The sequence below is a fragment of the Magallana gigas genome, chromosome 6 (genome assembly GCF_963853765.1).
Source record: "Magallana gigas chromosome 6, xbMagGiga1.1, whole genome shotgun sequence".
NCBI classification, from domain to species: Eukaryota; Metazoa; Mollusca; class Bivalvia; order Ostreida; family Ostreidae; genus Magallana; species Magallana gigas.
Window position 1 is genome coordinate 24,875,193 of NC_088858.1, and position 143,340 is coordinate 25,018,532.

Here is a 143,340-nt window from a genome sequence, read left to right on the forward strand (position 1 = left end):
CTTTTCTCTAGGGAATCATGGTTTCATCAAACATCTGCATAACCTGTGCTTTCAGACCAAGTACTGAGTTTTGGACTGAAACTTTTCCCAGAATATTTTTAAAGATTTTCTCTATATATTCCTATGTAAAACTTGATCCCCCAATTGTGGCCCTACTCTACCCCCGGGGACCATGATTAGAACAAACTTGAATCTACACTACCTGAGGATGCTTCCATTTTAATTTGAGTTTTTCTGGCCTAATTGTTTTTGAGGAGAAGATTTTTAAAGATTTTCTCTATATATTCCTATGTAAAAATCCATTCCCCCATTGTGGCCCCACCATACCACGAGGGAATATGATTTGAACAAACTTGAATCTACACTACCTGAGGATGCTTCCACTTTAATTTAAGCTTTTCTGGCCTAATAGTTTTTGAGAAGAAGATTTTTAAAGATTTTCTCTATATATTCCTATGTAAAAATCCATTGCCCCATTGTGGCCCCACCATACCACCATGGACTATGATTTGAACAAACTTGAATCTACACTACCTGAGGATGCTTCCACTTTAATTTAAGCTTTTCTGACCTAATAGTTTTTGAGAAGAAGATTTTTAAAGATTTTCTCTTTTTATTCCTATGTAAAACTTGATCCCCCAATTATGGCCCCACCATACCACAGGGACCATGATTTGAACAAACTTGAATCTAAACTACCTGAGGATGCTTCCATTTTAATTTGAGCTTTCCTGGCCTAATAGTTTTTGAGAAGAAGATTTTTAAAGATTTTCTCTATATATTCCTGTATAAAAATCCATTCCCCCATAGTGGCCCCACCATACCACCAGGGACTATGTTTTGAACAAACTTGAATCTACACTACCCGAGGATGCTTCCACTTTAATTTAAGCTTTTCTGGCCTAATAGTTTTTGAGAAGAAGATTTTTAAAGACTTTCTTTATATATTCGTATGTAAAACTTGATTCCCCAATTGTGGCCCCAACCTACCCACAAGGACCATGATATAACAAACTTGAATCTACACTTTTTGAGGATGCATCTATTTTAATTTGAGCTTTTCTGGCCTCATAGTTTTTGAGAAGAAGATTTTTAAAGATTTTCTCTATATATTCCTATGTAAATCTTGATCCCACTATTGTGGCCCGCCCTACCCGCAGGGACCATGATTTGAACAAACTTGAATCTACACTACCTGAGGATGCTTCCACACAAGTTTAAGCTTTTCAGGCCGAATAGTTTTTGAGAAGAAGATTTTTGAAAATACCAACAAATTTTCAATAATTCTCAATTATCTCCCCTTTAAAGAGGACGTGGCCCTTCATTTGAACAAACTTGAACCCCCTTCCTCTAGTGGTGCTTTGTGCCAAAATTGGTTGAAATCTGCCCAGGTGAGCTAATAAAATCAGCTTTATGAATCATACGTGTTTATCAAATATCTGGACAAAATAGTAGAATGAATCCTGCAAAAAAGATTTACAAATTTTTTCTTCCAATATTCTTATGTAAAACATTCAGCACATTTTTCTTTTGTAACAAGATGATTTTAAAGTCACGTCATATATTAAACATTGCAGTTCTCAAGAAGATCTTAAACAATTGTTTATATATGTGTATATCTATTTCAAATGCTTGCATATTAGTACTTGTAATACTATAAATTATAACATAACAAGTTTTTGAAAATAAGTATTACAGATTATTGAGCCTCCAATGTTGCCTCAACCTACTTACAAAGATTAAGACTTGAGATGAAGACTTTTTAAGATTTAGGATCTACACTATCTCAGGATGATTGCATAGTAATATCATTAATTAAAGAATTGAGGATGACTGAATAATAATATCATAATTTAAGGCATTGAAGTTCTTGAGAGAGAGATTTTTAAACATTTTCCGTATATGTTTCTATGTTAAACTTTCAATACCTCTTGCCTTGGGCTCCAGTATATGTTCTTGAGTCACAGTTTTAAGAATTTAGAATCTGCACTTTCTTTGTATGCTTGCATAATAATATTACAAATTGTAGCAATGCAGTTCTTTAGAAGAAAATTTTAAATATTTCCCCATTACATTTCTATTTTAAACTTTGAACCCCTTTGGGGCACCAGTATAAGTGTTGGTGTCATGATTTTTACAATTTAGAGTCTACATTATCTTCAGATGCTTGCATAGTAATCTCACAAAATGAAGCATTGCAGTTCTTAAAAAGAAGATATTAAACATTTCCCATATAAATGCCTATTTTAAACTTTGAATCCCTCTTGGGGCCCCAGTATTAGTCGGGGGGGGGGGGGGGTCACAATTTCTTACACAGCATTTCTTGCGAAGATTTTTTTAAAAAGACACACTTTAATATCAGAATTATCTCTCTTTTAAAAAAGACTTTTGCCCTTTATCTTCACCATAAAGATTTCCTTTTCCATATTGATCTTTTTTACTAAGTTTGGTTAAATTTGGTCCAGTGGTTCCAGAGAAGAAGTCAAAAGTGTGAAAAGTTAACAGAAAGGTGGATGGGCTAGGGACAACAGGTGATCAGAAAAACCCTTTCGAACCTTCGGTTTTGGATGAGCTAAAAATGAGTGGTTTTTTTTTTAAAAAGTTCTGTTCATACAATTGCATTTTGATGGATGGTACGTATGCTTTATAGACAGAAACTTATTCCTTACCATCTTTTATCTTCTTAATTGGTGTTGTATATTGGTCTTCATCAGATTCATATCCATCTTCATCTTCAGTGGTTACAACTAATTCAACTGTTGATGATATACTGGTCTCTGGAGTGATGCCCTCATTAGACCCCAAAATGATATCAACAGAACCATGCCAAACTTCTTCATGACCTGTGAAATCCATTGTTGAGAGTACAGTTACATCTTTATTCATTTGATATAATATTCTGTGCATAGAATTATATTTGTTTTTAAACTCTTCTACAAATCAAATACCGTTGGCCACAAAGGTATAAATCTTGAGCACTAACAGTAACTCTTATTTCATATCATAAGTACAATGTATTATTAGCATTTACTAAAAGAAAGATGGAGAAAATCTACAATTATCTGATTTAAGTTAAAAATTAGTTTCACAACTAATAATTATAATTAACATCTCTGTAAAAAATTTCAGAAAAGTACACCCAGTGTTTCGTACGAAACAATCTGGACGGCAATTGCAACTGACAAGAAGGACAGATAAAAAGACAGATAGGTAGACCAACAGGTTAATTCCAATATAACCCCTAAAAACTTCATTTTTTTTTGGGGGGGGGGGGGGGGGGTATAACAATTTAAATAAAGGATAAGGTGACAGGAAGTTTTAATTCACAACATCATATATAAAATCTCGCATTTATTTTTCAGACTGTTTTGAACTACAGAAAATTATAACAAAAATCGGTGATCACAATTTCACGTTCTCGCTATATGATACAAAACAGCAAATCGCAGAATTAAGTACTAGCATAAAATAAGAAATTTACAGCATTAGACAAATTTATAGAACTGTAGCTCTCAGTCTGTAACAATTTGGATTAATGACCTGCGAGTGGCAGTTCCATACATGTTGCAATTTATGGTGCACAAAAAATTTGCACTAGTTTTGGACTGATTAATTTTATATCTGATACCTGCAAGAATAAGATTTTTTAATATATTTTTACCTATACCATTGCTTCCATACTTTGGACTTGATTTGCAATGATCCTCACCACAGCTACATTTTCCGTTGCTTTTAAAACTTGAGTCAATAACATACAACTGCCCTGGTGAGAGTTGTCCTAGCAAATGTTCTGCAAGTGCAACTGTCATCTCCATTTCTCTGCTACTATTTGGACTGGAACTCTCTCCATCTCTCTGATTCCGATCCAAAACTTTTTTTAGGCTTTTTTCATGTAATTCTAAAATATTATAAAATACGTGTAATTAAACATTATAAAACTTACCTTGATGAGAGATCATCTCAAACAAGAAACCAGCTTTCATTTATAAATGGAAAATAAAAATATCAAAACCAAGGAATCAATTTTTCAGATGTTGAATAAAGTAGCAAAAATTTCAATTCATCAGCATACATATATATACATGTATATATGATACTGATTAGCATTGAAAGAAAAAATAAAAATTTCTTGAAATCACATACATGTACCTTTCTTCAGCCATATCCAAGGACAAAAACTTGCTTTACATATGAAACAAGACGTCATTATGACAGGGTTGGAAATTCACTGAAAATAACAGTCAACCACAGGGCTGGCTACTTTTAAAAATTACCAGCCCTGCTCAAAATCTGCCAATCTTGATAAAAATGTTCATTTTGATGAACGTTCTATAAGTAATGCTTATTTACATTTGTATGACACATACAGGCCCCAACAATTTTAAAAATTGGAAAGGGACAAAAATGGGATCCAATATTGAAAAGGAATACGAAAAACATCAGTTTGATTATTATAAATGTGACAAAAAATTATTTATATATTTATTCTGTCAGATGCGCCTTTTTTAACTACTAATGGTTTATACATAATACACCACAACATTGTTTACTATACAGCTTCCGATGTGTTTCGTCACTTATCAGCCATGTAAATTCTACTTTTCTTCTTTTCCATCCGGGAACTATCTTGCAGTGCCTTTTGTTTTGGTCATAAGTTTTGTTTATGTCTTTAGCGTCAATCAAGGGACACTTTTGGGAGTAGACAATCCCAAAAACTTGCGAACCACCTAGCACATTGCTCCATTTGCATGATTTGTAATATTGCCAAACAAAATTTGTATTGTGGATGCTGGTTGGCTTTAACATTCATAGGGACCAATGAGCGAACAGAATACAATTTCTATATCTTACCTAATTTGACTTAAAAAAAGAAATCGTCAGTTTAATAATAGGAACTGGCTGTAAAAAATAGCCTGCCGACTGGGCTGTCTTTTGAGGTTTCGCCCCTGCCTGTTTAAGAAACAGACCATCTTGGGCAGTCAGGTGGACTGTAATTTCCCACCCCAATTATCATGAATATGTAGATTCACTAGATTGAGCACACAACGTTTAGCATAACTTTGCCTCATGTACCGATTTGGCTGGTGGGTCCTACTGTACATGTGTGAGTTTCAAATGAACCTATTCTCTTTCAACAAAATAAAACCTTATTTTCTCTGTTTAAACCCAAATTAAAAATAAATTGTGCTAGGCCCAATGCAATCTGATTAAAATCAGATCTTTTGATCATATTGATCCACTCACATAGATCAGGAGTGGATCAAAGGATCTGATTTTAATCAGATTAGGCCCCAATGGTCGTTGATTTGATTTGAAAATATTTTATTGTGTAAATAACACAAAAGGATTCGAAACAAGTTCTTGCAACTTACAAGTTCCTCTCCTATAAATTAAATACATCGCGCAATTTTTTAACGTTATCATCCTGGCTTATTAATGGCTGATGCAATGCAAAATCTCCATAGACTTTCAATTTCGGACTGTACACGTATTAAAACTTGAAGCGGTAGAGGGGGCGTTTCAAAACAGATAATCTGGACATTTTTCATATTAGTGGATGAACGTAGTTTGAATACAAAGGTATTTACTATCAGGCCTAAAAAAAAAAATAGGTTTGTTTCCGCTTTCCCGACCGACCCTAACTTAAACCCGCCGACCCAAAAAAAAATTTCGAGTTTTTTCGTAAATTTCCGTTTTTATCCGTTTTTTGTTAAAATTTCGTTTTTATCCGATTTAAAAATTTATTGTGTACTCCAAATTTAAGTCGTAAAAACGCTTATAGAACTTATTGACATGTCATCAGTGTTGTGTAGATGTTTGTTTTTTACAAATGGCAGCACATGTCGTGCCAGTTGAGCTCGAGAAATGTTCCCACCAGCCGGGGAAAAAGTTCATCACATCATTTAAATAATGACAACAAATACTTGTTTTTTTTTATCTTACCCAGTTTAATGGATAAATGGTTTAAAATGCACAATTGAACAGATGGAGAGGGGAAAAAAAAAAGATTAAAAAAAAAAAAAAGCCGACCGACCGACCCTAATTTTTTTCAGCCTGAAAGCGGAAACAAACCTATTTTTTTTTTAGGCCTCATTGAAATATCAAGCAAAAAGTGGTGGAAGCAAAAACTCGGGACAGAGTATAGCAGTCCCCAGTCAATTTTTTCAGTCTCAATGAATCCTGCTGTGATTAGATATAAAGTTCTAATAAACACATATTCGCTTTTGAAAGGTGGACAGGCATTGCCAGTCTGGATCTAAAAAAATATAGATTTCTAAATTGCTTAGAAACACAATACACACGTACCTTTTTCTTTTAGAAAGGTATTCAAAATTTTAACAGCATTTTTGTCGTGTTGTTTCAAGGCAGTCCCATCCCCACTCTTTAGTTTCTTCAATACTTCTACTCCACGACTGAACACGTCGTCAAAGTTTCTAACTAACGCAACACCGTCTATTTCGTCCTTTATACAACGAACGTTGCACGTTGCATTCGTAAACGAATAACTGTCACTAGCATTACAATATTTTCCAAGTCTCAAAAAACCAAATTGAACGGAGTCTCTTGAGAACTTCAAAATATTTTCAGAGAGACGTGTCCCCTCTTCTTCGTTCACTGAAGACGATGCCATACTACTTTTCACACATCACCGGGATCATTGCGTCTATAAATTGGCCTTTCTTAGTTTCACATAGACTTTTTCATAAACACCGGGAAAATCTGCCACAACGCCCTCTGGTTGTCAAAGAAGATGACATTTTGTTAACTCGTACATTATTCGTCAACCGATAACAACCAATTCGTGGTAAAAGCCATTCGTACTCATGATGTATTTAAATTTCGTTTAATTTTGTTAAATTATACCCTAGTAACGATAGATAAATGCATGTAATATTATCATAAAACAATTAGAAGCATTTTCACATGTTAAAAGTAAAGTATAATTGCAAGTTGGGCCAGAACATGCGTTTTTGGCGAGTTTTCAACAAACAATTTCTAATTAGACTATTTTTATAGGCTTTGTACTGTCCTTTAGAAAAATTTAGATTATTGATAATCAAAATCTGTACATGACAACATGTACAAATTTTGATTATCAATAATCTAAATTAGTACATTTAATCATTTTATGCCAAAAGGTTATGGTCAGAGCAAACCCCATATGTAAAGTAATTGTCTAGAACCTATGATTCTTTCTTTCTGGAAACTTCACCCATATACATGTAATACATTGTACATACTGTACGTATTTGATATAGGATAAGAAGGTTGGATGGTCAACAATTAACGAGCCATTAGATCTATACCTAAAAATTTAGGATATGATTTGTTTAACAATAAACTAGATAATCCAAATAGTTTACCTATTGAATTTGGGTATTTTCCTAATTTTTTATATAGAGTTTTCTTCTAAAGGAGGTCAATAAAGACTAAAAATGGCCAAAATCATCGAGCCCAATTAACATCTAGAACTAAAATTCGAGGTCAGAGGTTGAGGTCAAGTGACGTCCTCTAAATTGTTTACATCATCATGTCAGTCCTTTTTCGGGCATTGATCTTTGAGTACCCATGCATTTCAATAAAGTCGATAGTTTTGATCGAATCACATTTATGAAAACTATGATGTTATAGAAAAGATAAACACTTTCGTAAATGGAAAAAATGGTTATTTATTTTTCCAAGAAGAACAAAAAGTGATATTTTTCGTATCTGTGTTTAAAAAGGTTTCTGTTTTGTTTAGTGGAACACAAACAACCTCCTCGGACGATTCTTCAGGGTGAGTTTCTGTTTTGTCTCTCTCTGTCAAAAACACAAAAGATATGATTGTGTTATAAGGATAATAAAAGTTATAACCATTTAAAAATAATAAATACATGTCGCATACAGGAAACTTCAGTTAAATTGGTATCACATTAACCTTCTGTTTGGTTTCGGATTTGTCTCCGTAGGTTAAGCTAATAGTAGGCTCCTCTTCCTCCATATTCTCTACTCTGGCCGCAACATTGGGCTGTTTGAAAAAAAGTTAGATAACTTGCCATCATCTCTGCCGATCTGCCATCAGCTGCCGATCTTGAAGTTTTTTCTAAAAGTAAATGAAGATTGAACTAAAATACAAAAATTATAATCTTTTGAATATATATTTTGACATTTACACTGTACTACACTGTAATATATAAATTTTGAATAAAATTCTCACCATCATTTTTCCTTCCATTTGTGAACATCTCCTAATTATTATTTTTCTCTAAAAAAAAGTAATGTATCAGAATATCAATACAAGTACAGAACTCTTAAACAAGATATATGTCAGTTACGAAGTTCAGATATTGTCTTTAATTGGATGATTCTGTTCCTTTTTTATTTCTTACCACTTGGTCAACAAGTATGGAGAACAAAATCCGATTTCTTTTTACTTGGCTCTGAAAATAATTAGCGTCATTTCTTTATTTCTTAAAATGAAGATATACATGTTACAATGTAATTATATAAACATGTACATATATTACTTAATGTAAGTAAGATACTAACCCAGGCATTTAATGTGACCTTCCATTTGCTATGACTAACGTTCTGCAAAAAATTAATAATAGAAACTTGCAATTATTAATGATTTCCCAATTTTAAATTTTTAATGACAACTTAGAGTCTTAATTGCGATTCGAATGTGTAAGCGTGAAACATTTAGGGAGAAATGTACACATAATAAATACCTCTAATTTCCTGAAGGAATCCGCGATAGAATTGCGTGGAAATTCTCTTTCCTTTACTTTTTTTCTGAATAAAAAAACAAACAAAATAAGACTTGAAAATGAATAATTCAACTATACAAATCACAAAACCAATTTGATGCTAGCAATTTTCAGCAATCATTTTATACAGCTTTCATTGTATGCATGTATTTACATATAACGTTATGCTAAATAAGCTTTCTGACTCACGATCGAGCAGTTCCTCTTGTATGGTACAGGCACGTAGCATCGTTTTTGAAAGTGGGGGGGCCAGCCTCATCCAAAAAATATTGACAAGCAAAAAAAGGACTTGCGTAGTATATAACTTCAATTTCACTCCTCATTTCCTATTTTCATTTTTCATATCAATTTTTGCATACTCCCAAAAAAGTGGGGGGGGGGGCAACTCCATTATAATTCAATTTTTTATATGTAAATTAAAAAAAAAAATTGTTGCTGCGAGAAAAAGTGGGGGGGGGGGGGGCTGGCCCCCCCTGATGCTACGTGCCTGTGGTATCATGACATGGCAATTCTGAACTTACCGATAGTTCTTTATGGAAACTTTCCATTTTCTGATGGTACTCGATGATAATTTTCTAAGAATAAAATCAATCATCTAAATACTCAATCAATAATTAAATCAACAAATCAAATAGTTAAAACATACCATCCATTTAACAGCCAGTACAGAACTTCTGTAACTTGGAAGAATTCTTTTCTGTAACAAATTTTAATCAATTATAGGATTAGACAAGATGAAAAAAAATCACTTTCGTGCGTGCATACTTATGTTATACTTTGAACTAAATCAATCATTGATAAATTTACCAGTAGATCTGCTTCATCAATCTTTGCCATGATCATGGTCCGGCGACTTTCGTTGGTCACCGGCTCCTGTAATATAATGAGAGGTCCCGTATTTAGGCATCATTACAGGACAAGGCAATTGATTTGCATGTCAAATATGATATTTCATCCAACAAAAAAAACATTCATTTTCTTTTAATATAACCTTCACAATCAACATCTCAATAAATAATAATAAATAATACCTCTTGTTGTCTCTCCACCTTTTGCTCTGTTCTGTATAGGTTGTCGGAAAGCACTTCATTGCGAAGGTTCTCCTTAACATTGAAAAATAGTAAACAGTTTTTATAAATATAAGCATTTTAAACGTATTTTTGGAACATAGTAAAAAGATGAACGGTGGCTTTGTATTTAGTATCAATTCATTTACGAGAATGTTAACAAAACATGAACAATGATAAGAGCCAAAAAAAAATTTCTGATATGTTGGGTTAACTGGTAAAAACATAGCACAAAACATACATACCAGTTATTGATGGACTCTAAGTTTCAACTTGAACTCTGAGAGCTTATCCGGGGTTTTTTCTCTATTAAAGAAATAAAACAAGAAAATAATTTAAATCGTTTTGTAATGTGATGTGAACTGTTAAATTAACGAAAATATTCATTGCAATATGTACATGTATATTTTTTGCAAAAATACATACAGAACAATGCCACCTTGGCACTGGCATAATTATCCGGCACAGTGTCATAGATAAATCTAAGAAAAACCTCAGTATATAAGCGTATGTTTATACATAAATTACCGTTATCATCAATTTTAATTTTAAAAGCTTTAATATTTTCATTATTCTGAGTGGGTCATATGGAGAATCGACTTGGCGGAAAATATGTAAGAAAAGTGGCAATACTCTAATTCAGTGTGGGTTTTTTTGAGTACTCATAACCGTCAAACGGACCTGGAATGGATGTGCCCAAGGACAAAATAATCTGTAGGCTAACCCCTACTACAGATTACGGAAAATATATATTATGAGATAATTAGAGAGGGTTAGTCTTGAGAGGGTAAGTTATAAATATACGTTTATCGTGTGCTTTGTGACCTTTAGGGTAAGCACCCTTTTTTGTACTTGATTGACATACCTATCGTAACTTTGTAGTTGATCTCGAATCCTCCACAGCCATCTCTCTTTCCACTTGAAATTTTTCTGGTGGTGTTGCAAGAACGGCACAATAGCGTAAACACGCTTGCCAATCCATAAAGTTTTTCGGAAATTATGTCCCGGATATGAAGCAATGTTCCACACTGTTGACATACCATTCAGTCAGCCATATGTTGAATTTCAACGACACGGCGGCCCAATGTGCATTCATTATTGTCGTTTTATTTCTGTTTCCGAGTTGGCCACCACAAAGTCCTCATGAATTCCCTCTTTGTTTTTTTTGTTTTTGTTCTAATTTATCTAGGTGTTTTGAATAACTGTGATCTGTTATTTCATCTCTTTCCTGATTTTTGACGTTAAATGAATAAAATTTATGAAAGTCTTGAAGTTTCTTAGCCTTTTTTGTTAGAAATTAATTTACCCTTTTTGTCACGGTGAATGACGTCTGCTTTGCTGATGTCTAACAGAGAATCGATCTGTGTTGATCGCCTTTTTTTTTATAGGAGTAAACTTCAGTATTAAAAAAAAATTAAAAATATATATATATGAAAGAAAGACAACGAAAGAATTCAATTGATTAAAATATCTTTAAGACAGTTAAATAAATGACTGTTGTGGTCGGCACTTACGATGTCTTCCTGAAGTCTGCCCTCTATGTCCCCCAACAGCTCTCTTCCAGGAGAATTAGTTTCTGGCTCTTTTTTTTATCAGATTCATTTTTTGAGTGGTCATCACTTGATCAAAGTCGATGTGAAGTTTTTTATTTTGGGGGGTGGGGGGGGGGGGATTGCATCAGCTTGATCTTTTTTCTTAGAATCCTATTATTGTTTAACGAGTGTACATTCGTGTTTCAGGAATGGAGATAAATGAAGTAAGTCCTTTTTGAGACATTGACAAAAACGTGTGAACTATGTCGGTGTAATACCGCAGTCATACCGGTATATTATACTTATTAGGTTTGTTACTGACTGTTTACAGAAAGTGAGGTCGGTAAAGTCCATAGAAGGCGCAGCTCCGCTTCGCCTTCTATGGACTTTACCGACTCAACAAATTGTTTGTAAACAGTCAGTAACAAATCAAAAAGTGTTTTGTTTTGTCGAGGACCTAAAGTTTGATATGTAAACAACAAAATATAAGATACATAACAAGTAAATTCATAGGCTTATAATCTAATTTTGTACCTTTCTCGTCAGTCGTCTGAGCAAACCTGAATGCCATTGTATATAGAATCGTTTCATTACGTCACGGGCAAAGGGGGGTCACTCTAAAATATTTTGGGGCTTAAAAATTCAAGGTATGGTTGAACGTTTGAGTAAAAAATCAGCTCAAATATAGTCTCGTTCAACCAGACGCTCGGCTGTCTCCGTAAATCTCTGCTCGTCGGAGATTTACGGAGACAGCCGAGCGTCTGGTTGAACGAGACTACTCAAATAACGTTACGTCCGCCATAAATTTTGACGCCCGCAGTGTAAAGAAATTTATAAGACAATCACGTGACGCGATTCATCCAATGACGTCGAGACATTCTAGTCCGAGGCACCAATATTACTAATTAGGTTTGTTACTGACTGTTTAAAGAAATTTGTGGGGTCGGTAAAGTCCATAGAAGGCGAGGCGGAGGCGAGGCGGAGCCGAGCCTTCTATGGACTTTACCGACCCCACAAATTTCTTTAAACAGTCAGTAACAAACCTAATAAGTGTTTTGTTTTGTCGAGGACCTAAAGTTTGATATGTAAACAAACGTTTGTGTCGAAAATCAGTTCAAATAACGTTACGTCCGCCATGTTGCGCTATAAATTTTGACGCTTGCCTTTTAAAGAAATTTGTAAGGCAGCCACGTGACGCGTTTCATCCAATGACGTCGCGACATTCTAGTCCGAGGCAAAACAATATTATATATATACAGTATACTGCGTAACATTGCCCCCCCCCCCAAATAAAATATAGAATCCCGAGGCCAAAAAAAAGGCACCCTCTCATATCTATTTGTTTTTGGAGGGGGTGGTTCAAAATATTGTAAGTGTCTTTTACTAATTAACATTTTTAGTTGTCAATGAGTTCATGAAAAATTGTTTATTAGTACAAGACATAAATATTGAACCCGAGTTCAGAAAAATTGCATTATATTTTATACCAGGATTAAATATTTTGCGATATCAAAATGTAATATGCATGTAGGGTAGGTCATGACACTGTTCAGAACTCAACTCCCAGTTTTATACATGGTAGAGCCAATAATTATGAGAAAAGTAATTTATACATCCCAGCTGATACTTGTACTCCATCATCCTTGAATAGTAATGTATCATTTGATAGTACTTGTGTTACCACGGAGACAGATAAAACCCCCAGACAGGGTATGGAGACTGGGTCTCTCATCAAGTAACATCAGAGGTGTACTATGTTTGAATTTTGCAGGGGAGAATGTCATAGATGTGTTTTAATAAGGTCTTGTTTAATTTTTGTGTTTATACATTTTGTGTAAACTGCCAGGAGCCATTTTCCTAAGCAGGGGAGAATGTCGCAGTTGTCATATAAAAGTTTTATATTTTGCGAATAAATATTACATTGAATTTAATGTCAAAACGGGCTTGGCTCCTATGCTATAGGTTACAAGTTAGAACTTCGTGTACATGTACCAGTTCACATAACTTTTTTTGTTAACTAGTTAACGTGTACATGTACTTGTAAATGTTTTATATATAAATCCTTATATTGGTGTGCTTTTTCCGATAGCGTCACGTTCAGTTCTGTCAGCTACGTCATGCATAAACAATCCTCGCTTCTTTACTGGTGAGCTTACCGCTAATTGGCTGCAGGTGCATTTATGGTTACATTGAAATTAATGTCAAAACGGGCTTGGCCCATAAGACCTATACGTACAAGTACACATACCCGTTGGTCTGCTGAACCTCTCCAATTAGTCGACATGTACAGATAGATATTATACATGTATGCCCGTTAAACAAAGAGTTTTCAAGAAATTTATTGGACTAGACTTGGTCTTAGTTCCAAATGATTAGCCAACTAATCAACTGATGCAAATTAAAGTGTCACATGTTTTTACAGAGGAGAAAACTTATGATAAAAAATTCTCATATTTATAGATTAAATTAAAGAAGTAGTCAGGATATATACCAGTCACTTGCTGCTTTTGCTGTTAATTATGCATAATACATGCACCCTTCATTGTTGTGTTTTGTATTTTGAATAGCTGGACCATATTTAAGGTGGTTATGATGGACATGTGCTGTTGTTGCTGCTGTACGTCGCCTCCAGATCCGTCTTAGAGATAGAGGGATTTAATTTTATTTTTTTTTGGTATATATGCAACAGGCATATTTCGTAATCTTGATACAAAAATTATACATGAGGCGTGGGGTACTAGCGTGCAATTCTTCTTTTTTAGGAGGTAGAGGATGACTAACCCACAACTTGGCAGGAAGAAAGAAGGGAAAACAGAGTAATCAGACCAACAGATCAGAGCATGGAGGAAATTTGTTAAATTTCAGTGCTAAATTAATTACGAAAAAAGAGACAAAACCAAAACGTCTTGGGGTACATCATTACTTTGCTATATATTCAATTCTATCATTTAAATTGCTATTACAGTTCGAGATAAATTTAGAATGATAATACTAGTAATACACAGTGCAAAGTTGTGGGGAATGATTATGAAATTCATATTTTAATTAACATTTAATTCACTGTTTCAGAGGATGAAGAAAATATAAGGCGATTTTTTTTAAACGCCTCTATTGCTGTATAGCAGGGTAAGGAAATGTTATTTAGCAATGAAATCAAATTACAATTGTAAGCTCTGATAAAAATTTTTTATCATCATCACCAAATTAAAGATACTTTCATCTACCCCCCCCCCCCCCCCCCCCTCCCTCCGAAATGTAATTTGTTTGGATTGCAAATGGTGATACCTTAATTTTAGTCAATCACACCTACATGTACCCAATTCCCATGGCAGTAGAAATCATAGTTATTAGATTGACTCCTTAAGTACATGTACATGTGAACTCGAATCCAGGCAACACGATGTCTGCAGGGCCTACAATGCCCACCTACATTATACTATATGCACTAGTCTTTCAGTAGCTAACCTGTCTGATCACTGTGACACAAGCCTACTGCTTATATACACTCGAAGGTTAAGACACTTGTAAAAGAAAATGAGTTAATATAATAGGCCAGTTACTGTGGTTTCATTAATATTCGTGGGTTTCAATTTTGGTGGATTCAATGAAAATCACAGTTTTAAGGATACGCAAATTTGTGGCCTATCAATACCAAATGTTAGTAAAAATTGCACTTCAATGAACATTTAATTTCGGCGATCAACTTAACAATCCCCAAAAATTGGTATTCAACTGTAATATTGATGAAACCACATTACGTACATTATACAAACGACTGATTGGCATTCCAAGGTTTTAGTCTTTCCCCCATAGGTTGTAGCATTTGTTGTTGTCCCATTATACGTACTCACCATCAGGATACTATAGAATAGCAGCAGCCGTTCTACCGTACCTGCACTGCCGATACATACATTGTATTTGAGTTTGCGTCCCAACTCTTTTACTTTGGGGGAGAAAACAATACAGGTGAAATTATGCAGATTTAAACGCCTCCCCTCCCGATCAAAAGTTATACACAGCTTCAACTGTAGTACCCATCAGCTTCCATCAATTTGTGATAAACTCTATAGCATGTATCCCTAGCAACACTGCTTCCTGTATTAAAGCATAGATAACACGACAAAACATTTTGCAATTGTACATCTATATGCGTTTTGTATTAACTTTACTACTTACATTAAAAAACAAACACAAACATCAGAATGCCTGACAGCCAGCCGTGGTTGCTGGACGCCTTTGATTTATTAAATATTATCATATATATATAGACAAACTTGCAGAAAAACATCACGATGAACTAGCATATTATATAAATATTTGAAAACTACTAGTGTACCGATATACATCAAAAATAAATATCAGTCATAAAAAATATCCCCCTTTACACAATGCATCAGGGCCGGCCAGGAAAAAACTAGAGATATAACGATAAAAATCGCAATATAAAAACTCTAGAAAACCTGTGTCTGTTGTCAGGTACCGCTGGATGCAGGGAGGCTGTGAACAGACCTCACAACATATATGGTATATATATATATATATATATTTTACATAAAGATACTATAAGAAATAAAATTGTTATTAACTCCTGACGCGTGGTGGCTAGAAGTGAATACCTGGTTAACACTTGTCTAAAACCTGTTCTACTTTCCAATTCTATTGGCTACTAATGGACCCTTCCATAATAATGCATCGTTCGCAAATACAACATTTTCCCGCTATTACTACCGAAACGCGGGAAAATACAATTATATACCGGTATACTAGATGATATTCGGAATTAATTATAACACTTTGCTTTTTATATGATACTGTAACAATGCTTAAAATATGAAACCTGGGGTTTTTTTTTTTATCATTTTTGTACATATTTGTCCGAAAAACTTTTAATTGCTTTCTCATTCTATTTTTTAAAAACTGAAATAAAAACACAACTGTATGGGAGTAACGCAGCTGAAAAAAAAACATTCTCATGCGCGCACACCTGCACATGTATGTGGGCTGGTTAAAGGACAACAGGTGTTGTTTAATCTATAAAGGACAGCAGATTATTATTTACATGTTTATGGAACTGGTAAATTAATGAACAAAAATACACATATATAAGTTATTGATATGAGCGACACACTTAATGATACATTATTATTTATTAGTTTTGTTACTGACTGTTAACAGTAATTTGCGGGGTCGGTTAAGTCCATAGAAGGCGAGGCAACCCCCCCCCCCCCCCCAAAAAAAAAATGATGTCGACACTTAAATGATAAAGTACATTGATAGATCAATATTTTCGGACACAATAAACAAAATATCATTTTACATCCAACAAAACCAGATATACATTGCAGGCAATCTAATTAAAATTAGACATTTCAGCTCGCTCTCTGTTATGTATGGTTACCGCTCGTGAGCTGATTAACCATGTTAAGTTTTTCAAGAACAAAGGGCAGATAAGTCCCTCAAATTGTATTCTTCTACGTTTACTGAACGTGAATTATCGTTCGTATTTTGAAGTGTTATAAATCTGAAGAGCAAAACAACCGTTCTATATATACGAGACGCCTAGTTTCAGAGTTAATTTTAATGCCTTTCATAATTATAACAGAAAAATGTTCAAATTTCAGGAAGTTATCAATCCAGTATATAATTGTAAGATTTGCATTAACCTGATTTGGATTTGATGATCAAAAATGCATACAGAAGTATGCTAAATCTACATGTAGAATATATATCCTCTTGGTAATTTTTTTAAATAAATGATTAAATCAGGTAATGAATTGTATCGTATTTACATGCTATTTTTAAGGTAATATTATAGCACTCTTAAAAAAGAGATCAGCGCGTGAACTAGTATTTGCGTATAAAAGAATAAAAAAAGAAATAAAATTGAGATGAAATTTAAATATCGTATGCTAATTTTGATACAATTATATTTCCATAAAAACCATAAATAAAATAATAAACATTCTTAAATTGATTTTGGAAATGAATCACGTACACCTCCACCCCGAAAAAAGTAACATCAAAGCCTGAAGAATTTAAGCATATCTCAACTTAATATCTTTATTCGATCAAAACTCCATAGAGCTAGCTGGTACATGTTCATCAACAAGAGTTACAAGTTCTATAAGTTATACGTGCACTGTGCAGATTTATAAACAGTCTGATTAAGCAGAGTTAAAAAAAAACCTCATTATTATTTCTATTTTGTACACTTCAAACTCATCAAAAAGCCGAATGTATAAAGAACAAAAAATATCACAAAATCACACACTGTCATGAATCAAGAATGCATGAACATCGACCTACATCGCACTGCATACTGTTCAAAGAAAGTCGGCCCTAATCCCCTGAAGTGTTAGATAAACGATTAAAGCTCAACATTAAATAAAATTGGCACAACGCTGAGGTTTACCTTCCATTCACCCCGTCACTTGATTTTCTGTTGACAATTTAGACAAGTACTTGTAACAATATAAATGTCTTCTTGATTTGACTTTCAAATTTTGTTGATTTTAAAATTTAATTTCTCATTGTTTTCCTTTAATATGAATAAAAAAAATATTCGCGTATATTTTCTATAAAAGTATAAATTCACAAGCACATGTACTTATCAATAGTGTTATATTTTTACGAGTGCAAGACCATTTACGAATCTTCTTACGCCTACGAACGTTATTTCATACGCTGGATTACAAATATTGGATGACGATGTTGCTCAAAAATTTTAATTTACTTCTTTTAAAACTATTTCTTTAATATTTTATACTGAACAACCCATCTCTAATCTATGCGCCTCGAGTCCCTGCACATGTAGGAGCCAAACAAACAAACGGTGACTGATTTTTATCAATTTTTATTAAATTGAACTATGAAATATCGATCGCAGTAATTGACAAGTATGCGCCGGCTTGAGACACCCTCTTCTTTCGAATTCAACACACAGCGTTGTCAACGATTGCACCCCATCATTGTTTAGACCATTCAGCGTGGCTTTTTCACGGATCGGCCGACCTGCAAATGCTATCATCGATTCTCATGAATGAAGTTAAAATGCCAATTGGATCTTATCTGAAGTTTTTTTGTGTGCTATTTGCTTAAAGATCTGTCAGTGTATGTGTGTCGATTATCCTCCTGTATATACAAGTCAAGGTTTGGGCTTTTTGCATTCCAGTAAACATTGACGTTTTGTGACAAATCAGAAGTTAAAATATCTTGTTTCAAATCTCTAATTTGGTGCAGTGTCTCATAGATTGCACTTAGTTACATTTCTCCACTGCGTGATTTTTGCCTTGGTCTATCTTCAAGAAGATTTTGTCGTGACCAGCGTTCCTAAACGTAAGGTTAGAAACAATTATTTGAAATCACCGCAAGAAGAAAAAAAAATCATCATTAAAATAATAATTAAAAAAAACCAGTCCACCAAAATTTAAATTGACAGAATGTCAGACGGAACTCAATTTAAAATCACCCGATGTATATCAGTTTCATAATTTTTTGGTAACCGAAGGAAAAAAAAATAAATCACCTCTTTTTATGTATGTTGAATCACATGTTATTACCTGGGGATATTATCTACTGTACCTACAACACTTCAGCGTGGATCACAAAACCAGCTACAAATACTGGGTATCGGGGCCAAGGTTCACAACAGACAAAAAACAAATATTCACATTTTCGACTTCTCGATCTCAAGAATGCTTTAAACAGTTTCGCGGGGTATGTAATTTATAAGTATTTAATGTCCCGCTTTTGCCGTGGCGGCCCCATTTTCCAGGTTGTAATTTTTAAAGCGAAAAGTTTCTTTTCTGTAGCTCTTGTCGACATGTTGTAAAAGAAGTTGCGATATTAGAGCGAAAAGTTGATAAGACCACAAATGTTCGAGCCATGTCACTTTTACCGGGTCTTTATGAATGCTTTTGTGTTGACTATTACGCCAAGAGTTTAAAGGATTAAATATCTGAAAAATGAGATAAGAATTATCATCGCCTGGGCATTTATCAAAAGAAGTTTTAATTACGGAGAGGTGCTTGATTGTGAATACACAAAAACAGCGGCTTGCGTCCCAGGGAAAATTAATAATACAACTCAGGGGACAACATACTAACACTATTGCAGATATGAATTTTCATGCTTCACGCAAAGAATCGAGAGAGAGAAATTAATTTCGTCTAAAGGAAAAGGATAATGGAGAGTTGATATTTCTTCATTATTAATAAACCGTGTAATACTTGGGACTGAAAAATGTGACGGTTAAAGAAGAAGAAGAGAAAAGATATGAAAGGATTCAATTTCGATGGAAACTAAACACTTGATTTATTTTCTTCCGGGGCCGATATTCATGTTGATTGGGTTAGTAATAAACATGGTCAGTTTCAGCACCGCTCATTGGTCGAAGGATAAGGTGTGCAATGTAGGCCTGTGGAAAATGTGTCTGGGCCTCAGTCCTTTGGACACCGATAGGAACTGTTTCCACTTCAGCGGGCGCAGTCATTTGCCGTGTAAGTATTTATACTGGATATAGGATAAGAAATTAGAATTCTTGTTATTCAGAGATCAAGAGCAATCTAGGGTGAAAGAACTGATGTCAAGCATAGAGCTACTGTAAGTTTCGCCCATACCTCAAACTGTGTAGTGCCCCCCCCCCCTTTCCCATTTTCCACTCCCCCCCCTTTGCGGGATCATAATCGTGGACTTTCAACCATTCAAGGTGATATAATAAATAATATTAATTGTCTAAAGCCTGAAATTTTTAATTTACAGTCTTGATTATATTTCTAATTTCATGATGAAACTCACAGACAAAATTAAATTGTTTTAACGTGTTAACGTAAGTTAAAGACCGATTTCAGACTTCTGGGTTCATTAATTATTCCGCGAGTTACAAGTCTGCCGTAAATATTGTTAAAGGAGTGAGCTGTCATCGAAAATAGTACAATGGGTTGATTTTTTTTAATGGATGGATGGTCAACGAAGTAAGCACCATATCTATCGTTAGTTAGCCTTTTAAAAAATATGATAATTTTGCCCAGAAACTATTATATAGTAAAGAAAAAATCCAAATAATTTCGCTTTAAAGAATCTGTTCATACAGAGCTCTTCGTCTAAAGGAGGGAAATATAGTCTAAAATGGCTAGTAGACGACCATCCGGTGCTCTTAAAAACATTTTCTAACACATCAAGTGCGGCTTATGGAGCTAAAAATTACATTTTCTTTATTTAAGTTACAAACATTTTTTTTAAAATATAAAACATATAAATTATATTTCTGTTATCCGATGGTTAACTAAATTTCATTTGTAAAAAAATATGGCTACAAATATGTAGTAAGTTTTCGATTTTCTATAATCGGTACATCTAGTACATCTTGAAAAACGAATTGATCTTCATGAACATGATTAAATACGATTTCAAAATTCTAAACAGAGAATTTGAATTTGGGATGTCATGTAATAACAAAATTAAGTAAGTATTTTTCATAACACAATTTTATCATGACAATTAGCACCTTTAATCAATATTATTAATATAAAAAAGGATGAACATTTCATAACAGAAATCGATGGTTACATGTACAATTAGCATCTTTTATTGGCCAATTACACTGTAATATAATGCCCCCACCTACCACGCGAAGATTACATCAACAACTTTCTTGAAAAACAGAGATACTATTTTGATTTATTATTTAAAAAAAAACACCAGAAAACAAACCAATCACAGCTGTGCTGTCGTTAAGAGTATTCCGAATCACTTTTTTACAACTTGGCTGCAAAATAGGTAAATTACATGTTAATTGTTATTTTCATTTTTTTTTTTGGGGGGGGGGGTATCAACAAAAAGTTGATTATGTCAGGGAAGAGATTTGTATCACAAAATATTTCTATCTTTAAGCAATATTAAGCTATTTTGACAGGGGTTAACGTTCCTGTGACAGCTTATGACATTGTGCATTGCGGGTCACTTTCGGATAATTCGAATCAGTACAGTTAAACCAGCAAAAAATAAATAAATAAAAAGAAGTCCGACAAAAGATAATTATTATTAACGAATTAATTCTTATTATTTCGCTATCAACAAATCTAAAAAAGTAAAATCATTTTTTAGTCCATGTTATTTAAAGTAAATTACCACCCCTCCTCCTTATGCATCGCCTGTACAAGCTATCTGTAGAAACAGAGAAAAACCTGCAGAGACCAGTGTTAATCCCTAACATTTTATTAGATCTAGAATAATCTCTGATGACGAGCGCCGGGTATTTTGCAGTTGAATAGTTAAAAACATGTAATATACAATACACGTATGCTAACATGTATAAAGGAAATCATATGCTAATTAAAAAATATAATTGTCTAGTTCTTGTTTAATATAATATTTGTGTTTGAACTGATTACGAGTTAATACTCTCTCTCTCTCTCTCTCTCTCTCTCTCTCTCTCTCATCACAAACACAAGATTCACCTACTCTCTCTCTCTCTCTCTCTCTCTCTCTCATCTCTCTCTCTCTCTCTCTCTCTCTCTCTCTCTCTCTCTCTCTCTCTCTCTCTCTCTCTTGCTTCGTTTACAAAGCTGAAGTATTAATGATATGATTGTTGGTATTCGTATTAAAAAGATAGTAAATTATTATATATAAATTAATATTTGTGAAACTGTCGACGCACAAGGAAATTTTTTACAATTAATTTCAATAGATTTTGGAATTTAAATCTATAACGAACTTTAAGATATGTAAAATTAATATATACGCCCGTTTTTTAAAAGTACATGTAAAGTGACACCCATTTAGCAGTTATAGACATCATTGATGAAAAAGAAATTCAATAAAGCGTGCCTATAGACATATTTTTGTTTATAAAAGAGAAAGTGCATGCATATAAAAACCCAGATATAATCTGTAGTCATAAATCTCGTTTAGGATTAAATTTCACGCAAAATTAATTGGTGTGGAAATTCAGCTCTTAGAGAATATTAAACCAAATTTCAACCGATTGGCATGTATTGGTTGGTATGCTCCCTATTTACTAATACGACCAAAGTTCGATAATTGGGATTTGAATTAGCTGACTAGCTTGAGGGTTGGGGGATAGTAGCTGATTAATGAGGAGGGAGGGGAGGGGTTAAGAAATTTTGTATTCTCCTTTTTTTAAGCCATCTGGACCAGATTGCTCAAACCACTGATTAAATTTAATCTCCGTTTAAATCTCTTATCCAGTGTTTAACGTTTGACCACTCGTTAAATTTTGTTGCTTAAAAGTTAACTAAAAAAAAGCTTACCGTCTTTGGAGCAAACTTTTAAATCTAATAAGATATCAAAGAAAATCATTTTTTTTTTACATAAATATCGCCTTCTTCTACATGCCATGGCCTGTGGAAATTTTTAAAAATGTGTGCCTTTTATAAGCGTGCGTGCCTAAAATTGAGAAATGTGTACAACGTGATAACATTGTTAGTTGAGATCGACTATAGTAGGTAAAGAGAGGTCTTAGGAAGGGTCGTTTATTATATATTAATAAAATCAAAGTTAATACCACTGCATTCTGCATCTGTTTTATACTGATATTAGTTTTACCGTATCTAATATTCAAATTTGTTTACAGATATAAGCCATTCCGTATAAAATTTCACATTTTATTTCATTTGCATATTTTAAATCAAAACAAAAAGAATGAAGAAATTGAAACAATTTTAATAGATATCATAGAATATTGATCTCATCTAGTTGTACTGAAAAAAATTTAAGCCTGAATTTCATTAATAGCCATTATAATTGATTTTTTCGTTTTCTCACTTTTTTAAGATTTAGGTCGTATACCGTATGTAAAAACGATCACCAGAAAATTATCTCCCTTGCGCGGAACACTATTTCAGCCTATAAAATAAATGCATATGTAAATGTTCACATGATGTACAACCAGAAACAGTAAGTAATTTCAACGCTTCATACCTTGGAAGGCGGTAACCACTGGTCAAAGTTATATCCCGTGTTTTGAGCAACCCAGTCCAGTAAGGTGTAACAGGTGACCTATTGCCCCCTCCTCGTTCAATTTTATTAAATTTTTTTTTTACCAGTTTCATATCCTTCTCGTAAACAAATAATAGTCGGTATGACGATCTTGACTAAATTTGATGACTACCATGTGTAGTCAAAGGGAATATGAATTGTGAGATTCAACACTCGCTCCCTTAAAAGACTTTAATTTATAAATTTTGGGTTTATACTGGAAAAATTGAGAAAAAAAATTTCATTTTTCTCAACATTTAAAGAACAAAATTGTTTGGCTCAACTGGTCATAGTTTGAAATCTTTGTATGAATGGTTTTAAAAATTAGTCTACTAGTACTGCTGAATATCTATGATTGTGGCAAACTGGGTTTGTGGATAGGCATCTTCGCTAGCCAAGGGTGACGATCCACGGTGTTTCTCTATAGAGACACGCCTTGCTTTCTGATTGTTCGTACATTCTGTGATTTCAGTATGTAAAAATAAATGTCCTGGTCATAATAAAATCCACGCATTTCCAACCCAAAAGACAATAAAACAAAGCATATGATATTGAATTCTATCAGTATGGGTTTTTTCCAGAGCTGTCTACATTATACTTGGGTGACCGTTCGGGTCCATGGGCCTCTTTTATTCAAAATGAATAACTGAATATTTCAATTCGTAAATGTCTTAAATTTCATTTACCATAAAACGCCAACAGTATTATGCACATTTACTACATGCTATTTTTTCAGAGGGGGGGGGGGGGGTGGGGGGAGGTCATAAATATTTTTTATATGTTTTTGTTTTGTTTTTATGTAAGAGTAATTTTATTATATTCTTATATATTAAGTATTCATTACATATCAAGGTAACTGTATATTATAAACTGAACGAAGTGAGAACAATCCGAAACCAAATCATGTTTCATTTCGATCAATACGATGTCGCTTCGATCAAAGTTATTTTCATTTTATTATATTTGTCATACAAATCGATGCATATTTGATTGTGCGCTTGCAAGGCATTAATATTTTAGATATCAATAGACTTGGATTTTAAGATTTAAGATACCGATTTGAATAGTTCTTGATTAATATTAATAAATACTGAGTTAAGGATACTATTTTTTTTATATCAATGTATACATGTCAGGTATCGTGAATTTAATTAAAATTTGACTTGCTCCTCTGAGATAAGCTATAATTATCAATTAGATTGCATTTACATTTATCTATTGAAAAATATGCGACTTTTTTTATTTGAGTTTTACAAAGACTAAGATTTTTTTTTCTCTCTCTCTCTCCTTAGTAATGACGTTTGCCTGTAGCTCTCTGTTCACCGTGGGGTTATCCTTACTTATCCTTGCCGTGGCCTGGTCCATTCTCTCGCTATTCCAGAGTAAAAAGAAAGCACGTCTCTGGACCCAGAAAGCAGGAACCATGTGCTTGATATCTGGTAAGTGTCTCGCTACATTTAAACTGTAATGGAATTTAACATGCCGATATATACATGTAGGTATGAAAATTCAAGTACTCCAACTCCATTTAAATATAGCGTTATACCGAGCACGAATCTAAAGGTAATGAAACCCCGTCCCCATCTCTCCATTTTGTAGACATTTCGTTGCTTCGTAATTTAGAATTGGGAAGTGTTTGTTTGTTTACTTTATCTAATGGTCACAAAACTCGGTTATTTGTCAATTTGAAAAAATTCACCCGTCGAACCTCCCCTTAAATATGCACCAGTGGCGAGATACGTAGACCAGCATATAACGAGTTTTTGGCGCCATGTGCACAGTTTATATCCTGGGTCTTAAAGTTCACTATCAGTTCACTGTATACATGCATACATATTATATCTACAGCCAAAAAGCGTGAGTAATCTATGGCCGTTTTATGGGTGGCAAACATCGTTTTTATTTTTTTCCAAGCCGCATAGTTTTATTAACCATTACATCTAGCATTAAATTGAATTTAAAAAATGAATTGATTTTATTTTCTTTCCATCGAATTTCTGGAATGTTAACAAATTGCCAGAGCAAGCTGTAAATGTTGTTGCTCTAACAAGAGGGAGATAACTCAATCTGATTTTGTGAAAGAAAAGTTATCAAAAGCGATTACTGCATGGTTGTTTTCCGGTGAAGAAAGAATGTTCAATTTTTGAGAACAGTTGAAATTTTTAATGCTTTTCATAATTAAATAAAAATAGCTAAAGCTTAATCATTCAATCCCTTAGGAATCGACTCCTTCCAAATGCTTTCATCGTTGTATTTAACTATTCACTTTCGTTAAAAAATGTAAAATGCAAAGAATCTCTCCAAAGCCATTACTTCTAATTGAATTGCTAATTATTTTACACGTTTCGCATCTTGTATAATAAGCATCTTATCTGTACTGAAAATTCCATTTTTCTATCCCAAGGACAAGTTCCTTTGTGAGCTATACATGTATTGCGTGTTAACGTTTGAATAGAAGAATTATAACACGCCAAAATAATGAAGTTTCTAATGAAGTCGCGATCTCTAGGCGTTCTTTACACGAAGCTTTAAATGAATATCTCTCATTTTTTTTAAGCTCTTGGCTCTCTTATAAAGAATTCATGATTTATTCTCATCAAGCTCTGAAGTATATACCGGTATATAATATAAAAGTTGCGCAATTTCATTTAGGTAACTTAAAAGAAATTGTTGATAAAAATTAAATGTTACATCGTTTGCTTATCAGAGGGTACGCTAACATAGCACAGAATATAAAAAAAATATGCTTCTTAAATGCAGACACTTTTCTCAAACCATATTTTAAAAATTCATTATAAAAGCCATTACCTTTAATAAGTATAAAAACAGCCATGGCTTTTCAATGACATTTGCAAATTTTAAAATTAATAAATTTATAGGTTGGAAGTTAAAGATAATGATGACTTTGCTTTGTAAATACTTTTCGTAAAGTAAAATAGAATAATAAGGAAATCCCACAAGAATGTATTGTAGAGAGCAGTTTGGGATTTAATTTGTAATCATGATTTAAAGTCATTTAAAATACATTTTTAACCGGTTTTCCAACGGAAACATCCGGTTATTGAAATGGTGAAAATGGCACGCGGGCGGCTGCCAAAAGGGTACCCTCATTGTACGGATAACTACTCCTACAGTTTCCAAGATAAGAAATTGTTCTTTTGCAGATCAGTTGTACATATATCAGAGGTGTGCGTATTGCTAGGATTTTGATTTCTAGTAATTTATGAAAAAATACCAGCTTTTGAACTTACCGGTAGTCATTTTTTTGCAAAATATTGGATATAGGGTACCCTCATTGTACAGATGTTTTTATTTGCGTATTATTCTTTCTCGAATTTCTACCGATCACATTGGCTTACAATAATCTACGTACAATTTTATTTTGCAGTTGTGTTCAATCTGTTTGCACTTTGCCTGTACGCAGGATCGTTTGACTCGATATCGTACGACATGATTCCAAAGTGGTCCGCCTTGTACGACATGGAGCTATCGTGGTCTTTTACCATTGGTTGCGTCGGGACTTGTCTTTCATTGATTGGGTCAACAACATCCATTTACATGGCTCTGAAATATGGAACCAATTTACACCTTACGACAAACGTTTCCCGTGTTCCTTCGTTGCATATTCATCCTCCGCCAAGTAGTCGGTTATCTTCGCCACCGAGGTTCGCATCACCTCGGGTTTCTTCGCCACTTCCGTTCAGCACCAAAAAATATTCATCTCAAGGGACTTACCCAAAACGGAATATAACACCTGTGCATATTTCATGAATTTGTGAATAAATGTTTTTATTATAAATCAAAAATTAATTCTTTTTTTTGTTACATTATACAAATGCTATTAGTCCAACGGCGCTACTTTGCGCGATTAATCATTTAAACATTTTTTTTCATGAAGTCAACAGCTGTTGCTAACTCTCTTTCAATAATATAAACAACTTTGCTTATAGTTAAAAAAAGATTCTTGCTAATAGACTATTTAACTCTTTGGACTTTCTCAAGACTTTACATTTGTATCGTAGAAAATCAGTGGTGTGGATTATAAACTTTTTGAGACCCAACGATATAATCGCCTTTGGCAGTAACCCTACATCGCAAATTGAAGAGTTCGAGCGAAAAGTGTTAATCTAAGGGTTAAAGTAAAATAAACATGGCGATTTTCCCACGTCTTTCCGAGAGGAGTGCCTGTTATGTACGTATGCATTTCGTTAAAAAGGCATCTTTTATACTCTCTGGAACAATTTTACAACTGTATATTAAAAAAATATATGGTTTAAGTTAACCATGGCAAATTTTTATATTTTTTTTTCTTAAATCAGAACTTGGTAAAGAAAAATGTCGTTTTCAAGAATCGGTTATCTCATAGCGGCCGTTGTGTATATATGATGTATTTTTTCCCCACAAGAAAATTGCTTGAGTTTTCTATTCAACATTACGTAATACCTGTGATTCGTGCACATAGCATAAATATATTACGAAGTTATCGAGAAAAAGAGATAGAGAGGGGAAAACTATTGTATTTCTATCCTGCAAGAAGAAAACACATGTTGCAATACTTGTAAAGACATAGAAAATCCCTCGGACGATATTCCACAATACAGTGAAGATTGAAGTCTAAAAATCATTGTGCATCTCCATGATTAAATCCTGAGAGTAAAATGTTTTTGAAAGATAATTTAGAAGCAGTGTACAAACATACACTAATAAACAGAGAAAGTGGACAATATTTAGCGTAAAATGGAGAAGAACTTTCGCAAGCATATTCTGTTAGTCTATTACGTTTTTGTTTTTGTTTTTTTGTTTTGTTTGTGTGTTTGTTTGTTTGGTTTTTTTTGGTTTTTTTTTTTTGGGGGGGGGGGGGGGGCGCTCTGCCGTACCAGTCCTCAGAATAAGCAGGTTATGATATGATATGATATGATAGGAATACCATAGGTCAACAATATTCCTCGAGTCTCAACAACTTAGAAGTCCTGGTTGTATGGCATAAAAGTAAGAGGTGAAACAACTTCATTTCTGTGTAAGGGAAGCCGCTTTCTCTGCAAATCAAGATGTTGTTTGACTTTAAAGCAGTTAAATATCTAAGGTATAGAAATGTCAATATGTTGATTTACAAGCAATGACTACAGAAATGATCTTTGAGGCAGCTGAAATGCACAAAAACATGTATACATTACAAATGTTATTGTGTGTGGGAAATATATGCAATACAGTACTATTATAACACCAGGCTGAAATTGATCAAATGATACAATTACACTAGTACGCTTATAGAACAGGGTATAGCGTACAAATATCCGAACACGATACTACATGTATATATTAATATGTAGTTTCTTATAGTTAATGGGTTAATGAATCAAGGAGAAAAAATGATAGTTGGAATCATTTGACGTACAGCCGATAACTGGTCCAGTAAGTCACGAAACTCTGAATTAAGGAGTATTCTTTTAAAGGCACAAGAAAAACCTGTTACTGATACATGTACATGTATATGTGTCATAAAAGTTGATATTAATTATATTATCTTGACGGAGATAAAAATAAATATAATGGTATGAATTTATTTTGAGTCAAATAACTGGTCCAGAAAATTTATAAAGGACACTGCATGGTATATTACATGCATGGTCTTTCAAAGAAAAAGAAAAAAAATGTATTAATTTATGTCCCTGAAAGACCGTTAACTCCTCCAGTCAAATAAAGAGAAAAAAAATTAACAAGCATTCTGAGAGTATTGCATAAGCAATACAAGTCCCCTACCGGTTTGTGAAAATTGTGAAAACAATGCACTGTTATGCAGAATATCGAACCCGAATTCGAACATTAAAACATTGGAATATCTCGATAATATGTCAACCAGACGCTACAAAAGTGTAAACTTGATCTGTAGTTTGGTTTGACATTTTGTAGCTGTTCAGCAAATTTCATATTATTCCTCAAACGCATAAAGAAAAAAAGTGTGGAAAACTGAAGTGGGACAGACAGACGGACAGACGGACGGACGGACAGACAGACGGACTGACGGACGCAGAGGAAAGCTATAGTCCCCTCCGGTGAAAACCAGTATGGTACTAATAAGAGTTTTAGCAGAAAAATAAAATATTTTAATGTTTTATTTTCAACGTCAATGCAGATGTTTTTTTTAACTTCAATCTTACACGCCCTTATTATTTAGTGTCCATTCAATACTGTGAATACTGTTGTGCTTTGTTTATCATAATCAATTTTTCTTCCACTATCTGCAGCTATATGCTTACATGTATATGGAAGTGCAATTATTTCGAAGGGAAAAATTACATAGGGCTATTTTTATCACCTGACTCACCTAACTGAGAATATCTTATATAAAGAATGAAAATTTAGTCATCTTGGTTAAACAAACCTGACATATAAATTATCGCATGCACACTCCTTAAATAAACGGCTATATATATAAGTGGTGATTTCTTGACATGTTTGTATTCACTGTGATCAACATTTTATGTCTGAATTGACATTTTACATGTAAATGTAAACGTTTATGTTGTTTACATTCATGCATACTCCCACCTGTAATTTAAAGTTCGTAAAATACTTAATTCATTCAGCTATGATTTATTCGGGCAAAAATTATTGACTTATTTCATGATCAAGCCTTTTTAAAGACTTTATAATGATAAATTATATGTATCCGGTTTGACGACATCTAGCGGACGGAAAGATTGGCTCACTCCAAATCACGACCAACACATCTCTCTACAAGCTTTCAAAACATACATGACTCGACTCTGAGAAAATTTAGGTGGAATAACTCACCTGGAAAAAGTCACTTAAATAATAGTAAATTGTTTGATTATGAAAAATATAAGGAAAATAAACTGTACATATGTCAAATTAGCAAAATATTCGCAGTTTGGGGATAAAATATGAATATGGTTGACAAGGTCGTCCATCCGAATTTTTTCAGAACGAGCTACAGACCTACAGCTATCATTTTACATGTATTTATCTAGGTTATAATTTTCACAATCTTAGAAAGTTTTTAAAAAAAAGTAAATATCATCCATCCATTACATACACATAGCGGTCGTTACGTGGAAATCTTGCCCTCTTTGATCTATTTAACACATTAAGCAATTAAAACTTACATGTACATTAATGAAGATGGTGACTTACAATTGTTACCCGGGAAATAAAAGCGTATCATTTCAGAATCAGAATTATGTATTTACATGTTTTAATTCCTTTGCAGAGAAACAGTATTACGATTATGTTGACAACACAGAAAGTGTAAAAAGAAATGTACGACATACATGTATCTGTATTGACTTGTGTGTGTGTGTGTGTGTGTGTGTGTGTGTGTGTGTGTGTGTGTGTGTATATATATATGTATATATATATATATATATATATATATATATATATATATATATATATATATATATATATATATATATATATATATATATATATATATATATATATATATATATGTTTTAATTCCGTTGCTGAAAAACGGTATTACAATTATGTGACAATAAAGAAAGTGTAAAAAGAAATGTACGACATATCTGTCCTGACTTGTATAGATATAAATCTCGACTATAGGTACATTTATTAGCTTTTGGTAGATGTAATTTGAATTCTCTTCAGCCTCTCTCCTTCGCACACACATAAACACTGAAAGTCATGTGCCCCGTCCTCGAGATTTTTTTTAATAGAAAGGGGGTGAGTATTTTCTGAGATTGCAACAGACGTCGACGTTCGTAAAAAATAAATCGTCAGATAAATACTAATCTTAATCTTACAATCGTAGTTTTCATACAATAAATAAAATTTGGTTCAGGAAGTAAAAACGAAAGCCCCCTTTAGTAATGCTTTCGTCTTCATTTTTTTTTTAGTTTTAAGCGCGTATAGATCACTTAAAGGACGAGAAACTAATGACTTGTGCAATCTGTTAAAAAATTACTTGCTGAAAGCTTTACAATGATATTAAAACTGTAAGCAATACAAAGCAATGTGCGGGTTAGGCCTCATCCATCATCTTATGGCATTTATAGAACGTTGCCTGTCTTGCAACCGATGGATCTACGTTATGTATTTGCGCACAGAAATCATCGCCTCAAATAAGTTGACACGTCTCGGATATGAGATTTTTGTACTTTGTTGAAGAATGGAAATGTAAGTGGTGGTAAACACAGTAACTTAAAGACACAGGCGATCCTTAAGCACAAAAAAACCCAGGGATCGTGTTTTATCTTGTTATTAGAGGATGAAGGGGGGAAAGGATAAAAAAAGTACGAAAATTTAAAAAAAAATTAAAGAATATGTCGCATTATATCCCTATAGTATAGGAGAGATAAGAAAATGAAAATGAAAAAAAAATAACACATTTCTATCAAACAATTGTGGTCAACGATGCCTAGTTAGCATGTAAAAAACGATTAGTACCTGAAATATATTGATAAGAAAACTAATGCATAGTAATACAAAGAAGTTTTTTTTTTTTTTTAAAAACGTTGTTTGTGAATTTAAATTACGATTTGAATGCCGATTATTTTGTAAGGAATGGGTCTGTGCTTCATATATTCGTCAATATTTAATTCATGCTAGTATGATAACAAAAAAAAAATCCCAGCTGAATTCAGTCAACGAATTTTAATGCTTGAAGCGATGACAGTCAACAAGTAGTGCAAATCCTTACAATCGTAGACTATAAAGTTAACCAAGCATTTAAAGGGGCTGGATGGTCGTGGCCATTTTATAGACCACATTGATCTCCTTTAGAAGAAGAGTTCTGTACAAAGATTTAGAAATATACTCAAACTGGAAAGCTTAATTTTCATTCCTAAATACATGTAATACTTAACGTTGACCAAAAACTTAAACGATCGAATGTCCCAATTGTTAGATAATAAGAAATACGATTGATTTAAAGAACAACCAGTTACTTGTACTTGTAATTGTAAGAACCCTTTCGCAATTTCTTTGATTTATTCAAAATATGTGTTCAAAAGGAATGAGCTTTTACGTTTGGAATCGATCCTATACGAATTTCTTCGACTTCATATATCACACACATTTATCAAAATGATCACTTTGCACATATAAATAAACTAGATGAACTCTTATATATATAAGCGGCATTTGTGCCATCAAACAAGTGGTTGATGATGCTTGTATGTTTCAAAAATATTAACTTTTGCGTTTTATTGATATTATCTATAACTAAATTCTAATTTTTTTTTGTGTTAATGCTATTAAACTCGACAACAGATTGTATAAGTGAAATATCGTTGTTGTTTTTGGGAGATATATTTCAAGTGGCAATTTCTGTGCAGTTTAAAATGAAAAACATCTGAAGAAAGCAATCTTCAAAGAGCAGAATGTATGGTTTGAGAGAGAGAGAGAGAGAGAGAGAGAGAGAGAGAGAGAGAGAGAGAGAGAGAGAGAGAGAGAGAGAGAGAGAGAGAGAGAGAGAGAGAGAGAGAGAGAGAGAGAGAGAGAGAGAGAGAGAGAGAGAGAGAGAGAGAGAGAGAGAGAGAGAGAGAGAGAGAGAGAGAGAGAGAGAGAGAGAGAGAGAGAGAGATGGGAGTAACCAGCTGTCCCTATCTGCCCCCCTCCCCCTTCATTTCCAATGCAAAAATCATTAAGAAAATGAAAAAGCAGAAATAAACATTACTGCAAAAAAAATCCACAAAAAAAATCACTTTAAAAATCACACGAAATCATGAACATTTGAGTATGCTGTAAATTACCATTGCTACGTAAAATATTGATAGTTTTCCTTCTCATTTGTGCTCCACCGTGAGGCCGCTTAAATCACTTATGCATCTGTGCATTCGATATTGTAATGAGCGCACTTAGTCCTGTGGTGAAGAAGAAATCTAATGAATCTACCGTATTCACGCTGCGGACTCAAAGATATAAGCTTTGGTGTATCCTGGAAACTCAAAGAATAGGTGATCAATATATATATATATATATACTGGCTTGATTGTCTATGGCCTTCGATTTTTTTTTTTTTGGAGTGGGGGGGGGGGGGTAAATTTCAGTGTACGAACTCCGTTTAATTAGCATTTTAACAATGAAATAGCAAGTTTTAATTAAAAGTTTTAAATTGAGTTTATTAACACAAGGTAGAAGTACGTCATTTATAAATATGATTGTTAAATAAGCATTTATTTTAATAGTTTACACGTGTATAATATTTCAGTCTGCTTATGAATATGCCTCGCAATTGGTATAATTTAGATTCAATTTTCCGATGTGTCGTTCTATAGGAAACAATATCCTTGATTAAATGATTTTGTTACTCTAGTTCATAAGTACACATTTGAGGCAGAACATTTGGGGGTGGGTAACATTTTTGTAATTTTTTGGATTTTCGCTTCGTGGGATGAGTGCACTAGTATAATGCCAAGCACTTGCTGTTCCTTTCGACCTTGGCCTTAAAAATGGGGGGAGGAAAAAAAAAAGGAAATGATAAGTGCGCGAGTTTTCGGGTTTACATTTTGAAGAATTATCACAACTATTTGATATTCCATAATTCCATCTTAACGGCGGCAGCCAAGAGGAGAAATTGCTAGACGCACTTCTGGGCGGAATTTATCAGTTTTTTATTTTTTTTTCTGGTTTGTTATGATATCGTTTAGATTAAAAGACAACAAAAATCGAAGAAAAATTTGGGGAAAAAAATATATCACAATTTTAAATAACGTGGGGAGACTGTGCCATTTTCTATTCCGTAAAGTTAAACTCTTTTTTTCCAATATATAATTATTCGAACGGCGTCAACAGCGCTTGTGGTAAAACTAGACGCCACTATATTGGAGCTCTTTATATGTTATTATCTTGAGTGCGGAGAATCAATGCGTTAACTTACATTTCAGTATGCTTGCAGACTTGTTCTTTATAGTTCAAGGAATAAAATATCAAACAATTAAGTAAAAATGCCAATAAATGCCAAAACAGAAGAAAGAAATCGAAAACAACTGTAACAATTTTTTTTATAGATTTGAAATGTTACATACAGCTACTAGAGAAAAATTTGACATTAAATATTTTTGAAATTGCTACTCATAATAGTATTCGGTATCGTTTGGTTCGCGGTAGGAATAATAGAGAACTAGAATATCGAAAAGCTGAGGTGTAGCTACATGTAGCTTCAGAACTGTAGCTACACGGAAAATTCGGGTTGACGGACGGAGCTGCATTTCCGTCCATACAAAAAAAAACCTGTAAATTTATTGCGCACAAAAATTTTCGCGCGGTTTAAGACTTAGTATACTAATGTATTCTTTGAAAATTTTAACTCTTACTAGTAATACCGAAAAATTCACCACATCGTTTCAGTTTACAAGCTTAAGGCTGGTGAGGGTTTTTAAAAGATATTTAGAGGCAGGTTAAGGTACGACATCTCTTAGCTATAGGATATTTGTTGTATTATAATTTTCAGGACACCTAACGTTGAAAGGATGCAAAAAATTGTGGCCAATGACTATCAATACAGTAACTGTGATATTTATAGATGAATACACGTATTTCAACGAAATCTGCGGAAACTGGTAACTATTCAATATTAATGACACTGATAGAAATAGAGCGGCTGTTCAGCGATACCCTTGATGAAATATTAATCGTTCCTGAGTATGATATTCTATGTGACGCGTCATCTGATTGGTCTAGAGAGTCACGTGACAGGGCGAACAAAACGTCGTGTCTCCCGGGGAGTAAAGTTTGTGTCTCACCTTTTCGGAAATCTCGGGATTTTTCATTCCAAAGGTATGAAAAAGCCAATATGAGCATACGATGTTGACAAACATAATCAATTCAAAAATATTTAATCATTTAGATTTTTTTTAATATCACAAGAAAAACAATTTTATACAATGTATTATCTTATTCGAATTCATGAAAGAAAAGAGAGACAATAACACAACAACAAAAAAACCCCAACAAACAATCACGACGTTTTTGCTTTCGACATTAAGTCGAAAAATCAGTAGAAAATAAGAAATCGACGTTTTTGTAAACATAATTATATTGTTCGGTATAACAAAACTTTTATTGCATTAATGTTCGGGAAATAGGAAAATCTATTCCCCAAGAAAAATCATATTTCCCGAACATTCATGCAATAAATGTATAATGTCACACTTCTAATTCTCAATATTCTACAGATAATTATATGGGTTTTTTTTTTTTAAATAATTGAATGCTAAATGTCGTTAAAATATTTTGATACTTAAACTTTCTTAGTTTTGTTAAAAATCAAAAAAAATAAATAAATATAATTATACATATAAATTACGGTTGTTGCTTTGAGCTCACTGTCACCAGATTCACTACATGTCTTGATTGTTTGTTAAACAGTACGTTATAATTTGTAGCGATTGAATTCCCAATCATTTTTTTTTTAATTTATCGAGGTCTTGGATTTAAGAGTCATGTTCCAATCTTATTAGTGCCAGACAGGTAACTACGGGAGCAATACATATAATATGTTTGATACTTAAAACTTGTTTTTTTTCTTCTTCAAATTACTGTACAAAGTAGGACAATGACAGAAAGGAATCAAACCTTAGACCAATAGTAGCCAACAATGTAGATCACAAACAAAGTAATTAAAGACACCTTATGATACGGAAATTCAACACATGAAGACCAACAGTGGTTTTTTTTTTAATGTCATGTTTTTTGTTCTACATATTGAAAAGAATAGGAAAAGAAAAACAAAGTATTTTTGGCTTTTGGCGAGTGAAACTCCGTTATCAGTTTTTTGCCTGTTTACTCCAACTTCCTCCTCCCACAATTCCCTCTTCGATACTGGAAACAACAACGAGGTTTGTCATTTATGTTTTAAAGTTTAACATTCGGTACAGCTATGAAATAAAACGTGGTTCTTCAAATCCCACTTCGCAAAACAAGAAAACTCAAGCAATTGAAATGGAAATTGCATGTGCTTTGACAGATTGAAGTATAAAGTCCGCCAAGGGTTGATGGTTCCCACCTAATTGCAATGCAATTTCAGGAAAAGGTTTTACGTTGGATGAAATTTACATTGAAAGGTATTAAAACAAGGCCATTCGTTGGTGAGATTGGTGAATTAAAGGCTGTTTTTGGGTTTCCTCTTCTTTTTATTTCTATTTCAGAATCTTCGCATTCTCAGGAACAACTGGGCAATTTTGCTGTGGATTTCATCAAAGGATTTTCTGTAATTAAACCTACGCTTCTCGGAATCAAGTTAACACCAGACAAAAATATTCTTGTTCCAATGATTTTTTATTTGAACTGAATATATGTGTTCTTGTATATATATATATATATATATATATATATATATATATATATATATATATATATATATATATATATATATATATATATATATATATATCTTATATTAGAAAAAGGGTTTCATTAGAAGTTGCTGATTTAAAATACATGTAATGACAATAGATAAAAACTCTGTCGACAGAATCTGCCATTAATAGTGTTTTTGAGACGTACACATAATCGGTAAGAACGTTTTTTGTTTGCATTTCCTCAATGGACAAGAGAGTTATTCACACTCGACATTACCTTCGACAGCCATGCATTCACACATTCATACTAAACCTACATATTTGTAGAGTGATACATATATATATCACATATTTGTAGGTATATCAGTAGGTTTTCTCAAATACTATGTCTAATTGTCTTTAAGATAGTATTCTTTGGGCAAGAAAGACATGCTTAAACGTCACTAGTTTTGTTCACAATAGCATTCAGTTTGTACACTTAATCCAAGATCTAAGAGTCAGTAAGACCACCATCGTCATCACCACCAACAACATTTTGTATCTACCATTACTACCTTTGTAGGTAATAGAACACTAATTTACAGGTGATGCAACGATTTACATACACATTTTTAGCCTGAGTTTGTTCCATTTATAAATACAGTGGAATGATCGGTTATTAATTATCGTGGTGACTCCACTTTTGTAGTTTTCGTGGAAACTCCCTATCCTAAACGAATTTATTCATAATTTAGAAATGAGGTCCCCATAAGCCTGTCAAAATGTTGCAAATAGATGAATCCATGAAATTTAAAAGATTTAAAAGATTCCACAGAACGTGCACATATACATTTCAGCGTCTCACGTGTGTAAATGTTACATTACGTATGTAAATGTCACGTGATATATGTCACGTGACAGTTGATGTCAGTTTGACACGTATTCAAAATTTAGACAAGTATTTGAAAGTCCTTTGCAGTTCTTTAATGTTTTATAATTCAATGACTTGGGATGCACATATATTTATTCTTAAATAATATGAAAAATAAAACCGATCACATCTAAAGAAATAGAATCACAAATGTCCGTTCAGAACAAAACTTACCCTGTTTCAATAGATTGTGGTGTTAATTGTAATCATCTTTGACCAATATCAAATATATAATTATGTTCATAATCAGTTGAAATAATGTTCTTTTGTTACTCTTGGTAAATTAATTACTTGTTTCGTAATTGATAAGTACACGGATGATTTGGTTTGACTATATGCATGTCAGTAAGCTAATGTACTCTCTCTCTCTCTCTCTCTCTCTCTCTCTCTCTCTCTCTCTCTCTCTCTCTCTCATTTAAGCTTGTAGGCTTTAGAGCTTATAATTATGAAAAATAAAATGTCGCAAAAACGCTCTTGAATCAAGTTCGTACCAGTTCAAGTTTATTAAATGAGACAAGTTTCATGTGTATTGATGGCTTCATTTTACCAGATTTGATGAGCATAATGACCATTAGCAGGCGCGGTGAAGAGGAGGCGAAATAGGAAAAGAAAAAAATGTGATTAATAAAACATCGATAAAGAAACTTTCTTAACTAATAAACATCGTTTCTTTCAAGGTTCATGTTTCGATCACCAGCCGAGCTGAGGATTGGGAGCAATCAGATAGCTTCTATCATTTTTATCTTCTCCCTACTTCAAATACCTAATCATCAGAGAAAGCACCTGTAAGACGTTATTCCACGGAAACCTTAAATTAAGTGGATAGTTTCACCTGAAAAATTCCGTGTGTTCGATTACAATAAATCGCTCACTTTTGATGCAGGCTCATCTGTTTATTTTTTCCGAAATCTACATTGTGTTTGAAGCCCGGGGTCATTTATCATATTAGTTTTCAATAATGCTTGCATTATGTTCTCCATGGGTTTAATGTGTTTATCATAAGCAAATAAAATAATGATATCCAAACATCCTTCAGGCTTTACTTTCTCGTATTATCTGACAATAAAAAAGATACAGTGGGGCATCGTTCATCATAGCGGAAATCGAGCAAACAAGGTCTCTCTCTCTCTCTCTCTCTCTCTCTCTCTCTCTCTCTCTCTCAAAAGAAATTTTGAATTGTACAACACTATTATGTGACAGGTTTTGGTTTTTTGGTTTTTTTTTTTTAAATGAAAATCATTCCTTTCTACATTATTTGATACACAATGTATAATTAATACTGTTTTACATATTTTATTTTGAATGCACAACACATTTACTGCAATGTGACTAAAAGAATATTCAGAAAACCCGGACACCTTCATCTCAAAAAGTTATCAAGTTAAATCTAAAGAAACTGATTATTTTATTTTTTTAAAAATGTTTCTTTATTGTTTATATCGACCGATATCTTTATTTAACGAATAATGTACGAAGTATGTCGGTCTATAAGATATCGACTAAGATCCTTGGTGTTTTTCTCTCCTGTTCGACATAAGGGTATCATGATATATCCTATAGAGATGAGAAAACTAAACCATTCTCCTGACTGCCGCGATGCTATAATCTTCCCGATTTTCTTTTTTTTTTTTTAAATAAAGAGGTTGTTGTCCCCCCAGGATAACACGGAAAGAAGAATGATGGTGAAATGGAAAATGATTTTAATGGCTAGATATTAAAAAAAGACATTGATCATTATCATTAAATGATATTAATTTCAGGAAATGATTACCTTTTTATTCTTTTAATTAAAAAATATTTTCTCGTTATTATATGTACAATGTATACATGTACATGTAGAGTTCAAGTTCAAGTTTAAGTTCATTTATTTCACTCATAACATATAATGTTACATGAGGTGCAGAAAAATTATATATTACAAAAGTATAAGAAAAGTAGGATTTACCAAAAAAAAAAAAACAGAACAAAGTAAACAATGAATTTGTTATAGTTGTTACATTGTAGGTAGGATGACCGACCAAATCAAATATTTTTCTAATTAAAGTACACATTTTCAGAAGTATTACATGATTTGAAGATGACATAAGTGTTCTAAATTTTAAAATATTTGGGTTTTTAAGATAATAATTACTAAACAATTTTATTCTTGCATCGGACTTATATCTATTGTGAATTTTCTTTGCTAAATGGAATTTTCTTCGTGCCGTTTTGCAACTTTTATTAAACCATGGTTTAGACTTATTTCCACCTTTCGATTTATCATTGTTTCTGGTACCGAAAGACATTTTTGCTGCATTATGAAAAGTGTCGCATATCTTATTCATTATGGAATCAATGTCCTCTTTTCTAACAACGTATATAGAGACATATATTAAATAATGAAATTGTATAAATTGTTCTTAAAAGTTAACACAATTTTAGAAATATTTAAAACAGTTGCACGGAGGACAGACGGCAACTGCATTATGTTTCGCCAAATGCCGTAATCAAACAATGTGACACGTACGTGTTCACCATGCATATACATGTATGTATGTACTGTGGTTTCATCAATATTCGTTGAATACCAATTTTCGTGGATTTCGTTGTTTAGTTGATCCACGAAATTAAATGTTCATTGAAGTGCAATTTTTATTAACATTTTGTATTGATAGTGTCATTGACCACGAATTTACGTATCCTTGAAACTGTGATTTTCACTTTATCCACGAAAATTGATGCCCTTGAAAATTAATGAAACCACAGTATGTCATTTTATTATCAATAGATAAAATGCATGAAACTTATGACTATGTACAATTTTATTCTTAAATCAACACAACGTGACCGACAACACTTACAAAAGTAAAACATTAACCTTTATAGTTCAATAACAATAATCTAAGAAGTCTCTTCGAGCACTGCCATGAAAACGTGCTCAAAAACTCGTCTTCATACATTCATAATCAACAATGCCCTTGAGCAATCAAGTTAGTGTATTTTTCTTGTACATTTCGGAGATCTATTCGAGAAGCACGTATTAAAAGACATGGAGACGAGGAAATAATAATGGGATTAAGATTAAAATTACTGCATCTGTAGATGTGTTGAAAAATGGATTAAAGTGTTCATGGACGATCACCTTTGGGTATAATCCCCAAAGACGCGCATATCAAAGCCGGGCTAGTACGACGATCAGTAAAGTATTGGAGCTCAGAATTCCCTCTTGAACGATCTGAAACCGCTAACGACGATCTCGAGTTGGCATCTCTATCATGGCGCTCGTAGATTGAATTAAATGACCATGTTCCTGTACATGAATATTGATGTACATGAAAAGGAGAAAAACCAAAACAACAAACCATGATCAGAAAAAGTTGAACATTTTGAATGATAGAGATACTCGTATTTCGTTTCCCTGTGTGCGTTTGTCCATTTCATCATTTGGTGCCGTTACAGTAGGAATCAAAATCTAGATCCGGGTTCTCCATTCCTCGCTTCATATGGAAGCAGACGTAAAAATACACTTTCTTCCATGCTTCGTTCACTTCTTTTGTGTAGTTTTCTTGCAAGCATTGTTTTAGTCCATAATTCAAGGATGGCCATAACCTCTATGAAAAATTAAAAAAGCATATGAAAGAATCTTAACTATTAGTGAATTTCAAGCAATTTATTAAACTATTTTATTTGATTGTTTTTTTTTAAATATTACATGTAGCTCTTAAAGGCATGACTTTAGAAATAATTTAGCATAAATGGTGGTTTTAAAAAGTCAAACCATGACTTTTAAGCAAAGTGGTCCTTTCATTTTAATTTTATTCTTATGGTAAACCGCTATTGACTTTTAGAGGGATACAGCTAAAACTGAATATCCGAAAAAGGAATCATAAAAGTTGCGCTTATTGCTAAATAAAATTCTAATTTTGACAAAAAGTTGATAAAACATTTAATTTGTGAATAGATAAAATCGGCAAATAACCTGACAAGGAATAATGTCATTATAATGATTACTGAGCATGATTGTCTAAGGAAATCCATCGAGCTGTTAAACTTTATATAAAGGCTTTGCGGCCGCCATCTTGCCGTCTGTAATTTGCTTCATCTCGTCTATTGAAAGATTTGAAAGATAGACGGCAATCACGTGACGCGTTCGCGTCATAAGAGCCCAAGACCAAAAATAGTAAATAAACGCATTGGAGCAGAATAAAACATTTACAACAGCCACTTGCTTTTTTTCACTCTACCTTTTAAAAATCTATTGTAATTCATACAAAAATTAACAAAAATGAAATCAACCAAGAAAACGACCTGTCTGCCTATGAATAAATTATATGAATCATTTCTTTAAATCTTTAAAAAAAATCCTCCAGTTTCTACATGTAAATGCATTGTTTATTAAATTAATATCAACTTTAAATTAAAAAAAATGCTATTTTAATTTTTTACTTCGTTCATTGATGTCTTCTGTTTACTTTTGATGTTGACTTTGCGTGGATTATCTCTTAATAATCGATTAAAACTAAAGCACGGCCTCCGCGGGCTTGCAACCGACTGACCTTGGATCGGCAAGTAGTTAAAGGGAGCATAATGTCTTACGTGCTGATTGACAAGAATGATAATTTACGTACTTTTAATTCATTTTTTAAATATTATTGATCGATTGATTCAGAAATTGATGTAAACGCGGGTTATGTACTTTTTCTGCAGTGCTAGCTACCTTCATACCCGCGTGCATGATCATGATTCGTGAAAGCATATGCATTATCATATGATTGATTAATTCCTAGCTCTCTGATTGGCTCATATTCACTATCTCCCAACAAAAAATCAGAACATTATATTCACCTGCACGTGACATAGGAGGTCAATATAACATTTGAGTTTCTCTACATTGGACTAAAAATATTAAATATCGCGTTTCTGAATCATATAATAAAAAATTACTGAAGTTTTTTTTTTCGAAAATAAAAGAATTATTGCTGTTTTTCGATTATTACGATGATTTAACTACCCTTGGCGAGGTGAATATTGTACTTTGGGGGTAGCTTAATCACCGTGCTGACATCAAAAACAGCAACAATTGTATAAAAACTTCATTTCTATTTGAGATTTTAAATTATACAGCATATAAAGTGAATACTATTGTGATTTCTGATCACTAAATTTTCAATCGACTGTGAGTATTTTTGGCGATAAACAATGCAACGTGATATGTCAACGAGTGGTGTTCGATTTATCTAATATCTTCACACGCACATCCTCTATTATAAGGACAGCCCACCCATTCTATTCATTTTAATTTATTCGAAGTTCGCTGCTATTAGCTCTATACAAACATCGATAAAAGTCTGTCATTATTAAGTACAATAAAAACCAATTTGAACTATTGACACTTTCAAGAAAATGTCAATATTATCCATTTTAGTTGGGAAATCATCAAAATATTGGTATATTTTCTACAATATATAGTATAAAAAGGGGGCACTGTCATGTTACGGGATTTTTTTTATGCCATAGCCAAGGTTTACCGAATGATAGAACGAATCGTTGAATAGTACAAGTAATCCTCAAAAGTATAACTAATGCCTCCGAATTAGGCAGGTACATGAGTGTACATTAAAAATATTTCAAGGAATGCGTACATGTATATTTAATTCATTCACGGACAGATTGGTTTAAACAGTTTACCCGTAGATCGTGATTCGACTTTGTCAATGGCTATCTGAACACAGACTTCTGAAGAAATATTTGAAAGAGAGAAAAAAGTTTGAAATAAATGAACTTTGATATATGATATCTATATTTTCCATTGTCTTTGTATGTGATAACACTGTTCTAAGAATCGACGTTTTAATGTATAGTCCAATATATACATGTACCATCAATGACTATTTTGATATTTAAACGTACAATTGCTGAAAATTATATAAATTTGAGTGATAAACAATCATTCTTTGAATATTATGAGGTGATGAAATACGCCCAGGCGTGATCAAATCTACATAATTATGTTTCATAGAAAGCTTCTGACTATATTGGGTTTAATCACCCCGACTGTATTTCATCACCTAAAAATACCCAAAGGATAATTAAATATATCTTCATTAACCAATTTTATATTTGTGGAATCAAAACCGATATTTTCAGTCGTATTTTTCAATATCATTTTTGGTGTTACATACTGCACCTGTTATATACCTATTAAATCACAGACAATGAGCTGTCTTAATAATGTCAAAGACAGAGTGTGGTAACGGGTGCTAATATTACATGTAATTAATTAAGTGTTGAATTATCACAGTTGATTCAATAATACGGTCTTAGCATGAGATCTCGCTCTCCGTATTAATATCTTTTATTATAACCCAGTGTTTGATACAAAATACGAGTCACGTCTTGAGTTCAAACTGTCAATCGTCTACAGTACAACCCAAATGTGAATTTCAAAGCAAATAAAATTTACATTACAGCTCCGTATCAACTATCGACAATGACGATTTAACCTACCCGAAGCATGTTGGGCTTCACGTGCCTTTGCACGTGCGTTTGGCCGATGGAGATCAGGACACTGTTCAGAAAGTCCGACTCCTCCAGACTCTCCACCGCGGCCCCGAGTCCCTCCAACACGGTGACAGCGTGTCGCTGCAGCATCTCGCGGTCAATGTCGTACTCCAGCTGATTTTCGTTGTTCATCTTGACAATCTTAGGGAATAGGGACTTCAAGTCGGGTTCCGATTCGAAAAACCTAGAAGATAAAATTATAATCATATAACTTTTTTATCAAATTTAACGGAAAAAAAATTGGATACCTTAAAAATTTCACTTATTGTACTTAAAGTGCCTAACAGTGTAGCACAGTGGTTTAACGACTTTACTACATACATGTATCTGTAAGTCATGAGTTAGAATCCCGCTGGGGATTTTAACATTTTTACCTTTTCAAAAAATTTTAAAACGTAATTTTTGAGGAGATATTGTAAAATTTTAGAATTAAAAACCGGTGGAAGTATTGTAAGTATAATGTACTTTAATCGACAGATGTCCCATACCACCTTAAATTTTGCACCGACAAGGGTATTTTTGTTGTTGGTATGAAAATTGTAAAATAAACTGCATGTACGTGTTGTATTAAGTAGAGTCTTGGTTTAATATCTAGACGGGGAAAAGAATGCCTGGCTAATGAGAGAACGACTAAATTCAAAGCCATCACACATCGGCGTACGCGTAACAGAAGATCTTCAGCTTGTTAAGAAGAAGAAGAAAAATGCCTTAATAATGATCTGGGTTGATTTTAATTACTTGTAGACTGTATCATGACACAAAATACATACGTACGATGCTTATTGTTATGAAACCAGTCACATCACACAAGAGGATGCACATGTAAATGAATTGGGCGCAGGTGCGATATGAATTTTTCTTTTTCTGCACCCAATCTCCAACCCATTGTGTTTGTAATGGATGCATTTTGAGAGATTGAAAAAAAATGGAGAAAAAAGATACAAAACGACCGCAGTAACGCGTCAGATGTTCTCTCTCCATATGTTGTCAATATAATAGTACTTCACGGCGTAACTAATGGGTGAATGGAATGTTTATTCATATACCGGTAGTACTATGCAGTATTTATTTTTTACTTAAACCAATGAAGAGCGAGGTTTGCGGAAGGTGATTAACAATTTAATAAAGCAATGAGACAAATCCAATGATTCACCCCTTGCCGTCGCCAGAAAATGTATTCCTATCTTAAATATGAAAAAAAAAATCGTTTAAATAAAAAAAATAATAAACCAGAGATGCCAATGCACGGAAAAGGCCTATATACAAGATCCTATAATTAAGTTAATATAATACATAATTATAGGTTATGATATAAAGAATATGCATTAATCCAATAATTATATCAAATAAAGAATTTGGAAGAATATTCGCAAAAAAAAAAATCATTCAATGAAATTGAAAATTTGAAAAAGGATTAGCCTATTCTCGCGTGAACTTTCTTTAACCAAAGCAACATTCAACAAGCTTAGATTTTCCAGGCCGCGAGCCCGGCTATAGAGATCAAATATAACGATTTCATGCAGCAGGTGGTTCTACAAGTACTGTCTTAAATCGGTTTTGTTTGGTTTATTATTCTTTTTTTTTCTTTTTTATTTTTGTTTTGGTTTGGTGAATTCCAGTCAATGACACAGAGTGTTTCTTGTGGGTAAAGCTTCGAGTTTCCTTTGAAACTAATTGTTGCACAATATGGTTTCCCAATTAAATTTTCTTTTATGTTTCCATTGTAAACTGTTCGTTTTAATTCATACCTAGTATTTACCCGTGTGTTCTCCTTCATTAGATACGGTTAAAACAAGCGCGAATGACGTAAAAGCGAGGATATAAAATTGCAAGGACGTGATAACCCTCAATTTATTTTTATTTTCTGTTTTTGTTTTAATAAGCACCATCGAAAAAATAAATTTGAGACGAAAAAAAAAAAAAATGCCTCCTAGAAGATTGGGTGCTGAAATTTTTGACAAGCACAACGACTATGCCACACAGAATTGCAAGGATGAGAATCATGGCACATCATCGCCATTGACGCGCGATTCTGGTGTAGTGCTCAGGAAAATCTCTGATTGCCAACTGCTTCTTGCTGTAACACTTTTGTTTGTATACGTCTCACCGAGACACTTTTACACGCCAGTAAGCGCGCGAAGATGAGTTCCATTGGTAATCAAAAAATTTCTGATGAGTTACACAGTTTTGGTGCAATCGCCCAACAGAGTTTTTCTAATGACGACTTGCATATATATCGTCTGCAATCAGGCCTCTTCAAAAATGACTTCATGATCCTAAGGAAATTGAATGCATCGAAGTCGCTTTGCTTTCTCCCCCATTTGAGTATAACAGATATGTATGTCTAATTCAGATTAAAAGTGGTTTGCCATTTGTTCTGTATTAAAAACAGTGCATTTCTATAATTGTGGTTATCCCTGCAGAAAACGTTCACCACAGGGATTTGTAATATCGACCAGTAACGTACAAATGCCCTTGGATTGAAGAAAGTATCCAAAATCTGGAACATTAATGTTTTAAATCTAGTCCAATGTGAGATATTGAAACTTGAATATTTACGTATTTCCCATTAAAACATGTTTCATGATTTTATATGTTTGTCAATAGAACTGTCATATATATATATTATATGTCAGTCACAAACGTCACTCAATACCTGTCCAATAATGAAGTGAAATAATTGCTATACGCACGTATATATATATATATATGCATGTATACTGTAAACCAATTTTTTATTCGCGTGCGAGAAATTCGCGAGGTTAGCGAGAGCCTAGTAGTCGCGAATATTTCTCGCCGCGAACCAATCCTTTATCTATAGTTTTTATAACAATACAGGTCTGGATAAGGCTTGGTCGCGAACCAGTTTATCGGCAGTTAATCGCGAAATAAAGTCGCCGCAAATAAAATTGGTTTACAGAATGTGCATTATATACAACTTAATAGACACACAGCTTTTGAAATCAAAATTTGAATGTATATAACTAATTGGATATAACAGCAGAATAGCATGTTTTGTGACACATTACACAAGTCACTTTTGCTGACGTCATAAGTGTTCTCTACTCTATGAAGAAAATGAATGAAAAATGAATATCAAATCAAATTTAATCAAGTAAACATGCAAACATTATTTAAACAACATCGTTTCATTTTTTTCTTCATATTATCAAAACCGATTTGGTTTGACTTTTCCTATAGCGTCACGATCATTTCTGTCAGCTACGTCATGCATAAATTATACACGCCGCCGGTGTGAAAACTATATGATTGGTTAACTCCTATTTTTAGGCCGAGTTATCAGTATACTCTTATGCAATGCCAGAGCTGAAGGATTTCTCAGAACAGTTTATTTCCCCCCAATATTATTCATTCAAAATCGACTATCCCTAATGTTTAAATTCTGTGCTAAACTCTCTCTCTCTCTCTCTCTCTCTCTCTCTCTCTCTCTCTCTCTCTCTCTCTCTCTCTGTGTAAACGGGCGTTAAACCATAGCCTCAAGCTACGGTCCAGAGTACGGCGTTATAAAAAATATAATATTTAAAAGTTGCATGTGCTAAGCGTTCATTTCATGTAAATACCGTAAATGTATAATGCACATGTATTACCTACTAACTTGCCAGTCAAAGTGATAGGTATGAATTCCTCGATTTCTACACCTTTCGATCGGCAATCGACAGTCAATAAAAGTATTGAACGATGGTGTGAAAGAACGAGACGGAAGTGGAGAGTGCAAAGAGGTTTGTACATGTGCGTCTTCATTAGGCAAGTGTCCGATTCGTTTCTCTTCTGTTGCCCTATCACTTTCGGTGTAAATATATATACTAAAATATCCACAAACCATTTACTGCAGATTTCTTTATTTTACCTGTCTCTGAACCCCCGATCACCCGCTCCATACATGAACACTGGTTTGTTTACATACATAAAAAATACAGTTCTTGATCCGCTTTCCGAGTACGGTTAAAGGTTATTTAATAGGAGAAAGTTTGGGGCGGGTAAAGCTACAATTATTAACAGTAGTAAACTAAATGAAGAATTATTTAAATGGATTATTTGCACAAAATGTGGTATGGTATGATGTAAATATTTTTAAAAATAGTGTTATATTTATACGCGGCAAATTGCCGTAAAGTTTTTTTGTACATGTAAGTATTGTATGCACTGTAGCTTAATATTTTCTAACCCAAAATTTATACACAGAGCTACAGCTATATATGATAATGTTATGTACCGTATGCATTGTTTTATCACAAGTGTACACTTTCGAAAAATAGCCCAATTTCGACAGTCACGAGTACCCATGTGAATTTTTCATTCTCTGATATGTTGTTGTTCTGTCCGTGCATAATTTAGTCTTAGTTAACCAGCAGCCAATCAGCGGTAAGCTGAATCCACCAATAAAAAAACTGTGGTTAAGGTGCGGGTATTGTTTATGTATGACGTAGCTGAAAAAGCTGAACGCGACGCGATCGGAAAAGTCAAACCAAATCGGTTTTAGTAATAAATTCATTTCGAGACCTGTCTCGATGAAAGTAAAAACAATCGGTTTACTAACAACATCTTCAACTGGAAATGAAATTCAATCAATTTTGCATCGTAAAGATATTTTTAAAAAATGTAGGAAAGAAAGCGAGTGTTGGATGGGTGGTTGTTATCAATTTTTATACTGATTAAACCTCCTCATAAAAGTTATAGTAGGATGTGGGGAGGAGGGGGGGGGGGGGTAATCAAGTTCTACTCGGCAAGGACATGTTTACGACAGAGTCCAATAGGTCATCTATGACGTCCCTGGGGTGAACATACTTAGAAACGTTAGCAGATCATCTACCTATATGGACTGTCCTTCGAGTAATTGGAGCTTAATCTAATGAAATTATTAGCCGCCAGAGTAAAAGTTAAGTAAGCATACATAATTACATTCGCTGCACCGCTTTGTAACTTCTACTGAATTAAATTGACATTATGACATATACAAGCTGCTTTGGTATTTACATATATGTACATCACTTGTTATTGTACTTTAATTAATATTCAAGGGCATCAATTTCGTGTATTTAGTAAACTACTCAATTTCGAGGAAACGAATCTTATGGATAATTATTCTTCTATAATAACATTTCGTATTATTTTTTTTAACTCCAAGAATCATTTGATTTTGGGAATTAGTTAGACAACAAAATCCACAAAAATGGGTGTTAAAAGAATATTTATTTAGTGCAAACACAGTATATTCGTGAATCCGTCCCACTCCCTCGTTTCATCCAACAGCTGTTGGAGTTAGATCTGTAAATGCTGCTAAAAATTGCAACTTGTTTATCATTATTCTAATCCCATTTTAACTATATCAATGCTCTAAACTACATGCTTTCTTATCATCCTTAATTATAAACAATATAATATGAAAATCGTATTGCTGTTATATTGCACATGAATTCGAACTTGTTTCCAATTACTGTATTAATTAAACCCATAGGTATCAAAATGTGATAATCATAAATATTTTAAAAGCTCTGGATATGTGCCATTGAAACTATTTAAAGTTCACCCCGGCAAAAATTTTCAATTTATCAAATTATCGAAAAAGGAATAACAATGTTCATCATCGCTTGTAGCATTTCTTAATATCTTCATCGTCTTCATGAAAGAGCGCAAGCATCGCGTTTCATCAGTAATTGGAATTCACCTAGCAATCTTGCGATACCATCGGCTTCTTTTTTAAAAGGAGCTAGAGAAGAAAAATTAGCACAGTCTGACCTCAAACAAAACCAATGTATCAATTATTATTATTTATCTGACTTGGCAATATGTGACTCTCTACCCCTCAGTCATCTGCTGTTTCCGTGAGCTCCACGCTTTTCAAATGAATATTATGAAAATCTCGTTTCGCAAATCATTCATTCAATATATATACGTCCGGGGGGGACAGGGAGTTGTAATTGAAATATGGCGAGCGACATTTGTGAGGCAAATGATTTCGGACTAAGTGCCCGTCGTGTCCCCGAGAAAATCTATTTGTACCCGGTCGATAAAAATCGGCAGACAACATCACAGCTTTGGATACATTCAGGCACGTGTAAACGATCTCTTATCGCCAAGCTATTGAAATTTACTTTTAAACTTTTAAAATATGTATTTGAGAGTTATTACTGTTTGTTGATTTATATTGATGATTGATTTTGTTGCATGCATAGTACAGAGGAGCAAGCACGAGTTTCATGTTCAAATCTTATCGCCAGTTCTGGCTTCATGCGTAATTCAATAACTGCGGGAGGCGCATTTTTTCCCTCCATTGTGTATTTCATGCAATTCACTTCGTGAATTATTGTGAAGCTAAAACATAGACTGAAATGTTTCAAATCTGATCTCTAGCCCGCCTTAGATTTCAAAGTTATGAAGTTAAGCGATGTGAGATACCATGTATAATTAAGTTGCCTATAACATGTATTTAATAGTTTTAATTGCAGTAATTGATTTCCCCGGAGATTCAAATAACAAAGTTCTTCATTTATATATAACCGAAAAACTGAAATTGATTATACTTGGAAAAGTCTTCCAATAACTTTTTTTCAAAGAATTATCGCATTCCCTCTTCTTTGAATTTTAATTTTAAAAAAGGGGGTTATTGATACATTTAAATCTACGAGAAAAACGAGGTTCTTCATTTTTCTGCCCCGTCAATAAGCAGACAAATTATGTTATGGAATTGTTGGAGCGATTGAAATTATATATAAAATGATATGCTCAACCTAGCTTAAATCATTCACTTATTTGACCTGAAGCCAACACTAACCAGAATATCATTAGTGGTTCTAGCAAGACTAAATTTGGTACCAGCGTAATTCCTACTCGCATCTGAGCGGATTGACAAGATACTTTTCCCGAATTTACTCGGCATAAACACGATTAATATGTTGTCGTTTTTGGTTGTATCAATTTGTTACGTCCACCGTCTTTTTTTTATTTACCCCTGTGATGAATAGGATGCATTGGGCCTTCAGATCCGACCAATCAATCAAGGGTTAGAGTCGCCACGTCGAGCACGAAGACTTGTATAGCTCGAAGTCCTTACAATACGAATGTTTCAATCAAACTGGCTAAGATGCTTTTCGCATACTCTTATGGAAGGCGTCCGTCGTGATCCTGAAAAATGCACTTTTAATCCGACTACATGGAGTTTGACTGTTGTGGACGATTATGTTTTATATGTGTTTGCTTTATCAACGCCCAATTTACAGCGGAAATTATTCGGGGGGGGGGGGGGGGGTGTTCTACCGGTGTTGGCAATTCAAATTTTTTGGTTAATAAATTAATAGGGACAGATCTTGCTAATTTCAAAAGCGATTAAGAGGCAATCATACTATGGTATTTTTTCCTGTCGGATTTTGCAATTTTGATTATTTTAAAAACAAAATCAGAGACATAAATAATGATTATTCCAAAGAGATTGGGGGTGTGGGGTGATTATGGTAGGGGTGCAGGGGTGCACAAGTAGTGTAAAAACATCAGGCTCCTCCTTTAAGACAGGAGTTTTGTAATCTTGCTAAATGTTGTTTGATGTCTGAAATTATTGAAATTGTCTTTCAAATGGTCGTGTTAACACGTCTACTTCTTAAAACAAGTATTTTTATAAAGAACATCTTATAAAAGTGTTAATTACTCAGTCTACTATATTGTTATTCGTTGAAATTTAAACTGCTCAAGGTAGGTTTAAACCTCTCCACACTTAGCTGATTTTTACTTTATTTGGTGAATGAATCACTGGACGTTATTCTAGCATATGTTCGGTAAAGCACGTATCATTATTATCATAAAATTTTACTCAACTTGAAATTAACAGCATGACTCAGGAAAATTTTAATACATTTTCCTAATATGAATAGGCAGTAGACACGCTGAATTCAAAATGCATTCGTGGACCTATCCGGGAGTATCATGCTTGCATTCTAAGCTTCATTGTAGAGTCTATACCCTAATCCAAGACTCTTCCGACTGTTCACCCCGTTTTTATCATTTGCTGTTTATATACCAACGGCAATAAGTTATGAGTAACTCAAATGATCTTAAAAAAAAAATACATGTTTACTAAATGACCTACCGGTAAGGTCAGATTCCCCCCCCCCTCAAAATAAAAAAGCCGGATACCCTGGCTGATGGGTAGTGATTTCTAAATCTAACAAGAGAACACTATGAATATAACAACAATACATTTAAATGATCTCAAATGACAGTGAAAGTACAGAAGAAGATATTATATGATCTTATACATTTTCACTATGTGGCCATATTGGCCAACACTCAAGCAACTGAATTCCTTACCTAGGGGTCATGAATTTCACCATTCAGGTAGAAGTCTTCATGGAAATCATATCCATGTAATCAGTTTAAACCCAACCCTCCCCCCGCTGTGGAGTTATGCTTTCACGCGTCCGATCGAATTTTATACATCTGGTATGAAATTCCGGTTTTATCTTTAATATTGGCTTGCTAGATGAGATCATAGATTGTGGTTGTTCATTATAAGTACAAGAAAAATATGAAAAAGAATAAAAGCCCTCGTCATAAATGGGGTTGGGAGGGGAAGTGGTGGCTGTCCATTCACATTTTTCGTCAACACACAGAATTTAATATGCCAGCGATGTTGTGATTTTGGTTGTATATCATGAAAAAGCATGGAAAATGATTTTTTGTTTACTTTGATGACCTTGCAGTTTTAAAAGATTTCTTATCACAAAACCATTTAATCAAAGGACATATATGAGAGTGAGAGTTCAGGAATACTCGCGTTGGATGGGGTAGACACATCATTATTTTTACTTTGATCAAGGCTTTAATCAATCAAACGGACGGAACGAAACTGGTTTTACAAAGCTTTTGGATAAATAATAGCAATTGGATGTAAATGAACTTTATAAAAATGAATATACTAGTAGTAATTGTTTTAAAAACTCTTTATATTCAACAGAAAAGTTATTCTGCTTTTTAACCATTTTTTTTTAAATTTCTGTTTTTTGATAATAAAATTAACTTAGATTTTCTAACCTTGAAACAACAAATCTATTAACTACATATACTACAATAGTTTTTTTGACAGAATTTATGTTGTTAAAAATTCATGCACTAGTTTATGGACAGAATATTTGTTGTTGAAAAGTTACGTATTCCAATCTTCAGTGTAATTATGTCAGACTTATTATCACAAGACACGTCTTTTCAAAATGTGCTAACAAATATTCCAATAACACCTTTAGAATGTAAATTTTCCATTGCGTTAATCCGGATGCTATGGGGAAAATTAAGCTTGCGCATGAACTGGCTGGTTTCCTGTGCGGGATTATAGGTAGCCCAGGGAACCAGACTAGCACACGTTTATCTTAATATTGCAAAGTTGTTGGTTAACAGTACAGTAAGTATTCCTTTTAAAGAAATGGTCGGCATGTGATATGAGCTGTCAGCATCATGGGATAAGTTAAAGTTATACCAAAAACTACAGTATGGATCAAATAGCATAAACGTTGATGATAAAATTTTACTTTTAGTTGACGAGGCTAGTGCACTTGATTAAAATTGTTTACGCATGTAAGCATTGTTGAATAATTAAGCGACTCCATAAAATACATGATTGAATAAAAATGTCACTGTACAAAAGTTTAAATCTTAAGAAAAATGCATCAAAATAAGAAATTACAATGTAGAACCATTTTAACAAGACCTTGCTTTTTCAGTAGGATGTAAAGATCTTATCTAGTATTTCTTGCGTCAAAACAAGTTAAAATGACGCTGGTTTCAAGAAAATTATACACCGATTGCCTTCGCTCAAAAGTTAGACAAATCCTGTTGATTTCAAAGAGTCGTGGCTGAGTGGCCTGCAATGAAATAGACAGGCCTACGTCACATTGCTGTTTGACACAACTACCCAAAGTCCAGTCTCTTGTTAAGATTGTTCTAATGTCTCTGCATAGTTAACAAAGTAGTGCGAGACGTAATGTTTGCGCAAAAAGTGAAATTCGCCGAATGCCTAATACTTTACATGTAATATTCATCATTACAATCCATAAGCATGTTAAAAGTATGAAGCTTTTAAATTCTCAAGTACAAAGTCAGGGCTATTCGTGATAAAGGCACTTTATCCAGGCTTGCTACAATGATATTCATCATAACACTTTTGCAATTAGAGGTCTCCCCTGTAGATGTCTTAAATAGAAAGCAGGGGGCAAGACTCTGATAATCTTAAGGTTTTCACGTTTCCGTTAGAAACCCATGCATATGGTCCACGTATTGCAGTCCTTTTGTAAAGGACAGCAACTTGTATTATGAAAAATAGACTTCTCAGATATTCAGAATTTTTATTAATATGGACTTCCTGGAGCGCTAATCACGTAAGCAAGTAGCGATTAATGACATCGGTAAAACAAAAACAAGTAAGTTATTTTAAACGGTAGCTTGAGGCGAAAATTCTAATCATGAAACAAGCTAGCTTGTTGCTCTGTCATCTCCCGATAGAGAAACCGGTCTGTAACAACTCCTAGGAGTACCTTTTTGTACTAAACGCTTGAGATATTTGCAGAGTCAAGCGTCGAGAAACAGTTTTGAGGCTCACACGATAATAAAATGTAGAAAAATCAACTTTATAATAAGGGTCATAAGAAAAAAAAATCACCATCATTTAATAATGAAAATATGTTACAGAATTAAAAAAAAATTAAGAACCAATTTAAATTTAGAATGTTGAAAATAATGAACATTGTCTACATTTTGATGAATTCTATTTAATTTAGTAAGTATTTTATTCAAGTATATATGAATACATTGAATTGGATTGAACAGCAGGCACAATGCCTATATATGTTCTCTCCTTTATGATGTTTTCTGACAAAACGTTTAAATCATAACTTAACATTTATGAGATTGCGCAGCTGGAAATTCTCAAGATTAATTGAGAAAACAAACAAACTGCATAACAAAATAATACAATAAATTGGTCTTGTTACAGGATGGTTAAACATTTAAATCTGCATAGTCTGAAGTGTCTTAGCTAAAAGCTTCTATTCATTTTTTTTTCGGAGTAAAAGTAAAATTATTTGACACCTGTTTTCCCCACAACTGTTAGATAGAAATAAAATTTGGTGTTATGATTAATAGTCAATTTCATTTTCAAATAAACATTTGTAGGAAGACACACATTACTTCATCCAACCTTCAAAAGACACATAATCTTTAAAATTTCAAGAGAAAAAAAGTCTGCCATATGAACCAATGCACTTTCCAGCCGCTCAGTACTTTGATTTTTAAAGAAAACGTGCACAGATTTCACGACAATGTCATTTGGTTCCATTGATTGAAAACTTCTGCTAACCACGGCCTGTTAATATCTGCATCCTCATCAAAGATCATGACCACAGGTTGTGTGGTCAAATTTCAGTTGTGTCATAATATCGGATTCGGGCTACACAATATAATCCGAATTTCCTTTGTCTAGAAAACGAGTCATGATATGGGGATATTAGGTCATACATGGAATTTGAAATTGGTTACGTTCCCTATAACCAATATGTTTAAATCCATTTGAAAGAGTATAGTATTTAAATATAAGGGGATATAGGATCTATAGGCGCAGGTTATGAAATTACATAATTGAGTTAATTTTTTAAAAAGAATGTTTTTATAATGTATAATTATATCTTTGTACAAGTTACATTCTTTTTTAAAGCGAAAAAAAGCACAACCATTGCAATTTTCCCAAAGGAAATATCTTAAGTTTCTGCGCTGAACTGATTGCGCAATCTAACACTTTAATACCAAGACGTGTTAATTAAACCATTTGAAAGAGATATATGGACTTATGCTTTCATTTAGTGGATAAAAATATTTTGGCAGGTAATGGTGAGTAATGTGTACAACTGTCAATAAATCCCCCTGTGTGTGTTTTATGACTGAAAAGAAATGCAATTAAAAGCCCGAATATCGATGTGAAAAATCACTGGATATGTGTAAACAATTTTCTTGAGTTGGTACATTGTAGCACTTTATGGAATACAAATATTGATGTTTTGAATACATCATTATTCAATGTATTTCACTTATGAAAACAGTGTTCATATACATAGAGAAACCTTGAGTGACAACGTCTCTCTCTCTCTCTCTCTCTCTCTCTCTCTCTCTCTCTCTCTCTCTCTCTCTCTCTCTCTCTCTCTCCTTCTAACTTTTCTAAAAGTTTCGACAGTCATTAGAATTTTTATTCGATAACTTTTATGAATCGGAAAAGGAACGCTAAAATATCCACAGATATCACAAATACTCACATATTGCATGTAAATATAATATTTTCTCTTTTGATATGTGAAAAGTGAAAATGTTGATTAATTTAAAACTTTAATGCTAAAAAATAATCCTACTGAAGAATGTGATAGCTAGTTTTTATAACATTGAACCAGATTCTAGTCATGTTAGAGAATCACAATACTCTATAAAAAAAAATGTTAATGTTTGTAAATTAAAAAAATGAAAATATCGACCTGTACACTTTACAATGTACTAGCAAAATAGTTTGCTCAGATAAGCGATACGGCCCATTGGTCTCGTGTTCAGTTTTATTTTTTTAACAACATTTGTTTAACCTCTGTTAAAACCGAGGAACAGTTCTTTCTAAATTTTGTTATTCATTTATTATATGAAAATAAAGTTTTTTAATATGACATGTGAGTTAGTAATGATTCATGCACATACATCCGTTTTGCTTTCAAATTGATTATTTTGTGTTAATTGTATTTTTTATTATATAAGATGAAATTAAAACAAGATTGGAAAACGACATTTTACATGTATTATGTAGAGTTATACATTACATAAAAAAGTTTGAATCCTTTAATAACAAATATCGTTTTTATTTAAATCACAAGTATGTCGTGTCGCAAGTGATTATAAACGCTGAAATCGTGCGTTTTTCTTTTGAATGTTCCGTCATAGTTGGTATGGCAGCTGTTAAACCTTAGATAAAGCAACTGCAGGTACGTGTAGTTAAATGTGGCATTTAGTTTGCACACAAATAAACAAAAAATGATATCGGCATTACCTTGCTCGTCAAAATGTAATGATTTATCGCAGATGAAGCCAATCCAGCTTAATCCTTTTTATTTACTTAATCGTGCCTGCCCATTGGAGATCTGCTGTTTATTAATCATAGATCCCATGAGAAAAATTCAAATTTTTTTTTTTACATGTTTTTACGAAAGGAATTCAAAAAATAAGGGACAGCTTATGTATTTAAAAAAACTGATTCAAAAAAACTTACCTCATAAAAACACATAATCCTAGCTTGCCAAGATCATCTTTGATCAAATCCCAGGAGTTTTGTACTAAATGAATTTGTCTCACTGTCAAATATTTGCCAAGCTCTTGTCCTTTAACCTTAGGTGGCACCGGACACGTGATAGCTTGATTCCCCATCGCTGGTCACCCGAATGTTGGGTTGGTTGGTCTGTCCTCTCAAAATTTAAAAAAAAAAGTCACAAACTTTCACAACCGTGGTGCATTTGCTTTAGTGTGTTTTTTGCTCTGTCTCATTGAGTGTCTTGTCTCTTGAAGTCGGTCCAGCTTTCCTCGGGGATATTCCGTTGCAGTCCCAAGTGTTAGTCAATAGTATCGCTCTTCCGCCGACCTTACTACAAAGCTTCTTGTCACTCGGTGAAAGCAAAAATCATCGTTCTCGGATAAATGTTGCTCTTTATAATGACATTCTCCTCTCCAGCAGTCGGCAAACAATGTTTCCTCGGAGCCGTCCAATCAAATCGGTTTTCAGTCGTGAGAGTGAAATTCTAATCAAAGTGTGCGAAATACAAAAACAATTAAAAGCAACGGCGAATACAAGTGTTGCAATTATTAGTGATCTGGATTCCTCGCTGCGTGATAGACCATTCCATGTGACTAAGCCATTAAATTCTCTCTCTCTCTCTCTCTCTCTCTCTCTCTCTCTCTCTCTCTCTCTCTCTCTCTCTCTCTCTCTCTCTCTCATACGTTTGATATCATTTGATCTACTTTTTATATGCTTAGCAAACTTTGTAGGAAAATTATCTTTTAATACCACATTTGACCTCCAATTGAACACAAAGATGTATGACAGGTTAATTATACCCCTGCTATATGAATGAAATCTAATAATTTATCGACACTGTCCTCCGTACGAGAATGTTGAACTCTCTCTCTAGTTAGCCAACAGCTGAGACAGAATTAATGCAATGGAACGCATTTGTAACTATACAGAAAATTCCGCAATATCCCACTGACTGAACTGAAGATGGAAAAACAAAAATGCTCCCACTCACGCCGCTATAATTCATTCAACAATCAACTAGAGTATTTTAAAACAATGAAATTATTGAAAAGGAAAAAACAAATTACGTGCTCCAGGCATTTCTAATCCTGATGAATAAAATCAATTAAATGATCTTCCAAATGTATTTCCAAGCTAATGATCGCACTATGTATCACTAATGATAACTCTTCTATATATACAATCAATGCAAGTTCTGTAAAGTATACCTAAATATACCCTAATATTTCGATTATACAACATTAGTTTACTTCTATTGCATTTAATGTGTAATCGCAAATTAACAACCTGCAAAGAATTGTTATTCATGTACATAAACAAGACTTACTAGTAATAAAAAATATAGAGTAGAGAGATTGACGTAGTTTTGATAAAAAAAAATGCAGCCAGACAATATTTGTACTACTAAGAATTTGTGTGATGTAAAACTTATAATCCTTTGTGCAGCTGTTATACTATGCCTTTCACAGAAGACGGGAAGTAAGCTAGTGTTATACAATAATATTCTATGAAAAACATGTTAATTAGTTTTCCTCAAAACAACTGTTGTTTTGTTTTGCAAAATAATTATACATCACTGTTAATAAAAAAAACTGTTTTCTATAGAGTAAAAGCGAAGAAGTAAATGCTAGCTAAGCGAGATAATCAACATATATACTGTGTGAACAATACGTGTTCTGCATCCTAGCAGTTTTTGTTTTCTTGTGGGTTTTTTTTGTTTGTTTGTTTGTTTTTTTGTTTTTTTTGGGGGGGGGGGGGGTTAGAGAGAGATGTACATGTCTGCCACACTATTTGGTAAGTGTATTAAACGTATTCCAAGCCCATCTACGAACGTACATACTTGCCTTTATGAAGAATGACCGAGTTTTACAAACGTACCAGATTCATTCATTCATTCATTCGTTTTAAAAATCATGAGAAATCATGTGCATAAAACGTTGAGATTTGATTTTGAAATTTGATTTTTTATCAAATAAATTTTTTTTTCACAAACTTAAGTCTTCACATGTATACTTTTACACTGTTATCAACATGGTTTTATTTTTTCCGATCAAAAATTGTGTTTACCCTCAACTATTATTCTCTTTTGAGAAGTGGACAGGCATAGCCTACATCCACTTCTCTTCGCAAGCCCTCATAAGACGGTCTACGCTTCGACCCATGTTTTGAGTCCAATTTCCCTGAATTTTCGTAACAGACCTATTATTTCTACATTTTAAACAAACAAATCCACACTAACCCGCTAGCAAACCATTTTCTTAACTTCTACATTCCGGGTTTAAATTATGAGACCTCTCGCTATAGGTGGTTTAAAAAGTAGAAAAATTATAGTCGGAAAAACCGGAAAATATTGTTCGGATTGTGGACTTTAGATTAAAGGTATTTTTATTATAGTTTAAAGAGGTTTAAATAGTGGGTTTACAATTAAAGACAAATTAACAAAATATATATGATTAAATAAGTAACTGTTGCACGTAAAAACAAAAAAAACTCTTTATTTTAATCTTTGTTGCTTGCTATATTAATCAATGTTCGTTTTAATGTTTGAAAACAGATGTAGAGCAAATTTGTCACCAAAAGAGATTATTAAAAAGGGAACAAATACAACTTTATAATTTTGTGACTCAGTATTTGTTTGTACATTGTAAGGTTAAGTTGATTCAGTAACGTTTTCTACATTACTGTCTTTAGTAGGTTTCCAATTTTATCCGAAACACAAACATTTAATCTGCGCTGACCTAGATAAACAATGTGATACACAAAATTTAAACCCGGGATGTAGAAGTTGGGAAAATGATTTGACAACGGGTTAGTGTTGATTTTTTGGTAATACATAGATGCAATAATGTTTAAAATGTAGAAATAATAGGTCTGTTACGAAAGTTCAGGGAAACTGGAGTCGAAACATGGGTCGAACCGTCTTCGGTTCCGACATTTACACGATTTCCAGAATCAAAATATGAGGGCTTGCGAAGAGAAGTGGATGTAGGCTAAGCCTGTCCACTTCTCAAAAGAGAATACCTCAACTATCTAATTGGTGAATGACTTTCATCCCGATATTACAAGATGAGCCGTTCCAAGCGAAAACCCCTTTATCGCAACTGATTGTTTTTTTTAAGTCACAAAGGAAAACACAACGTCATTTTAAAAAAAATTGATGCATTGCAGGTACAATGTATATACTGTTAAAGTGTTACATCAGCGCTAGCATGGACACTTTTATAAACCTACTGAAAATATAACCGGACAAAGATAATGACTGTGAGAACGAGATCACAATTCAGAAGTAAACTTCATTGGAGAACGCAGTTCGCAATTCAAAACATGCCCCCCCCCCCCCCCAACAGAAGGAGCTGAAATTCTCGAGAGCGCCTACATGTACATGTACTACTAATCAGCTATTACCACTGTGTCAAAAGGGCGATGGTGTATATAGTATCTTTTAGTTCGAGATACCAAGATCCTTCCATGAATACACTACAATGTATATTATTCTTTCCCTTTTTCAGTGGGCTTTCAGTTATTTTTGGATTACGCTTTGTCATTCTGAAAAAAAAAATGGATTCGGGCAATGAATTCTTCCAGATTTTGTATTATTCTGATCTTTTTTTGTAAAAACCCAACCTCTTTCTTTTGTTTGTATTTTGATTTTTTTTTTTGTCGTCGTCAACTCTACTCTGAATAAAGTAAGAAAAGGGCTACCTACTGACTAATTCACCAAACTACCGGTATATGAACTTAACAGAATATTGTTAATAAAAGAGATGTACATGTGTACCTCTCTAACATACAAACACACACACCAAAGAACGTTGACCAATGTACGATGCATGTATGTAAGAGAGAAAAAAATCAATGTCAGAGTGTGTATGCGTAAAAGTAAATTCATCAAATTTAGTCTATTAAATGTACCCTGTTTAATTTCTGTCAACCTAATTTGACACCATCCTAATTATCAGAGAAGAATAAAGGGAAAATATGATTAAAATTTCGAATATATTAATCTTTGATAAAATTGTATTTATATTAACGTAGCTTTTGGTTTTTGTTGCAGGAACTAAAATAAATGTCCTTATCATGCCACATACAAATGCGTATGTCGTTAGTCACGCACATACATTAACACGAGCAGATCAAGAATGTTTGTCAAAGTAGAATAATACTTTTATATGCCCTGGGGAGGGGGGGGGGGGGGGGGGGGGGCGGAGGGCTGAGGCTTAATCTCGATAACTTTCACTTTGTGAATTTGGTAAATTTGAATTTTAAGTGGGGTCTGGACCACCCAGCCTCCCTCTGGATTTGCGCATTAGTCACATTTTCAAAAGGAAATAGACCACAATTATGATAACAGAAATTCAGTCATCTACCACAGGAAGTGAATAAGATCTTGAGGCCCAACAGTTATTTTATCAGAGACATGTGAAAAGGCCGTGCTTGTGATTAGCCAAACACATTATAATAATAACAGTTTTGCTCCTTAAATTTACATCATAAAATAAATATGTTGTTTTCTTCATTTACCCAACAATTTGGTAACTTTTCTAATTTGACCAGAAATGTATAACTGCTATAAATCTTATTTTGCTTATGTGTTAGGATGATAAATCCACGCTTATCAAAAGGATTGTATATTACACGCCTAATGGTCGATTCTCGGACATCTCAACAATCAATCAAAGAGGAACCTAGAACCTAGTAGATATGTTAATATACACCTACATGTTAATTTACACCATGTCCAGCAAAATGCTGAACGTCGTTACTAGTTTCAAGGGACACCAAAATTCATATCCATCTTTCCGTTTGTCAATGTCTTACTATGCATTTTGTGATAATGTATTTCCCAACCAAATGCCTAATCATTGCACACAATGATCTATCCAGATCTTTTCAACACAATGTTAGATCTATCAATATTTCACTAACCCTCAGTATTATTTAATTGCTCTTATCTCCTCTTAATGTCTAATGCTTGCATGTTAACATTTCTCAGTTGTAGGAAAGAACAACATATCTAAATATTAAGAAAAAGTGTTTTTTTCTTCGATTTATTTGTTTCAAAATTTAAATTTTATTAATGGAAATAGATTTGACTCTCATAAAAAAACCCCACGATTTAGCGAGACACTCGGTAGGTCTTCAAATGGGTTAGGAGACATGAATTTCAATTTTTGGGATTATTTACATAAAACTCCATTTATTTTCTGTGATTTTTTAAATATAAAAATGCTCAATACGAATATATATATATATTATATAGCGTGTACAACCTCTAAAAACTAAAATGAACAGATATCTTATTAAGACCCTAATACAGATATTTTAATTACAGGTATATGTAAACCTAGTGCAATCGGAAATGTAGAACATCATTTTGTGGACAAATAATTAAGATATTTATGTACCTATGTAATTTATATATCCTATGACTCATCTATCTTCAAAATATTTTCATGTAAATAATGTGTTTATCAATATTTGGATTAAATCTAGGCTCACGATTATTGAAATACATATGTAACAAACAATAATAATCGACAGACATGTCTTGTTTATTCCTTAAGTAATTTAAGGAAATTTTTACAGAGAACAGAGACAAATAACAGTGCACCTGTTGATGCATAAGAATGTTCTGTTTTAATCATAAGTATATATTTAATATATAAGATTATGAATTATGTTTTGATGCATTGCCGTTGTATTAAACTGTCTGTATTTCAAATTCTTTACTTTGTATTAATATATCTTATACATATGATCTAATATTGAGCCATTTGACTTAAAGAATAAATAAACAACTTCCGGTTAAGGTAAATGTGCTAAATAAGCAAAAAATTTGCTCGATTACAATCCCAAAGCAACAAGCCAATAATGATGACTAGAATATTCATTCCTCTAACCAACTGTTATACTCAGTCGCCTGTTTCATTCAGTTTACATTTTACAATTTAACTTCTCACTGAAATCACGTTTAATTCAACAATCGCAGTAATATGTGCGTAGTTCGTCAACTGACAAATGCTGTAGTTTTTGGGCGATTTTTTTGGTTCTTTTTTTGTGTAGAAGTTGTCCAACGACACATCGCCGTGCCTGGAACGTGTCTTGGGTTTCGCGGGACGACTAAAAACCGCAAAACGTCTGGGCCGACATTATGCCGCAATAAATAAATAGTCACTGTTCATTCGGTATTCATGGTTGATCAGAGAGAAAAAATGCCGAAACATGATCCTGACAGGTAATGGCTAAATATCGATATAAATAAATACACTTATATCCGACCGTGTTTCAAATACATCACACGAATGACAAACATTTCTAGATTGAGTCCATGTCATTAAGAACAGAGATTTTGGTGCGAGGATGTGCTTAAGGTTCCATATCAGTGTATTGTGAATTTGTCAAAAATAATATCTGCAACCATGGTGATAAAATTCAATTTTCGTTTTGTTCTTTTTATTGTGATATGTTTTTGTATATACGGATTTTCAAATGCAAAAACGAATTTGAGACAAACAACGAGTGAAACTGACACTGTAGATAAATCTAGACCTTCAAAAAGTAAGGGTGCTGAGACAACCTCAAAAGCACTGAGTGGAAAAAAATTAAAAATTGAAATGCCTGCAATAATTGTGAAAGAGGACCCTTCTCAAAAGTCTTCCTTCTTGCTTCCTTCACCAAAGAAAGAAGAAAAACCTTTTTCGCCAATCAAAAGACGGAAAGCGATTCGGCATAAAGCAAATGAAATTTATTCAAAGGAAGCACCGGGTGATAAAACAAATGTTGAAAATGATCTAAGTTCGTTTCTTCCGGATCGAGCAAGAGCTTCTATTACTAGAAGCATGCATCAAATCGTGGTCGAAAAAGAAAAAGGCCTTAAACCTAAAATTGAATACAAAAGTGTGAAATACGTTATGATGCCAGAAGAAGTTGGAAATGAAATTCAGACCACTTCTAATAAAAAAGACACCCACATGAAGGACCTTGATTTTCCGCCTTCAATCAGTAAGTTTTTGATTAAACGAAAGTATTTAATTGGGTCACTGAACGGAAAAACCTCGGAAAAGAAAGACTTTCAAGTTATTGTTGACGGTCATACAGTTATGAACGATAAGTATCTCACTTCAACGGCAGATCCCATCGGTTATAAACAAAAGTCGGATCAGAAATCTGTTAATGCACTAGAAGAAGTAAAACTAATGAAAACAATGTCTTCAAAGAAAATGTATTACAAAGAGCCCGATATTGCAAAACAGAAAAAAGGAAAAAAAAGTAAAACGAAATCGTTGACAAAAAAATCTAAGCAGAATAAGTCCGAGAAGAAACAATTACCTAAAGATATTGATGTCAAAAGTTCCCCAATTACAAAATACGATAAGATGACGATGAGGGAGAAACTTGTATATACGCAACAATTTAACGAAAATAACCCTACTAAAACAGTGAAAACGGAATTTGGTTCCAGTAAGCCACTAGTTAAGTCAGAAAAAGTAAAAGCAAAGAGTCAGAAATCAGAGGTGTTTGTCACTCGAAGAAAGAGCATTAGACCAAAACAAAACGATTCAAAGTATTCGTCACAAAATGTACCGTTGAACATTGAAGTTGACACCAAAGACTGGAAAAGTAATTATCGGCGAAAGAAGAATGATTTAATGCAATCAATGCTGGAACCAGAACCTGTTTTGAGGAAAACGAAAAACAACGAAAATGCTAAATCATTTAAAAAGAAACACAAAGAATATACAGTATCGATTAAAAGAAAGAGCAAAGAACATATAGTGTCCATGGGAAAGAAAAGTAAAGAACAAAATATTCCTGCAAAACTTGACCAAAAAGATACTGCTATGTTTGGAAAGGAGACACTGTATGGATCCAATCCAATAAACATCAAAATTGACACTAAAGATTGGAAAACTAATTACAGCAAGAAAAAGAACAAATTACTCCAAGCGATGTTAGACTCCTCCACTTATGAAAAAGGACGATTCAAAGAAAAGAAAAATAAAGCAAAAGCAAAATCAGTCAAAGAAGTTGTACAACAAAAGAACGTTCATAGTTATTTGATTAAACCAAATACTGTTATCGAAGTTGGAAACACTGAAATAACTGTTGGGATTCCGTCCCATGTTGCTAAACAGACTCGAACTACCGACCGAAAATCGAAAGGAAATACTTTAAAGAAAATACAGACGGAGATTAAAGCTCCTGCTACACTGAAAGCTTTCCGCTCGGATGAAGTGAGAGTGAAGATCGATACAGTGACTGTTCAAAACGCAGAAAAATCAAATGGGAAAATAAGTGCAATGCAGACGACAACAACAGCCCCGTCACCACCTAAAGAAGCCCTTAGAAGTGCAAAACAACCCACAACGACGACTCATTTTCCTTTGAAAATTGAATTCGTGACAGCAAAGATACCCGCTGAGCTAGAAGGTAACAGAAACAAGTCATCACTTACAAAGAGAAAGAACCACAAGAAATTCATTACTAATGGTTTATCAGAAGATTCACAGAAATCTCGAATAATCACTTCATCTGAAAACTTAAATGTAAATCTCGATCACTACGCCGATTTTACAAGGACGGGGATAACAAATGGAGAAAACAACATTGTTGTGGGAACCTTGTCCGGAATTAAAGACAGAGCCAACGCCGGAATGATTAATTTGCAAGTAGATACAGCTGAACGAGAGCAGGCACTGAATATAACAAAGATTACAGGATCAAGACCAACTGATCGGCATACAGTAGCAACAAATAAAAAATTATTCAATGTAAAAACCAAGCCATACAACATACACAAAACCATCAGTACTAATTCTCAATCACAAACTAGCCTTTCAAACGTGAAGAAGCAAGATAAAAGCATGACTGATTTTTCAATTTCACTTCTGGCAGCTCATGAGGTAGAAAAAGCGACGCAGGCGCCACTTAAAAAGACGAAACCCACAGTAAAGGCTCCTGTTAAGAAATCTCCACGATTTGTACTTCGCAATAACAATAACAGTGGGAAAAGTTTTGTGTTCAGTTTCAAGACGAACAAAAAACCCAAGAAAAATGTACCAAAGGTGACAAGCGTGCAATTTCAGCCTGCTTTTATTTACAAAGACACTGCCGAAATTCACAGGTCAGAGAATTCTCTCTTCGCAAATAGTATTCATGAAAAATCGGAGAAAACCCCAAACAATTTTTACAAACATAGTATCATGCGAGAGAACCACAAAGACTTTCGTTGGCCAGTACCGTCTAAGATTGTCCAGGGAATACCCGTGACACAACCTCCACCGGAAGTGAGTACTCTAGGATTAATCATATCCGGTGACTTTGTTTCAAGCTTTGCCGAACAAGCTTTTAAAGATGTAAGTTCAGATAATAAAGTTTCGAGACAGTCAATCAACAGAACTACTGCCAAAACTAAATTTCAACCCAAACAAACAGTTAAAAGTGACTTCCTCTTCCCGATTCAGTCTTTTTATACGCCATCTCCGAAGGCAATAACCACCGTAGATTTAGCTCTTGTCACTAGAAAAAGAAATGGACTGTATCAGAATGATAAATATTATTCCAGTGACATTCATTACCAAATTCAGGAGTTGTTAAATTCTACAGAAACAAATCAACTTACTGATATTCCTGGGAACATTGATATTCAGACCTCGACTGTTCCTTTACCGAAAATGAGGAACACTTTTATTCAAAGCCGGCCCAAAACTATGCCATTTGTTTACACGGCTGAATCGCAAGCTGGAAGGACTAAAATGCAAAGAATTAACAACAAGCAAAACGTTCAAAACCTAGTGGAAAGGACAACCTTAGGAAACAGTGCTCCGCCTAGTATAACTGGCTTTGATTTAGGTTTATCTATGAAAAGGAACAAGTCAAAGAAAACCTACATACAAATGACCCAAGCCACCCAAGCTTTCGAAGAAACGTCTCAAAGTCCGATGAAAAATATAGTAAAAGGGAGTTCCTCCTTATCGAATTTTAGGAGAATGCAGATTCCTTCAAGACCAATAGAGACTGTAATTTATCCAACAGTTTCTGTACAAACAGAAAGAAAAGGCGTAACTGAAAAACCACGCATGTTGAAGAAGTTAACTTCAACAACAACAACGACGACAACTACAACAACACCTAAACCTAAAACTACATCAACAACATCAACAACCTCAACAACAACTGCAACAACAACAACAACAGAGGCGACGACGACAAGAAGACCAACAGTAGCTTCCACAACCACAACAGAAAAACCATCAACTACAACTACGCCTGGATCTATTAAAGAAGTTATTTCCGACTTATCAAGTCTAAATGATATTGCGAAAAAAGCTAAAGACGCTTTGCAAAGAATCAGCGAAGTTTTCAAAGGACCGCCTGACAATATTATTGCTGTTTCTAAAACCGACGCATATAAGAAATACAAAAAGGCTGCAACAGAGGTCATAGAGATGAAGAAGTCTCCAACCATGGTTCCGGCTGTGGGTATTATCAAGCCGTTAAGAAAAAGTGAAGCTATATACAAGTTCTCTCAGTACGGAAGCAAGCGTAGTCAAGAAATGACTGAGGACAATGCAATCAAGAGAGAGATTAAGAAACTGTTAATTCAGCAAAACACGATTTATCCGGGTCCACTACAGAAAGGCCCAGTCTCGTATCCAAGAGTAACCCCTATGATGGACCAGAATGTCTACACTCAAAACGAAATTACATCAAACGCGAGGGGAATGTTGTATAATACACCGGAAATGACGTCAATGATGATTGCGACAGAAAGTATGGCGCCCGAGCAAAATGGGGGATATATTCAAAACTATAACTTTCCTGGAGCCAACCGACAGGCCCTAGGGAATTCAGCAAGACTTCCTTTCCAAAACAGTGTCAGGGTAACACCTCCAATGCCCATAGTTCAACCTATAGTTCAGCCTAAGGTATATTGTTCATTTATTAGTTTATTATTTCTAATTTTTGAACCTCCATGCAAAAGCCATGTCATGAAAATTAAAACATATCAAATCACTGCGAGAATGATAAAACTTTCCCTTCTTTTCAAAATTGTGCAACGAGCATCCCTCTTTCGGAAAAGTACATATCTTTAACTTCTGATAAAGCCAGTGATTTGTTAAGATAATTGAAATTTGAAATATGTTGTTAATTTTAATTTTTAAAAGCTCCTCTCCTAGAAAAAAATTTATATCTGATTAAAAAGACTTTGATCAGCCTGCATCAAAAAAATTGAATAAAAATGTTGATATAAAAAGAATAATTGATAATATATATGTAAACAAACGTTTACTTTGTATAATACCAAGCACTTTAAAAATTAAGAGGCCTTTAAATTGATATGTAATTATAGACGTTATCATTGACTTTTAATATATTTATCAATTTGTAAGCAAAAATTTTGAACGCTCTTTTCTTTGAATAGAAGATTTTTGGTTTATTTTCTTCAAATTAAATTCTTTTTTAAAATTAATTGAAGGTTTACCAGCCCTCGGGTGGGCAGGGCCCGCATCACAGAATGTCGTGGACGACAGTTCTCCCAGACGGAAGTACCATGGACGAGTTTGCTATTGTGAAAGATGACGAGATGGTGATATTTTTGGTGTCCGATCAGACCCCACCCCACTCCACCCTCGATAAATCGTCAACACTTCTGGACTTCACAGTTGTAAGTAGAGACTAAAACATGTAACGAAGACTATCGTTAAACCCAGTCCAGCTCTTGGTTCATACTTGGGCGTAATCAATTAAATTGAACCCAGTCTCATATTTTTCGTTATATACGTGTACACTTTTTACAACTAAAATGAGACTCGTTTTTACTAGTTTTATGGTTGTGTAACGGAAGGTGATAAATAATTTAATTATCAAAGTGGCATGTAACTATGAAATTTAAATGTAGTTCAGATGATAATAACTTACTATTATATGATAATTTTTTAGTACTATCTAAATTGATAATTGCAGATAATTGCGATAAAATGGCAATATATTTATTTGAAAATAACCAATAAATATACTTGATATTCAGCTCCGCGATATGTTAGCCGTGCGGACCTACTATGATATGATAATTTTTAATTACTATCTAAATTGATAATTGCAGGAAAAGTCAATATATTTATTTGAAAATAACCAATAAATATTATGTTTTAATACTATATTATGTGATGTAAAGCGTGCGGATAAACAACACAGGTATCATTTATAAAAGTAAACAGATTAATAAAATTCTACGATGGAAAACTGTAAACAATTTTGGAGAGGTGAATATACGTGTACAAGAGAGAGAGAGAGAGAGAGAGAGAGAGAGAGAGAGATTTTTTTTTATTAATTTACGTTTATCTATACTATATAGGGTCACATGGCTATGAGATTCAATATCGATGGCACAAATGGACAAATGTGTTTTGTAACACACACATCAGCCAAATATCAAAACACCAAAGAAGCTCTACAGAACAGGGCTTTATCACAGGTAAGGTGCTCCAAATTCTCCCAAATAAAGATTTCATGTTACATACAATAACCCATTCAAACTTGTGAATCTCTTATTATGTAAAATTCTGCTATTTGTAATTTTCAATTCCAAGAATTGTAATGTACATGTAATTTGCAATTCTGTATAATATTTCCTGGGCATGCTAATAATCGCTACTTGATTACCCGAATTTCAAGGATAGATCCATATTTATTGACTCTCATCAAGTATTTATGTGTAGGTTAATCATTCGCAAACTTTGCTTTTTTCACATGATGTGCGATAGATTCAATTTAGAATCGTAAAAATATGACAGGGCTCTTTTTAAAACATGTTCTACATGTAAATTAGGTATATGTGTTCGAACAAAATGGTACACATGTCGACCTTTACAGATGTTTTTCAAAACAGGCACGCATAATCTTTTTTTCAAAGGAAGGCAGACCTATCCAAACATCTTGAAGATGTTAACCGAAAGGAAACTCCCACTAACTTCACTCATCTTCAAAATTTTAATTTATGGGATTAGAAGGGACAGTATAACTAGTATATCATTTACAACAATCTGCGTGCCTGCAAAACACTGATGAGTGTATGGATAGTGCGCTTTCGTATCCCTATTGTTCCACTACTTGTAACTATAGATGCATGTATACTACAATACTTGTAAAATCATTTCCAGGTGGTGAGATTAGCGGACCCTATTCAGCTGTATGCAGAGTTAACTACCCACGTACCTCAGCATGATCTGCACAGAGTGGGCGGTTCAGCCTTCTACAAGTTCTGTAAGATTGCCATCAAACAAGACAATGTATACGAACTCGTAATGGGTAAGTCCGTCCATTTTTTTACGATACAGTTTATGAGATTGTTCTCACGATGAAATAATGACTTAAAACTGCTTTTTGGTAAATAAAAAAAATAACGATATTTAAATTTTGGAAATCAGTATATCAACATAACTTGGATCTTGGAAAATTTTGTTGTTTAGATAACTTGTATTTTAGTAACAAGATGCCTTTAGTTGATACATGTATATTTGTTAAATCAGAGTTACATATTTTTTATCTCGTTGTCTCCAAGAATACATAAAAATCTTTAAATCCTTTAGGCAATTAAAAGTATTCAATTGCTTAACTTCCGTTTGAAACATGCGCCATAACATACCCAAATTTTGTTTTTGTAACGTGTGTACCTCGTGTAAGAGTGTATATATATATATTGGAGCAATGTCTCAGGATGAAAATAACTTTCGACGGCTGCTTCATAGTAATCAATCTAATACATGTAGCTTAAAAAATCTGATGGAATATGATGTTAACTACTAGAAAAATATCATACGTGCCATAAACGATTGATAGTCAAAAAATTATTTTTTTCTGTGCGCATGCTCTCGATCGGAAGTGATAAGACTCGGCCAAAAAGTACTTTTTTGGTTTATAATGGCAATTCTTACCGTATTCAAGATGTTAAGAAATATCCGAAAACATTTTTTGATAGATCAAGTGAATAGTTGCGGTTTCGCAAAAAACTAAATACATGGTTACCTGTAAATGGCAACCAACTTTGCTTTTTTATAAATCTGGAACAAATCGAAACATTTTTTTCCCATTATGTAGAATCCAAAAATAGAAAATTGATTGTTTATAACAAATGATTGAAATTATTAACCTTTAATATATGACATAAAAAATGTACTAAAAAATTAAAAATGATTGATTTAGATACATGTGTGTATTCTTTTATAGCACCATTAGCTCTTCTGTGCTCACGTTACATTCAACCCACCTATGACTATTTTTTAGACACTTGTTTTCTTTTTTCTCCCTTCATCAAAAAAATTATCATATCAATTATAACCAACACAAAGGGTCAAACTAAAAGTATTCATTTCTTTCAATGGCTATCGCCGGGCAACACTTACACTATAAATGAACTCTTTTTAAAGCAAAGGAACGACGTAGATCGCTCAAGTGACATGTTTATTGGCATAGAGTATGATGAAAAACTGTTTTATATTGGCACAAGATGAGCAAGGTCTGATGTTACATGTTCTCAGTGGTCAGCGAAGGATCGCAAACGTCAGGAAATATTATTCAGGAAAATAGATTTATGTTTGATCGCGAAGCCACGGTGTCACAATTGTTCTGTTGTCTTAAGACAAAACACATTAGAAATTAGGATCTAGAGAAAACGATTTCCCCCAGAAATAAATAAACAACAAACGATGCATAGTTAAGTGTATCTTCAAGGGAAAACACAATTTTTTTTTCATGTTTGAGATGATTACGCATTATACATAAAAAACAGTCTTTGATCAATGCAAGTTGGGAAAAAAAATTAATCTTAAAGGAGGATAACAATTTTTATATTTGACTATTTTCCACGAAAATGTTCATATTTTGAAATAGAGATATTTTTTAACAAATATAAAAAAGAAAAATCTAAATTATTTTTTTCGTATTTCAAAAACAAAAATAATAATGATGTCATACATGTAGAGTTTGGTCAATTATATGTATGACTAGTTGTGATATTTAAAAAACAACAACAACAAAACATGAATTGTTTTACATACTTTATTAAAAAAAAAATCAATCATGCATACAAACATGTTCATTTATTGAAACATGTTTCAGCAATTTAAATACATCTGTACAACTTTTTTACAATATATTTATTAATTGTAGAACCAACCGGAAATATCGGTCCAAGATCATTTACCGGATCCGGACTTGTTTACCCTTCAGAGCCCGGATTGTCAGTACCAATTACCATCAATGTTGAATCGATGATCAATTTGAAGAAAAAACGCTTTTAAAGGTTTCTGTGACACCCATCATAAAAGAATTCCATTGTACATATATGTTGTTTTTTTTTTCCATTATGTCATGTTTTAGAATATCTGTACAATTGACTACTTGTTTATTTGTCTGCAAAATATTATCAAGAATGAATATCTGGTTATATTTGAACACTGTACATTTTTTCCGTAAGCTCATTGTCCAGTTATTTTTTTTTAGCTCTGTTATTTGATAATCATAACGATATTTTTTAGTCGCAGGTAACAAACAGATATGCAACTTAACTCAGATCTATGATTAAATAATGTAACAATTATTATCTATGTATTCCTTAGTGCTTAGCAGATTTCACTTTATACATGTGTTATGTAGTAAATGGTCATGAAATTCTTTTTTCCTTATTTACTCTGAAACTTTGTACAGTATCAGTGATTTTTTTGTTTATTCCATTATTTATTTTAATGTACATGTATGAGTTTTCATTTTGTGCTAAGTTGTAATAGTGCTGTATGATATGTATTTTATCATTAATTAAAGTTCTCCTTTTTTAAGCAGTGATTTTTTTCTTACAAAAGTACATAATTTAACTGCTTACATGTACATGTATAGGGTGTTTTGTTGTATACTATAGTTTTCTGTGCTACTTTTTTTTTCCTTTTGCACTGACTTCAAAGTATCCCTTTGAAATTCCTCTATTAACAGCTGTAGATAAAAGAACTAACTTAGCTCGCATTCTCAAACGGAACCATAAAAATGAAGGGTACATAATATTATTTACGCTGTAAACTTTGGACGTCCTAACCGCAGAGTTAACGCACGTTTATATTCAGTATATATTTTTGAAACAGTTATTTTAACTTATTATCTTCAAGAATACGAACTTTGAACCTTAAAAAACATTTCTATGAAATAATATAATTCTCTTTCTTTATAAGTTTGCAAAATTATTGAATGATATAATATTGTTCCCTTGGCATAAACATAACATTGGTGAACACGTTTTTAAGGTGGTTCGCGGGTTTACCCAATAAAAAATCTCACGAGAAAACATACCCTGAAATTTTGTTTAATCGTTATTTAGGATACACAGTTCATTATATAAATTTTTTATCAAATTTGCCTACGCTATTTGTATGCAATACCGCTCTAAACTTAGTATCGTTTGTAGTGCTGTTTTGACGCTTTTCTAATGAAATATATAGGAAAATGAGCATATTTCTCTTTATATTCGAGATGGAGTTTTATTGAAAAATTGCAAATAGCTTCTAAACAATTTAGACGAATTTATCAACGGTTTCTATGTGTAAAGAAAACATGATTTACAAATTATTTATGTAAAAAAAATTATATGTGTTCTCGCTAGATTTTTTGCTATTTTATTTTATGTTTCTGATTATTCTACCAAAAATGGTCGCATTTCCGTATTTGACGCCATGATTACGACGTCAAAAAATGTTAAACCTGTTCCACTTACTAAGTGATGCAATCATTTAAAAACTAAATTTAGGACTGCTAAAGCTAAAACTTTTACAGATTCAAATAAGGTTCAAAAGATGATGCAGATTCTTTTTACATAAATATTGTCCACAAAATTACAGAAAAGAGACAATATTTTACATACATCCATACATAGCCACGTTCGTACACATAAATCTGTAACAGTTAAAGTGACAATTTTCCTAGAGATTAGACCACCTACCATAATAAACTTGCTGAAGCATACATCTTCTTTAAAAAATGGACTTTTTGAGAATATAAAAGAGCTCAAGATTAAACATATTTTGATCATGAATCCAAAACTATTAATTGGAGGGGGGGGCGCAGCCTCTCGTGTACCTCCGGTTTTATATACATGATATCTGTTCGGTTAACGTTGATATTAAAAAAAATATTAGCCAGAATAGCTAGCTTTTACAGTCTTATTCTAAATCAGATGATGCAGAGCATAATATTTTAAATATCTAAAATCACGGAGGAAAAGGGGGCATCAAATTTTTTAGCAAGTGCATTTCCATATTAATTTGCTTGGTCTGAATATAAGTTGGACCTAATGTATATAATCTCGAATCTAGAAAACGGTTGCTATTTGTAAGTCCGGGCAATTATTTTGCTTATCGAGATCTTCACAACTAAAAAGAATTAATTCCCCGACTGTGCTCTTCCCTATTTTTCGGGCAAAATAGTAACACATAATAAAAAATATATTATTGATATATTATTATATCATTACATATTAATTCAATAACTAACTAACAATTGTTAAAAAATTATTGCCGAAGCCGAGGACCAACATATTTTACATCTCTCTCTCTCTCTCTCTCTCTCTCTCTCTCTCTCTCTCTCTCTCTCTCTCTCTCTCTCCTGTGTTACAAGTTTGAGACTACACCGCTGGCATAAGTTTTACTAAGCTTCTTATCTTACGCAAAAATATTATTACTGGTTTTTATTTACAGTTTGAACCTTTACATAGACTGAAAAAGAACGCTCCAATTCTTGCTGATTATCTCCATAATTATAATGTGTTGCATTCAATGTGCACTTCCTTTTTTGATTCGTGGAGAATAAATATGAATGACTACTACTGTCTAGTATTAACGGCATATATATAAATGATTACTTCATTATCACCCCGAGCATTTGGTTTTATCTAGAGTGTAATGCGGGAAACTTGAGATGTATTCGTTATGACGTCATAAACGAATGTGCACAAAACGGCCAAACAAGTTGTCTAAATTGCGTACAGAATTTGATGACGAAAGCAAACCCGCGACCCACCTTAATTTCTCATTTATTTAAGTCGTCAGTATGTCAGATGACGTGCGTCATATTTCTAAGCTTACTGTTTCATTGGGACACCACGCATTCATTTTCGTTTCATGTTTCGAGTCTTTTGATTGTTATAGACGTTTCGCCCAATGAAAATGCATGTTTTATCTCCTTGTGGTGATAGCGCCAACCAATCATCTGTGGTTTTAGATCAGCCATGCAAAGACAGGCCTATAGCAATTCATTACACCACCCCTTCACAGACATTAACTCTGCTAGATTTATAAATGAGAGAAATGAGTGATTTATTAAATCCAACCTATTATTTGTGCTAATTATAAACACCATTTGCAAATAAAAGGGATACTTATTTCAAAAAGGCATTGGAGTGTATACTTTTATCTTTTTTCACACAGAATGACAAGAATTGATGATAAAAAAAACTAAAAAAAAAAAAAAAAAAAAAAAATAGAGTTGCCAGATGATGTTATTACAGAGAATAAAACTAATGAAATTAACAAAAATCTTATTAAAACAGGAGAAATAAAAAAGCGACATTTTTTTGTTTATCAAGCAATTGATGTTTGATTAGTTTTTCATGAGTTATGGCTTATCGACATGCAGGCAGTGACCTAATAGTTATGTTACACTATGTTACACTATCGCTGGCACGTTAAAGACAATTTTAGACGGGATGAATTCATGAGTATGCCCCATGAACTATAAAATCTGACATCCCGCGACATTCTCTCTTTCTTCGCTGACAGTTGCTGTGACACATGCGATGAACTATGAATCTGTGAACAAGACTAAAACGCGTAATATCACAAGAAAAATATTGATGCATTTCGGGAAGCCACCTTTGAGTACGTGTGGGTGTTTATATTCTTGATTTATTCGTTGATTAGTTGTCGCCAAAGTTTTTTTTTCATCAACAAGGATTTATTCATTAACAATGTCTCGGATTCAAACCATACCTGCTTTTTTTGTTTTGTTATTAGTCTTTAACAGCTGTTATTCACAAAATCCGAATAGTTTTCGAAGAGGACCGAATTCAAGTTTTAATAATGGACAAGGAAATAATTTTGGAAACGGACCTCCAAACAGAGGAAACTCGGGTCCACCGGGACAGAGAAATGACAATGCAAGGTTATCAGCGCAGCAAATAGGGATGTTTGGTGCACAGACTAAACAAAATGGACGGAATCCGTTTAGAAATCAACCATCCCCGAACTCATGGGGAAATGGAAATTCAAACGGACAAAATAGTATGTCGCGGCCGCCATTTCAACCAAACGCAAACGGGGGAGCAAATCAAGGTCCTAACCAACTAAATATAGAAAAACTAAAACTTCATTTAAAAAACGCACACCAGAGACTGCAGCAAAATGCTCAGAGTAATCCCAATCAAATGGGTCAACAGAACGCGCCGAACAACGGAAACCCTGCTAACTTTAACAACCCATCCGTAGCAGCAGGCCCGAACAGAGGGAACATGAATGCAAATATGCAACAAAACATGAGAAACATGCAATTCCAGTTTCAATCGAACCAGCAACAAAATTCAAATCCATCCGTCAGGAACATGAACAACATGAACCAACAGCAACAGCCACAACAACCAGCTCAGCAGCCACCTCAACCTCCTCAGCAGCCACCTCAACCTCCTCAGCAGCCACCTCAACCTCCTCAGCAGCCACCTCAGCAACAACAGCAAGGCAGGCCAAACGGCACGATGGGGCGAAATGCTGCGGGCAATAAGAATATGAGCAGGGGAGGAGGGGCAGGAGGAGGAGGGGCAGGCGGAGGAGGAGGGGGAGGAAGAGGAGGAGGAAACGTGAATAAGGCAAAGAAAAACCGAGGAAATATGAAGAGGCCCAAAACAACCAAACCGGCAAATAATCCGAATGGCATGGTAAGTAAACGTAGGGGTAAAATTAAAGGGTACGACCGAACACCCTCATTGAAGAAAATAATTTTAAAGATTTAATTTCATAAATTTTTCATGGTCTTTTGATTTAAATGTCTTCATTTTTTCCCCTCGTGTTTATCATCCCCATTATAATTTGTGAAAATTGAACATTACCGCATCATATTCTGAAGTTTAACATTCAGCAAACTAGCAAGGAATAATATGTATGAGTCAGACAAAAAAATGACCGACAAAAAAAAATATTCATGGAATGAATTTGGATTGAAAAAAAATATCGATAAATTATTCTGCGTTAACTGACAAATGGTGACCGATGCCCACATATAGACTATCTTATGTGTTGCTTGACCTAGCAAATGAACTGAAGATTGGCCTTAAGGCATACGACACACATAGAAGCGCCATTCCCTTTGACATGTTTATTATGAGATGGTATTAATGGGCACTAGTCTTACCTAATGGGGTCATTTAGCTATTAGTCAGCGGTTAAAGGCTTAATCAATGAAAGATTATTAATCAATTTAGAAACTTTTAGCTATAAGAAACGGCTGAATAATAATAATAATAATAAAATAACACTTTTCTCATGTTGTGAACAAATATTCAGAAAAAAAGTCTAGCGTGTACATCAATTAAAACAAACTCAAATTTTATTTATCACATTTATTTATGATAATTGATCCATACAACTCAAATTTTATTTATCACATTTATTCATGATAATTGATCCATACAAACAATTGTCTCATGAGATATATTACTCATTTATGAACATTTTTGTTTTAGAAGTTAGCCCCGAAAAAAGTATCACCAAGAAAATTCTACTGGAAAACTCTCTTCCCAAGCGGAACTGCTTCCGAGGAGAATGCGGAAGTCCTGTACAGCACTAAACTGGTTCTCATCAACTCGGAGAACGCCCCAACAATAGACGAATTCAACAAAGGAGGCATTCTAATGGACTTCAAAAGAGTAAATACATGTAGTAACCATTGTATATGCAAAACGTCTAGAGATAAACTCAGTGCTATTATTTCACTGATTTTTAACAATTAAAACACAGAAACAAAACGATTGTAAATTTGCTGAGAATCATTCATTGTTCATTTACATTATATATTACGTTAACCCCAAACCCTTAAAAATTACGGTCCGAACAAAAAAACCCCAAATAATGTATATGCTTATTTGCTATTGTTTGTTTTTCAACAGGGAATGATGGCCGTTCGAATTGACGTAGTTCCCAGCACGGGCTTTCCTGGAATGCCGTTTAATGGACAAAGAGCATGCTTTTTACTGAAAAACATGACTACATTCGATCAAACTGTGAAGGAACTGCATACCAGAGGAAAAACAAAGGTAGAAAACTTCAACTTCTATGTATCCAAAAAAAAATGTCTTAAAATGCGCACACATATTTGTACTTGAAATATTGCCATTTTGAAGTGAATTTACTTGGAAACAATCGATGGTTTTTACTTATCTGACAAAAAAAATCACTTTTTGTACAGTCATACACTTGAATTATATTATTAAAAATGATTTTATTTGAAAAAATCGATGCACGATTGAAAATAGTTTAATCTGACGTATATAAGATCCTAATATTTTAAAACATCACGTCTTATTGTCTCCCCTTCCTAAAAAATTAAGTTTTATTTTAGTTGTTCGAATTAAGATCGAATTTTCATATATTATTTGAAATCTTATCCAGAGAAACCTGGAGCTCGGGGAGATGATCCACATGGTAGCCGCGGAGAAAAACCGTCTGACGGGACCGGAAGTGCGCCGGAGGGGCGGGGTTTTCATCACCCGATACTGTCAGGACGCCATCAACAGCAATAATGTGTTTCTCCTCCTGCCAGGTTTGTACTCGCTACTTCGTAAATTGGGCGTTAATTTCTCGTTCCCGACCTCGTTTCCGTTTTTTTTTTTTTTTGGCTATAGTCTGTCCCAAGTTATTGCTTCCATCAGTTTTTGATGATTTTTAATGAAAATACACAAGCCTGTGCAAAAAATAAAGTTGAATTCGATGAAAGGGAATATATTCCAGACATCTTCATTGAACAATCATCATTGTTCACTCATAAAAGTTCACAGGAACGAAAACAAATTTCTTACGGAGATTTATAATGGGAAATGTTTACATCTTTTCTCCATTCGAAAGTACTCGAGATACCTCGCGCAATTTTTCAACGTTATCATCCGGGCTTATAAATGGCTGTTGCAATGCAAAATTCCCGTAGACTTTTTTTTTTTGGGGGGGGGGGTGTATTGAAACCTGAAGCGGTAGAGGTGGCATTTCAAAATAGATAATCTGGACATTTTTCATATTAGTGGATGAACGTAGTTTGAGCACAAAGGTATTTATGATTATCGAAATATCAAGCAAAAAGTGGTGGAAGCAAAAACTCGGGACAGAGTATAATATTTTGGCTTGGCACTTTGGTTCGGCGATTGTAGTTCCTTTTTATATTTTTTATTTTTGGCCTTTCCGACAAGCGGAAAATATTATAATTGAGGCCTGCATAAAGTCGTAAACAAATAAAGAGAGTGCTCAAAATGGCGTTCTGTTTTTATCATCAAAGACAACGTCAGATTGATAACTAAAATCCCTAGTAACAGCCTCTGTATGGATTCGGGGGGATAAAACAGTTGCCTGCTCTCTTGTCAGATTAATTTTGACAAAAATTTAATTCAACCAAAGAAATAAGATGAGCTTTGTGACATCATCATTAAAAGAAAAGAACGTTTTCTCCAACTTTTTATTTGGGAAAAATTAATTTAGAATGATTTCACTTTTTATTTGAACTGAACCACAATTTACAAACTTGTACCAGATAATCGGGGACACCCTTTAAATATATTTTAGAAAAATCAGCAAACTTGCCCTTTCAATGATATTCTTCCTGATCAAAATATTGAGTTGATTCTTGCGGCTCTTGCTCCTCCCATCTTCTTCGAAAAACATGTATGTCCACGCCTGTCATGGAAAACCCTTTCATGAACCTAAAAATCAACACTGGGCAATGTATAATCTATTAAGATTTGGGCCAAACTATATAAAACTCAATGATAAATTCAAAATTAATATACAACAGATGATATTTTCAACAGTGTCAATCTAAAACTACAAAATGGTTGTGTATCATTTTAACATCCGGTGACGTAATCAAAATTTGAAGAAGTGTTTCCCCCAGCTTTGTTTTTTCGAAATGGCCAACTCCAGTCCCACCCCCCACACTCCCCCCCCCCCCCCCCGAAATAAACCCAAAGCAAAACAAAACAAAACAGGATAGAACATTTCTATTTACATATTGTCTGTATAAAATAAATTTAACTTATTCAAATGATGACACTGGTTATAATTTAAGGAAAATGAAATAGAATTTTTTCAAGAATAAAAATCAAGGCAAGCATGCTTGTTTGCGTGTCATATCATATGCAACATGTCCTCTCTTTTTTTTTTAATTTAATTTAATGATAATCCTTCCAATGTACATTAATGTTTTCGAGACATTTGATAACTAAAGTTGTGAAAAATTAGCAATAAAATGCCATACGCATAACTGTTATACAACAGTTTTACAACATCGAAACAGATATGGCTAGCAACTTTTGTTCACATGTGTTTAATCAACCAACAGATAGCTCCTCCAAACTAAAGAAGCCACTAAATACTGAATATGCCTTAAAACCGCTTTAAGAGAACAGACAATTTTTGGCTATTTCTTTTCTGTAATTTTAACTGAATGAAAGGAATGAATTTGTTTAGCCAATCAAATGAGGCGTTACAACAAAAATTAAATTATATAAAGATATATTTTCAAAGGGTTTAAATGACTTCTATTTTTACATAGAGGCAGCAGTCGAGATGAGTCCCAAAACTTTCCAAGTGTCGGGCCTGGTCCATGCTATGGAACCCTTGTACCCAATTCCTGTCAACATCGCTGTGGAAATTACTATAGACTTCGGACCTCCTCCCACTATGACCCCCGCCATGAACTTTAACCCCTCCACACCCGGATGGGGAAAAGGCTGGGGAAACAGCGGCGGTTGGGGTTAAATGTTATTTTGCTAACTTATTTGGTTTTATGTTATTATTCTGTTTATTTGAATAAAAAACATTAAAACTTAAAAGTAAAGCTGTTCGTTAATTCATTATACAAAATGAACATTATGTCTCCTTTTTTGTCAAAATTAGACTGTTTTGAATATAGTTACTTGCAGGCAAAACCTAGGATAACAAAAATTATTATTCAATTTAATTTTAAAGCTGATGAATTTATGTAGTAATGATAATCTCTCTCTCTCTCTCTCTCTCTCTCTCTCTCTCTCTCTCTCTCATTGCACAACTTTTACTGAATGCCTGTTAATATGATTAATAACAGTGACCAGCTTATTAGATCCATAAGTAAATCAATAGTTAAATAATAGTGTACACGGTTTTTGACCTACAAGTATCAGTCATAGAGACCCACACGACGATTAATTATAGCTGCAGAACTGAAGCTCTTCGGAAAATTTGGGTTGACGGACTACAGTTATACAACAAAAATAAGATATTTATTGCGCACAAAAAGTTGCGCACGTATTTGGACTTATCTAATAGTTTAGGGATTCCAATTTATAATGTGAATTTTTTTAGCTCAACATATACAACAAAAATTAGATATTAGTTGTGCACAAAAAGTTGCGCACGTATTTAGACTTATCTAATAGTTTTGGGATTCCAATGTATAATGTGAAAATTTTTATCCCCAAAAATTTCTGACATTTTACTTCAGAAGTCATTACTTACTTGCCTCTAAGCATCTTTTAAACATCCTTACCAGCCCTGAAAAGAGAAACGATGCGGTTTGCATTTTTTTGTTTACAGGTAAAAAAAAATAGCGACTATTAATACAGACGTATATTTATCATACGTCAATTTCAAAGATCATTAGATTGTTTAGTAAAACGTTTGAGTCAAATTAAGTGGTTGCCTAGTAGCTAAGTCTCTCGAAGATTTTTTGGTATGAAAATATTCACAAAATATCTTTCTAAATTAATCCAAAAACCAAACGCAAGTTTTAGTGTGCAATAAATTTACTTTTTTGTATGGATGGAACTGTAGCTCTACGGTCCGTCAACTTGAATTTTTCGTAGCGCTACAGTTCTGCAGCTAGGAGTGACTGAATAAAAGAAACTTCCCCCTTAAACTCCGAATTCTAAATAAGCAGGGGACGTCCTGCTTACAATATTCAAAATTTTAAAAAGTGCGTAAATTTTGTTCTATTTTTTTTTTTTTAATCTTTTTTTTGTGCTGTTCATTACGTACCGATAAACTAAATATAGTCTGTTTGATTAAACTTTTTGAAATTAATTAATAATATTTGATACCCCAAACCTTATCTTGAGAGATAATAATCTTGCACGAAATACTGTAATGCAATCTGAGAGTAATAGATCAATTACTAGAAAGTTTGATTCTCTTAAGACTTTAATTATACTTAAGTCTGTAACAAGTAATGGCTTCCGTCACTTTTTTATTTTTTCAATTTAAATAAACATTCCTGTCAATGAAGTACAATCAAATCGATAATATGGGAAAAAATCAAAGAGTTTTCATGTTTTCCTCGGAGATATTCACATAGAAAAAATCTTACGGAGATTCAAAATGGGAAATGTTTGCATCTTTTCTCCATTCAAAAGTACTCGTGACACCTCGCACATATCAGGGGTACTTTCGTATCTTTAGCAATGCAAAATCGCCGCAGACTTTGGGTTGTGTATTGAAACGTGAGCGGAAGAGGGGGGCGTTTTTGAACAGACATAAAACCATTTTATCAAGAGCTTGGACTTTAGTAGTAGTGTCAAACAGGAATGTGACGTAGATATGTGTATTTCATTTCTAGCCACTCAGCCATGGCTCTTTGAAACAAGATTTGTCTGGATTATGAACAAAGACTATGCAATCAGTGCATATTTCGCTTGAAACCGCGTCAATTTTAACTTGTTTTGACGCAAGGAATGAATAGCTACGTCTTACTGAAAGTCCAAGGTCTTGTTAAAATGGTTCTAATCTGAGCTGTTTTCATTTAAGTGAATTGATGCATACACATGTAGTTTGGTTCCAAAGGTTTTTATGATAATTGAGATATAACGCAAAAAATGTTGGAAGCAAAAACTTGGGACAAAGTATAGTCAAACAATTTGATTAAAGCTATTGTAATGCAATTTCATCCTTTAAAATAAAAAATACTAAATTCACTACCTTAGCTGCACTACACACCGTACCTTACTCGGATATCTCGACGTTTTTAAACAGTCCTATCTAGTTTTAAGATATCGAAGTTTGATTGTATGTGTCGACATTTCGATACTACAGCATTATTGTAAATAATAGCATTTATGTAAATTGTGATATGTTATCTTTATGCCAGTACCAAAAATAATAGTCTAGTCATGATATAATTGTAATTCTTATATTTGAGTATTTTTGAGTATTTAGCTGATCTTCTTTAATTGTCTACATTAACCAATCAGAGTGCGGCGTTTAGTCGCGCGATGTTTTGACTACGTCATTTTAACTGTCAGCTGTCAACAAGTTTGTAAATACCGCAATCAATGGGTTTAAGAATGGTTTCTCCATAGGTTGTGTTTCTACGCCCAATGCCCCCTTTCCAAAAAATCATAGTTCTGCTTTGAAACATAGTAATGTTATTCAGGATCACATACGCAAAGGTTTATCTTTGAAAAGAATTGCTGGACCCTATGCAACTCCACCTTATTCTCAATTTGTCTCATCTCCTCTAGGCGTAGTTCCTAAGTCGGAACCAGGAAAATTTAGAGTTATTCATGATCTTTCTTACCCAAAAGAAAATTCAGTCAACAGTTATATACCAAAAGAATACTCTACAGTTCAATATGATACAATTGACTTGATCATACAACTAGTTCAAAAGTATGGAAAAAACTGCCTTATGGCCAAAACAGACATAGAGGATGCATTTAGAATCATTCCAGTGAACCCTGCTGACTATCATTTGTTAGGATTTTCATGGGACAATGAATTCTATTTTGATAAATGCTTACCAATGGGCGCAAGTAGTTCATGTCAGGTCTTTGAACGTTTGAGTGTTGCATTACAGTGGGTAATGCAGACAAAATACAAAGCTGGTGATATGTCACACATATTAGATGACTTTTTCTTTATTGGGCCAGCTGATTTACCAAACTGCAAAAATGATTTAACACATTTTCTGTATCTTTGCAAAACTATTGGGGTACCTATCAAAATGTCTAAAACTCAAACGCCTACAAAATCCATTATTATCTATGGCATTGAAATTGACTCCACAAAAATGGAAGCACGTCTTCCTCTTGGAAAAGTTGAAAAGATTAGAACACATCTTTTGAACATGCAGAGTAGGGAACAAACCAATCTACGTGATCTTCAGTCTTTAATTGGTCTTCTTAATTTTGCTTGTTCGGTTGTTGTTCCGGGTCGTGCTTTCCTTCGTCGTTTAATAGATTTGACCTGTGGGGTGCAAAACCATGATGATTTGATAGACCTTACAGATGAAACAAAATCAGATATTGAAACATGGGTTTCATTTTTGGCCTCGTTTAATGGTAAATCTGTGTTTTTGTCTCAAAAATGGTTTTCATCAGATCATATCACACTCTATACAGATGCCTCAGGTTCTTTAGGCTTTGCAGCTATTTTTGGTTCAAACTGGTTTGTTTCACATTGGCGAGAAAATATGGAAAATTATCAAATTGCTATTAAAGAGCTGTTTCCAATTGTCTTGGCCATTGAGATTTGGGGTGAGGAGATGAAAAACAAAAAGGTTCTCTTCATGTCTGACAATTTAGCTGTTGTACAGGTTATTAATAAACAGACTTCCAAAGAAGTAACTCTTATGAAATTAGTACGCCGCCTAGTGTTAGCAACCCTAAAATGGAATATTCATTTTCGAGCAAAACATATACCTGGCAAATACAATATTGCAGCTGACAAATTGTCTCGTTTCCAGTTTCAGGCAGCCTTTCAATACATGCCTCAATTGGAACCCAACCCAACACTCATTCCAGAACCCCTGTTGGAACTTTAACTTTGCAAGCTCAGCAGCTTTTAGGTGCGGCATTATGTGACAACACAAAAAATGCCTACAAAAGAACATGGAATCTCTTTATTCAACACTTTCCAAATATAACTTCCATTCCTCTTTCACCTGCAATATTATGCAATTTTATTGCCTGTCTGTTTTCTCTTGGCTATTCCCCAAATAGTATATCTTCTCATGTTTCAGCCATAAGCTATGTACACAAAATTCTTAGCCTTCAAGATCCATCTGAAACATTCTTAGTTAGGAAAATCATACAGGGATGCCATCATTCTGCACCTAGTAAAGATTCCAGGTTGCCGATTACAGGTCCCATTTTGTCAAACATGTTAAAATCAATGGATCTTTCTGTTAAAAATTTATACACTAGGATTCTTCTGAAATCCATTTTTTTGTTAGCTTTCAATGCTTTCTTGCGTTTAGGTGAGATTGTGGTAAAATCCAAAACTGATCAGTGTAAAGTAATTCAAAGAAATGATGCTACTTTTGAAATGCTTCAAACAACACCTGTGGCTGTTGAAATTGTGTTAAAAAATTTCAAAACAAATAAAACACATGACATTTTTCAAATCCATCTTAAAGCATCAAATAATAAGGAAATGTGCCCCGTTCAAGCATTATATAATTACTTGCATACATTTGGCCACAAGTCAGGTCCATTGTTTCAATTTATGGGAGGTGAACCAGTAACTTATGCATTTGTAGTGAAAAATCTTACTAATATTATTGATTTTGTTGGTTTGAACCCTGCTTTATACAAAGGTCACAGCTTTAGGATAGGGGCAGCCACTCATGCAGCACATTTGGGTTATTCTGAAAACTGCATTCAAAAAATGGGAAGATGGAAATCTGATGCTATTCGTAGATACATACGTTTGTCAAGCTTTACATTTTAAATACATATAGCAAATGCTATGTATGTATATTTTTCTGGAAGGTTTTCACAGTTCAGAAGTTAACTGCTGTGTTAAATAATTGTATCTGATATGCATTGTTTGTGTTGTATATTCAATGTATAGATTAGTTGTATGTCAAAATTCAATTCTCATCACAATTCCCTATCATTTGTCTTACATTGGACATTAGTCAAAGTGTGATTCATGTATAACATTTATCTATACTATGTGCATGATGTGGTTACACATAACATAACACAGGTCAGAAGTAAACTGATGTGTTTATGCCTGCTGTATAGTTTTTTAACCATTGTTTCTGTTGTTTGATTTTGTCATTTTAGTAACATGTGCCTACTGGTTCATCTGAAAATGTTTGATTACATGTCTATCTGTATTTTAAAACATGTTTGATAGTATAAAAACTTTTAACATGTATATTATACTGTCATATTAACACAGGGCAGAAGTCAACTGATGTGTTAATGCTTGCAAGGTTAAAAATAAGATGTCCATAGTGGTATGCAAATTTTTAACTGGTTTGGTTATACATGTATAGATAATCTGTGCCTTCATGATATGTTAATAATTATATCTCCATATAAGGCAGAGGTTAGTCATTGCCTTATGTGTTGTATGTACTGCCATCTTTCATATTGTTGACTACCATGATCTGGCTAGTCCACCTTGTGTGGGGTCTTTTTGTGCAAACCTGCTGTTTGCTTTTGGTGGCTGTTTTTGTTCAACAATATGTTTGTTGTATGTATATTTGGTACATGTTGATAATGTATACATCTTTGTTTAATATGGGGGAGGTCATTTGCTCACCTTTTATAACTTACATTCAATGTCTGGTAATTGATATTATGACTGTTTGAAGACCTCCCCTTATTGCCTAATTTTTCTTATTAGCAAAAATAAATGGCAGTATATACACACAACCATGTTTTATGTTTTTCAATCAATCCTAGCCAGATCAACAATATTACATAATACAGCATTATTGTAAATAATAGCATTTATGTAAATTGTGATATGTTATCTTTATGCCAGTACCAAAAATAATAGTCTAGTCATGATATAATTGTAATTCTTATATTTGAGTATTTTTGAGTATTTAGCTGATCTTCTTTAATTGTCTACATTAACCAATCAGAGTGCGGCGTTTAGTCGCGCGATGTTTTGACTACGTCATTTTAACTGTCAGCTGTCAACAAGTTTGTAAATACCGCAATCAACCCACCCTCCTTCCCCTTCATCACCTTTATAGTTGGGGATTTATTTTGCACTGTATAACACATGTATGTTGTTGTTGATATGTACAATGCTGTTTTTGTTCAACAATATGTTTGTTGTATGTATATTTGGTACATGTTGATAATGTATACATCTTTGTTTAATATGGGGGAGGTCATTTGCTCACCTTTTATAACTTACATTCAATGTCTGGTAATTGATATTATGACTGTTTGAAGACCTCCCCTTATTGCCTAATTTTTCTTATTAGCAAAAATAAATGGCAGTATATACACACAACCATGTTTTATGTTTTTCAATCAATCCTAGCCAGATCAACAATATTACATAAATGTATATATGTTAAGAAAATTGACTAACTTATCTTGCTTATAAAAAAATATATAAATGAAATAAACCCCCCAAAAATACCTCATCCATGAACCAACTTGTAAAAAGCGGAAAATAAATGGTTTAACATCATGTGACCACCGCGAAGGTCTGCAGTCCTTATATAAAACTAATTAAAATGATAAAAGTAAGATCTCAGCAGGTTTATTTGTCATGGTATTTAAAAAGGTGTTAATAGAATGAACACTTTCGAAATCTTCAAAATAGATTGTAAGAATTTCCATAAACATCCATAATGATACATGTACCCATGCAAGTATTTTATATTTTTACGGATAACTATGCCAGGGTCGAGGAGGTAATTTTACATCCGATTAAAAAGCAGCATAATATATAAAACTAACATATATTATATATCTATTTACTGGCCATGAGGACAATAGCAAATTAATTTTCTCCAAAGACAGCAACCATTTTCCAAGGCGAAGCCGAGGAAAGTAGTTGCTTTCGAAGGGGACAATGCATTTTCCATTGTCCGAAAAGTCATTAAATAAGTATTTCAGTTTAACGAAAAAAACTTTATCATTTTGGCTTTGAATTTAATGTAGCGAGTTGGATTACTCTAGAAGTATTTCGAGTTAAGGTGGTATCGTATGGTACATCTCCATAATGTGACGTACTTCTGATCGAAATACATAATTGTTTACTACCAAAATTGTCAATAAACAGCGTAGAACAATCGGTTTGAGCGTTAACTACGAATCTTTCTTTCATTATTTTGAATTCCGCTGGGCCTTTCATAAATTTTCCTTTTCTAAACATTTTTGAAATATTAATCTTGGTCAAATATTGTAAAATTTTATAATTTTAAACCAGTGAAAGTATTTTATTAATCACACACACTTCCTCTCTTGCTATCCCAACTCTCTCTATCTCTCACTCTCTCCCTCTTTCTCCCATCCCACACTCCCTCTCCCACCCTCATTCTCTCCACTCTCTTCCTCCCTCCTGCTTTCCTCACTATCTCTTTTTAACACACTTTCCCTCTTGCTAACCACACTCTCCTTCTCTCCCAACTCTCTCTATCCTTCACACTCTCTTTCCCTCCTTCACTCTCTCTGTTCCACATTCTTTATCTAACACTCTCTTTTTCCCTCTCTCTCACGATATCTTTCCTTTCCCTCTCTCTCACTATCTCTCTCCTTTCTCTCTTTCCCTCACGCCCTCTCCCCTCCACACTCTCTCTCTCTCTCTAACTCCTGCTTTCTCTCCTGCTCTCTTTCTTTCTCTCCCCCTCAATATCTCCCTCCCTCCTGCTCTCTCCCAACTCTCCCTTCCACACACTTTCTTTCTTGCTCTCCACACTCTCCTTCTCTCCCCATTCTATCCTTCACTCACTCCCTCTGGGACTCTCCTCTTTCCACACTTTCTCTCCCACACTCCTTCTCTCTCCCCTCCCTCTCTCTCTCCTTCATTATCTCTCCCTTCTCTCTCTCTCTCTCTCTCTCTCTCTCTCTCTCCACACTCTTTCTCTTCCAATTTTTCTCCCACTGTCACATTCTTTTCTTTGATCTTCCCGCTCTCTCTCTCTCTCCCTCACTTATTCTCTCTACTCACTTTATCTCTCTTCTTTTTCACCCACTCTCCCCACTCTCTTTCTCCCTTTCTCTCCCCACTCTCTTTCTCCATTCTCCCCACTCTCTTTCTCCATTCTCCCCACTCTCTTTCTCCTAATTCAATATCTCTCTCTCTCTCTCTCTCTCTCTCTCTCTATCCCCATTCTCTTTCTCCCTCATTCTCTCTATCTCTCTCTCTCTCCACTCTCACACCCCTCTCTCTCTCTCTCTCTCTCTCTCTCTCTCTCTCTCTCTCTCTTCCTCACTCTCTCTTTTTCTCCCAGTCTCAATCTCCCCACTCTCTCTACCTCACTATCTCTCAACTTTCTCTCCCCACTTTCTCCATCACTTCTCTCGCTCGTTTCCTTACTCCCCTCGACTCACTCATTCCCAACTCTCTTACCCCTCCCCACCCTCTTTTCTCTCTCTCCTCTCTCTCTCTCTCTCTCTCTCTCTCTCTCTCTCTCTCTCTCTCTCTCTCTCTCGGCCGTGTAGTGAGCGATCATCATTACTTTTGTTGGGCAATTACAGGGGTGTATGGTACACCTTCGTACGATAAATTAAGCAAATAGTTTCCTTTTTTTATATCTCTTCATCTAACAACTGAGCATATTAGAGTAAGGTGTAAGCCACTAACTGTAGGTCCACAGGGGCTTTTAATTTTTTAAAAATCTTTGTACAATGAAAGATTTTTCATGTATTGTCGTATGTGGCATTTGAGTTGAGGTTATATTTCGGTATGAATTTATTTGTTACTTCAATGCAAATCAATTTCTTGTGCGGTTCCATATACCATCTTTTGTTTGGCAAACTTTACATTTATCATACGATGTAGATATTCTTTTTATCTTGACTCTATGTGTTTCATTCTAAATCATAGGGTACGCGTCATTTTACCTAGAAAAATCTCTAAAGACAATATTTACGGATGATATTTAATACGTCCTTACTTATATGAATAAATACTCGGTAAGAATAAGCGCAAATAAAACTTTGACACTATATCGAAGCGGATTTTGAGCTTAATATAAGTAATGTTTTTTTTAAAGAGATAAACCACGCTGTCAATATCAAATTGCAATCATAAAAGTTTTCTTTAATAATGATTTGTTAAAAAAACGAAATTTACAGGATATCAGTTTACTCAGCTGTGAAAGTATCATGCTTTTAACAGGAACAGGGTAGATGAAGCCTTTGAAATTTTTATTCTGCAACCACATTGACTTCTGACAGGGCCAGCCATTTTGACGTCTTCGAGAAAGACTGAATCTGATTGGACCATCAGGAATATTAACCAATGAAACTGAGTTTAACATTAGCTATCACAATGGCCGGTCTGGTCAGAAGTTGATAGGGAAAAGCCTACCAATTATTTTCCCATAGAACTCCATACAAATGTTATGACCTCTCAGTACTTTACTATAATAGTTTCAGTCAAATCTTTGGTATCATTTGAAACTTCAATTCAAGACCTTTCAGGAAATGACAAAAAAAATATAGGGTCCCGTGGCGTTTATAGGTCAAATTTGCAGTTGTTTACAACTTACAGCGATCGGCAGTAAATGTCACTCTTCATAAAAAATCAACCCCCACCCCTACAATTTTTCCTAGTGTTGCTATATTCTTTAAAATATTCCCCCATTCCATCATTTATTTTAAAAACTAATAATTTTACTACAAAATGAGAATTGTCACAAGTCATACCTGAATTCAGCCAATCGCCTAACGCCTACCCATTCATTCCTTATTACAACGTTCTATAACTTTTTCTCTGATGTAAACATCCGGGGGTTTGGTACTCTCATTCCTATAGTGGCTGCAGAATAAAAGTTCAGTTTGGAGAGTATTTAAGGAATTTTATCGGAATTTAAAGCTATACACGCTATAATTTACGTCAATTTTGAATGACAGTGAAAACGCATGTGTTTGTCTACCTATAAAAGTTATCCTTAATCTGTAAATTACAATGGTGAATTCCATTTCGTTACAAAGATAAAGATTTATGATTGTTTTTTTTCCTGCCAGGAAAATATACCTTTTCATGAATATTGATGAAGGAAGAGCGAAACCAACCTCATTGCGCATGTCCGCGGAGAACTATGTGGTCGTTATTGTTTGCCTGATTGAATATCCAACTTGATTTTTATATGCTTAACAGTTGTTACTTTGAAATACATACATGTATAATGAGTAAAATACGTTTGTCATTCACGATACCCTTACATCTGCATTAACAGGATCTAACAGGATTAATAGGATCTATTATAGGATCTATAAATAGCACATAGGGGAAAAACACAGGTCTACGTCATTTTTTTGAAGGATTCGTATTCATATCTACTCACAAGCTTGTATTTTTTTCTTGTGTTTGTACTCGTATATCTGACAAATTTATGCTTTTAATTACTGAAATATCCTTTCCCTTTGTGAAACTATCACAATTATGAAGATGTTGACCCTTCACCAGTTGTGGTATGATAGACTAAATTTAGCTGTCGATATCACGTGATAGATTGATATTCACGAGGAGGCATTACTTTCCTGGCAGGAAAATAAATATTTTTTAATGTTTAATATTTGATATATTTGTTACGTGATCGAATTGAGCATTATAATTAACAGCATAAAGGTAACTTTTATAAGTAATCAAACACATACATTTTGAAATTCCCCGTTATTCAAAATTGACGCAAATTATAGCGTGTATAGCTTTAAGGATGTAAGTAGCATACGTTTGATGTGAGATTTTAAAAGATTAGTGCGAATGTTTCTCGACTTGTTGCAACACTGCTGTTTTCATAGGCAAAATCCCATCGTGAGTCCTGGACCGCTAAATGTCCGGGTAAAAATAAACTGGCGACTTCGAGAGAATAATGACGTATATCTCCGCTATTTTAAGACCCATCAACTTGAAATTCGGCATGAGTGTATCTCGGACATTACTTTTATGAAAAATACATTCATATTGCGAGTGTTTTAAAAATTAATTGATTTATTAGGCTTTTGAAGCGAGCTGGTAGTTTTTCATCTGGGTCAGAGTTCGACCCCTTTCTTTATTTATGGTTACATTGAAATTAATGTTAAAACGGGCTTCGGCCCTGTGCCAAGGAGGAAAGATTTCACGTCTGAATTGTGTCATCAAAGACCGTTCCTGTTTGGTTATGTTCATAATTGATACTTAGGGTTCTACTTAAACATTTTGTTTGAACGCCACATACATGTACATGTATGGCCTGAGCTTAGTTAGATACCTTGTTTTCAATCTCCATTTATTTTTATATTTTAAATACATGAATAAAAGATTTAAATTTGTTTTCGTCACAAATAGGGATAAAATCAAAAAAGGAACACATATATGATTTATTTATAGATTTTCTTTTACTTGTCAGCACCAGGTGTTGTTGTTACGAAAACTCTACAAGAAGACTTTTTTTGGTAAGACGGTCACCATTTTTAACCAGGTAAAACGTAATTTTGTCGAGTTGTGACCGCATGTTGTAAACTTTTTTGTGTTTGTAAAACCTTTTGTTCACTGTTAGTTATAATAATTAATACACATCGTTGTCACAATAAATTAAATACGTTAAAAACAGGGTTAATTTACATGTACTACAATTTTATTTCATGTGCAAGAAAATGCATAGAATATCAAAGAATAGCAAATATTACACAAAAAAAAACAAACCAGTACAGCAAATGAACTTCTGCAATAGTTTTATTATTTTCGATTCAATATGGTTGTTATTCTAACCTCTCAAAATGGCCAAATTCATCTCAACTATGCAATACGAAGAACACCGTTAAATATATTTAAAAAAAAAAAAGGAACTGGGGGTTATTCTACATAATAAAAGCAGTGACGGGTATAATCCTACAGCTGTCGGAGACATCCTGAAACGTGTACTGTGTAGAGACGGACCAACCAGACACCGAGGATTTCTTGCTCACTGACTTCACGACTGACCCATATGTCTCTCCATTGGTAGCGGTATCACATCGCTCAAAAGGGATCTCCGCACTGAGAGAAAAAATGCCGATTAGATCTCCATTTTGGACGTCAATTTGGTTTTCAGTGGGGACTTCGAAAGTTCGAATCCCGCCAACAAAAGAGTTAGATATCTCGTTCTGACCAATCAACATGTACCTGAAAAATGAAGAAATCATACTCAGTAAGCCAAGTGTAGTTTGTAATGTTCGGGGATTTTACGATAAAAAAAATGAAAGTTTATTTTTACATTAAATAACTATAGAAAAAAATGATACATGAATAGATATTATTTACTTAATCAAAACAAACAAAATTAAAACAATATTATTGATTTTTGATTTGAAAACCAATCATCAACTGTAAAGCTACAATGAACAATGATACTAATAGAATCAGAACTTGCTTATAAATTAAACGTAAATATAGCATATCACAAGGTAAACCTAGTGCAATTAGTCAACTTAAATGTGACTGAAATTTTACTTTAAGGTCAGACGACACGTTCCTGGAGAATCTTTTTTGTATCTCCTCGTAATGAAGAGTTCCAATAAAAAATATTAATTTTAAAATTACTTTAAAAATGATCAAAATTTACTTGGGTGTGGTAATATGTCTAGATGGTCAAGTGGTTAGAACCGTGGCCGCTCAGTGCCAGAAGTTTATGGGTTCTAGAGGTTGTGAGTTCAAAGCCCCGGCGGAGATATAGTTCTATTATAGTGAATTTTGCTGTGGTGTATTGATTTTTTACATCAGCAATTGAAGTGTATTTTAAAGAAGATTATATAGGAAATTGCATACTCTAGTATTTTGCAGAAATGCCTGGTAAGGTACCCTAATTTTTTGCAAGAAGGCTTGTCAGAGTAGTAGTAAACCATTAACAAATTCCTGAAAAAAGTTATCTAAAATTGAGGAACGTGTCGTCTGACCTTAAAGTGACTGAATAGTATAAAACTTGCCCTCAGTTACATTTACAGACCGTTATGGTTAGCTTTAAAAAAAACCCCAAAAACCTGATGATCATAATTTGCATTACGTTTTATCAGTGGAGGTTGGTCTCCAAACTTGAAGAGCCACCGTTCCGTCTGTCTCGCTGTAGAACTGCCATTTGACGATTTTCCCACTCTTCTTGATCGTCATCATCTCGTTCATACCGGTGAAGCTAAATCGGGTTGAAAGAGATTTCCCCATGGAAACCAATGGTGCGTTATTGTTGGGTTCTGGCACTGTACTGGACACTGTTTAGAATAATAATTAAATAATCATGTTTACAATTATAATTATTTTATTTGGTATTACATTGCTTATCACAGAAAAAAAATAATTAATGATTTTGACTTTACACAAATATCATAAAAAGAGCATTAAAGAGACTGGGTGGTCAACAAATTACTCATCAACAAATTACCCATCAACAACAAGTTACCCATCAACAACAAGTTACCCATCAACAACAAGTTACCCATCAACAACAAATTACCCATCAACAACAAATTACCCATCACCCATCAACAACAAATTACCCATCAACAACAAATTACCCATCAACAACAAATTACACATCAGATTTGCCTCAGACAAGATATTATTGACAATAAACTATAATATAATTTAGAAAAGAAAAACTTCAATTATTTTATATTTGAAATTTGAGTGTTTCCCTCAATAATAACTGTTAACGTTTTTATTACGTTGGCGTCAGAATTAAGCCGTATGGTTATCATACATATTAGTATTTTAAAATTACCTGAACATTGGGGCGGATCCCCTGTAAACGACCCACTTCTTTTACAGGCTCGATAGAGATCACCTTGGGTGTGGGAATATCCTGATTTACACCTGTACTGTAACACGTCACCGATTGCTAGGGCACTGTCGGAGTTGACTAGTTCTGTGTTGCTCTCTAAGGTAACACTAGGTACAGGGCAATTGTCTAATTAAATAAAAACAACAAAAGAAGAATACTGTAGAAGAACTAAATCGATTTCATTTTGTGTATAAAACAAGGTCAATGAGTGAATTAAAAAATAATTCAAAACATACAAGTTATGTACATGTACATGTACTTCGTATTACAGAATGGTTTCTTATATTCAAATTAGGTGACAGAAATCTGTCTTATATTTTATGAAATTGCTATTTATTTTTAAGATGTTAAATAAAAAAAAAAGAATCACTAAATCTCACTGCAGATTAAAAAAAAACAAATATGGTTACCTTCTACTTGGTTGCAGTATCCACAAGTTTTTGGACACGTGTGCCATACAAACTCATCATTAGTGCATGCTTGGGCGTCAGCATTTACATACTTCACGCAATTGTCTGTAGCATCTTTGCAAATCTTACGAGCTATGTAATATGTGCAATGTACTAAATCATCAACATTTAATAATATGACATGTAATCAAATACCAAATCAAATACTTGTCAAGATTTGATATGCTGCTTATTCATTTCTCTAATTAATTATTACCTTTTCATAATACTGACTCAGGTGAGCTCAAAATGCAAAAACAGAGGTTAAGTCTTGACCTAGAATGACTAAGTACATGTACCTTGCGGAGAATACGAGCAGACGTAGGGAATGTAGTAGGCTGATGAACAGCCGATACCGCTCCATTTCCCGTCATTATCAGCAATATAAGCACAACTCTTTGTTGAACCTATATATTGAATTATACAGAATTATACCTTTCCAAGTTAAAATCCTAACAAACTGGATATGAAGTCTGTAATTGATTAAAGGACAGTCATTGATATGACTGAACAAATGATTTGGTACGGTACACGTCCCTGGGTACATGTATCAAATGGAAAATATAATATGATGCTGTCAGTATAATTGGGAAGTGTAGAAGACCTCCATTTTTATCAACAGGTGCTTTTTTTTTATTAACAGGCGATTATTTTTTGCTTTGTAGACGCGTTTATTATATTAAATATAATTACAATGCATCGCTCTACACATGAGCTATATGCCTTACTTTTTATATGATGTTACCTGAATTATAATTAATCCATTTAACTGGTTCTCCGTCCGCCCATAAATTGTCTTTTACACCAATCCAAAACGGGACGCCATCTTGACTTTAAAAACATCAAAATGACAGTTATATATACCTAATATACCTAATCATCTTTCAACTTCCTCACACATAAAGTATCATTTAAATCCGATATATATTTACAAAAAAAAATTACACTAAGCTAGTCAGGAATCCATTTTCCTTTGTGTCTCGGCTGGAGGCTAGTATCGCGTTGTTCTCAGACGCACATCTGGTCACTGCAGTATCACGGTCAACTTCATCGTAAAACGCCTTGTAGCACTGACCCTGGTAAGGTATCCATCCGGTTTTACAACCTTATTTAAGGCAGAAACAGTACACAGTGAACATTCGTAAATTTTCTTTTGATACAAGAAGATATCTTTATCCCAATAAGACCGAAAAAAAATTACAACATCACGAAATACTGCGAGAACATATTTGGTTTGCAAGGCTTAACAAATAGAATTCATTTATGAAATAATCACAAAATAATTTATCTTTTACGCAAAAAGTTATTAAATTGTTTGTATTATAACAGCCAACTCACGTCCGCAAGTAAATCCTGCGTTTGACCATGTTCCATCAGCTAAACAGATGATTGTCTGAGTCTCGAACGCGTTTGTTTCACAGGAGAGTACCACCGTCTCGTCAACAGAGTAAGTCTCTTTCAGAACCACACTTTTTGAATCTGAGGGTACCACTGGCATTCCACATATCACAGAACCAACTGTTAATGATTTCGACTGTTTGAATATCATTATACATAATATTTTTCAACAGGTCTTTGTATTTGATTCATACCAGAAAACAACTTTTATTTTACATTTGCCTTCATGCTGTACAGTTTTATGCAGCACTAACATGTATGAAAACTTGTAATATATCACCATGTAACACAACGTTAACAAATTGATGTACTGGACATAATACAGGTCAATTCATTTTGCCATCACTCTCTGGGAAAGAACACACAACTTATGCATAGAATACCGTTATAATTATTATTATTACATGTTATAATTACAAGTTACAAGTTATAAAAATGTCTTTGAATACCCCCTGTTGCTGGTTGTCGGTTGCACAGATTGCAAGACATTCTACAGCTTCTTTGTAGTTCGGGATCTCTGTTGCAGCTCAGAGTATCAATTATCCTTTCTTCGCAATCATCAAATATGTCGTAACATTTTTCTGCAGTAAAGGAAATTATATTTTAGATATGATGCTAGATGATATGTTCCTGAATGAAATAATTGATATAAATTTGATATACAATATTAGGAAAATTAAGATTCTTTTAGATATAATTATTATGAATATTGATATGATATTCAGAAATGATGATTTTCTGGATATAGAATAACCAACAAAATTATGATATTTAGATATGAGAAAAAAAATTCACCGATTCCACAAACGTCACAGTATCCTCTGGTACACATATACTTGTTGGTTATACACCAAGGTCTTGTGCCATGGCCAGGATTTCGACAATAATTATTAAGAAGATCGTCATCAAGATCCCTGTAACATGAAAAATCAAAAGTTAATTTTGGTCTAGACTTTTATATCCATATTGATAAATTGTATATGTAACCGTTCTTCAACTGTATCAAGTGCATTGCTGAACACGAGTAAGATTTTATGAAACTACTATTGTTGAATGCTTACATGGGGTTGTATGTACTACTTAAACAGTGTTTGACTTCTGACCAAGGCACACATTTGGCAAACCGTCTGGTTATATCAACAGTTCCTCTGTAGTTTTCTCCATTGTTGGTGTAACAAAAGCTGGAATCATTTTCTGTGCGATAAAGAAAGGAATCCATGATTAAAATTCCTCAGTTTTTTAATAATGAGAGTGCAATTTCGCAGTTTTTGGATTGCATGTACATACATACCATTAAGTAGAGTTACCCGAGCCGAGAATCCTTTTGCAGAATTACGGAAACTTGTTTCAAAGGTCAAACCTAACTGATTCTTCTCTGTAATAATTGTGTCCGGAAATCTGTCTCCACAATAACTGTAAATCATTTTATAAACATCAAATTCTAACACCCAAAATATTTTATATTTATCACTCTAAGGTTGTTCGGTTATAATGACAATCAAAAATAAACCTACCTTAACGATTAAGATTCATCGTAATATCGTACAAAAATAATATGGCAATTCTATAATGAAAGAATCAATGTCATTTAATATCTGTTAGTTTGATGAGATATTGGCACTTCTGATAAGTAGAATTGTTTTTTTGGATACCTGCAACAATAAAATTTTCGCCGGATCTACTTTTCTCATCTGTTTTGATTTAACACTATTTATAGAACGGGAATTTCCGTAATAAACAATGTCAACAAAATGTAAAGTTGTGTCTGTTTTATTGTCAGCAAACAAAAAAACCCCAGTTTTTTAGATAGAAAAAATTAAAAGTTTAGCCTTGAAATATAAACAATACACATTTATTTATTAAATTCACTAAATCGAAAATTAAGCGTCTAATCACGATTTCGTCTGCTTGAGATCAAGGATCAACATTTACGGTAGGCTGGCTGTTCCAATGCCAGGAAAAATTATAAAACATATAGGCATAATTATACACTTTCACGTTATACTGTTGTTCAAATTTGGTAACGATAAGTTTTAAATTAGCACATGTACACGATCGGTCATAAGAAAAAGCATCGTCATGCAAATCTATGAGTAGTGTATCAACTCCTTCGGCGTATTCAAAGCGGCAGATACATCATACAAGTACCTCAAAGGCTATCTAGTTACCACACCATTTACAAAAGTTGCACATACATACTATTATTTGTTGACATATCAACTATTTTCGTCGACGATCGCGTCTCCTTGCTTATGCCCATTCAGTAACATATTCCAGCGATTCACATTAAAACCGGGTTTTACTAATTTTGCTGCACATTGAATAACATCACAAGCCATCGAATGTATTTCGGAACCCTTTCATTTTAAATCCACCCGATTCAGATTTCAACTCGCTGTTTGTGTTTTATCCATTAAATTCAGCTCTGCTCAGCTGAAGGCGCGTCCATTTTGAAAATTGTTGCTGTTGTTGTTTTGTATTCATACGCGCCGGTTCGTTTACATAATTTACAATATTTTTGATCAATGAAACTTCAAATTTCATGATCTGAAAATGTTTAATTAAATGGTAAGAAATGAATTTAATCATTTTTCTGTTGATCGACGTATCAAAGGAAAAATTGTCCAGAAAACCAAATGTTTTCCGGTCAATAGAAAAATGATTAAATTCATTATTTAATTCATTCCCGAGTTGAGAGGGATCAATTCCCGTACGATTTACATGGTGATCATATTTGCATGGACATGTCCGAAAGAAAAGAATTTTATGTCCTGTTCAACTATTCAATACATCTGATTTGACTTTAAAATTTGCAATCAACTTACCTTAAACCAAATTGACCTGGTAGTGAATGCCTAATTTCCAACCTATCCTCACATGTTCCATCTGAATTAGCCACAATATCAAAATCATTGAAGTCAAGCTTCAATTTGGATCCAGAAGGTGCCTTTAAATAAAATAAGTATTTTTTTTTCAAGAACTACATGCATTTGCATTTGGTGCATCAACTTTCATCAAAATTATTTTTTCTATCATAAAATTGATAAGGCAAGGAAAATTAACCGATGGTGAGAAAAGGAATTCATGACCCTATTTTTCAGATACATATCCTTTGATTAGGTTGAGTTTCATTCGACTAAGACTCACTATTATGTTCCAGTAACATTTTCTTCCAGAGGGGTAAGGTAAGGGGTGTTGTGGGCTGGAGATATCGACTGCGGTTTGCCCGGTCGTTGACAGATGGATAGTCTCTCCACAGTCTGATAACAAACGAATAAGTAATCCGAATTAAAACAAGAGGCCCGTGGGCCAATCGCTTACCTGAGTAACAATAGGCATGATAATAGCAGCTTAATGGAATAATAATACAAAATATCTGGACAATGTGGTATAATACATGTCGATCCTGTAATAAAAACAATCCATTTTCCCCTGGATATTCTTATGTTTATAATCACGTCCTTTTTCTGACTGAATGATTTTATAGTCATATCACATGTTGAGCATTACCGTTCTCAAAACAATTCTATAAAACTGTTTATACATGTATATGGGATATAAGCCTACATCAAACTCTGAACCCCTTGTGAGACCAAATAATCGTCCAAGGGTCATAGTCTAAACAAATTTAAAGAATCAGCAATATATCAAAATGCTTGCATTTAAGTAAAACCATATGTGAAAACATTTCTGGTTTTGTGAATAATTATAATGTTTTCCTTTGTACCATTGGATCCCAAATGTGGCCTACCAGACTCCTCTAGATTTTGATTTTGACGAATTTGAATTTGAATCTACACTACCAGAAGTTGCTTCCGCTAAAGTTACAGATTTTTTTTAAGCAAATGGTTTCTGAGAAGAATTTTTTTTAAAGATTCACTCTATATATTCCTATTTAAATGCCCCATCCTTCAACCGGGGGTCATGTTTCCCCAACTTTGAATCTAAACTACCTGAGGATGCTTCAACATAAGTTTCAGCTTTCCAGGCTGATTGGTTTGTGAGAAGAAGATTTTTAAAGATTCACTCTATATATTCCTAAGTTAAAATTCGACCCCCATTGTGGCCCCATTCTACCCCTGGGTTTCATGATTTTCCAAACTTTGAATCTACACTACCTGAGGATGCTTCAACATAAGTTTCAGCTTTCTAGGCTGATTGGTTTGTGAGAAGAAGATTTTTAATGATTTATTCTATATATTCCTCTGTAAAAAAAATCGAACCCCATTGTGGACCAACCTTACCCCCAGGGGTCATGATTTTTACAACTTTGAATCTACCCTACCTGTGGATGCTTTCACATAAGTTTCAGCTTTCCTTGCCAAATAGTTCTTGAGAAGAAAAGTTTTGAAAATTTAACGAAAATTTTCAATAATTTCTAATTATCTCCCCATGTAAAAGGGCTTGGTCCTTACTTTTAAATCCCCTTAGCCTACTTAAGGGTGCTCTGTGCTAAGTTTGATTGAAATTGGCCTAGTGGTTCTGGGGAAGACGTTGAAACATGAAAAGTTTACAGACGCACAGACAGACGGACGGCAGACAAAATGTGATCAGAAAAGTCACAGAAAATTACAGGTTAGTCCTATTAATAATAATCAATGAAAGAAATAAGTAAACATTAACACATGCCAAATTTAGTGAGACAGTTTTAATTTTCAAATTCATGAAATAGTTTAAACCGCCAATGCCTTCTTAAATATATGAATCGGGTAGATAACAGTACAGAAAGTATTTACATTCATTACAACTAACTTGAAATTTATTAAGGTTTTCCGCTCTCAGCGGAAAACCTTACTATTATTCTGAAAAATTTTCAAATTTCTTATTATTTTTTTTTTCTTCTAGACGCCAACTTTGATCCATATCCGGTTTTGAGTTATTCCCCTTTTAGTAAACTTTAACGACTTCTTTTGTCCAGGGGGGTTTAGCTATAACGATGACTGGCAGAGTCTCAAAGATGGGCTGGTTTGGAAGCTAGTACATTGAATTTGTGCGAGATATATTTCATTTATTATTTAAATGCAAATAAAAGGGGTGGTATAGATGTTGAAACAAAGGTAAGAAAAAAATTAAAAAAAATTCGCGTATTTTCCGTGTTAGTTTTCTACCTGATAAAAATTTGTTATAACATGTATTTTAAAAGTTCTTGGTCTTACTCAGACCTTTCATTCGGTATACCGAAAAAGGGGCTGGCCCCTATAATTAGGGAGTTAGAGGCGTCCAAAGTTTCTTGTCAATAACTTAAAAAGGAATAAAAATTTCTAATGCATTATTGAAGCAAAGTTGTAAAGAAATTAATTTTGAATCCTTCCATAGTATTCAATTTAATGTTTTCGTAATTTATAGTCAGTATTTGCAGAAACAATTGTTGTCAGTTCGGTCCATTTTTGTGGGGGTGCGCACGTTTATGAGGTTATGAAAGGACTTCTTGTAATGCACTAACTGATACATGTAGCGCGCAAAAATAATTCCACATAAAACTCCCAAATGTTTTTATTCATATGTACATTTTCATTTCATAAAGATGAACCTCTCTGACCTTATTTTTGTTGTTTGTTTCATAACTGTGCCCCTGTCTATATTTAGATGCATTACGAGACTCAGGTAACCGATCGATAGGAGAGTCGCTAGCTGTATTCATGGCCGTCGCCTAGACGACAGTGTATGTGCTTGTAGAGCTGGACGTTCACGTTTAACACCCCACTGTGTTACTTTGAATTGTTTCAGTACTGGGGGATGTGTTAATAAAATGGTTCCAATACATGGTAATTAAACTCAAATTTTCTACAATACGTATACACGGCCGTCTTATAAAGCACAATGCGTTTTACTGACATGACAAATGTACGCGAACGCGGGATTGCTCCCGATAGAACATTTCTTTTAAAGCAAAAAAAAAAAATACTGATTTGCGATGGACATAATATAATTATCATCGTGGAGATGATTTTAAAAAGTGAATGTAATATTCGTATACGATAATATTTGAATCCTAATCCGCTAGTTTTAAGTTACGATTATTAGGGATATTAATTATGACTTGCCCCGCGTTTCACGTTTTTTACTTGCAAAACATCTACAAACGAAAATACCAAACAACCTTCAGCAGCAACTTATAAATTATTTATTCCATACACAATTCTAAAGAGGTAATTAAATAAATTTTATAAATGCTTTATACTTGTACTCGCTATCTTCCATGGAAAAAAGTGGCATGGAAAAAATGTTGTTCAATGTTCATCAAATACGCTGTAGCCGTAGCAATCGAAAATAATTAACAAACTGTATATTGATAGATTGACATATCAACAAACATTCAGACCCGCAATGTGTTTTTTTTTACAAGTTCTATAAAATGTAGACCTAATGACTGAATTATTTACCGTTTTCCGTCTGCGTTATTTTGAATCACGTGTGTACGTTATGTGTAGCCATATAGATGAACAATTTAAGTGTTTAATTTTTAAAAGAAATTGTGTACATGCAGAGCAATGCAATGCTAGGACAATTAAATTTCAACAATGTATATGGTGAGGCCGGTCGGACTGATACTGGTTCTGCTTGTTCTACAAATAGCGAATGTAAGACGAAGTGTTGGGGGTGTAATATTTTAAACAAATATAAGTATTGCTTTCTTAAAAGCTTGCATTACTCAACTTAGTATTTTATTGGAAGCATTCTTAGTTACCTTAGCTGCATATATGTACCAATGACAATGAACTTTATTCTCAATAAACTGTGTTTACAGTGCAGAGAAGATATATACAAAAATTACATTGTGAAGAAGGATTAGTACATGTACACGCTCGGTCTGTATCCCGGAAAAATTGACTACCATCCGAAATTTTTCATACAAGGTCTACACACTTGCAGCCAACATTACCTTTAAAAATACATTTTAGAATTTGCCGCTGTTTATAAATTCATTAAAAAGACGCGCAGAATCAAGTGGTAATATGTCGTTTGATATGGGATTTATGACGTCTATTTATATTGTTTTCATTAAAATTATTTCAAGCTTGTGGGTGGAATGAAATCAGTTTCACATGTTATATGACATAAAGATGTCCTCTCCCCACTTTTTCTCTCAGCAACTATTTTTTTTTAAATTTACATACAAAAATTGAATTATCATGGAGTTACCACCCCCCCCCCCCCCCCCCATTTTGGTAGCATGTAAAAAAAATGGTATGAAAATCATGAAATTATGGGTGAAATTTTGACAATTTTGAAAAATTCAAAATTATTCTTCTTTTTTTCATTTTTTGCTTGTCAAGATTTGTTGGATGAGTTTGCCCCCCCCCCCCCCAACTTTCAAAAACGATGCTACGTGTCTGGAAATTACTCATTTCTTTATTCCCTTCTTTAATAAACAAAACAAACCAACAAACATAACCGATCCAGATAAATATAATTACATGTATCAAAAATAAACTTCAAAAACTAACTACACAATCATTCATCCGTCACCCACAATATTGCCTTTTCGATATTTGTCATCGTTGTAGACCCGTGTAACAATCTGTTAAGTAGGTGCTTGCACGACAAAGAACCCTTTGCTGATCTACATTTTCATTAACGCATACAAAGAAGAAATATATTTTGATTTATTTTTGAATTTCTTTTGATGTAAAAAAAAAAGAAAGAAGAAATTGGTTCTCAGTCTCTCTTTATGCCTGTTTGTTAGCGGTTAATCCAAGTTCATTTTGAATATCCTTTTGTAATTTAAAAAATGCGATGTAATTTTTTTTTCATGCGATATTTCGGATAAAGCAATGAAGAGTTGTTTCTTGAAATTTTATTAGACCATAAAATTGTAAAATGCTAACATTGAAAATTGTGCCCGATTTCTTTCTTTTTTTTAAGGTAAAACTTTATTGATTTAAAGATGATTCTTTGAGACAAACAAATTGACATAATCAATAAAAGTTTGACAATCTCTAACTGCAGGTCTGTAGCTTTTAGTCTGAAAAAGAATCGAATGGACGACCTAGGACACAGATCGTCCATCCGAATTTCTTGAAAATTGCCATTTCTTTCGTACGCGGACGCAATACTCACCGAGACTAAATGGTTCGTAAGTTTTAAGTTTTAACTGCTTTGAAAGATAATATTGGTTTTCTGATAATTATGAACATGAATTATTATATAAAAATGGTTAAAATTACAGTAAAAGTACCGGCACCGGTCTTCTCCATGCGCGGATCTAGAAGGGGAAGGGTTCCAGACCCCCCCCCCCCACCCCAGCGAAATTTCTTTCAATTACGTGTACATTATAAACTTACCAAATATGCCTCGGACATCCCTTGGCAAACTCAAAAAACTGTCTGACTTTTCAACCCCCACCCCGGAAAAATTTTCTGATCCGCGCATGTTCCCCCTCCTCGAAATACAAAATTATTCTTCAAAACCCCCTGTAAAATTTCCAGGATATCCGCATATATACTAAGAGATTCATTGGCGCTTGCGTTCGATAAAAATGCGTGTAAAACGTTTGCCAATGGTCTTTTTACCTTCGTACCGGGCATAACCATAGTCCCACTCTGTGAATAAAATGCGGCGAATCAAGCTAGAGACAACGTGTTAAGATCTGTATTTGCTTATAAACGTGTAGTATCATCGTGCAAAATGTACTGTTCAATTATAATTTTTTTTTTACTTTACTTGTAAAATTCAACATCTGTTTCGTATAATTTTTTCTCACAGTTTAGTTCTTACAAAGTTACTTTTTTATTTAGTGATTGACATGTACACTCTTCAGACTTAATATGTGATTTCAAAGAGACAGAGTGTCATGTCTCAAGGACTGTTTATCTCTTAAAACAACATTGTGCAATTATCAGATTTTCATTTCTTGGACATCAAAGACTCATTGAGTTTATTTAATTATTTTATATCTGTGAACCTTTCACTCAGCTTACTTATATCATTACCTGTCAATTTATACTCATTGTTAAGATTCTTATTGCCTGACGTACAATTGTCAATGCGCAGTCTGGAATACGGCGGCCAGCCCCGGCCACGTCCGACTCTCCCAGAGTTTTGAGTCCCGAGGCCACTTGTTTGTAACATGTCTGTCTGTTAAATTGTTATAATGTTGCCATCGTTGAGTGTCGTCCAATTAATGTGGAATCCTGCATCAATTGCCTGTTTATTTCTCTGGAACTGTATACTGGTGGACCTTCGGGAATACGGCAAACCTACCCTTCGTTTTAGCTTACAGCCCACAGCGCGCCACAACCTTATACCTTATACACTTTACGCCAACATTCCCTCACCCGGTTCGTACTGAAAACGACCGATGCAGATCCAGACGAATTATCTAGCACCGTAAAATCTACGCGGTCACAGAAATATTATACAATTATTTAATGCTTGAGCAGTCAATAGACCAGAATTTTTTCCCCTTGGTGCAGGGAACAGCTCAGTATGATCTATGGTCTATTGACTGTTCAAGCATTACATTGCATGCATTACAACATCTCAAATTTAATAGCAGTTTAAACAAAAGAAGGGGGGCTTAAACCCATTAGATTTTAAATAGTCTTTTACCTTATTTGAGGCTTTAAAGCTGTTGATTATTTGATACTCCATTTTGATAACATTGAATTTAGTTTCACCAAGTACTAAAAACAACGTCTATGTAAAGGAATATACATTCCCTGAGAACTATCGAAAGGATGTACCTTTAACATACCCGCGTTCTGAAATACGTTGCCGGTCCAATAGATTGCAGTCTATTGACCGGCGGTCCAATAGATCGCAGTCTATTGACCGGCGGTCTAATAGATCGCAGTCTATTGACCGGCAGTTCAAAATAGACGCAAATATTTAATTGGTAATAAAACAACAAAATCCGTTTGATTATGTAATGAAATACTTTGTTTCTCAGTGTTTGTACATCTAATATTGTACTATGGTCAGCTATAAATTTTTTGTAATACGTCACAAGTATGACGCAGCTACGACGGAAAACCTAATCGTTGCTTGCAACGAGCTCGTCTCTAGTTTACAACTCCATTTTGATCTTACCATATGTTGTTGGATAGTAGTAACAGAAGTAAAAGTCGACTTTTCCGTATCTGATAGATATTTTTGGAGTCTGTCCGGATTTTATCGGAACCTTGTTTTTTGTTCCTACGGAGTATGTTTCTTCCTCAAAACTCATATCTGAATTGGTAGATGAAAATATCTGTCAATTTTTACGTTCAATATCAAACATCACTTGTAATATTATTGCGTTCATGAATAGTATCCTATAAAATAAAAACATTTGTTATTGATTCGCAGTATTTGTATTTTCAATTTTAACGTAATTAGTCTAAATGCCTTTTGTTAATCATAAATTATGCGAGTTTATGATTTCAAAACAAATTCATTAACGTAATATATGCCCTGCTAATTCAAAACATGCTTATTTTACCATCAACTTTCTGGCATGATGAGGTTTCTTTGAACAAAATGAAGGGCTCTCTGTTTGGAATAAGAAGCGGGTTTCTAGTGAAACCATCCTCTCGACAACAGAAATGGAGAGTCATGCTATCATCATAGGAACCATCAGGAAGGGACCCAGAGATATCAGAAGGAGGCTGGCTGTCCACGAGAGATATTGATCCTTCACTGAATCCTATCAAATTTTTGACTATAATTAGCAATGAACGATATTCTTCAGATCGGTGGGTCTTATTGCAAATTTTATCAAAATCATATGCCGAACAAATATCAATTATTTTGTTATTTTATAATACATCAATTATTTCAGAATACACAAGAATGCGCTTCATTTTACGCGATTGATCATCAGATCAAGGGAATATTGCAAACTTAAAGCTTCCTTAAACAATAAACTTGAAAACAAAAACTACAAAATTAGATACTAAATCAAAATATGAATGTAAACTGAGAAGAAGAAGAAACCCACGATTATAAAACGTTTGCAAGACGGATATTTACCTTTAGGACAACTCCCTCCAGATCTGATGATACAGTAAGTACCAGGGCCCCACGTTGTTTGTTTTCCTATAGGGGTAGTCTGAGGTTTTGTACAGAATTGATATTGTAAAGATTGGTCTGAGGATGTCAGAGCGGAATATGTATCTGAAGAAACCGAAGAGTAATGGGAGTACTCCACAAATTGCCCCGACTCAAAACCTTTAGGACACCCTGTAGACGCCTGGATCAAAGAAAAGGGTTCCGCCGGCCATCTTGAATAAGAAGTTGATTCATCGTCTGTAGAAATTGTGAAAGGATAAAATAAATGCATATCAAACTTTACATTTTTTTTAAAAGGTCCTACTGTATAAAAATTGTTGTTTATTGGTATGAATTTTATGTTAGATATATATTATAGACATGTACATGGATCTTGATAAAAGACTTACCGAATCCCAGTGGTTTGTAATAACAGAAGTGTAGTTTGTAGTTAACAGTGTAACTTATCGTCATATATGGTGTATCTCCATATCTATGCAGTAATTTATTGTCGTTTTTAATCCTTAAGAATTGTCGACTTGATGACATTCCTAAAAATAATGAAAGAAAAACTAAATAAGCTAGCATACCCCACGCTTTCCCATATCTTGACAATGCTACAGACAATGAATGGCAAGGTGTGCATTGAATACAACAGTCTTAAAAATCTAGACAACATTATTATGGTGACAATCTCAAAGGGCCCCCTTAAATAATGGACAATAGGTTGAAAAGATTTTCAAAATATTTTGCTTTGACATTGATCTATAACTTTCCCACTGACATAGAACTTTTAATTTAATCTCATTACCCCTTAAATACAGGCATTTTTGTTCATTCGAGCAAGATTAAGCAAATGGAAAATAATCTACGGCTTAAAACTGGTTATGAAGAGATCCTTCACATTGACTTGTTTCAAGGTCATTACATGCAATCAGATCTAATTGAACAGCTCTGTTTAAGTAAGTCTTAGCCAAATAGCGTGGATAGATAATATGTTCTTAAAATAGGATTTTTGCATGGTCTGATATGACCTTCACTCTTGAACTACAAATATCTTTCAAGGTCACCTCAATCCTTTGATGAAAGGAACCATGTGGGTGAAGTATAAGTCAGACTGGTGCAAAGGTAAAAAATATATGCACAAGACAAGGATTTTTTATATAATTTTGCTACATTGTATAACCTTCACATTTTACCTTGAAGATTTGTTCAAGATCTCTACACACCCTTTCCTTAAAAGCTCTGTTTATGTGCAGTATGAGCCAATTAGGGCTATGGGGAAAGTATATATGCTCTGAAAAAAACTTTTACATGATCCGATATGACCTTGACCTTTGATCTACAAACTTTATTCAAAGTCACTATACATCCATTGACCATAGACACTCTGTGAGTGAAGTGTAAACAAGATTGGACAAAGAAAAGAGAGGATATGCCCTGGACAGGGATTTTATATATAATTCTGCTATGACCTTGACCATAGACCTAGAAACATGGTTCAAGATCACTGCAAACCCCTTACCCAAAGGCACTATGTTGGTGAATTATGATCCAGATTGGACCAAGAGGAGAGAAAATATGCTCAGGACAAGCGATCTTGGACGGACGGAAGAACGGTCAGAAGGACGGACGGACAGACAGACGAACAGACTGATCACTATAGGGTGCCTGCAGAGCGGGGCCTTAATAAAGAGCTCTACTGGCAACACTTTAGCAGATCAAAACTTATTTCCTGCTAATATGCTTATCTGTTCGATACTATTTGAAATATACATAGCCAAAATTCTAGGAGGAGTAAAAGGGCCAAAATTTCATTTAAAAGCTATTCAAAATTTTCTGGTAAAATGCACATCTACACACTGTTTCCTTATTTAATACTTGGGGCAGCAGTTTAAGACAAGTTCCGCCTTCAAACTGATCAATTATTAAAATTTGTACGTAATATAGGGCCAAAATTCCAAATTCAAGAGGGCAAAATTACAAGAAAAATCTAGTAAACTTGTACATGTAGAAAACTTGAGTCGGAGTTTATTGGTTTTATACATATCTACACATTGTGATCTAAATACGAAAAAAAGTTTACGAAATTTCGTGCAACGGTTTAAAAGGAGTTGCGCTCACAAACTTTTCAATACTATATTCAATTATTCTAGGTTCAAAAGAACCGAAAATCAAATTAAAAATATAATGGAATCGGAATGTTCCTGGTAAAATAAGCACATCAACCCATTGTGTCCTTAATACAGAGTTAAAAATCTAACAACTGAAACGAAACAAAGCAAAACAATTCATTCCCCCTCCAAAAAAAGAAAGGACTTACGTACCGACGAATTGACTGACGGATGAGTCAAATATTATACATGTAACCCTCGCAACTTCGTTGCATAGACTATGAAAGGGTAAGTAATTCATATCAGCGAAATACACGTCTGTTTGTTTTACAACTCATCTTGATGGTTTCTAACTATAATCCTATATATTATCGTATAAATGGTTATGCTAGTAATGATCTTATTTTTCCTTTCAGTTCGCAAAAAAAAAAAAAATAAATAAAATAAAGTACGCAAAAGTATTGTGTGCCGCTGGTAACTTAATATAACATCACAAAGAAAATGGCTGACGAAAACATAAAAGGTTACAGATTTACCATATTTTCACAAACGCTCGAAGAATTGTGGATACAAGTGTTACGTATATTCCATGAACAATCAAACCTGTAACTTCCTGACAGTATCTTGTAGACGGAAACATGATGAAAGGTTCCTCGGAGGGCAGATTTATCGATGAAGATGTGGAACCGTCACTACGGCAACAGAAATAGAACCTTGAGTTGCTTTCAAACTGACCATTGGGAAGGATTCCGGATATGTTAGATGGGTTTTTCAAATCATCGTATTGAATGTATCCAAAGGTAAACCCTATAAATGAAGACATAAAAAATTCAATGAAAATTCTTCTAATTAAATGCTAGTAAGTTCGTAATCATTCTTTATTAAATTGATAACAGCATTACCTGAAGGGCATACTTCGTCTTGTCGATATACGCAGTATTTTCCCGCTGGCCAACTTAATGAAGTAGCATCTTTGGCCGTTTTTTTCTTTGTACAATAATTGTATGTCGTAAAGTTTGGTTTAGATATTACATCAGCATTAAAAATAGAACTGACATGATCTTGTTTTGTATCCTTGTGATGCTGAGTGAGGCTGCCTTCGTAAAATCCATTTGGACAACCAGTGGTTTTTGTACCGAGAATCGTAAAGGAATCAGACGGCCATTGGGAAGCTAACATTCGGTCTGAAACCAAACAAAAGTTTAAGAAGTGTTTTCGGGGAAAAACTATAGTTTGTCTGTCCTAAGATAATTATGCAGCATATTTGGACCATGTTTAAAAATCAAAATGCTCATACCTGTGACAGAAGTGCAGTTGAAGTCAATGAAAGGAAAAATATCTAAGATATCACAATTTACTCATTATCATTTTTTACTCGGAGAAATTCACAGGAACGATAAGAGATATCTTAATGGAAATTTATAATGAGAAATGCTTACAGGTTTTTTCTTTCGAAAGTCACTCGGAATACCTCGCACAATTTTTCAACATTATACTCCAGGTACTTTTGTAAAGCAATATCCCCGTATACTCTTAATGTTTAGTCGTGTATTGAAATTTGTAATGCTAGATGCGGAGTTTAAAAAGGGAAATGGGATTTTTTTTATACTTTTGAATGAACATCGTTTGAACACAGAGTAATTTATAAATATAGAATAATTAAAGAAGTTTGCGGCATAACAATACATCTTTGGACAGATTATATATTTTTGAAACGTTTTTAACAATAACTCCCCCGCCCCCCAACTAGAATACTTCAAATTAACTGAAAATGGATCACTGTCTGTTTTAAATAGAAAAATTGTACATGCAAGAGTTGGTGAAAGACTAAAATTTTAATCTGTCTACATCTCAAGAAATCCATAGTATAAGTACCTCCGTCATAACGAGTGCGACATCCCATAGCTGGATCAAGTCCTTCTGGACAGCGGCAGGTGCACTGGTCTTTGATGTAAGCTTGGTACCCAGAATTGTCACAGGTCAGAGAAAAATCGCTGCACTTTAGTCCTACATAACAAATTAAGTCATATTTATATATGCAAATATTTACAATCTTTATCAATAATTATACTACATAAAAGTCTGTTAACAATATCAATAATGTAATCGTAAATTGAACAATATTTGAGAATTATATAAATACAAGTAATAAGGAAACATTCTTTGAATACTATGAGGTGATCAAATACAGTCAGGAGATATCAAAACCACCACAGAGCCCTTCAGGCTTTATTAATACCCGGCTTTCTCGGCGACCAATAGTGATCAGTCTTTCCGTACGTCCGTCCGTCTGTCCATCCGAGATCTGTTGTTCGGAGTTTATTTTCTCCCCAGTGCCCAATGTACATACTTTACCGAAAGAGTGTCATTTGGTAAATTGTGTGCAGTGACTTTGAACCATATTTCTGGGTCTGAGGTTAAGGTAATGGCATAATGGCATGCAAAATTATTGTTCTGAGTATATCTTTCTCTCTTTCATCCAAACTGAAATTTGTCAACTGGACAGGTTTAAATAATAGGTTAAGGTCAAAGCAAAATTGCTGCAATGCTTTTAATCCTATCGTTATTATTTCAGCGGGACCCTTTGAGATGGTCACCATCTTAATGATTTCTTGTTGGATTTCATCAGCCCCATACGGATTTGATCACCAGGTATATAAATAATGATTTTGTAAAAATAATTTAAATTTTTGATTTTAATCAGAAAGTGTTTATTATACGTTTCATCGTTATTGCAAAATTAATTTCAATATAGTTATTACAGGTAGATAGTTATGAACAATTGTATATAAAACGATGTATAATTCTGCAGCACATATACTAGCTCAAAATTTTGTCTGTGATAAAATAAGTATGACCTGGTACCTTTGCAATCTGTAATCTGAGACACCTCGCTGAACAAATAATATTGGTAAGGATCTCTTTTTCTTACAAGATATTCAAGATCAGGATCAAAAACAGACATCGTTGGACCACCATTAGTAAAACCCTACAGGACATTGAATCAAACATACATGTTAATGGTCAGATAATTTTCTCATGTTTTTTTTTATCATTAACAATGAATTATAAAGCTTAACGACTTAGTAATCACTAAGAAAATTTTATTTCACGTTACTGAAAATTACCATAATGATTCCAAAAAACAGTTTTCAATTTGCAATCATCCATAACTACTTGTTCCGACCAGAATTGAATTTACTACATGTGATCACGTAACTGCAACATTTTAAAAATTAACTTACATACATTCCGTAATGCATCACGTTTGACAGATCATAATACCCAAATAACCGGCTCCTTTTAATGTTACTCTCATAATACTGACTCTTATACTCTACAATAAAGATCGCTTTGATTAAAATATTTAGAAGGTAAATGTCATCGTAGCAGAGTATTTGCGCAGAGTATCAAAGGGGCTTGGTCACGATTTTTGGTCAAAATTTGTTTTTTCCGATTTTAATTTTTAGAATGCTTCATAAAGATACTAAATTTAAATTTAATAGCCACCCATAACATGATCATTGTTCGTTGAACTATAATAAGCGAGTTACAGAACTTACAAGTCTTTGTTATGTAAACATACCTTTTTTTACATTTTGAATGTCGAAATGAAAATTGTAGATTTTAACCTAAAATGAATATGTTGAACGTTAAGATCTGTTTGTTTATGCCTAAAATGAATAAGAAGATAGACAAATTAGCTTTAAAAAGATGTTTAACTGGTTTATTGACCTATGTAAATAAAAAATAGGGCAAAAGCCTTGTTTACATGACAAAGAATCGTGAGCCTTGTATTCATGCTTATAATTCTACAACTGACTCTCAAATCTCATTTGATCTTTAGAAAAACATTGTAAATAATAAAAACAGAAAAATAGAATTTGACCAAAATCGTGAACATGCCCCTTTAACACTTTAATACTTGTACAGTGATGATTTGTGAAATAATCATTGTGCATGTAATTAATGAAGTGCAGCGACACGACGTGCTTATCTCATGGTTGGACTAGTAGATCATGTCAGGGAAACAACTGTCGTAGCAGTTTGAATTAAAAGCATTGTTAACCTTATGTACATGTACAAGACATCTTAAACATGTACTAGGTAGTTACTGTAGCAATTACATGTACATTGATAGCATTGTTAATACAACTACTGATTTTAAAAATCTAGAACAGGAATACAGAATTTAATATGCATGATTTTCAGTTGATGCTCATTTCAGTTTTACATGTATACAGTAAACACATAATTCATTACGTGTTATGATATGTATAAGTAAGTATATTGTAACTTTAGTTAATCACTTTGTGTTTACTCACTCTCATGTATGTTGCTATAGTGAACACTCATATAGTCATCATGCAGAGGATTCCTCTGTTCGTGACGTAGCCCAAAAGCATGACCAAGCTCATGCACACAAATATCCTTCAATAATAACAATACTAATAATAATTTTATTCATATTTAAGTCGGTAAAACTGGAATAACTTTCATAAAATTCTGGACGAAGCACAGACCATTTTGAAATTGTTTTTCCCTTTGCATTTGTATCTTTTATGTTAGAGTGTGAGTATAAAACACTGTACCGAATAATTATGCCAGTGCCAATGTGGCATTTTTACACCCGTTGAAGATGCTGTTTCGAAAAAATCCATATATACCAAATGATAGAACATTGTCTAGAGAGTTTATCATCACTTTTGTTTTTAGTGTGTTGCAAATGACAGGAGATATATTAATATTCCATAGGAATATGATAATTCCCATATGAGAAATAATTTTCCTTGAGAAAATATTGACAATCCTTTTACGATTTTCTAAAATTCATTAAAAAAATTATTTCCTATAGGAGTATAGTTTTTCCTTCAGGAATTTGATTCAAACAGGTAGTTTCCCTATAGGAAATTACGATCTTTTTCGGATTTTACCAAATCCTGTCGGAATTGAAATCTCTATAGGAAGTTATGGTATTCCGATATGAAATTCCTAATTCCCTGCAGGATTATTGTTTTTCCTCTCAGTCTGGGAAAACTATTTTCCTGAAGGAATTTAGTATTTCACCGAAAGCTGAGATACACTGATAGCTAAGATGGTTGTAAACTCTTTAAGCAATGGTCTAACATATGGCATATTTGAATTTTACGATATATGCAGCTTAGATGGGTTCAAAAAATGCCACATTGGCACTGGCATAATTTTCCGGAACAGTGTTATAAACTCATTCCGTCTAAAATACTTCAAAATTAATCTTAACCATTATAAAGTTGGAAATAAAAGAGTTTAATACATTGGATTTGCATACTTACACCCCCACAGCAGTTAATAACTTGACCATTCTTTTTAACTAGATTGCCAAAAAATGACCAGCATCTAAAATAGAAAAAAACTTATGTAACTGTTTATCACTCTATTTAAATCTAGTCTTTGCCTTGTCTTTTGAATAAAAGTTATTCGGATTGGCAACTGATTTAATAACATAAAAGTCCATTGTTAAAACTAAGAAGATGGGTGAATGATATAGCGCAAATGCCCTTGTGGTCTAGTCGTAGAATACAATTTCAAATTTGATTTTTTAATTTAATTTATTTGATAATGTTTTATTTCAATTTTGCATCAGCACAAATTCTAACTATACAATATATTCAGTTTTGAATATTTAAACAAAGGATAAAAAAATATTGCCTTACGTTTTAGTGATATCGAACCCAAAACCTAAAGAGCCAATATCTATAAGGTTACCATATGTGCTTTCACCACTGAGCCATTTCAGTCACAATAAAGTGAGATGTTTAAACGCTATATGCGACTCTGGCCAGGAATGAACAGTCTTGTTATATTTTTCAAAAACGTTCCATTGTTGGGATACAAAATTAATTAATTTACGCGATGTTTGCAAGAGCCTCGTCGTCGCGAATATTTTCCCCCGTAAACCAGTCCTTGTGATATGCTTATATAACAGCACGGGTTTGAATTAGGCGTAGTACCGAAAATTAGTTGTCGCAAACCAGTTTGTATTCAGGAATGTTGTCTAAAAGTCTTCGTGAATAAAATATGGTTTACAATAATGGGTCATCTCTCCACATTTTGGTGTAATGAAATCAGTCGTTTTCTGTTAGACATTATTTAGACTATTATAAAAATACGGAGCACAGACCCATTCAATAAAAGAAAAAGCCTTGAAGTTCTTAAACATACACTTATATGCAGACGCCAAATTAAATCAAAATACTCCAAGTACTGTATTGAACATATATTATGGTCGCAAATCGATGTTATGTGAAATACACATTATTTTGAGTGATTTTTAAAACAAAATATCAGATTTGTTGACATTTTAATTTTACAGATTTTTTTTTAATTTGTCCTGATAAAGACATTTTAGACGCCTTATTCACTCATCTTCTTTTTCCCACGAAATAATTAAAAAAGAATTCAATGTATTCTAAAAAGATTTTAAAATAGTTTCAAATTGATCGTCGAAAATCATACTTTGGCTAGTAAGTAACTATTCTAGACGGAGTAAATGAATTTTGTACAGGAAGCATCCTACTGATTAAGATATTTTTTGTCTATTTTAATCTTATCAAATATTTTCATTCACCCTCTTTTGTTGAGGTGTTTGAGGTAATTGTTGTGACTCAAACCGTAGTCATTCTGGGTGGTCTTTGTGTACGGGATGAACCTCAGACATGTCCAGTACTCGTAGTGGTTGTGTGCGCGAATTCGACTGAGCTGCATTTTTTCGTCTTGAAAATTTTGAATGGAAAGATCGTGTATACTAATTGTGTCAATATAAATTCACTGCATACAAGTAAATATTATAAGGAGTTGGGAAAATGCATAATCTTTTTTTAAAATAAACGATTCGAACTCAAGGGGCAATTGACAGAAATACTTCTAATAAGACACTACAATGTAAAAAGACACTACATACCAGACATTGATTCCACATCAAATAAGAAAGGCACGATCCCTTTATCCCACACACCGGGATTCCAGATGGCAAACCGTTTAGATCTTCCATTCATTCTTTTTTCGTTTTGATAAATCTTCAAGATAAATACATTTAACAAAATAAATATTTTCTATTTTATTTTTGCTTAAAATTTCACGCCGTCTATCATATTTGAGTTAGATTCATTGATCCCTGTCTCTTTACAATTATGATAGAAATGATGATAGAAATGTGCGAGCATATTTTTTAATACCTTTACCTTTGAATGCTTTTTATGAGGCGCAGTTTTAATAGTTATTGCCATTTAATGATTTTAGTTAACTATTCAATTCACATAGATAATATATATATATATTACAATAGATGGTATTACATGTAACACTATAGGTAATATCACCTGTTTTCATTGATATCTTTTCTTTTTTTTAAAGAATAATTGCCCTTTTTAACATTTATACTAAAAAATACGATTACAAATTACAGACAGTGGGAGAACCTAGCATAACTGAAGTGAGAGCGTGTTTTTATACACAAACATTTACTATTTACTTTTTTCAATAAAAAATGTTACATGTAATTTTAGATTTATTTGGCTTCTTTCGTGAATATTATTTCAAACAAAAGCAAGTTTTTTCTTTGCACATATTATGCTTTGATGCACCTCACAATCAACATCCGGTTTCGGAACGTCTTCCGGTTTTCGGCCATGTTTGATAGCCATCTCTATTTGGTGATAGTACTCCTTGCATTCCTCTTCCTGATCTTGAATTACGGCCTCTGTGTTATCAGTATGGGCATTCTTTATCTGTTAAAAATAACGCAAAATTTTCACTCCGATCATTCATGCATAATCCAGTAAAGAGAAATCTTGGGTGTATCACATCACATATATTTCCACTCACGTGATCTTTTCTGTATTTGTCGTGGACAGCCTTAGAGTCGCCCTTTTTCCCCAACACCTTGTAATCATGAGCATTATCCACATCCCCTTCGTTGTCGTTCTAGGTTTGAACAAAAAAATTTACTGAGTAAGCAATGTATGCATGCTGATATCTAAAAGTGATTTGTTGTTTTTTCTTTGCATTCCATGTATCAATAAGGTTCGTAAAAGCCATTGTTTAATTGATATTGGCATCGATTATAAAATACAAAATGAGGTGAATAATAAAATTAAAATAAAAAAAGAAAACATGATTTTGAGCAAAGAATTAGTTCATTTTCTTTTTTACAGATTGATGAAAATTGTAGATTAGAACAATATTTGAAAACTAGGATTTGCTCATTTATTTTACTGGTTTTAAATTTCTTATGACACAATAAGTGAATTACACACACACATACGAATACAATGAATACAATGCCCCACTAAAGGAGGCCGATTTGGGGTTTTTTTGGCGGAAAAACTACAAAAGCAAAACTCTTCATTTTTTAACCATATGTCATTTAAACAAATTCTAGTTTCTTTGCAAAGTTTCAAGAAAATCGACCGTCTGGTTCTTTTTAGGGACCATCGCAAAATAGAGATACAATTACTATAGAATATATAGAAAGCTGTCATTTTCCGCACTTCGAAGCAGATTTTTAAAAAATACTAACGTAGGTTTTTTTTCTCAAATTGTTGTATATGCTTGGTAATATCATTTTCTACCTAATATGTAAAAAATTCTAAATTCTACCGCCTTATTTTTAGTGGGGGCCATCTCAAAATATTAAAATGCACCAAATTTTACTATAAATTTGGAGCATTACGAATGAAGATTGGTAGAATGGATTTTTTCCAAAAATAAGAAAAATGTTCCCAAAGACAGCATAATTCTATAATTAAAATTTCAACGGTGTACAATTTTTACTTTTTCTTTTATGTTTTTTCTTATAGCGTACCCCTACAGAGCTTCATTTCTATCACTGCGCCATAAAAGCGCAATGACAAGGCTTCCCTACCGCACAACGGAAATATCGTTTAAAAAAAAAAAAAATTCTTAAAAATCTAAATATTTTTATCTGTATTTTGTTTATTGTGTTCAATTTTATCCATGACATCGTAAAAATTTCATAAGAATATTAATCCATTGTATTATACTAGAATGTGCAAAAAACATGCGCAATGAAAACTTAAGTCGGCCTCCTTAATATATACAATAATGTCAGGTATATAAAAAGATTGCTGGAAAGATTGATTATATACTAACTAACTGCTACATGTTGTATTCAAGAATAATTTTATGATCACAAAAAATCATAGATTTTACAGAATTCAATGTAAGAGATGTTTTGTTCTATGTTTTACTCATGAAAATAAGTAATTTATGTGGAGAAAATGATAAATTCATGAAGAATATTATGCGTGGTACAAGTATATCTCAACTAGTACAATATTAATCATGTATGCTTTTTATTCAATATTTGAATTAAACAAATTAGTCACGACTTGATTTGTCAACAACTTGTATTAATCAAAAGAATGTTAAATGGCATTTCAAGGCGTGGAAAAACATAATTTATTAAAACTTTTTACATAGAAAGTAAAATATTTCATAAATATAAAGTTTGCTCATTCAAATTGGCTTACATCATCCAATTTACAAAAAAAAACATTTATCTAAATGGATTGTTAACATAATTTTCGAAATATTGGTGTTAAATTTCGTTGTCATTAAGCATCCATTTATCGTAATGACGTTGACATTTTGTCTCTTTTTTATTCATAGAAGAATTGAGCAAACATGGCAAAATCACATCACTCTGCAATTAAATGAGGCCAAAACTAATTTTGATATATACTCATTACCAAATGTATATTAGATCAAGGGCTATTTGATTACTTACGCCAAGGTCATCGTCAGTAGCATTTTTACAGTGTGCTTCAGGGTCACGCTTCACCGAAATTCTTCCACTAAACTGCAGAATTTTCTGTAATAATTGACAAAAGACAAAATAAAAATCAAATAAAAATCAATTGACTCCCCCCTCCCCTCCATTCCCTTCACAAAAAATCTAAAATATAAAAATGATATCCTGAAACATATGAAAACGACCCTTTTTAATAAAATGAATTATAGAAAATATACCATGGTTTTGATAATTAAAACAAGAGTAAAGTAATTATGACAACCCAATTAGGATTGATAGATTGAGTCGTATTTCATTTTAATGATTGACATATTAACGAATGTTTGGTACACCCTGAAAAAGTTATTTCATGGTTTCTGTTTCTATCGTTTCAATGAATAAAATGAATAGAATGGATGATTTGAACATATTTAATTGTATACATATATATAATATACATACATATATGGGTTGGCCTTTTTACAATGAACGATATGTAAATGGGGGAATTAAGGCAAAATGCTACATCAAATTTTATGTTTGGTTTGGTGTATCGTTTTGTTGTTCACAGAATGATACATGTATACATGTGTACCCTTACTTATTTTAATACAGAACTCGAGTTAGCGCGCGGGCTATGTAATTTATTTCTGCAAATGATCGCTATCTCAATAGCCCACATTTCTCATGATGAATGAAACAATTTTATTTTTCATCTTTCCTTTAAAACATTATTGAATTGATCATAAAGACCAAGAAAATAGCCCATTCTTCTTTGTCTTTATAGGAACTTGACATCATTTTGTACAGTTTGAGATTTTTAAAATTTGCAGGAAGTTTCGATCGAACGATAAACTGGTTAGAGCTGGATCGTAAATATATCAGTCATGTCAGTTTCGATAGAGTTATAAACCACAATATGTATTTTTTAAAAAAGAAATACTTTTATCTTATTAGCTGAATTTTTCATTTTATTTCAAAAAAGGACATTTTTAAAAACTGAAGTAAAAGATAACTATTTAATTAGCATTCATCATAACATCATGTGATAATGATACCCATTTATCATGTTTAATCTAACGAATTCAACTGCAACAAACAGGTGTAAATCATCCTACCTTGTGATGACGAACATGGTTTCTTTCTATCAGCGCCTGTAGAACATTTCTCAAAATCGACTCTTCTATTTCACTTTTGTGTAACTTGCTGCTGTTCTGGGCCAAGTTTGAATACGCAACCCCAAATATGAGCAGGAAGCAGAGAGCGACCCAGTTGTGCAACAGCATCTCTCGACAGTTCTATATGAATATGTAGTCCGCGTCTTTTTGAAACATGCTCTATTTATACAGAGATATCATGAACCAGTTGAGCCTGAACATCACCAACCAACAATACCAACATACAGATAAGGTACATATTTGACAGATCTTAATGTCATGGTTCATTACGCATGAGATAATTGAAAATTTAATTCTAATTAAAAGGCCATATATCGTTCAGAAATATCTTTATAACACCATGAACTAGAACGTTCACACATAAATGTACATCATTAGAAAGAAAATAAGATCTACTGTAACAACAATAGCTTTAGAGAGGTCGTTAAAATATATACTCCAATTTGAGACATGTATATATTATGTTGAATACATGTTTAAAAGTACAAGTGCAAGGGATATTTTTGCATGGGGTAACGATTGATTAATTAAGGTGAAATAACACATCATCACAAAATCGAAACGACATTTCGTTTTATTAAAAGGATTTTATTGCCTGCACCATTTTAATTACTCCATAGCCAAGTGGATAAAGTGTCGGACTTGTGATCTGTACATCCCGAGTTCGAACCCCTGTATGGGCTTTTGTTATTACTTACTGAAATAATTATTTTATATATTCATTTTTAGCCCCAAATTGCAAATTTTTCGCTTATTTGACATATGTACAGTTTATTTATCATTATATCTTTCATTATCAAATAATGCCCTGTTAATTTGAATGACTTTTTCCAGATGTGTTATTCCACCTTTATTGACGATTTTAATACATACGCAAACACACAAAACGCACGGACGCATGCACCGGTACAAGTGAGTTGTACACTTAAATATTTACATTGAATTTGTGAGACGTGTTAAAATACTTTTTCCGCAATTATACGATCACTCGCGTTACTCAATTTGCTGCAGTTATGAGTCTGTATACTTAAAAAAATCATGATTCAGTGCTGTAAATCCTTTCTTTTCCTGGTTGACAAACAAATTTAATATTTCTTTGAGATAAAATGATTAGAAACAAAATACAAATTGTTTAATACCACGTGGCGCCAAATGGATAATGGTGGGTTCAATATCCGATCGCGACTAACCACTGTCGCAAAAAGCACGTAGCAATATATAACTAGATGCTGTCATTAGACAGTAATACCCGCACCAAGTGTTTGCCCCTAAATAGCACTGTTTTGTTCCAGTTTGAGGTTAGACAACACGGTCCTCAATTTTATGTAACTTTTTCCAGAAATTAGTTGATGGATACTACTATTTTGACAAGCTTTCTTGCAAAAAATTAGGGTACCTTACCAGACATATCTGCAAAATACTAGAGTATGCAATTTCCTTTATAATCTTCTTGAAAATACACTTGAATTGCTGATATTAAAATAGATAATAAACATCACAGTAAAATTCACTATATATTGGAACTCTATCTCGGCCGGGGCGGGGCTTTGAACTCACGACCTCTAGAAGCAATATATACGCTTCTGGCAGTGAGCGGCCACGGTTCTAACCACTCGGCCATCTAGACACATAACCACATCCAATTAAATTTTAATAATTTCAAAATAATTATAAAATTCATATTTTTTATTGGAACTCTCTATTACGAGGAGATATAAAAAAAAGATTCTCGAGGAACGTGTCGTCTTACCTTAATTAAAATTGAAGGCCACATGCAAGCTCCTTGGCTGCGTTTTACAAAAGAACTTACGACTTAAGACCAAATTAATGAATGTTAATTAATCATCAACTGATCAATGATTTATTCTTATGGCTGGAAAATTGAAATATTTTTAAATAAATGGTTTTACGTCAATTTTGTTCTTTAAAGATCATTTTATGAGAATGTAAATATTTACGACTCTGTCGTAAGTTCTTTTGTAAAATGCTGCAGCCCTGTAATACATTTAAAAATTGTAATTTTCATAACTGAAAGATGAGATCCCTTCCCATATGATAATACATATGAGCAGCACTTTATGTGCAATTTTGGGGTGAACTGTTTGCAGTGAATTTGCAGTTAATCAATGATCTTAATATTTCATGTCATAGAAAGTATAATGGTCTGGGTAATGTTGTAAATACTGTGAAATGGACTTAGTGAGGATTGGGGTGCTTCCCAGAGACCAAAAGCTATTATTGTTTGGGGTGTCGAGGGAATTTGGCTGGGGCTTTGTTGTTGTATTGGTAGGGGGTGACCTTGGTTTGGTGTGTTGAAGCGAAATGGCCTGTTAACTTTGGTTGCTTGTGTAGGCGTACCCGAAGAGCAGGTGTTAGAGGAGTGTGCATTATTGCACCTAAGACATCTGTGTACAAACTGGCAGTTTGGTCTGGTGCATGCACCTTTGAAGTTGTAGTCGAAGCATTTGTCGCTGTTTACCCTTTTGTTTGAGGTGTGAGTCTGGTTGTATGTTTGGGTCTGAGGTGCAGTGGGTGTCATGTAAATCATCCATAACTCAGGATCAACTACACCCCAATCTGTGTTTTGGTTAATGGAAGCCCTAAGGCGGTACTGTTCGTCATATGTGAGCCAGCCCTGTGATCTCTGGCTTCCTAGCCTAATGTCATGCATCTACTTTAAGAATTGTTGTATTTTTTCAGGATGTGCTGCTGTGTAAATGCTCTTGAAGATAATGAATGCATCTGTCCAACGATCAATGTTTTGAATTTTGTGCTGAGATTTAGGTTGGGCAATTAATTGGCTGGTTGCATCTATTGCAAGAGTGGATGAAACATGAGATTTGTTTGGGTCCCTAACGAGCAATGTCCCCAAGTTAATGTATTTACCAGATATAATCTTATCCCTAGTGCTAGGGTCAACATAGTATCCCAGCGAAAATTGAGTAGACCCTACAGGTAAGGGCAGGATTGTGTGGTTGGAGTCAAGAGGAACAAGAGTTAAATCACCTGTGGGCACAGGTGGCTCAGTGACCGGTATTGTGCAAACGCTGGTTGTGGGCGCCTGTGGCGCTGACTGTTCAACTGTGCTTGAAAGTGGCTGTGGGGTTGCCGCCTGCACTACTGTCTGGGGCTCATCCCTAGCCGCGGCGTGGAGTCGAGGTCGCCTGGACGTCCGCTCCGTGGGGGCTGGCCTTGCTGGCCTTGACTTAGTCTTCGGCATAGTTTGCGTTGATGGTATTGCCATAAAAATATAGAAACAATTGTTAAATTGTTTAAAATGAAAAAAGTGTTTAACTAAGCAACTAAAAAAGTAAATAAACTACTGACACGTAATCAAAAAGAAGCGTGGCCCGATAGCCCACGTTGTACCAATGAATATGGCGTGTTTACAGGTCACAGTAAAATAAGTTTGGTGAAAGACAACAATCCGATAAAATTAACTTCCATCTGCAAATCCACAGATTTAGAGAATTGTGGGAGTGAGGGGTCCAGCCCCCCCCCCCCCAACCACGAAAATTCATTTATATCAATAGTAAAATTACCAAAAATACACCTTGGACCCCAATGCTCTTACAGACATGTAAGCGCTCTAACCCATTGCGCTTCAATGTTAGGTAACATTATTTTGGGGGTAAATATTATATTCATACTTTATTGTTAATTATTATAATCACAACATGCAGGTGTCCTGCACCACCTTAAAGATGTTATTTACCTAATAAAATAGTGCAAGGGGTTTAGAAGAATATAGGTCATAAAAATACATGCATGTTACAAATAACTGTCTTTGTCTGAAGTTACATACACAACACAGGTCTGCAGGTCTCGTTAGCGGGTACTAGTATTACCCAGCTCTTCGATAGATGGTTCGCGTGGTGTATACATATATGTATTTGTTTTCCATATTATGCGGAAAAGGATTAGGTTACATGCATAAACATTTCTTTTGTGATGATCAGCTAAAGGAATTCATTATTGTGCTTTAATTTGATTATCATTATGATGTTGACCAATATAGGCAAGCATAATACATGTAGCTATAGTATGTATAGTAGCACAATATAATGAGAAGCTAGCATACATAAGTATTACTTTCACTTTCAAAATAAGTGATCACTCTTTGACAGCATACTGTATCATCATCTTTTAATATTCAAATAAGCTTATCATCGTTACCTATCCTATCGCATTTGTAAAGTTTCAGTCATTTTAATTGCAAAAGTTATTTTTTCATTTGTCAGACTTACACTATTGAGTTGACCCCATATTGACCCGTATCAACAATTTCGTATTTGTGTATTACATTACATTGTGTAGAGACGTATAATTTTTATATGAGTTATAATAGGAAGGAAGGAGTACTTCTTTCTTAATGTATTATAATGCATTAAATACAATGTAGGCCATAACCTTATGGGACTGTTCTGACCCCCATGAAACAGGAAAATACAAACTATCTTCTAATGTCATTATGATGCATCAAATGGTGAAAAGTACATGATCCCCAGGTGTTGTCTTTAACCCCCCCCCCCTTTATGAAATAGGAAATGATGATACACTGTATATTTTGTTAACTTTTGAGATCCTTATCCCTAAACCTGCTCTTTGTGTCGATGCGGATCAAATTGTATATTGGTTATGCCCACTTGGAGACACCCTGACATTCTAGAACTAGATATAATAAAGTATTTTATCTTCTTCATATGTAGTGTTTGATCCATGTGGGTAATTCCTAGCCTAATGATGACACTGCTTTGTTTAGGAGACTTTACAATTGCCCCAAATAGGCGAATACACATGCATATAACATTTTGTTTATAAATCTTAATATTGAACTAGAGACGAGCTCGTTGCAAGCAACGATTAGGTTTTCCGTCGTAGCTGCGTCATACTTGTGACGCATTACAAAAAATTGATAGCTGACCATAGTACAATATTAGATGTGTAAACACTGAGAAACAAAGTATTATATTTCTGTGACCGCGTAGATTTTACGGTGATAGAGAATTCGTCTGGATCTGCATCGGTCGTGTGCAGTACGAACCGGGTGAGGGAATGTTGGCGTAAAGTGTATAAGGTAAATGGTTGGGGCGCGCTGTGGGCCGTAAGCTAAAACGAAGGGTAGGTTTGCCATATTCCCGAAGGTCCACCAGTATACAGTTTCAGAAAAATAAACAGGCAATTGATGCAGGATTCCACATTATTGGACGAGACTCAACGATGGCAACAATTTAACAGACAGACATGTTACAAACAAGTCGGATATGGCCAGAAGTGGCCTCCGGACTCAAGACTCTGGGAGAGTAGGACGTGGCCGGGGCTGGCCGCCGTATTCCAGACTGCGCATTGACAATTGTACATAACTATTTATAAGAATCTTAACAATGAGTATAAATTGCAATTGACAGGTAATGATATAAGTAAGCTGAGTGAAAGGTTCACAGATATAAAATAATTAAATAAACTCAATGAGTCTTTGATGTCCAAGAAATGAAAATCTGATAATTGCACAATGTTGTTTTAAGAGGTTAACAGTCCTTGAGACATGACACTCTGTCTTTTTGAAATCACATATAAAGTCTGAAAAGTGTCAATCACTAAATAAAAAAAAGTAACTATGTAAGAAATAAACTGTGAGAAAAAATTACGAAACAGGTGTTGAATTTTACAAGTAAAGTAAAAAAAAAATTATAATTGAACAGTGTATTTTGCACGATGATACTACATGTTTATGAGCAAATACAGATCTTAACACGTTGTCCCTAGTTTGATTCGCCGCATTTTATTAAAAGAGTGGGACTGTGGTTATGCCCGGTACGAAGGTAAAAAGACCATTGGCAAACGTTTTACTAGCATTTTTACTAGCATGCGGAGATCCTGGAAATTTTACAAGGGGTTTTGAAGAATAATTTTGTATTTCGAGGAGGTGGAACATGCGCGGATCAGAAAATTTTTCCGGGGTGGGTGTTGAAAAGTCAGACGGTTATTTGAGTTTGCCAAGGGATGTCCGAGGCATATTTGGTAAGTTTATAATGTACACGTAATTGAAAGAAATTTCGCTGGGGGGGGGGGGGGGGGGGGGTCTGGAACCCTTCCCCTTCTAGATCCGCGCACGGAGAAGACCGATGCCGGAAATTTTACTGTACTTTTAACCATTTTTATTTAATTATTCATGTTAATAATTATCAGAAAACCAATATTACCTTTCAAAGCAGTTAAAACTTAAAACTTAAGATACGAACCATTTAGTCTCGGTGAGTATTGCGTCTGCGTACGAAAATAATGGCAATTTTCAAGAAATTCGGATGGACGATCTGTGTCCTAGGTCGTCCATCCGATTCTTTTTCTGACTAAAAGCTACAGACCTGCAGTTAGAGATTGTCAAACTCTAATTGATTATGTCAATTTGTTTGTCTCAAAGAATCATTTTTTAAATCAATAAAGTTTTACCTTAAAAAAAAGAAAGAAATCGGGCACAATTTTCAATGTTAGCATTTTACAATTTTATGGTTTAATAAAATTTCAAGAAACAACTCTTCATTGCTTTATCCGAAATATTGCATGAAAAAAATTTACATCGCATTTTTTAAATTACAAAAGGATATTCAAAATGAACTTGGATTAACCGCTAACAAACAGGCATAAAGAGAGACTGAGAACCAATTTCTTCTCTTTTTTTTTTTTACATCAAAAGAAATTCAAAAATAAATCAAAATATATTTTTTCTTTGTATGCGTTAATGAAAATGTAGATCAGCAAGGGGTTCTTTTTCGTGCAAGCACCTACTTAACAGATTGTTACACGGGTCTACAACGATGAGAAATATCGTTGTGGCAATATTGTGGGTGAAGGATGAATGTGTAGTTTGTTTTTTAAGTTTATTTTTGATACATGTAATTATATTTATCTGGATCGGTTATGTTTGTTAGTTTGTTTTGTTTATTAAAGAGGGGAATAAAGAAATGAGTAATTTCCAAGCGCGTAGCATCGTTTTTGAAAGTGGGGGGGGGGGGGCAAACTCATCCAACAAATCTTGACAAGAAAAAAAACCAGATTTTTTTTTTTGAATTTTTCAAAATTTCACTCATAATTTCATGATTTTCATAGCATTTTTTTACATGCTACCAAAATGGGGGGGGGGGGGGCAACTCCATGATAATTCAATTTTTTTTATGTAAATTTTATGAAAATAGTTGCTTCGAGAAAAAGTGGGGAGAGGACATCTTTATGTCATATAACATGTGAAACTGATTTCATTCCACCCACAAGCTTGAAATAATGAAATAATTTTAAGGAAAACAATATAAATAGACGTCATAAATCCCATATCAAACGCCATATAACCACTTGATTCTGCGCGTCTTTTTAATGAATTTATAAACAGCGGCAAATTCTAAAATGTATTTTTAAAGGTAATGTTACATGTAGCTGCAAGTCTGTAGACCTTGTATGAAAAATTTCGGATGGTAGTCAATTTTTCCGGGATACAGACCGAGCGGTACATATATGCAGCTAAGGTAACTAAGAATAATTCCAATAAAATACTTTGTTGAGTAATGCAAGCGTTTAAGATTTGTATAAAATATAACACCCAAATACTTCGTCTTACATTCGCTATTTGTAGAACAAGCAGAACCAGTATCAGTCTGACCGGCCTCACCATATACATTGCTGGAATTTTATTGTCCTAGCATTGCATTGCTCTGCATGTACACAATTTCTTTTAAAAATTAAACACTTAAAGTGTTCATCTATATGGCTACAAATAACGTACACACGTGATTCAAAATAACCTAGACGGAAAACGGTAAAGAATTCAGTCATTGAGTCTACGTTTTATAGATCTGGTAAGAAAACACATTGCGGGTCTGAATGTTTGTTGATATGTCAATCTATCAATATACAGTTTGTTAATTATTTTCGATTGCTAAGGCTACAGCGTATTTGATGAACATTGAACAACATTTTTTCCATGCCACTTATTTCCATGGAAGATAGCGAATACAAGTATAAAGCATTTATAAAATTTATTTAATTACCTCTTTAGAATTGTGTATGGAATAAATAATTTATAAGTTGCTGCTGAAGGTTGTTTGGTATTTTCGTTTGTAGACGTTTTGCAAGTAAAAAACCTGAAACGCGGGGCAAGTCATAATTAATTTATCCCTAATAACCGTAACTTAAAACTAGCGGCTTTGGATTCAAATATTATCGTATACGAATATTAAGTTCACTTTTTAAAATCATCTCCACGATGATAATTATATTATATCCATCGCAAATCAGTATGTTCTATCGGGAGCAATCCCGCGTTCGTTTAAATTGCCAGCGTACATTTGTCATGACAGTAATACACATTGTGCTTTATATGACGGCCGTGTATACGTATTGTAGAAAAGTTGAGTTTAATTACCATGCATTCGAACCATTTTATTAACACATCTCCCAGTACTGAAACAATTCAAAATGTCTCTGTTACAGTAACACAGTGGGGCGTTAATCGTGTACGTCCAGCTCTACAAGCACATGCACTGTCGTCTAGGCGACGGCCTGAATACAGCTAGCGTCCTATCGATCGGTTACCTGAGTCTCGTAATGCATCTAAATATAGACAGGGGCACAGTTATGAAACAAACAACAAAAATAAGGTCAAAGAGGTTTATCTATATGAAATGAAAATGTACATATGTATAAAACATTTGGGAATTTTATGTGGAATTATTTTTGCGCGCTACATGTATCAGTTAGTGCATTACAAGAAGCCCTTTCATAACCTCATAAACGTGCGCACCCCCACACAAATGGACCGAACTGACAACAATTGTTTCTGCAAATACTGACTATAAATTACGAAAACATTAAATTAAATACTATAGAAGGATTCAAAATTAATTTCTTTACAACTTTGCTTAAATAATGCATTAGAAATGTTTATTCCTTTTTAAGTTATTGATAAGAAACTTTGGACGCCTCAAACTCCCTAATTATAACGGCCAGCCCCTTTTTCGGTATACCGAATGAAAGGTCTGGGTAAGACCAAGAACTTTTAAAATACATGTTATAACAAATTTTTATCAGGTAGAAAACTAACACGGAAAATACGCGAATTTTTTTGATTTTTTTTCTTACCCTTGTTTCAACATCTATACCTTCCCTTTTATTTGCATTTAAATAATAAATAAAATATATCTCGCACAAATTCAATGTATTAGCTTCCAAACCAGCCCATCTTTGAGACTCTGCCAGTCATCGTTAAAGCTAAACCCCCTGGACAAAAGAAGTCGTTAAATTTTACTTAAAGGGGAATAACTCAAAACCGGATAGGGATTTTCCTCAACTAAAATATGCAACGACAACATCACGCGGCATGTTATCAGTCCTGAAACTTTCAAAACAATCAGTGAACAAACGAGCGAGATATTAAGGATCAAAGTTGGCGTCTAGAAGAAAAAAAAAATAATAAGAAATTTAGAAAAAAATTTCAGAATAATAGTAAGGTTTTCCGCTGAGAGCGGAAAACCTTAATTAAGCAATTTCCAAAATGTTATTGTGCATTACGAGAGAAAAAGCAATCAAGAAATGATTTAAAATTTGCTACTGTACACATGTAAGAATGAAAGAAGACTGAATCTTTAGAACCAGGTTTGATTGGTGGTGGGGAGGGGGGAGGGGGTGGATGTGGAGGATAAACATTATAATTTGAATCATTTATTGTTATTGATTTTAACTTGTCAATGAATATTAGTTATTGATCCCAAGGTAGAAATATGACTTCTGATCATATCTCAATAGATCATTTGTCAATTATGCAAGGTGTAATGTAATTTTTTTCGAAGAATAACATTTTTAAACAGTTTATAAAACTTATTAGACCTCCATTTATATTTTGATTTTAATAGATCATTCGACAATTAAAAGGGGGGGGGTGAGGAACAGTTTATATTTGAGTTGGTTTGGGGTTGGGGGTTCCAAGTCATGTACTACAGTCATGAACATGAACAGTATAGAACAATACACAAACTTATACATGTACATATACGTAGGAAATATTACAAAACATAGATAATTGATCTATATCTGGGTTCTTAAATTGAATCATATATCATGTACATATTTTTCTTTGGTCAAGGCATTTCAGATGGTATGTAGGTCATGATCCCAAGTGCTCTTCCTGAAATTATCAAATATCATAAAAACCATTGAAATCCCCACCTTAATCCAAAGATATTATTCCTCCCTAGTCATGGCCAATCAGATCATAATGGCATGTAAGTCATGACCCTAAGGGGTCATCCTGACCCCGTTAGAATCAGAAATTGTCAATTATCTTCAAATTATTGATGTTTGATGATCCTATCTCTATTTAATCTTTATTATTTAGTCTCCCGAATGAAATTTGGAGACTTATAGTTTTTGTACGGTTCTAAATACATGTATTATTATTTTCGTCTTCTTCTTTTTATTCTTTCCCGCTCTGAACTTGTTTCTCAGAGATGGCTGAACAGAATAGTACAAAACTCTAGGATATGATAGGCCTGCATATCTAGTTCTGCACCCTGGTTTGATTTTTCTAATTTTGGGTTAGACAACCACTTTTCGGGGGGGGGGGTCAAAAGGGTGTGGGGTCTAACAATTGAACCTTTTGGGAAGAATCATAGACTCTATTGTAAATGGTAACTTGAAAACAGACAAAGATAACAATATAGGAATCATAATCATATATTGACTGTTACTGGCAATACATAGGGTTTATAAGATCTGACCCCTGGGGTCATCCCCACCCCCCCCCCCCCAGGAATTGGAAATTACCATATATCTCAGAAACTGTTATAATCATGACCCCTAAACCATATCTATTCTTGTTTCTGATGTCAAGGGGCATCAAATGTTATGTAGGTCATGAGCCTCGGGAGTGGTCCTGACCCCCCTCAAACAGCAAGTCCCTTAATATCTTCAAAACAGTTGAGATCCCCACCCTTAAACCATATATATTCTTGTTCCTTGTGTCAAGGGGCATCAAACTGTATGTAGGTAATGGGCCCCGGGGGTGGTCGTAACCCCCCTCGAACAGGAAGTGCACAAATATCTCGAAAACGGTTGAGATCCCCACCCTTTAACCAGATATATTCCTGATCCTTAAAGGGCATCAAACGGTAAGTAGGGAATGGGCCTCAGGATTAGATTTAAATTTTCAAAACCTTAATGCACATCTATAGAACAGTCACTATCATATCCCAAGATATGATGTGTCTATCCATTAAAGCATAAGAGGAGTTGTAGGATCTGGTTTTTTTGGAGTGATAAACGTCAATTTTCTGCTACCGTTTGACTCTCCGGATGAAATGTAAATTTTAAAAACCTTACTGCACATATATAGAACAGTCCCTATCATATCCCAAGATAGTATGTGTCTATCCATTAAATCATAAGATGAGTTCTTGGATCTATATGGGTTTTTTTTTTGAGTGATAAACGTCAATTTTCTGCTACTATTTGAAGCCCTGGATGAAATCTAAATTTTTAAAACCTTATTGCACATCTATAGGACAGCCCCAATTATATCCCAAGAGGTGACGTAGCTACTCCAAAAGTTGTAAGAGGAGTTCTGGGAACCATAATTTTTTTTTTTTTTTTACAAATAAACGTCATTTTTTGTTGCCCACTGATTTCCTTAATAAAAAAAAATTCTGAAACCTGATCACACTTCAAAATGACACCCCTAATCATATTCTAGAAGATCATTTGGCTACTGCAAAAAAATATGACGTTTTTGAAACCAGCTTTTTGTAAAAAAAAAAAAAAAAAAAAAAAAAAAAAAAAAAAAAAGTCATTTTTCAGCCATTAAATGATCCCCGGGACAAAATTGAAAATCCCGAAACCAATTTGCGCATCTACAGGATACCCTAAAACATATTCCAAGAGATAATTTGTGTATTGTAAAAAATGTAGGAGGAGTTCGAGGAAGAAGGTTTTTTTGTGAAAAAAAACGTCATTTTTACCAATTATTCGACCCCCAGGACTACCAGAAAATTTTTGAAACCTTTTTACAAAACAACATGACACCCCAAAATCAAACTCCAAGAGTTCAGTTTGCTTGTTTATAAGATGTAAGAGCAGTTTGAGAAAGTAAAACGTGACAGACGGACGGACGGATGGACGGACAGACGGACGGACGGACGGAACAGGGTAACAACAATATACCCGAACTTTCTTTAGAAATTGCGGGTATAATGATACATATTTTTTCGTTAGTTGGATACCTTTAAGGCGACTGGATAGTCAACAAATTAATTATAAGATTTGCCTTAAATTTTAAGATACGAAGTTCTAAGCCGTAATCATTAGTTGAATAAAGAAGAATTTTATATATTTTAGCTTTGATTTCCTATATCTCCATACAAAGCTTGTCCCTTCGGGGAGAGTTATTAATATAACCTTTCTAAAAATCCTCGAGCCTCGCTAGGCATTGGCTCGAAGAAGAACATTCGCGTCTCTAGATCCTGATTGCCTTGAGATATTTTCCCGAGTCCTGAGTTTTTATGTCACGTTACCGCCCTCGGACTAGAATATCTATAAAAAGTGTGAATGGAAACTTAATGCTTTGTATCTATTTAATGTCACTACCATTCATAAACTGTATTTCATTTGTTAAAGAGTTAAGCAATTTGTATCATTTTCACAATTAAAAATTGTAAAATTTTCCTGGATTTTTCTTGAATTTTCAAAAAATATTCAATGGTCATTAACTTAAAAAGTAGGTCATTGACCTACTTTTTTAAAAGTGAAGAATAACACTACCATGTAAGGTCTACAACACACAATAGTTGGTTTTTCATTATCATCAGTGGAATTTTTTTTCATTCTGAGTAAACGTCATCCTTAACAAAAGATAATTTTATAAATTCCAATAGCGTTATCTCATTCGACTTTAACATTCATAGCAGTCATAAAAGAAATTATCCTCGAAATGTATATAAACGGTTTGGAACTCATTTTGAGCTTTGATTCATAATAGGGATGTGTTAAAAACGTTTTTGCCCGACAGCATTTGTGATGTCATGAAATAAAGTGAATGAAAAGTGTGTTTTCCAACTGCATATTTGCAAATTCTTTACAAAATCACATATATTTTATGTGGTTATCTATCTAGATAATTTTAAGTACAAACTATTAACTACACAAAATAACAAAAATTTTAAAAGAATTTAAAGGAATGAATAAATAACTTTTATCAAATATGTTATACCTTTTTACAATATTAAGAAGCCATTTAAAAATTGTGTTTCTCTCAAAATAATCACACTTTAGAAATAAAGACTGTTACACGTACTTGAAAATCTACGCATGAATATATAGATTGAAACCCTTACAAGTATAGACAAAATGTCCCACCCTTTTGTCGGATGTCGCTTTTCTTTTTGTATTTCACATGAATTTGACAGGTTTTATGTAAATGCAGCAAGTATACCTTATTCAAGTTGACCTTTCTTTTTTTGATTTTGTGTGATACCAAATAACCAACACCTTTAAGACATAACGCGTGAATGGTTTATATGATAATGGACGCACTGAGTTACGAAGTCACATCGGCGAAGGTATATATAAATCAGTCTAGTAAAACAAATCAAAGTACTGAAGAACTGACGGGAGTTGATTTTGTCGATGTTTATTTATTTTAAAATCAATCATATGTATCACAAGTACATATAGTTTCTGATTTGAATTACGCACATTTTTAAAATATGAATTTTTTGACTTTTTCGACAAGAATGTCGAGAAACCCCCAAATGAATCATGTTAAATAATATTTAAAGATAAAAAAAATCCAATTGAACTATGTATCGGTAATAGAAAATATTTCTAGAAAATTGTATGGATCAAAGTAATATTGAACTCAACCGCTCGGCTGACATCGTAAATCTTCGACAAGGATTTACGGAGACAGCCGAGCGTCGAATTGAACGAGACTATATTGAACTCTGGCGTAGGAATACACACGACTACAAAAAATATTTAAATTGTTCGTACCATTTAAAATCTGACTATTTTCAAGGTATTTATAAATAAGTTTCCTTGAAAAACAATGCTTTAGCATACATTACATCGAATTTATCAATTATTTTCAAGAACTAAGTCTTGTCAGCAGCAATGATTTGTGCGGAGGTCCAAACACTGTTTCACTTTCGGTTTGTCTGAGTAACTGCATAGGAGAGTTGATTAAAATCAACTCCCAAAAAGTAGTTCACACCTGCTTCTCAAAGCAATGGAAAATTAAATCAATTTTCTCTTAAAAGAAATTTGCCTTAATATGATGATAATATTAACTAAATATGCAGTAACTTAAAACTTTGGGTGCAGTTTTGAATCTTGCCATTTAGCTTACGATAGTCTATGGATTTCGTCATAATTCCAAAATCTGTTTAGAATGAAACCGGTTTTGTAAAAAATCGGTCATCTACTTCAATTGGGGGGGAGGGGTCGTCGGATGACTGTTTTTGTTTTAGTTGGATGAGTCAAAATAATAATGATTTATATCCCGTAAGTTTTCGATTGGTTGAATATAGATTTTCATGCGATGGAAAAAGAACGAAGAAGCCGGATTTCGTTCACGATCAGTGTGGGTCCCACGGTCTGTCCATTGTCGCCCGAATCCATTCATATTCTATCTCATCGTGACTGGGCATCAGCTGATTAGCGCTCCATAATTGGACGGCGGTGGGTCCATTCAAGTATGTTAACATTGCCAAAGGTCAATTGTCTCGTTATCCGACTCTGGTTTTTTTAAAGTCCTAGTACCTGACCATCGGCTTTATTGCAACAGAAGCACATGTATACATATGAAAACAGCCACTTTTGTCACCTGAACAAATTCAAAAACAAAGCAGTTTTTCAACTGTATCAAGCTTACAGCACAAAATCTCTTTTGTCTTGAGGTTGATTGTAGATTTTTTCTTACTAAACTATGTTATTTATTTTCATCCACGAAGTCGTTACAAATGAATTTAATCGAAACTCGCATTTGCCACATGTTTTTAAAATATGGGATTCGTCCGCAATGACTTGTGACGTTTGGGATTTGGTCTTGGAAGAATTTCTTTATATCTTTGCTATTCCGAGTTCTTTTTAGTGGTGGTTTGACCTGAAGTTAAATTACAGCTCCAATCTAGTGGTCGAAGCAAGTGGGGTTGTGCAAAAGAATTGTCAAATATGAGTAAGTGTTTTCTGGTTTAAACGGTCTGAAAGACGTATTTTAAAGTGTGTTGTGTTTTGCAACAGAATATTCTCTTTCCAACTATCAAATATTCTGGAACTTAAAAATGGGGAAATACAAAGAAAAAACAAATGGTCTACATTATATGTAAGAATAATTTTATCACAAATATACATAAATGTTTGAAAAATTAAATTTACTACATTTTTGTTCATGCTATACTCAAAAGGTCATAAAAAAATTGCGTGAAGAAAATGATAAATCCAAGACAAATGGATACCATGGAATATGTGTCCATAAAAAAGTATAAATCAGTATAGCTAAATCCTGTATTCTATGAAAATATTTAAGTTTGACTGAAAAATATGCAATTATGATGATTTGATGTATCAACAACTACTAATACTACTTAATATCATAATTGGATACTGCATCATTATTGTGTTGCTACACCGGATATTTTATAAGATCCGTCCCTGAGGGTATTAAGATTTAATGCACATAGGTCTTCAAAGGAAGAACACCGCAGGCTTGATAGCTATAAAAATCTTAATAGTAAATGTGTATTTATAATAAATAATTATTATATATATTATCATTATTATTAATATTATTATTATTATTATTATTATTATTATTATTATTACAAATTATTATTATTACAAATTATTGATTAATAAATTATTTAAATCGCAGATATAAGTACGTTTACAGTGTGCTATCGTTCGTTCTTTATGGCATGTTATTTAACTGAGCCATTTTACGTCAATGTGCATTATTTTAACCAAGTGGAGTATTTTGTCTTCTCTATATAAGATATAGGTACGCAAAACTTATTATGGGTTAAATCATATTAAATTATTTATACTAGCTGTATTTGCCATTAAAAAAATTAAAACTGGATCGAAAGATAACTTAGTCTATCTAATTAGTTTACCATAACTACATATCGTAATTTAAACATAATAGGTTTTTTTTATTTGAACGAATTAAAATACAACGAAGAACAGATGTAAATCATTAAATTTTATTAATCTTTGCAGACGAACATGGTTTCTTTCTCTCAGCGCCAAAGAACAATTCTAACAATTTAATCCATCCTCCTTTAATTTTTTTGCGTAGTTTGTTTCTTTTATGGACCAAATCTGAATACGCAACCCAAATTATGAGCATGGAACAAAAATTGATCCGGATGTAGAACAGTTTTTCCTAAGCCCTATATTTATGAATCTATAGTCCGTGTAGTCTAGATTTAAAAACATGCTTTTTCACAGAGATGACACAAACCTGCTAAGCATGAAATTAAAATAACCATTCAGTAATACCTATATATATACATGAACTTACATATTTGACCCCCAACTGTTCTTGATGGTCTGGTTCATTACCCATGAAGAAATCGGAAGTTCAATTCTAATTGAAAGGTCATAAATCGTGCAGAAATATCTATATAAGACCATGAACTAGAAAGGATACATAATATACATCATTAGAAAGATGTTAGATCTACAACAAAGCATTAAAAAGGTCGTTACACTTAATATTTAATGCTCTTATTCAAATGTACATGCATGTATGATAAACGCATACATGTACACAAAAAATCAGAGCTTGAAATTAAAATCAACCACCCAGCAATATACCTGAATTAAGCAAATACATATTTGACCCAAATTGTAACAATCTTGAAGTTATGTTTCATTACCCATGAAGTAACCGGAAGTTTAATTCTAATTGAAAAGTCATATATCGTGCAGAAATATCTTCATAGGTCTGAATCATGAACTAGAACGAATACCTACATACGTGTACATCGTTAGAAACAAAATAAGATCTACAACAAAAGCTTTATAAGGTCGTCAAACATAATACTCCAATTTGAAAAAGGTACATACTATAACGAATACATGTTTAAAAGTGCTAGTGCTAAGGGGCTTTAGTAATTAATCTATTTCAGTGGTAATATGGATGCATCACCAGCTACATGTGATTTGTACATTTCTATGTTTACATCAAATTTGTGAGATGTGTATATTTACTATTCAATTTCCGAATTTATATTGTCATGGATAATCATAACATTTTATTATTTTGTTAGCGGCAGAAGAAGATGAACCTCAAATTTAAGAATAATCTGTACAGAGGGATTTTTTAAAGGAAACACATGCATATAAATACTTTCTATTCGTATATGTGTATCGCTGATCATAGTAAAAAATTTTCTACATGTACTTTTGGTCGTGTGGTATTTTATCTAAATTTTAGCTAAATTTTTCTTTGAGATCAAATAATTTGCTACAAAACAACAATTTGTTAAACCACCTAGGCACCAAGTAGAAGGCCGTGGGTTCAACATCCGATCGCGACTGATCCCTATCGAAAAAAAGCACGTAGCAAGATACACATGCTTTCGTCAGTCAGGTACCCTTAAGAAAGCCGGATGATGAACAAAATAAGCATCAGATCCTCCTTAAAATTTAAAATTCATTTGCCTTAATCGTTTATTAAGTAAAGGAAAAAACCCATATATAATAGCTTTAAAATTTTCACATTTTATATATCTTTATACCTTGTTAGGCATCTGTTGGGTAAGGAAAAACACTCATGTCTCAAGATCAATTGCCACAGAGTGAAAAATAAAAATACCATTGATTAAGTGTTCCTCCTAAGACCCCACCCCCCCCCCCCCTCGCCCCCAAACACACACCTATGTACACGTAAAAACATTCTAGGTGAAAACTATAAACATCTTATCAATATACGAGTGCAGCATTTAATATATTAAGATTTTAAAACCCCTTTTGATGGCATGTACAAATGACTAAAATGCATTAATTAACTAATGTGGATGGAAGTACTTTGAGGTGTTATGGGACACCTGTCGATATTGATGTAGGTAAAAGTACCATATAATCAAAATACTTTCACCGTTTCAAAATTTTTGATTTTACAGCATTTGATCCCAAAAAACTTTAAAAAAGAAAAATTTTAAAAGTACCTGCGGGATTCAAATTTGTGACTTACCGATTCGTAGCTAACGCTTAAACCCATTGTGCTATGTTTAGTAACATTTTTGATGTAAACAATTATATAGAATTATTCTTTATATCATATTATTTTTTATTTCGATAGGAGTTGAGAACATCACAATACGGATGTTTCCAATACCACCTTTATTCCGTAACATCTCTTTTTCATGCAATGAAATGATAATGAATCGGATTTAAGAGTTAATACAATGTGACATAAAGACTAAAGAAATCAGTTGGATGAATTTCAATACCTCGCTCGTCTCTTACATTTATTGCAGTAATACAATCTGATGTTAGACAAAAAGGTAGATATACGTCAATTAATATTTTGTTTTATTAAGATACCTAATTCTGCATGTTCGCTAGAATTGTTCTCCTGCGTTTTCCTATCTAATTTGGTCAGGAGTTTTAAAACCCTGTGGGTGCCTTTTAAGAGCCTGCCGATTGTCTGTGGCCGAGCTAGCGTCGCCGAGTTATTTCGTGTTTTCAAAACTGATCCTAGTTTGCATGGATTTTACAGCTGTCCCATAGCGAACTACCTGTAGAATATATTCCTACTAAGGTGTAAGCCGCCCAAGTTATATTTTCCATAAGTTAATATATATACATATATAAAAATATTATATTAAGATCAATCCTATTCGCCGTCCGTTATATGAAATACATGTACCTTTAAAAACTCCAGACCATTAAGTCCTTTACACCAATAAAACTGCCAGAATAGGTCCCTAAATGCTTTCTTAATGTCTTCTGTTAACAACGGTACCTGTTTTGCTATCAGCTGCTGCAAATATGCATTACTTTCCTTTTCTCTCTTTTGGAAGGAGGAGGCTACCGTAGGGTCTGCGTATTGAGACAAGCGCGGAAGTGTCTCATTTCCGCAATAGATTTGGTTCAATCTTCAAAAAACTACAATACCTTGCCTTTTAAAAAAATTAATATGTAAATATTACAACTTGAGTATGATTCTTGAATAATTATATATACTACTTGTATCAAGTGATAACAAATCACATTTCGAAAGACTCACAAATGAGCTTAAGGTGTAGATAATATAGAATATTTGGTCTACATGCAATGCCCGTAGATTGAATTCAAACTAAAACATACACAACACACATGTATGTACAATGTTGCAGGATGAACAGAATATAATCAACCATACACAATGAATTATTAATTGCAAAAGATTTCCATAATAATGCAATGAACACAGTTGCACAAAAATGTGAATGCTAATGATAAGGATGAAGTTTTACCCAGGGATGAAGATCCCCCACATGTAATTTAATTGAACCGGAGTGAATATTAGTAAGATCAACAACTGTATCAACCAGCCTTTAGATCTGAAAATTGAAATGATATAACTTTAAGCGACTAACAGAGTGACTGACAAAGTAGAATACAGGATATATGGTCTTACACTAACAATTACAGTGTTTCAGCAATACCTTACAGAAAACTATTGTATAAATTTGCAATAATGATGCTTGAAACAGTAAGACATTGGCCAATACAATTAAGATTAGGGCAGATCTTCTTCATGCCAATCAAATACAAATATAACTCTACTCCTGTACTTGTATGTACAACAATGCTTTATGAACCAACTAAACTGATAACCACTTTCCCATTGTGTAGCCAAAATGCTAAATGAGTGGATGATATTTATAGCTTGATGACATTGATCATAAATTGAAACTGAACCTTAAGCCATGAAGTATATGAAAGTTGCGTGATGAACCATTAACAAACTTATGCAACAAGAACTAGATTCAAATGCTTTGCTTTAATGTTGGTCGTTGGAAGATGCAAAAATAATATTAAGGGCTCATACACGTGTGAATGTATATGACAGGCCAGTATGTTGTCAACCATACATATAAAACCATAATAACCATAACCATTTGAATGCTGCAGAATGCCACTCTTTCTACAAATAGGGATACAATAGATTACAAATATTAATTGCTGCAGATGATTATTGAATATGCACTGATAAATACCCGGTAGATACAAGGCTTTATAGATTTATTATATCAGTGTTTTAGTTCTATCAAACTAGAGACCATTGTATATCTCTGCAATAATGATGCTTGAACAGTAACACATTGTAATACCATAATAAATAGAAGCAACCAACACGACAGTCAACTACAAATATAACTCTACTATGAAATGGTGTAAAATGATGTCTTATGAAAGAAATGAACAGAACCGACAAACCCTTTATCAAATAACTATAAAACTTAAATTGTGTAAATGTTATTAAGAGCATGGTGATCTTGACCATTAACCTAGCCATAGGCAATGTATATGGAAATAGCAGGATGAATGATAATCAAAATGTGCGCAACAACTGTATTGAAATACCTTGTATAAGGATGCATGTTGCTAAGATTTTAATGGCTATACTATGAATGATAACATTGATGAAAATTATAATATGTACCAGCAATGTTCATGGTAGAATAAAGAAGTACACCAATGTTTGTGCAACAGAATGTGTATGATAGGCGTATTTGTTGTCAACTATACATAAACCATATGCATAATGATGCAAAAAGGTACATGTTGTAACATGTATATAAACACACTATAATGAGTGTGACCATTAAGTATAGGAGGCCACATGTATGCCCCTAGTAAAAGAATAACATGTAAATACACACATGAATGTATATGATAGGCTTATATGTTATCAACCATACTTAAACCATATGCATAATGATGCAAAACCAGGTACATGTTGTAACATGTATATAAACACTCTATAATGAGTGTGACCATTAAGTATAGAAGACCTCATATATGCCCCTGATAAATGTATGAAATGTAAATACACAAATGAATGTGTATGATGGGCTTATATGTTATCAACTATAAATAAACCATATGCATAATAATGCAAAACCAGGTACATGTTGTAACATGTATATAAACACACTATAATGAGTGTGACCATTAAGTATAGACAACATCATAAATGCCCCTGATAAATGAATCAAATGTAAATACACAAATGAATGTGTATGATAGGCTTATATGTTATCAACTATAAATAAACCATATGCATAATGATGCAAAACCAGGTACATGTTGTAACATGTATATAAACACACTATAATGAGTGTGACCATTAAGTATAGAAGACCCCATATATGCCCCTGATAAATGTATGAAATGTAAATACACACGTGAATGTGTATGATAGGCTTATATGTTATCAACCATACTTAAACCATATGCATAATGATGCAAAACCATAATGATGTAAACAAACTATAATGAGTGTGACAATCAAGTACAGATGGCAACATATACGCCCCTAATAAATGAATAAAATGTACATGTAAATACACATCTGTATGTGTATGATATATGCTCATATGTTGTAAGCATAAACAAACTATATGCATAATGATGCAAACTTAGTCCAGTCATGTACATGTATTACGTATGTAGACAGGGTCATTCGTAGATAGATAAACAAACTGTGATCCGGTTAACAGTAAAACCATGAATGCATGTATAAGTTATCAGGTTATAACAATTGGATCCAGCCAGTGTCATGACCGATTGTATCAAGAATTGACTGATGCCCTGTATAATTAAAAACAAGCCTTCAAACTAGATAACTTGACTGAACTACCATACGAACAAATAGTAACTACATAGATTGATAAAATATAAATGATGTCGACATACCATTCTAACCCGAATTTGTTCTACCTTATTTTGATCGATCCGACTTCTGCACGGATGCTTTTCGCATATAACCGCATACAACATATTAATATGCACT

The 143,340-nt window shown here is 33.6% G+C and overlaps 6 protein-coding genes and 1 long non-coding RNA gene across 8 annotated transcripts in view; 3 read left to right on the forward strand and 4 right to left on the reverse strand.

The window, feature by feature from the left end:
* LOC105337179 (uncharacterized) overlaps window positions 1-6,744 on the reverse strand; it is a 10,293-nt gene extending 3,549 nt beyond the window's left edge. For both annotated transcript variants that reach the window (XM_011441810.4, XM_066088123.1), the window contains exons 1-3: window positions 6,307-6,744; window positions 3,662-3,898; window positions 2,670-2,843 (exon numbers count right to left, since the gene is read on the reverse strand). In XM_011441810.4, coding sequence (XP_011440112.3) covers window positions 2,670-2,843; window positions 3,662-3,898; window positions 6,307-6,631 — 736 coding nt within the window. In that variant the 5' untranslated portion in view covers window positions 6,632-6,744. The remainder of the gene's footprint in view (window positions 1-2,669; window positions 2,844-3,661; window positions 3,899-6,306) is intronic.
* A 961-nt stretch (window positions 6,745-7,705) lies between these two features.
* LOC117688954 (uncharacterized) lies at window positions 7,706-8,823 on the reverse strand. Its single transcript, XR_010714564.1, has 6 exons — window positions 8,712-8,823; window positions 8,530-8,571; window positions 8,370-8,420; window positions 8,198-8,245; window positions 7,919-8,083; window positions 7,706-7,800 (listed from the first exon to the last, which is right to left on the reverse strand). It is a non-coding gene; the product is annotated as an uncharacterized lncRNA (long non-coding RNA).
* A 10,343-nt stretch (window positions 8,824-19,166) lies between these two features.
* Window positions 19,167-27,164, forward strand: LOC105337181 (uncharacterized). Its single transcript, XM_011441812.4, has 3 exons — window positions 19,167-19,847; window positions 24,639-24,785; window positions 26,735-27,164. The coding sequence occupies exons 1-3, from the start codon at window positions 19,643-19,645 to the stop codon at window positions 27,115-27,117; spliced, it is 735 nt and encodes a 244-aa protein (XP_011440114.3). The 5' UTR covers window positions 19,167-19,642; the 3' UTR covers window positions 27,118-27,164.
* Window positions 27,165-40,619: 13,455 nt separating this feature from the next.
* Window positions 40,620-57,668, reverse strand: LOC105337182 (neuroglobin). The gene is made up of 3 exons (XM_034470718.2): window positions 57,374-57,668; window positions 44,029-44,266; window positions 40,620-41,132 (listed from the first exon to the last, which is right to left on the reverse strand). The coding sequence occupies exons 1-3, from the start codon at window positions 57,526-57,528 to the stop codon at window positions 40,962-40,964; spliced, it is 564 nt and encodes a 187-aa protein (XP_034326609.1). The 5' UTR covers window positions 57,529-57,668; the 3' UTR covers window positions 40,620-40,961.
* Window positions 57,669-63,516: 5,848 nt separating this feature from the next.
* Window positions 63,517-73,697, forward strand: LOC105337183 (protein piccolo). Its single transcript, XM_034470717.2, has 5 exons — window positions 63,517-68,340; window positions 68,892-69,080; window positions 69,771-69,890; window positions 70,576-70,723; window positions 72,584-73,697. The coding sequence occupies exons 1-5, from the start codon at window positions 63,832-63,834 to the stop codon at window positions 72,712-72,714; spliced, it is 5,097 nt and encodes a 1,698-aa protein (XP_034326608.2). The 5' UTR covers window positions 63,517-63,831; the 3' UTR covers window positions 72,715-73,697.
* A 2,464-nt stretch (window positions 73,698-76,161) lies between these two features.
* LOC105337184 (GATA zinc finger domain-containing protein 14) lies at window positions 76,162-81,538 on the forward strand. Its single transcript, XM_011441816.4, has 5 exons — window positions 76,162-77,378; window positions 78,183-78,365; window positions 78,606-78,752; window positions 79,108-79,258; window positions 81,254-81,538. Exons 1-5 carry the CDS (start codon window positions 76,419-76,421, stop codon window positions 81,457-81,459), a joined length of 1,647 nt encoding a protein of 548 aa, XP_011440118.3. The 5' UTR covers window positions 76,162-76,418; the 3' UTR covers window positions 81,460-81,538.
* An 11,878-nt stretch (window positions 81,539-93,416) lies between these two features.
* On the reverse strand, window positions 93,417-121,428 carry LOC105337195 (uncharacterized). Its single transcript, XM_066087692.1, has 31 exons — window positions 121,233-121,428; window positions 120,112-120,195; window positions 118,188-118,286; window positions 117,947-118,090; window positions 117,265-117,379; window positions 116,932-117,076; window positions 115,637-115,700; window positions 114,650-114,755; window positions 113,570-113,661; window positions 113,190-113,313; window positions 112,200-112,331; window positions 111,227-111,508; window positions 110,928-111,131; window positions 108,621-108,761; window positions 108,193-108,468; window positions 107,663-107,866; window positions 107,272-107,409; window positions 100,387-100,499; window positions 100,065-100,186; window positions 98,531-98,652; window positions 98,301-98,433; window positions 98,035-98,153; window positions 97,689-97,820; window positions 97,180-97,359; window positions 96,787-96,946; window positions 96,587-96,672; window positions 96,141-96,248; window positions 95,803-95,934; window positions 95,333-95,518; window positions 94,622-94,823; window positions 93,417-93,744 (listed from the first exon to the last, which is right to left on the reverse strand). The coding sequence occupies exons 1-31, from the start codon at window positions 121,398-121,400 to the stop codon at window positions 93,441-93,443; spliced, it is 4,617 nt and encodes a 1,538-aa protein (XP_065943764.1). The 5' UTR covers window positions 121,401-121,428; the 3' UTR covers window positions 93,417-93,440.
* Between the last annotated feature and the right edge of the window lie 21,912 nt (window positions 121,429-143,340).

Excerpts from the sequence above, each read along its gene's own strand:
- LOC105337182 (XM_034470718.2), bottom strand. The coding sequence starts at position 57,528 with ATGGGGAATCAAGCTATCACGTGTCCGGTGCCACCTAAGGTTAAAGGA. Across the intron at positions 44,267-57,373 it reads GGATTATGTGTTTTTATGAG|GTTTTTCGAATCGGAACCCG; the intron begins GTAAGTTTTTTT and ends TTTATCTTCTAG. Across the intron at positions 41,133-44,028 it reads TGAAGCCCAACATGCTTCGG|AGGTTATGGCCATCCTTGAA; the intron begins GTAGGTTAAATC and ends AATTTTTCATAG.
- LOC105337184 (XM_011441816.4), top strand. The coding sequence starts at position 76,419 with ATGTCTCGGATTCAAACCATACCTGCTTTTTTTGTTTTGTTATTAGTC. Across the intron at positions 77,379-78,182 it reads CAAATAATCCGAATGGCATG|AAGTTAGCCCCGAAAAAAGT; the intron begins GTAAGTAAACGT and ends TTTTTGTTTTAG. Across the intron at positions 79,259-81,253 it reads TGTGTTTCTCCTCCTGCCAG|AGGCAGCAGTCGAGATGAGT; the intron begins GTTTGTACTCGC and ends ATTTTTACATAG.
- LOC105337181 (XM_011441812.4), top strand. The coding sequence starts at position 19,643 with ATGGAAACTAAACACTTGATTTATTTTCTTCCGGGGCCGATATTCATG. Across the intron at positions 19,848-24,638 it reads CGGGCGCAGTCATTTGCCGT|TAATGACGTTTGCCTGTAGC; the intron begins GTAAGTATTTAT and ends CTCTCTCCTTAG. Across the intron at positions 24,786-26,734 it reads AACCATGTGCTTGATATCTG|TTGTGTTCAATCTGTTTGCA; the intron begins GTAAGTGTCTCG and ends TTTATTTTGCAG.
- LOC105337195 (XM_066087692.1), bottom strand. The coding sequence starts at position 121,400 with ATGCTGTTGCACAACTGGGTCGCTCTCTGCTTCCTGCTCATATTTGGG. Across the intron at positions 114,756-115,636 it reads TTATTAACTGCTGTGGGGGT|GATATTTGTGTGCATGAGCT; the intron begins GTAAGTATGCAA and ends TTATTATTGAAG. Across the intron at positions 95,519-95,802 it reads ATACTGCAACCAAGTAGAAG|ACAATTGCCCTGTACCTAGT; the intron begins GTAACCATATTT and ends TTATTTAATTAG.
- LOC105337183 (XM_034470717.2), top strand. The coding sequence starts at position 63,832 with ATGGTGATAAAATTCAATTTTCGTTTTGTTCTTTTTATTGTGATATGT. Across the intron at positions 69,891-70,575 it reads AGAACAGGGCTTTATCACAG|GTGGTGAGATTAGCGGACCC; the intron begins GTAAGGTGCTCC and ends AATCATTTCCAG. Across the intron at positions 70,724-72,583 it reads TGTATACGAACTCGTAATGG|AACCAACCGGAAATATCGGT; the intron begins GTAAGTCCGTCC and ends TATTAATTGTAG.